Here is a 144179-nt window from a genome sequence, read left to right as displayed (position 1 = left end):
AGTCTGGAGAGAGTAGGATGTGGCAGAGAACAGTGATCGGTGCCTTGGTGTGGAACGGGGAGCACTGGTGAAAGGGTGCAGAGTTTGGGGGAGGGGAAAGCTGAGGGTTCTTGGTCTTCTCAGATTCCCAGTCTGGAAGGCACACTTGCTCAGCCTGTGGCCTGGAGAGCAGGGGCTTGGGAAATGCTGGAAAGGCCCTTTCTCCCCTTTCCCGCTCACACCCTCCTTTCCTATCTGCCCTGTCTGTGCTCTGCTGTCCTATCCCACAGAGTTCTGTGGGAAAAACACACTACATCAACAACAACAAGATAATAAAGGGCATGTCCATGAGAGAGTAGGACAGGGGAGGGGGAAAGGGTGATTTTGGCAGCAATACCCCATCATCTAGTGCCTCTGCACTTCCCTCACCTCCCTCCTCCCTGAACCAGATGGGATTGGAAGTCAGAGCTGAAGGAAGCCACAAAGATTGCCCACCTAACCCCTTTCTCTTACAGATGAGGAAACTAAGCCCCAAAGACATTAACTGATTTGCCTAGGGTCACACAAGAAATTTGTGATGGTCAGATCAAGAATTCAGTTTTCAGACTCTCAGCCCAGTGCTCTTTCTGCCACTCCCCATGATACTGACTTGTCAGGTATCAGTCATGTTACACTCAGCCTTGACTTTTGGAGACCCATTTCCAAGAGTAGTGTGAATCCAAGGGTTTCTTTTTGCCTGAGCACTGTTTCTCTCTCTGAGCTGATTCCTCCACTGCTACTTAACTTTGGCTCCAAGATGTCAGAGGTTCAGAGTCCATTTCCGTGGGGGCCAATCTCTCCTCCTGTGGCGCTCTCCTTGGGTGGACTCTCACTTCTGTCTCCTCTCACTTTCTGCTGTATGCTGATTAAACAGAGCTATAGGCCCTGGAATGTTTCTGCAGCCAGCACACAGAGACTGATCCTGTAGCACAAGGACAAGGATTGACAGCCTTGCCAGAACTTCTCAGGCAATGGGATGAGGGAGCAGGATTGGCTGGGAATAATGTGGAGGAGGGTGAGGAAGTCCTGGGGGCACCACTTCTCTCCCTGTGCATGCCCAAATGATGAGCTGGGCTGGGATAATCCTTGTATCTACTCTGCTTCTGAGCACAGCCTACTTTGGAAGCCAACTCTTTCATACTTGCACCATTTATTGCCTCACTGCATTTATCACGTGACTCCAGTGTGGACAATCTGTGGCTGTTCTCCATGATTTGAGCACATGCCGAGATGCTGTGATCATCTCAGGGATGTTGGCGTCCACTCGGACCCATTCCTACACTCCCAGCTCAATTTCTTGACGGAGTCAGCTCCACTGACTTATCTCTATTTCTCTTTAGCTGTTGTTGTCAAATCTTGGGTCTAATTGCTGGGCCATCGCCAAACACAGACTTGCTTATCTTCAGGATTCCACAATCTCTGGCTCTACTCTCCTGTGCATTCAGTCTTTTCACTCCTCTACGTCTGTGAAGTGTTCTTTTCCTCTTAGTTCTCCTTGCTGACTCAGTCCCCTATCTGGGTGAAGGCACGCAGTGCTTCCCTTCTAGAAGCTTGCTTCCTTTCCTTGGGACAGAAGAATTCATGCCTAAAAGGCTGCTTGATGTCAACAAAACAACATGCAAAGAGGCATTGAAACCAACAACCTAAAACGGATCTGATTTAAAAAATTCTGTCCAGTATCTAGAACTTTGTCACCATGATGTTGAGCATCTTAATTTTTTAAAAGCATTTTCCACTTTTCAGCCAGATGTTTGAAGTCAGGCAGATGTGCCTAATATTGCATAATTACAAAGCCGCTCACTCTCAGTTTCAGGAGGCAAATGCAGCCCAATGCAGGGAAATCAACTGACAGCATGTCATGGCCATCACAGATCTGAGGAGCTGGCCTTTGGGTGATTTCTGGTCCACATGACAAACATTCAAGATGAATCAGAGGAGAAAAGCTACATGAAGTGATGTGCAAGTTGAAAACAGAAAAGGGTGTGGTGCTATCCAGGAACCGTCTAATGAAAAACCTCTTGCAAGGCTGATTGAGAATTTTAAAACAACACTCTCCGACCCAACTGCCCCATGACATCTGTTAATACAAAAGGCAGAGCTATTTCCAGGAAAGGCTCTCAGTGTTTGCAAGGCTGAGACCCTCCTGATGTTTTTGCAACTTTAATTAAAGAGTCAAGGGATGGATTCACATCCTCAGCATTTCCCGCGGGGGAACTCACAGGCTGGTTGTACACAATGGTGTACATTCAAATGAAAAGAGAAAAAGTCAATCAGTTATCCAGATGTTTTTGAATTGTACCTGGACATAGTCACAGTGGGGATTTGGTCCATGGTAATAATGTATTATTCTTGCAAGATGGTGAGAGAAAAATGTTCTGAAAGGAAGAAGAGTGTGTTTTCTTCATACCCTTTTATACTTTCTTCTCCTTTTTGGGTTTATGTTTAACAACATCCAGCAAAACAGAACTTGGAAACTGAGGAGAGAAAACAGAAAGGAGCATAGGGCAAGACCCCTCCTCCAAATTGCAGGTGGGTGCTCCTGGTTGGATAGAAATAGCCTTGGAGCAGGGTAGGAGTTATGGAAACAAGAGCCTGGCAGCTCCAGGGTGAAGGAGCAGATACACAGTAGGTGAGCACTCAGAAAGTGTGAATGGCATTGAACACGACAGTTTGTTTCTCACATAGATTTTACTATTTCTTTCTTCGAAGTCTAAAATTTCATCGTTAGAAATCTAGTTCTTTGACTTAAGGAAAAGGTTCTCAGACATAAGTGTGCATAGGAATCATCCTAGAAATATGTTAATTTGCAGCTTTCTGGGCGGAGGCCACTCTCAGAGATTCAGATTCGGTAGGTCTGGGGTGGTTCCCATGAATGTGCACTATGAACAAGTATCGCAAATGGTTCTAGCACGTCTCTACTTTGTGAGACAATTAAGGCATTGCCTATTCCAGCTATTCTCTTTCAAAAGAAGACACACAGGCTGCAAAGAGTAACCATCCAGCCGCAGTATGGGAACCAGGCTCCAGAAAAGCTAGGGTCTGATCTCAGCTCTCCACCCTTCTTGCTCTGTGATTTTGCGCCATACAAATACACTCTAAGAAATTTAGTTTCCTCACCCACAAAATGGAGAAGAAAATTGTAGCCTAAGTACCTGTCTGACTGATGGGTCAATGTAATAACATTATTAAATAAAATGATTAATGTAAAAGCCTTGAAGAGGCTTTGAAAAGTATTTCATTCAATACATGTAGAAATTGTTCTTATTATTTCCCATTATCACCCATTAACACATGGGTTTGAACTAGTTTGCGAGATTAAGCATTAGGGTAAGAGGTGAACTTAGAGTGTAAGGGATAGCTCAGAAAGGGAAGGTGTGGGTAGTGCCTCTGTGGCTTGCCCAAGGCTGCCAGGAAGCCTCAGGAGGACGCCGAGATGGGGAGATAGACAGGCGAAGTATGAGGATGACGGGTGGGGTGAGTGTTGGAGAAAATCTGAACTTCACAGTTTTGTTTCAGGATTCAGGTTATTGGGCACTAATAGTGTGCTTGGGGGTGAGTTCTGTGTTTTTTACTCTCAAAGTGTTTTAATAAGCCTTGAGAGACCCAAACGGTGAGGTGTAGGAGGACAGTGTTTTGTGGAAAAATAAAGAAGACAAACATTATGGAAATTGTATGGGAAAAGAATCAGCTTCAATGTAAAACTTAAAGAATGTATTCAAACCAACCACAGATGGCCTCTCACCTTCTAGATAATCTTGCTCTCTTTTTGGATAACAAGAATGGTCGGCTATCTCTATATCCCCTAAGCTGGTTTTGAAATAGCCACTTCCTTTGGGAAGTGGAAATAAAGAACCCTGCCTTCCAAGGGTAGAGAACCGAGCTATGTGTGTGTGCATTCATCTCCCACAAACAGGGGCGTAACATCTCCATCTCCCCTGCTGCTTGCGATTAGCAAATTTGGGAACAGGGGAATGATGCCTGTCCCTTCCTTAGCACAGAACATCAGAGGCCTGAAGATATGATTCCCAAGGGAAGGGAGGAAATAGGTGCAAGGGTGGACTGGGGTGTAGGGCTAGTTGCACAAGGAGCCTCCAGTGGAAAGCTCAACATGAGCCTGGATCCAGCAGATTACATCTTGGCCAGCTAGACCACTCTGAATCATACAGATCCTGAAGCTCTCTGCCCGTGTTGTCAGCTCAGGACACCAACTAGAGTTCATGCAGCCACTTGGCATGGCACTGTTGGGGCACTGAAGGACATCTGCTTCCGGGGTTGGGGGGGTGGGGGAAGTGGCAGACTTTAAAAACCGGTGGAGAGGGTGAGACAGGAAATGAAGAGCAACACATTTCTCATTTAAAATTTTGTGGAGAGGGGAAACAAATGGAGACTGGATTATCAACTGGGAATTTGGCCTGGAACTGTGGAGTCAGGAATGCTGAAGGGATGGGGTCCAATCTGCCTGCAGAAGGCCAGGGAGGCCTTTTGTGGTCAGGAAGAGTCGGTCAGGCGCAGAGGCCTGGCTGATGGGCTGGATGAGACCCTGTCTTGCTAGTGAGTCCCCCACTGAAAAGTCTCTTGCTCATCCTGAGCTCGGAGAAGGGAAGGCGCCATGCAAATGTGGAGCTGTTTTCACGTCTCTAACACGTCCCAGATTTGCACCGCTGAGAGTCTGGTCCAATCCTGTGAAATTCCTGCTGTTTTTCTGTTTCTAACAAAACCACAGGGTGAGATGTCAAGACTGCTGCTTCCTTGATCAAGATAACAGAATGGGCCACAGTGAAGGCTCTAGAGGAACAGGAATATGGATAACCCCTAGCTCTGGAAAAAACCCCAAATCATGAAGAATTCACTTTGGAATTGTATGTGCATGTGTGCTCCTGTGCGCCTGTGTGTATGTGAGGAGGAGGCATAAAAAGAGAGAGTGGGGGTGGACAGGTGAGGAGAGTAGCAGGCTTACTCGTATTGTGCTTGTTTTGGCTGATATTAAAATGCATCAGCATTTCCTGAATCCTCATGGACTATTGACAGGTTCTGAGCTACCTTGAAACATTTGTGGGCAGAGAGGTGGGGGGAATGTCACCCTGTGATGCCAAATTGGGTGGAAAACTTGTTAAATAGTGAAGTCATATATGTGTAATGGAGTGTTTCCTGCACTTGAGGATTCTTTTCAAATGGAATGTGTTGTAACTTCTTGGTAATGTTTCTATTCCTTTTCATTAGTTTCTTATCAGTCTGGGAGTGGAAGAGAATTTTTTCTTCCTTAGGCAAAGTAGGTTTTAAAGCATCCCTGTGGGCCAGCTCGGCCCTCTGAGGTGGCTGGTGACTCCAGTGCACCTGGGGAGTCTGATATGGATATATTTCTGGGAGGAAAACAGAGAGGAAAAGCACAGATGGGCTCCTGAGAACCTGGGCTATCATTCTGGGACAGGAGCATGTGGTTTTTGACACCCTGCTTGAGGACACTGCCTTTATATCCCCAGTGGCAGCAAACTTGCTGCTTACTACCTAGAACACAGACGCATTTTTTGTTGCTGCAGTTTTGCTAGACTCCTGAAGGGGAAAATGCCTTCATTTTTACATGCTTTGGGTGTTAACCCTTCTGAGTTAGGTGTGAGGTTGAGATCTTTGGCCTGTTGGGATGGAGAGCTTGCTTTCTTGGGCTGTTTTGAAATGTAGCTTCATGGTTCTCTCCCCCTTCTCTTCACGCAGTCCTTTAGGAATTTCTGGAGAGGTAACCTGGAGTCTCCCCAAGCTTCCTGCAGCCCAACCCACCAACCCACCAACCTGGCTGATGCATATGTGGAATATCAGCTTCCTGTTCTTTGAAGGGCAAAAAGGACACCGAAGTATAGCCTACGGGCTCTGCGGCCCAAAGCTCATTAAGAAGATAGTAGATTTAGGCCAGGCGCAGTGGCTCACGCCTGTAATCCTAGCATTTTAGGAGGCCTAGGCGGGTGGATTGCCTGAGCTCAGGAGTTCGAGACCAGACTGGGCAACACGGTGAAACCTCGTCTCTACTAAAATACAAAAATTAGCCGGGCGTGGTGGCGTATACCTGTAGCTCCAGCTGAGGCTGAGGCAGGAGAATTGCTTGAACCAGGGAGACGGAGGTTGCAGTGAGCTGAGACTATACCACAGCACTCCAGCCTGGGCGACAGAGCAAGACTCTGCCTTAAAAAAAAAAAAGAAGAAGAAGAAGAAGAAGAAGAAGAAGATAATACATTTTGAAGACACACAAATAATTGTTTAAAAGAATGGCTCTAATGTGCTGCAGTCTGAGGTGGAAGGTTAGTAAGGTCTGGACTTCCTCGGAACATGACTGAGTTTTCAGATCATGTGAGACGTCTCCATGGAAGACACTGAGGTAGTTACCATGTCTTCTGGATGTCCCACAGCCAACAGCATATCGATTTGGGTGAGTTTTAAAGATTTGGTCCTGATAGTGGCACCCTGACTTGAAGTTCCTGAGACCCCAGGGATATTTAGGAAGGTCATGTGACTTCCAAAGGGTCCCCTGATGGAATGCTTTCTCTCCTACTCATGGGGAAGAAGGTGGCACAGCATGGGGCTAAATCCTCACTCCATCCTTACTCATGTTCGAGCAATCCCAGACTTACTGATCCACGAAATATGTCTCAGGTGTGTCTGTGGTTTCTGGGTTAGGAAGTAAATGGACTTTTGCAATTCTTTCTTATATAAATAGGAAAACTGAGATTTAGAAAAGTTGTGACATGCTCAAGATTGTGACAAAGCCAAATAGGAACTTGGTTCTCTGAACTTGCAGTTTCCGTCAGACATTGAAAGCAGGAATTGGATGAGTGTAGCTGCCGGAGGTTTCCCAGCGTCTCCACTCCCAGTTTCCACGTGTGTTTCCTCTGGTGCTCATGAAGCGTGCAGCACCGCTGTGGTGAGAAGTTGTCAAATGACTCTCCAGTCTCAGAAGGTCTATGTAAATGGGATTTCAAGTCATCACAGGGACTGAATTTAGTCTCAAGTACCATAAAGAAAATACTTTTAAAGCTCTTCTAAAAATAAAGCTCCTCTGAAGCGATGTTTGGCCTGTGGCGAATGTGTTTGGAAACATGTTTTCTGTAAAACTCAACCTTATTCATCTACTTGCAAATCCAGAAAGACAACTTTCACTGCACACATCAGGGCTTGTCCCAAATTTTCCCTACTCACAGTGGGAGATGCTGGGGTGTGAACCATCGGCTTAAGGTGCCTCTGCCTTGCTTCCCCCAAAACAGTTAGGAAGGGAGGATTTGGGTCTAGTGTCCAGCCTGGGCTCAGCTCTGGATGCTGGCAACCTGGACCTGGACACTCCAGGGAGGCTGCTTTCTTTGCCCTTGTCTTGCCACTTCCCATCCCCCATGTCAAAGGAGGAGCTTGGAAGGAGCTGAAGGCTGTCACCTTCCTACAAATCAGAGAGAGGATCTCTTCTCTCTAAGAATGGCTTTTGCTGCCCTCTGGGTCCTGCTATTTCCATAGCTCCTGAAGAATCAGCCTCTGATGCTTCAATTGCCCCTTCATCAGAATTGTCAAACCTGGTGAATCTCTTCTCTTTTTCTCTGGCTCACTCTCTCTAAAACACGCATCTTAAACAAGTTTTAAATCACTGAAGAAAGGTAGAAGTACAAAGAACTCAATTCCAAATAACATTGTCATGTTCTGCTGCATAGTTGAGGTAATCACCGTTCAGTAAGTGCTGGTGTGGGCGACTCTCTAAGAAAAGGATGCAAGTACAGTGGGCAGGTGAGCCCATGGCCCAGGACTTGGGCACTCACAGCCTGCCACGTTTCTTCTCTATTTCACAATTGCCACAAGGTGGCAGGGGTGCTGTTCATGTGTGGCATTCACATGAGAGAGGTGGGCGTTGTGGGTCTTCAGCGCAGGACCTGTTGTGTCTTCAATGGACCCAGGATTGAGTCCCACATTGGAAAGACTTTGCCAACTTTTATAAACCTATTTAAAGACACTCTCCTCCAATATCGCTCCTCGAACTGATGTAATTTCTTGTAGCAAAAAAATTAATCCCCCCCCCTTCTTGACTTCCTATTCAACATGCATATCAAGAGAATTGTCTTAGTAGCAGCAATTTTGTGTTGGGAGATTTGAGCATGGACTGGCTGTTGGGAGAGCTTTATGAGGCGTTCCATGATGTCTTGGCTTTAATTTTGCTTTTATTTTGATGTGACAAGATGTGTTGGACTGAGATGCCTTTGGGCTCTAGTCCTGGAATTTACAAAAAGAGAATACTGCAGGGTTATGGCGGGGGTGAGGCTGGAAGATGTTACCCACTCACAAAACTTCAGCACACCAACATATGTTAGACGAATAAACTAACATTGGAACAATAAATACACACACACACACACACACACACACACACAGTGTGAGAGAGTGAGAGAGAGAAAGAGAGAGAGCAAAGTCAGTGTTAAATTCTGGATATCCCTGCCAGGTCCTCATGCTTGCCTTTTTCTCTTATTCTTGTGGGAGTGGGAAACTCTTTGGTATCCTCCTTTCTCACCTGTAGCAATATAAGGAGGAAAGGAACCAGAAGCAAAGTGTCTGGGCCTCTCTCAGTCATGCTTTCATTTCCACTTATTATCTAAAGTCATTCATTACTACTTTTGTGCTCTCTTTTCATCTTTTCCTTGAGCCTTCCCCTGAGATCCCTCGAAGGTGGCAGGTGACAGGCTGGCTTGTCCAGAACAAAGACAGTTATCCCTGGCTGCCACCTGTCTCCCAGTGAGTGCCTGCCCCATCTTGTCACACTTTCTCTGTGTATCTAATTTACCCTGCAAGCCCTCTGGGCAGTGGCTCTTTTTTTTTTTTTTTCTTTTTTAAAAATTATCTGCTCTTCTCTGCTTACGACTGATGTTTAACTTCTCCACCCTAACTCCTCCTCATTCTTAAGAAAATGCCAACAGAAAAATATTTAAAATGATTGCTGCTGTATGTAAAAATAGGAGGGCAAAAGCGAGGCACTGGAGGCTTTGGGTGGGTGTTGGTGGAGGCCTGGAAGCAGTTGGTGATTGACAGGGAGAAGAGCTGAGTTAGTTAAGGAAGGGTCTCCTGGGTTTTGCTGGGAGTGGTGGCCAGACACAGTCAAGGACAAGGAACAAGGCCAGGACCTCTGATTGCTTTTCTCAGAACAGAAAAGACATTATTATTTGAACCTAGAGGCTGGGCAGTTTCCTGTGGTAGAAAAACTGACTGGCCTCATGGCCAGAGAAAGGTACCAACTACTTTCTTTGTTATTTGTGGTTCTTGTACCCAATGTAGGAAGTTAGGGCTAGACAAGATCTAGGGCCTGGTAGAAGTATCTATTTATTTAAACCAGCCATCCATTCATCTAGCCATCCATCTGTCCATCCACTGATCCATCCATTCACAATTACTAACTGCAGTGAAACAGAAGAAATTTTTAGAAGATAAATGTGGTCAAATGTCCTAAAGTTTTATCCACTTGCATTCAAGTAACTGTGATGTGCCCGGAGGACTGGAGGACTGGTAATGAAAGGAGAAAGGCAATTATCTGAGCCCCTGTATTTGGGAAGCAGACATGGGGATCCTGCTGACAGAGCCCCAGTAAAGCATCTGGAAGCGTTTTAAACAGAATGAAAGTGTAACAATGACAGACGTATTCTTCCTCCTTCAAAATCCACAACAAAATAAACAACATCCAAAAAAAAAAAAAAAAAAAGAGGAGAGGCCAATTCAGGAAACTTTCCTAGAAAAGTGCATGAGGTAGAAAAGAAAGGATAGGGAGGAGACCAAGCATTCTAGGTTGTGAGGAAGACCTAGGGGATGCCTGAGGGTGGGGATGAAGGGACTGACAAACATGTTCCATGGGCCATCTGTGGGTAGGGCACTCTGTCAGTGAAAGCAGTGATGGCATCTGAGGCAGGGCTAGAGGAATAGATGAGGTAGGAGGGCCCTGTCAGGGTGCAATGAGCATCCCATGGAGAAGGCACTCACTGTGAGCCTGGGGCTTCCTGGGGAGGTGGAACAAGCAGGGAAGTGGTCCTTGGTGCAAGTGAAGATGCACGTTCCACATCAGGCTGTCCGCCCACAAGGAGAGCCCACACTTGTGGCTCTGAATCCATGTGGAGGAGGAAACGGTCTGGTTAAGATAGTGACAATGTGCTTTGTGTTTGTGCCTGAAGGGCCAGGGACCACGCTGTGGCACAATGAAGGTATTGAGAGTCAGCAGTCCCCGAGACTAGGTGTCTTAACAAGATGCCAAGGCCCAGAGAGACAAGAGCTGAGTACTTGCCATGGAGGTGCCGAGAGCTGTGGTCTCAGTCCTTGGAAACATCATCAAAAGAAGCTGTTCTGAGCAAAATGCATTCCATGTGTTGGCCCTGCCCATGTGTTTCTTGTCAACCAGGCCGATCTTCCTGGGTTCGGAAGGGTTTCGTTTGAAATTTTATGAGCCTTGGCTGGGAAGCAGCACTTACCCCTGAGTTTGTGGGAGTTAATGGCCTTTTCTGGCGGCACAACTCTGGGGGCCTCAGGGAATTCCCAAATGCCAGGAAAGAAGAAACCCATAGACCATATTTCAACTGAAAATTATGCTTTATTTATAGGCAGCCAGGGAGAAAAGACTCCCCAGAACACTTCTCCAGCGTCACCTCAGTGTGGTGTGTCTGGGCTCACAGGCCCTTCCTTGGGGCAACCCTTACAGCTCATGCCAGCACTCTGTGGAAAAGATACGCCTCACTCCCCAGTGCCAAATAAAGACATCAGCCTACATCCAGAGCAGAAACGGCATTTGTTCCTGAGTCTTCCATTTTTGCCATTTAAATAGAGAAGTCAAACTATTCCTTGATACACTGACGTCCCCCTAATTTACTTCAACCGACATGTATGGGGCACAGACTGGGAACTGGTCATTGTATTGGGCATCATTATGAGCACAAAGGGACAGATATGAGATGGGCAATCCAGAAGGTCTTGGTTCAAGCCATTTCCTTCCGTTGTCTATCAAGTTCTGTCACTGGGACAAATCATTTCCCCTCCCTGGGCCTCTGCCTCCTCATTTGTCAAATGAGGAGCTTGGACCAAGGAATATGAATTCTGAAGAAATTCAGCATAAGAGGAAGAGTCTTAAAATATTAGTCCTAAACGGTTAATTGAAGGAGATTCATGGAAGTGAATCAAATATTGGTGTTTTGTATGAGTGACACTTAACTGCTTCTTGTCTATGGCAAATGATGTCCCTGGAGTAGCTAAGAAAGACCCTTTTGCTGCCTGGTGTATCCCTTTGTGAACCCTGCTAGCCTGACATGTCGCATCACAACTCCCTGCAGAGGAGTTGCTGTTCACAGCAATCATCAGGGCCAGGCTCTTGACCTGTACCCCTGTCAGTGCTTCACTGTCTTGGCCTGACCCTTGGCCTTGGCTGTTCTCTGTCCTTTGGACTTAGGGTTGCTCTTTTCTCTTCCTGTCTTGATTCTCAGTTTTCCCTCAAGGTCTTGGCTGGAACCCATCCATGGACTCATCTTTCCTTTTTTCAAACTACTTCAGATAGGATTTGAGTGTCCTGTTTGATCTCTTGTGACTCAATTTCTGTTGCTGGACAAAGAAAAAAGAAAGGCAAGGGAATTGGAAGATTTACAGTATAATACTCCTTGCTCGGCAGTAAGTATTGCACCAGAATTTTAGCCAAAAGGAATATGTATAAAAGAAACCATGTTAGATCGAGCTAAAATATGACTCACTGAGAATTCCAACTCTTAGTCTTAGATTTTTCCTTTGAGGTCACATATGAACAAGCCGAATTCCTTCTCATATGATACATCTTCACATATTTAAGTATAATGACCAAGTCCCCAGCCTTTGGTGACCACCCCTTCTCCTGCCAAGTCAGTTCTTCTCTAGGCAAAACATGTCAATTTCTCTAGCATTCCTCAGATATTTCAGTTCTGAATCCTTTTGCCAACGTGATGGCTCTTCCTAATCCAGTTCAACTGATTTCTATTCCTCTTCCTTTGAGGTGCCTGCAGCTGCACGCAATACTCTAGATAGGCTCCAATCAACCCAGGGAATTGAATTCCTTTGCCTTAAATTGATGTTTCCCAAAGTGTGTCCCATCAATCCCAGCCCCTGTGACATGCTCTGGAGGTCAAGGGTGGGTGATCACTTAGTTTCACAGTCAAATATGTTCAGGAAATCCTGCAGACTAATATCCCTCTTGGAGATTTCAGAATGTATGTTAGAGTACTAAAGGATCTGAGTAGTCCTGTCTACCTTTACTTCACCTAATTTTTCCCGAATTATTTGACCACTGAGCCATTTGTTAAAGTATTACTCATTAACCTCCCTAGTGTGCCATGAAGCTTTGGGTGGCACTGTTCAACTTCCATTTATGCCACCTGAAATCATTTATTTTTTTCCTCTTTCCTTCCTTTTCTCCCTTTTCTTCCTTCTTCTATCACACTATCATTACATATTGATTTTAGTGTCAGTCAAACCTCCTACATATTTTTCAAACCTATTGCTGATAAATCACGTGTGAAGTCCTTCACCCTTCTTCCCTTTGTTTGGGCAGTTGCTATTTGATATTCATCACTTATGTATTAAGCATGCCTTTATTTAAGCCCTTAATAAAAATGAAACCTCATAAATATTTGTTGAATAATTTAAGTACAGGACTGAGGCCTACACCCTTTGGACATGGTAATTCAATTAGCTATTAATTGTCCTAATCACACTAGTATTCAGTCCATGTTTCTCTATGCTTGCCCATGAGGCTATCTTGAAATGCTTGTCAAATGCTTTGCTGCAATCAGATTCACTACAAAGTTAGATTCCGTAATCTACCAGTCTAGACCCATCTTGTTGAAGCAGGAGACGAAATTGATATGGCAGGACTTTGTACTTCAGGGTCCTGTGCAGGAGTTTAGAAACACAGGTGAGCCTTGATGAGAGGGTAGGATTTAAAAAGTGGAGGGGATCATAAAAAGGATTGTGAACTGGTTGGGGTAAGCATGAGCAATGGACTACAGGCAAGTGTAGACATGATGGGAATGGTTAGGATACATTTAACAATATTTATCCAGTGTTCACTATTGTGAGGTTTCATGCACGGAGCTGGCAGCAAGGGGGTTGGTTGAGATGGATAAATAGCTCATAGTTAACTTTGTAAGTACACTTAAAAGATAAAATGTGATAAGTGTTACATAAAAGGAAAGAGTAAAGTAACATAGAACATTTGTTCTGCAGAGTCAGGGAAGGCTTCACAATAGAGGTGGCCTTGAGCAGCTATGAAGACTGAGCAGGGCTCTGCCAGGGAATGATAGAGGGCTTCAGGATTCAAAACTTTGATGATGGAACAGATCTGTGAATGGAGGTGTCAATCTGACTGGATTAACGTGGTAAGCATGATTTCTGGGTGTGTTTGTGAGGGTGTTGCCAGAGTAGACTGGTGTGTGAGTTGGTGGACAGAGTGGGGAAGAAGATCCATCTTCAATGTGGGCAGGTGCCGTCTAATTGGCAGGGGCATGAATAGAACAAAAAGGCAGAGGAAAGGTGAATTTTTTCTTTTCCTGAAGCTGGGACACTCTTATTCTCCTGCCCTGGGACATCAGCACTCCAGGCTCTCTAGTCTTGGGACTGTAGGACTTACACCAGTGACCCCTCAGGTTCTCAAGCCTCAGCCTTGGACTGAGAGTTACACTATCAGCTTTCCTGGTTTTGAGTTGGTCTGAGCCACACTACTAGCATCCCAGATTCTCCAGCTTGCAGGTGGCCTGTTGTGGAACCTCTTGGTCTCCATAATCTTGGGAACCACTTCCCCTAATATGTCCCCTTTCATCTCTCTCTCCCTCTCTCCCCCTCACCTCCCTCCCTTCTCTCCATCCTATTGGTTCTTTCTAGAGAACCCTAATACAAGATTCAAAGGATGACAAACTCAGTGCGATTAAGGGAAGACAAGACTTGGTAGGAATGAGGTGCCACTGGCATGACATTAAGGGCATGACATGAAAAATCTGTGTTTAGGAAGATTGGTGGGACACTAACATACTGACAGTATATGGAGGTGTCCTCCCAAGAGGGTCTTAAAACAATCACAAGGGGATGAAGGCCCAGGCTGGGGTTGTAGCCATCTGGATGGAAAACTAAGAGCAGATGTAAATGTTTTTCAAAAGAAGAAATGGCAGGACATAATGACTGTTAGGATCAGGAAGGATGGAAAGAAAGGAGTCAAAAATGCTTGCAAAGCTTTCAGCTCATGAGGCTGGAGGGGGAAGATGAGGGTGACAAGTTCAGTCACAAGGAGGGGGTTTTGCTAAATGCCCTGCTGCCCACCCGTGGATGAAAATCTTGGGATTAAACATTCTGAGTGTTTAAAGTTATTTGGCACCAACTGTGGTTTTTGTTTTATTTCAGACATCTCTCGATATGGTAAGATTAGCTCATGTCACTTTAATGAGCCAGCCTCACAGAACAAACACATTTTTGTATTTGCTGAACACAGGGCAGTGCAGGAAGTAATTCTGGCATACATTGTCCTGAAGCCTAATGGCTCAACAGGACTTTGTATTTGGAGGTTTTCTCACTGTGGGACTTTTCATATGTTCAAATACTATGGCTCCTGTTGTGAGGCTGAAGTGGGTCTGAGACAAGCCCATATAGGTCCCTAGAGCCTCCATCCTGGCTTCCTTTTGCTCTTTTCCTAATAGACCTCTGGCATCAATCCACTGAAGAACCAGCTGGGATAATTGCAATTCATTAATTCATTGATACATTGCTTCTTTCATTCATGAAAGTTCTACCTGTTAATTTCTGATTGTCCCTTGTGGGGAAGAATCAGTTCTTACTTCCTCCTGGTCTTGCCTGTTCCCATCTTCCCCAGAGTATTGTATCACATTTTTGGTCTGTTTTCCTGATGGTTGCCATTTTCTGGGTGAGAACCATCCCAGAGCAAGCTGCATGCTGCGCGATGACCAACAACTGTCACCCATCTGCCCACCCTGCTACATGCTTTTCACTTTGCCACTCCTAAATGTGCTTCAAAATCTTCAAGGACTATCAAAGTTAGGATAGGGCAGCTAAGTGATGATGACTAGCTGTGGCTGCCTTTACTTTTTGTCCCTCTTAAGAAGTGACAGGCTGGCTCTCAGCTCTCTCCAGGCCAGTGAGCCATTCAGCAACAGCAGCAAGGAACGCGGAGTCAGGGAACACTGTGAGTAAGAGGTGCAGAGCCCCCACTGCATGGTCACAGTGACTTTTGCTCTTTAGCCGGAAAGGTGCTGTAGAGAGGATGCTCTCTGTACAGCAGCATTTGTCTTTGTACCCCACTCCCCTAACCCAGAACTTTAACCCAAGTGCTCTCAGGGTCCCTGCCCCCAGCTCCTGCTCCCCAGACAGAGGGGAGTGCTGAGGAGAAGGACCAGCCACTAGCCTTTGGGGACCTGTGGGACTCCATACTACCTATTTATTTTATATAGTTACTATATATTTTATATAGTTCCTCTCTAATGTGCCTGTCTTGCCCATCAGAAAGAAAGCACATTTTCTTCTGATAGTCTCAAGATTTATTTAAGAAAACTTGATATAAGATAATCTGAATTTGTCAAACAAAAGAACGTAGACATTGTGGCAGGACTCACCCACCAGTTGCCAAAAATAGTAGTTATAATCTAATGAGTGCTTATTAAGTGGAAAGATCTTTGCGCTATTTCATTTAATTTTTAAAAAGACTCTATATGACCAGTGATCAGACTCATTTTACGGATCAGGAAACAGAGGTTGAATAACTCTCCTGAGGTCACACAGGTTATGAATCAGAACTGTGCCACTTCAGGGTCATGCCTTCAGCTTCCACATCATTCAGCATCCCTCTGTCAGCTTAAAATGTCACATCTGCCTCCCTAAGAACACATTCTTGGGGTGAATGCCTCCTTTCTCTCTCCCTTCCCCAAGGGTTACTCTTGGCATTAGAACAGTAAATACCACCCAGCTCTATTTCCCACATCAATGTCTGGGATGCTGGTGGAGTGGTCTCAGATGATAAACTGTTAACAATTGTGTGTGAGTCTCCCTAGTACTTTGACCCTTTGCTCCTCCCAGCAAAGCTGGGACCCCAGGTTTTGAATTTGTTCAGAGTTTCATGGAGAAACCCAGAGGCTATAGTTGTCCATCTATGAGGACATCAGGGTGAGTGTGGTCCTAGAGTCTCTTGGCTCTTTACGTAGCTGGGCAGATGGAAAGAGGGAAAGGGCCATAGCTTTCTCTAGGCCAAACATCAGGTTATGCCTTTTTGGTCCCCAGAACATTTAAAGATTGGACATCCCTTATGCTTTGAGGACAAGAACTGTTAATAACACAATCTCAAAGGAAATAAATAACAACCTTATTTAATATTACTCTGGGACACTATCAAATGCAGTAGTGTCCACTTAAGTGTTGTCGACTGTGTGGCTTAGAGCAGAGGGATGTGCACAGAGGGATGGCTGGTGGGACTGTGTGTCTAGGGTAGGAGGGGACAGGAAAGATCAATGGAAGGGAAACAAATTGTGTAGATAGAGCTCCAGTGCTCCATGGGTGAGGGGTCTTCAGGGTAGGGATAGCTCTCTCCCAGTGCAGTAAGCCTGTAATGACTGCCCTGGATCAGACACTCCGAGAATGCAGATATGGTGGGTTCTAATGTGTCATCAAGGCCATGTCTCATTTTACAGATGTGGCATCTTGGGCCCTCAGAAGCAAGATGCTTGTCCAAGGGCACCCAGTTGGTTTGGGACAAAATAGTAACTAGAATTCACTTTCCAGACTTTCAGACTCATGACCTCTGTCTTGGATCTGGGCAAAACCTTGGGGCATTTTAGATGGAGCTGGGTTTTAGAGTCACCCACACCTGTGTTTGATTAGTCACTGACTGGCACCATGACCTTGGGCTCTGCCTGAACCTCACGTGGATCATCTATAACATGAAGGTAGTAGTATGACAGTGGGGGTGAGGATTGCATAAATAGTAGAAGTAAATCTCCCACATATCAGGGTTGCTTACTGAACCTCCTTCCTCTCATCTCTTCCAGCCACTCCAAATAGGGAAGAACAGTGAGCACTCTGGTCTATTGACCACAGATCCTGGACCCAAAGTTACTTAGATCTTTCACTTCATTCAGCTCTAACCAGTTTACTGGCATACTAAGTAATAATAATTGGTAATAGTTGTTACAACAATAATAGTTATAGTTGGAAACAGTGGCACAGCCCTGTAGTTCCAGCTACTTGGGAGGCCAAGGTGAGAGGATCATTTGAACCCAGGAGTTGGAGACCAACCTGGGCAAAATAGTGAGACTCCATCTCTTAAAAAAAAAAAAAAAAGCAATGGTTAACAATGATTGTTTTGTGCAAGGTGCTATGCTAAATACCCACATTATCTCATTAAATCTTTACAGAATTAGAGATTCTTAGAATAGGGATTATTACTATGCTCATATTAACAAAAGAGGTAACCAAGGCTTAGAGAAGTGAAGTAATTCACAGGATTGCAAAGCTAGCTAGCAGCAGAGCTTGGATATGAACTTAGATTTGGCTGGTCCCAGAGCCCCTCTCTTAGCCACTGTAGTTTGCATGACACACAATATATAAAGCTCTGTGGAAAGTCTACTGTAAGTCCACCCAGCCCGCTACCCCCAGCCTCCCTGACTTAGATCTAGAGGAGGCTGGCAGGCCTGCCAGGGCCAGCTGCCAGGAAGGGCTTGTCTTCATCACTCCCACGGGGACTGCGACATGTTAGGAGCAAACAAAACATGAAGAGAAGGCTTCCCAAGGCGTCCAGCCTCCCTGATTAGTCAGGCTGGCTGTCCTAAACCCTTCAGCCACAGCATCAAGGTCGTAAAACGGAGGGTTGCAATTTCCTCTCTTCAGTCCTGGCTCTGGCGGCATCAGGAATTGATGGAGGAAGGGGACACTCCAGCAGGTCTTGACTCCTCGCTCAGCAGGGTCTGGGATGTTTCACAGACTGTGCTGTAGTTAGGACTGAAATGGCATTTACATCTCTGGGCTCAGAAATCGTGTCTAAGAGAAAACAGCCATCGCCACTAACATGTTGTAGTTTTATAATTTATGGAGCATTTGTGCTTTATACCTCGTGCCTGTAGCTCCTGATTGGTTCTTAAGTTTCCTGAGCCAAAGTCTGTGAGTCTTTTCAACTATAAATATTACAGTTTTCAATAAAGGCTAAAGTTTTCAAATACTTGTCAAATTACTTTGGTTCTTTTGCCCTTGAAGGAGCAAAATAATGCGGTTCTAAGCATTATCTTTCTCATCTCTAAAAGGAGGTAATACTGACCTTGCCTGATGTACATGGATGTTGTAAAGATCAGATGAAAGGCATGTAAATTGGTGTTGGAAGCTCTAAAGTCCTAAAACCATGTAAACTAATGTAAACTTACAGTTATTTAAATGCATGTATATAGCTTCCTGTGCAATGCAAATACTTCACTGTCCATCTATGAAATGTATCTGTCCCTCTCTGATACACCGTAGTAACTGCGATTGCTCACATTCACGTAGCAACAAATGGTGTATTGTTTCATGTTATCTAAACTATTAACTTGAACTCTTATTGTTATTTAACATTTCATGTAATAATAATACTTTCTTTTTCAATTGTATTATAAGTGCCATCCTGGAGGAAACTGAATTTTAAACCATTTCTAGATCCTGTCTGGTGTCACATGTGGCTTGCCTAGGTTAAGAATTCTTTAAAGGGGGCAACTTTCCCAAGCTTCCCATTCTTGGCACAGAGCTTTCACAGGAAATGTCAGTGGAGTCCATTTCAAGTATTTATTAACAACTTTCAAGAAAAATCACTTTATGCTGAATCGAATACAATAAGGGATACAAGAAAATGAGTTGATAGGAACTGAACCCCCACCATGGAAAGAACCAGGTAGAATTTTTCAAGCAGCTAACTCAAGAGCATGGTGAGTATATATGTGTGTGTGTATATACCGAAATCATACATGTTAGATAAAAGAAAACCAAAGTAGTAGAATAGTTCTGATTCTGGCATTTATTACCACAAAAACATGCTCTATAGAGCATTAGTGAGATCCTGAGCCAGGCGTGATTAAGGAGAGTTTTTCTAGCGAATTGAGTTTTAGGCCTCTACCTCTGTTGTCCTCTTCTGGGTGTCAAGTTGATTCAGAACAGTACATACGTCACTTTCTTTCTTTGATTAATCACAGAGCTTCACACTGACTGTGGAGAAGGCTCATTCTCTACCTATGAGTGGTTTATTTATTTATTTATTTATTTATTTGCTCTGTTGCCAAGGCTGGAGTGCAGTGATCCTCCCATCTCAGCCTCCTGAGTAGCTAGGACTATAGACGTGCACCACCACACCTGGCTAATTTTCAAATTTTTTATATAAAACGGTCCTCAGGATCTCACTATGTTGATCTCAAACTCCTGGCCTCAAGTAATCCTCCCACTTCAGCTTCCCAAAGTGCTGGGAATGTAAGTGTAAGCCACCATGCCTGGCCTTATGAATGGTTTAAGGTACAGAATTGTCATCCCTCTGATTACTTCAATATTTATTCTGATCTTGCTATTTATTGTGTGCAATAAATTGTGTGCAATGCTGGACTTTCTTTGTCTTTTTTTGTAAGTTTTGTAGTGTATTACAGAATCCCTGCTTTCTTTGGCCTATGGCAGTTGAGAATTTATAAGATTCCATAAGAGAACAAATTTAGGACTGATGATGCTAACTTCATCATCCTTCATCACATATGGTTACTTCTGGTGCACTCTCAAACTCTTCCTCTCCACCTGCTGAAGTAGGCTGAGCTTTTGTCGTTTAACAATTTCATATCTGCTGCACATCTTGCACGCAAAACTTCATTTGTAAATTTTGTTAATGTGGTTCCTACTTTGGCTTAATGACCTCTATTTTATTGTCTGTCCTGCACAGAGTTAACATTAAGAAAACACAAAAGAGGGAGGTGAGTTTTCGTTCTCCCGGACCTTTCCTTTTCTGTCCCTTTCTTCCCTGGCATGGGACGAGGATCAACGGTCACTCCTTCAGGTAGCCTGTGGGCTCGTGCAGCCTCTTTCAGATAACAGTCTGCAGTTTATGGCAGCTTTTCTTGTAAAATAAACTCTCAGCTAGCTGTCACAGAGAAAAGGTAGTCACCCCCAATGTAGGCTCTAGGTAAAATCATGTCCTTTCAGGAAGAAAAGGCAAAAGAACCTGAGCACTGCACCGTTATGCTTCAAATTATTAGGTAATAAATGAGTCCTGGACACTCAGCCAAGGTAGAAGGAATAAAGCAGGATAGAAGATGTCAGAAGGAAATGTGTCTTGAGGAACGAGATGGGGATCGAAGTGGGTGCCCGGGATTGATTGCATAAATAAAAGAAAGACTTCAGCCCAGGGAGGAAGACAGAAGATAGTGTGGTGCTGTGGGATATATGTGTCTTTGGAGATTATACATACATACATACACACACAATATACTGTGGATATATTTATAATCTCCGTAACTTATTTTATATGTTTCATATAAATAATATCCAAAGACGTGTGTGTGTGTGTGTGTGTGTGTGTGTGTGTGTGTGTGTGTGTGAAGGCTGCTTTAGGAGGAAGTTAAGTTTAAAAGTAGAAGGCAAAGAATTGAACATGCTGACATATTGAGTCTTTGAAGAGAAATTTAGAACTCGTATCTAACACATGGAGGGAAGACCTACCCAAGGTTAACAGAGACATGTAAGAAGAGTGTCAGAATTCCCAAACTGCCGAAGATGATCAAAGGAGACACAGGCCTACTTTTTGGATGGCTGGTGAAATGTTAATGGACAATGAAAGAAACCAGAACTACTCAAACTAATTTTGTATCCATTGTCTCCATAAAGGAGAATATCTTCCACATAGGAAAGGTGTGGACCAGTGATAAAAATGGGTAGAGGCCTGAGAGAGGTAAGGAGCTGGTGAGAGGGCCCGCAACATAGTCTTTCAATGAATTGCAATTCCCAAAGCAGATAAATTGCATCCCAGGGGCCAGATGCAATTGCAGATGTAATTATGGAATATTAAGTGCTTCAAAATTGGGGATGGGCAGATGCCTCAGCATTCAAAATGGTGGGAGAAAGTATATTCAGGAATTCAGACACCAGAAAGTTTGCTTCCATTTTGAAACAGAATGGGCAAGTGGTATGGACAGAAGCCCGTAAAAGCAGATATTCACAAGAGGATTCCTCCACCTGAGGCCCTTCACTTCCTGGTGGCAAAAGAATCAGGAGATGCAATTCGGTGAGGGCAGCCCTACCTCCAAGGGAGAAGTTGAGGGCGGGAACTACCAGAAAGTATTGAGTTTACATGGCCTTTTCAGTCCAGTCCTTTAGATGTCTCCCACCTCTGAACCTTCTTTTTGGGTCTTCCTCTAAATCCTTTATCAGCCCCTTGATTTTACAGACATGAAAGCTTGGGTGCCTGGATTGGCAAGGTCTGGAGGGTAGAAGCAAACTGTCCAAGTTTACACAGCTATTAATGGCCAAGCTGGGATTAGAGCCATGTGAGATGACGTACCACCTGGGGTTCCCCCATTTATTCCCCACTTGTACTGCCTAGCATGTACTTTTAATCTGTACTTATATATCTTTTATCTCCCCAGTAAGACTGCATTCATTTTACATTGATTGATCATTTAATGTGTGCCAGGCACTGTGCTAGATGCTTTGTGAATATAAAGATGATTAAAATCTTGTTCTTGGATTTAGTGTGCTTCTAATGCCATGAGGGACTTAAGCAGACTCACAGAATAGGTAGAGTGCTATGAGATCACAGTGGAAGGGAGCATTGTGAGTTCGAGGGTCCAAAAAGACTTTACCAGGAGGCATGAACTTTCCAAGGGCAGGGAGAATACCTGACACAACTTGGTATTTTTTCCGGTCTGGAACAGCATGCTAGAAGCCAGGAGAGTGAGCTGAGACCTCAGCAGAGCTTACTGTTTTAGAATTTAGAGAACTAGCTAAACCTGTTCTTGATCTCTGCTCTGAAGGATGCTAGGGACCAATACATTTTCCTTTCTCCTTCCTCTCCTTCTCTCTCTCTCTCTCTCTTTTTTCCCTCACGTCACTCAATTCTCCTGGGCTCCTCTTCAAAGATTTAATGAACTTTGGAGCCAGGATATATCACAAGCTGGGAACAGAAAGGCCAATGAATCACACCAGGAAGCCGTGAGTTTCCACCCCTTGCACTGGCTCTGAGGCTGGACTGCACCCAAGGCTGCCTGCAGGAATGAAAGGAAGTTATGGGGTGGAAAGCATTGCATCTTGGGGCCTTCTCTCTGAGACAGCATGGAAGCATCCACAGCCCAGTGAGGAAATTCAGAGAAAGAAACGAAACCAATGACACGGATATTAGGAACACATTCTTTCCCACTGAGCCTTGCTCCCTGGAGTGCAGGCCTATGGGGTGGTTTGTAACATAGGCAGCTCTCTGGGTGCCTAGACTGGCAAGAACTGAAATTTGGCCTGAGACTACACCAGGTTCCAGATTCCAGTGGTGAGCTCCAGGATCCTGTGGGGATAGTCTGCTGTGGGCTCTGCCACCAAGGCCAGGCACTCATTAATCTGTACTGGGTATCTGCAACAGGAGCCTGGTCTGAAGTAGGTAAAGTTGGGAAGGGCAGAGCCATGAGAGTCATTAGGTTTTGAAAAGTCAGCTTTATTATTCTCTTATTAGGTTGACCTAAGTGCACAAAGCCAATTTTCCAAAACTAAGAAGGACTTCATGTTACTGATAGGTGGGTTGGAATATAGAGCCTCTAAAGCTCTTTTCATCTGAATAATTCCATAAGACGGACTTTGAAAGAGCCCATGTATCCTCTGCTTTTTCTTTGTCATGATGTTATCGGTCTCATTTACTAGGTGGGTGACCTTTGGCTCTTGCCTTTTCTGGATGTCCTATCTTCAAACGTAAAATAGGCCTAATACTTTTCTACTGCTCTAGGTTGTCTTGAAAACTACATGAAGTAATATGTATAAAAGTGCATGGTTAAAATTCACAGAGGCTTAATAAACATAAAATGTGTTCTCTTCCTTCCTCTCTGTGCTCTCGGTCCTCAATAACTCAGAAGGAGACTGATGCAGGCAAGCATAATAAACCGAAACCAGTTTTGTGCAACAGTGAAGTTGCCAGTGAAAATGCATTAAGAAGACCCTCCTTGCCCTACCCTAGACAAAAATTTTATCTCCCAAGTCCTGTGATAATGTCTGTGATAATGCCTAATGTGGTACCATTAGTCATTGTGTGTGTCAGATGGTCATATTATACATATTAGTCATTAAAACCTTAGTATAAAATAATTTTAAAATCAGAGCTTCTTAAGGTTGGAGATCATTTTGTCCAACTCTCACCACCCCCCTCAAAGAATTATTTTGGTAAGTTTCCTGATAGTCATCTAGACTCTTCTTGAATGATTCCAGTGATAAAGAGCTCACTACTTTATGAGACAGCCCATTCATTGTGGTACAGCTGAAGTTGATTAGATATTCTTTTTTAAGTTGAAATAAATCTCCCTTCTCAAAATTTTTTGTCTTTGGTCTGAGTTCTGTAAAATAGACCAAGCAGAGGTAAATCTGCTGCCTCATTCATCTGACAGCACTTTAAATCATTAAAAATAGTGATCTTCTCTTTTTCAGCCCCCATCACTTGGTTTATCTGATTTTTTTCTCATGTAATAGAGTTTCTAGATCTTTTAGATCCTTTATAATCCCAGTCGCTCTTCTCTGAGGATGCCCACGTTTTCCAGCATTCTCAACTTACGGCACCTGAACACTACCCCAGGATGGTTCTGACAGTGTAGTGAATGGGAGGTTATAATCTCCCTTGGTCTGGATTTAGGCTGATAGTATTACAGAGGGTTTTTGTTTGTTTGTCTAATCAGATTACATGGTTGTTTAATATTTAGTGTCTAATAAATTAATACCTCAAGATATTTCTATAGGAGTTGCTATCAACTTATGCATTCCCCTGATTAGACTATTATATTAAGCAATTTAATGTTTTAGTTCTAAATGCAGATAATTTTATTCTTAGTTAAAAGCTCTCTCTCTTTCCCCATTTGTTTCAGGCCATTGCTTTGTCTGTTTACTGGATCTTAACTTGTCAATCCACCCACTAGTGGTTCCTCCCAGCTTTGTGTCATCTATAATTTTAACTAAGCAGGTCCAATGACAGAGCCCTTCAGCCCAACACTAAAGGCTTTATTAAAACTGGCACATATCCATCATCCCTGAGTAAGATTGCTGAACTGCAAAATTATTTAATAGTTCTCTCATTGAGGCTACAACCTTGAGAATTCCCAAGCTTGGCCATTTCCAGTCATTCAGTTAGTAAGTGAAAGTTTATTTGTTAATCTGGGTGGGGTTCTTAAAATGCATATACTTGGCAGAAAATGTTAATTGGTATGAGGTTTCTGGATGCCTACAATGCCACTTACCCAGGTGGAGTGATGCAGAAATTATTATTCTAACCCAGGGGCAAAATATTCATTCGTTGACTATGAGGAACATCGGGAAATGCACATGAGAAATTATTGACTTGTCTTGATGTCTCAGAACATTAAGGAAGAGCTGACTAGACCTAATTCTGCTAGTAAAAGGATTCCTCACCCACCCAAGGATGTCCAATCTTCAAGGGATTCTCTGTTTTCACTTTGTTCCTTTCATCAGCAATTACATGAGCAGCTTCTGCTGTTGTGAGGAACTGCTAAGAAAATCAAGGATTTGGTGATTGGGGAAGGAGGAAGTATTGTCATTAGGAGGAAACCTAAAACTTGGCAAAGGAAGCTTTGAACATTGGCCTCCATGGTGAGAGGAGTGGACCTGGGAGTGAGGCCTGGTATCAGGGATAGGTCAGAGGGAGGAAGGGGTTGTTTATATAAATATTTTCCTGAGACCATAGGCTTAGCTTGGTCATCTGGGTTGGTTTTTGCCTCTATCAACTGGTATATATTCTTGTAGGGGGATGAGCATGAAGCAGTCATCACTCTCAAGTTTGATCCAAGATATTTGGAATCCCTCAGCATACCAGCCTCCTATGGAAACATTTGCCAACCTATCAGGGATGTGGAAGACACAAACTTTGGATGAAAGCATCATATTTTCATGTAATTTGTGAAGGCCAAGGAAGGGTCTTCTTGTTTAAATGGCATATGGCTTGCAGTTTCTGATACAGTTTCTCAAAATATCCGAAAGATATAAATATTCCTGAAGGACCAGAAAAAAAAAAAAAACAAAGCCCTGTAACACTAAAAATTAGTATTAATGGACAATCTCGTGCTATAATCTAAGAAGAATCTCCTTAATATAAGAAAGATGGAGCTAAATTAGAGGAATAAAACTTGCATAGGTTTCTCTTTATGACACAGCCAGGTTTTATTTATTTAACTTCATGAAACAAAACACCTAAGGTGCGGGGGGAAGTAATTTCATAATTCCTTGATGTCTGCTTCATTGACCAGAGGCTGAGGATATTTACAAAGCATAAAACAGGAGAACATTCATTTAGGGAATGGGATAGAGCATTTTGATCTACCTGAAAACTGTTCTTCCACCACTCATTTATCTTCCTCTATTTGTAGACAGATATAGTCTGGTCAGTTACGAAAAGAGTATCATTGTATTGGGAAAAGTCACTGTACTTCTAGAAAATAATTCTGATGACAAAAATGAACAGAAATTGGAGAAAAGATGGAGGGAAGAGCTGGAGAAACTAGTGGTTGAACATTTCATTTAAATAGGTGTGGTTCTCATGGGTAAAGTAGGTAGAGTCAGAGAGAACAACAACATTGATAACAATATATGCTGGAAACTATAGATTTCCTGGAACCATGTTTGTTAAAGGTATTAGAGACTCAAACAATGAGTTTAGGAAAAAATGCCACTGAAGTTGAACTAGATGAAAGTCTGTTAAACATAGTAGTAACTTGAGCTGTGAATATCAACCCACCCTTTATCTGTTGAATGGAGGAGCCATCCATTAGACTAGGAGTTAGAGTGGACTCAAGGACAATTCATATACCCTGGTGTTGGCAAAGACTCATAGTATATAGTTCCTGCCTCATAAGAGGATAAATGAAGAGGAAAAATTGTCCATGGAGAGCACCAAAAAATACTACATGACAAAGAAAATTTAACATCACTGTGAAAACTCAGAGGAAAGAATTTCTATTTCTAATGACATGAAAGAGACTGGAGAAATCCTCCAAGTTTAGAACACCTAAAAATGCTGGATAATTTATTTAAATGCTTTTCTAAGTTGGTGGGAAAGTAAAATACATCTTCAAAGCCTGAAAATGACAAGAGAGTTATGGCCTGCATTTGTCATGGAGCATATGTGGATCCCTCATGGCCTAGAGCCTAGACTTTAATTAGGCAGAAGATAAAGCCCATGTAAGGTGAGAGTGTAGTTAGATCTGCAACTACTACATGAAGCTGGCATCACTGTAAGGCAGAATCCTCAGTGGTCAGTTAGAATAAAACTTCACACCATCAAGATTGTGGGGAACCTTGCCTGTTTGGCTTTGATTCTGGGTGGAGTGAAATAAGGTAAAAGCCTTCTGCAAGAAGTCTTCACCTCAAGTTTGCCTTCACAGGTATCTGGGACCAAACTCCCCAACAACTCTAAAACTTAAAAACCAACCTCCAAGCTGAATATTTACTTTACAGAGGTGTCAGGATTGGTAGTCTACCCAGATCCATGGAAGAATCAAATGAAAATCCTCTGTAGGAATATTTTCAACACACACACACACACACACACACACACACACACACACACACAGTCATCATGTGCTAGAATCAGAACACACAATAAACTGCAGAATCAGATGCACAATGCATTAGAATTGTTAAAAATGGAAGTAAATAGGGCATTTAGAAATATAAAAGAGGAGATTATGAGTGACTAAAAGATTTGAAAAGGAATCAAATAGAATTAGAAATTCAGCATATGGATTAAAGAGGTTAAATAACACCTCTTTATTTAGAATCACCAAAAGAAAAAATCAGTGAGTTGAAAGACAGACTGAAATATTATCCAGATTTTAGCGGAGAGACACAAGGAAAAGAAAAACAGAAATGGAATATTGGAAAGCACGGAGGTTAGCATAAGGTATGCCATTACCTTAATCAGACTTGCACAAGGAAATATTATAGAGAATGAGTGGTTGTAATGGACAATATTCAAAGAGAGAATGGCTGAGAATTTTCCATCATTAAAAAATAAAACAATCCTTATACCAGGAAGCCAAAGTAGAATAAACAAAAGGAAATCCACACCTAGACACATCATTGTAAAGTGCAGAACAAGAAAGTTCATAAAAAGCATAAAGATCATAAAAATCATAAAGATCATAAAAGTCGTCAAAAGAGAAAAAAATCAATAACCTGCAAAAGAATGCCAGTTAGATTCACAATAGACTTTTAAAGAGGAACAATGGAAATCAGAAGGCAATAGTATAATGCCTTATAATTGTAAACCTAGAAGTATACACCCAGGAAAAATTTCTGACAACAATAAGAGTAAAATAAAAACTTCCACAGAAATAAAAACTGAGAGTTTACAACCAATTTATTCTTATTAAAGAAAATTATAAAGGGTATACTTAAGGTAGAAAAAGAAAACTGAAAAAGAAGATATAAAATGCAAGAAGAAACAGTGAGCAAAGAAAATGGTAAATGTGGGAAAATATCATTAACTAAATCAAAGTTACAATAAAATCCAATTTTGGAGAAAAAACAACATAAAATTAAAATCATGGAGAAAAATACATGTAAATATGACTGGGGGTGGAAGGTTGCTGTGATTTAGCAATGAACTGTTCTAAGCTCTATTTTCAGGGAGATAGTAAAAACTTTTGCTTAACTTTGACTTTGTTAGGTTATATGTGTATGTTAAAAGTCTAGGATGACCAATAAAAGAATAGAAATTGTAAAAGTTTTCAATTAGGTGACGGAAAAAATATAAGAAATAAGAAAAAGCCCCTACAAAATCTAATTAATCTAAAAGAAGGCAAAAAATCAAATGAGCATATATGAAATATAATAAATGGAAGCACAAAATATAAAATTTTAAGTAAGTAAAACTATATTATGAATTACAATAAATGTCAGTGGACTAAATTCCCCAGTGAAAAAAGTAAAAGGCTGGATTTCAGAAGATAAAAACAAAAGCAACATCTAGTTTCACGCTGTTTATAATTGTCAAAAGGAAAAAATTACAACAAATTAATTTAAAGATCTTAATTTGCTGATTTTCATGGTTGTATTGTGGTTATGTAGGAGAATAAGGAGATACAAATTAATGTGTTTAGGCATGATGAGAGCATCAGATTGGCAATTTATTTTTAAATAGTTCAGAAAAAAGTTATTTGTACCTCACACAGCTTTTCTATAAGTTTGTCATTGTTTAAAAATAAAAAATATCTTTTAAAAAAAGAAGAAAGAAGAAAAAGAATTTCCAATAAAATAACAAATATTGAAGCCAAGCAAAGAAGATGCAACACATGAATAATAGTAGTTTCAAAAGGAGAAACTCAACAAATACTAAAAGAAACAGAACAAACACTAAAAACTGTAAATGAATAAAACTTTTCTGACAAAAAATTAAAATACAAATGGGAAAAACACACATGCATTTGAGAATACTCACCCAGTATAACCAATACCAAGACATATACAAATATAGACTTCTTATACTAAAATTGGACTTTAAAGAAAAAGAGAAAATCCTTTTGGGATCCAGACAAAAAAATCCTGTGATTTATAAAGAAAAGAAAATTATGGTAACATCAGAATTTTTCACAGTAAAATTTTATGTTGGAAGAAAAAAGGAATATCATTTAAGATAGCCTGGGAAAGAAAATAAAAAACAAAAACTTTTATATTCAGCAAAACTGACTTTTAAGTAAAAGCAACAAAAACTGTCAACACACAACAACTCGTGGAACATTGTTCTCATGAGCTTTTCCTGAGAAATCTAATAGAGAAAAACTTAAATGATTAGAGAGACATTAACAGAAATGCTGCCACCTGGCCTCTATTTCAGGATCCTATTATCTTCATTGTTGTCAGCAAGTTAAGTCCTCTAACAGCCTCTTTTACTATCAGCCATGGCCTACAGAGGGGAGTCTTCATTTCTTTGCTGGCTATTTCACCAGCACATTCTTTATTGTTTCTGTAAATAATGTGTAACTATGTTCAAGTGGAAAATAATCATCTAGCAGATCTCCTAGTAGTACATAGTATATTCCAGTATTCCCAATTTCTTGAGATTTCCTGACCCTACCTCCCCATCTAATTGGATATTTAAAAACAAACAAACAAACAAACAAAACAAACAAACAAACAAAAAAAAACCTCTTCATCTACCATATGTCATGGCAAGTCTGGCATTTTCAACTCTACTCAGTGTGAGCCACTGGTTTTTCAGTGCTCCGTTAAGCCCTCCTATTAGGAAATTTGAATCATCTCTGGGGGCCTTGCCAGTATTTTAAATCCTGTGTCTTATGAGAATGTTCCCAAGTCAATGAACCCTTTTCTATCCAATTATATCTTGAGGCCTCTTGACTAATCACTCTCAGAATCCAGTCCCAGGAAAGCTTGACTGACTCCTCCTGAAATATGCTGGTTAGTTGTTAAAGTTCCTTTGGTATATAGACCACTTTCTCTCTTACTAGTTCCAGCACATCCCCCACTGGGATTTGTTGCAACTGAACCGTAGATATAGGGCTAGTGAATGGCTAGGAGAGGAGGTGGGAATGGTTACTAAAAGGAACACATGCTACTTTCCAGAGAATAAGATTCCAGGCTCTTTTCCAGCAAGAGGATGGGAGGAAGGTAAGGGAGACCATGCTGGTTTTTAGGAGTGGGGCTGCATATGCAACCTAAGAAACTTTGGAGGAGTTTTGGTAGTCAAAATACTCAGGGCCTAGATATCCAGATATCCCTATCTCATGTTTCGAAGTTCCAGATTTCTCAAATAGGGGCCTGGTCTTGTTAAAACAGACCTACTTTATTGTGCATTTAACCATGTTTGATGTTTAGCCATTCTGTTAGGTGACAATAGGCAACGAGAGATTCTTTGTAAGCACCTAAAGAGGCTCTCTGGCTTTCACAGCAGATTTTCAATTTCATGTTACACTTAGTTATTCCTTGCCTTTTTGTAGTGCATCAGTGGTGCTTATTTATAGCCATCTAATCCTGTCCTATTTTCTCTATACATATCAAACAACTGATACATCACCTGTACTACATTCTCTTTCCCTAGGATACTCTCCAAATTCATCACTTAACGGTTTTAATGACTGAACCACCGCCTCGTGCCAGAGGCCATTGTTATACTGTCTTATCATCAGTGACGGGGTTCTCATTGCCAACTAAGCATTGAGCAATCCAGCTTCAAAATATCATTTTATTGCCTGTTTTCTCACACCATTTGTGGTACTAACTGTTGTAGTTTGGATTCTTTAGATGCAGACATTGAGACGGAGTTTGGGGCTTAAGATGTTTATTAGGGAATCAACACCTGTGAAAGAAAGGGAGAGAAAGCAGGATTGTTGGGTTATCATACAAACCCAACAAAGTCTTAGCCAACTTGGCAAGAAGCTCTGGAGCAAGTATTGACTATCAGAGTATCTGCCAGTCTTTTTATTTTTTATTTTTTATTATTATTATACTTTAAGTTCTAGGGTACATGTGCATAACGTGCAGGTTTGTTACATATGTATATTTGTGCCATGTTGCTGTGCTGCACCCATCAACTCGTCAGCACCCATCAACTTGTCATTTACATCAGGTATAACTCCCAATGCAATCCCTCCCCCCTCCCCCCTCCCCATGATAGGTCCCGGTGTGTGATGTTCCCCTTCCCAAGTCCAAGTGATCTCATTGTTCAGTTCCCACCTATGAGTGAGAACATGCGGTGTTTGGTTTTCTGTTCTTGTGATAGTTTGCTAAGAATGATGGTTTCCAGCTGCATCCATGTCCCTACAAAGGACACAAACTCATCCTTTTTGATGGCTGCATAGTATTCCATGGTGTATATGTGCCACATTTTCTTAATCCAGTCTGTCACTGATGGACATTTGGGTTGATTCCAAGTCTTTGCTATTGTGAATAGTGCTGCACTAAACATACGTGTGCATGTGTCTTTATAGCAGCATAATTTATAATCCTTTGGGTATATACCCAGTAATGGGATGGCTGGGTCATATGGTACATCTAGTTCTAGATCCTTGAGGAATCGCCATACTGTTTTCCATAATGGTTGAACTAGTTTACAATCCCACCAACAGTGTAAAAGTGTTCCTATTTCTCCACATCCTCTCCAGCACCTGTTGTTTCCTGACTTTTTAATGATCGTCATTCTAACTGGTGTGAGATGGTATCTCATTGTGGTTTTGATTTGCATTTCTCTGATGGCCAGTGATGATGAGCATTTTTTCATGTGTCTGTTGGCTGTATGAATGTCTTGTTTTGAGAAATGTCTGTTCATATCCTTTGCCCACTTTTTGATGGGGTTGTTTGTTTTTTTCTTGTAAATTTGTTTGAGTTCTTTGTAGGTTCTGGATATTAGCCCTTTGTCAGATGAGTAGATTGCAAAAATGTTCTCCCATTCTGTAGGTTTCCTGTTCACTCTGATGGTAGTTTCTTTTGCTGTGCAGAAGCTCTTTAGTTTAATGAGATCCCATTTGTTAATTTTGGCTTTTGCTGCCGTTGCTTTTGGTGTTTTAGACATGAAGTCTTTGCCCATGCCTATGTCCTGAATGGTACTACCTAGGTTTTCCTCTAGGGTTTTTATGGTATTAGGTCTAACATTTAAGTCTCTAATCCATCTTGAATTAATTTTCGTATAAGGAGTAAGGAAAGGATCCAGTTTCAGCTTTCTACTTATGGCTAGCCAATTTTCCCAGCACCATTTATTAAATAGGGAATCCTTTCCCCATTTCTTGTTTCTCTCAGGTTTGTCAAAGATCAGATGGCTGTAGATCTGTGGTATTATTTCTGAGGACTCTGTTCTCTTCCATTGGTCTATATCTCTGTTTTGGTACCAGTACCATGCTGTTTTGGTTACTGTAGCCTTGTAGTATAGTTTGAAGTCAGGTAGCGTGATGCCTCCAGCTTTGTTCTTTTGACTTAGGATTGTCTTGGAGATGTGGGCTCTTTTTTGGTTCCATATGAACTTTAAAGCAGTTTTTTCCAATTCTGTGAAGAAACTCATTGGTAGCTCGATGGGGATGGCATTGAATCTATAAATAACCTTGGGCAGTATGGCCATTTTCACGATATTGATTCTTCCTATCCATGAGCATGGTATGTTCTTCCATTTGTTTGTGTTCTGTTTTATTTCACTGAGCAGTGGTTTGTAGTTCTCCTTGAAGAGGTCCTTTACATCCCTTGTAAGTTGGATTCCTAGGCAAACAGGGTCTGGAGTGGACCTCAAGCAATCTCCAACAGACCTACAGCTGAGGGTCCTGACTGTTAGAAGGAAAACTATCAAACAAGAAGTACACCTACACCAAAACCCCATCAGTACGTCACCATCATCATCAAAGACCAGAGGCAGATAAAACCACAAAGATGGGGAAAAAGCAGGGCAGAAAAGCTGGAAATTCAAAAAATAAGAGCGCATCTCCCCCGGCAAAGGAGCGCAGCTCATCGCCAGCAACGGATCAAAGCTTGACGGAGAATGACTTTGACGAGATGAGAGAAGAAGGCTTCAGTCCATCAAACTTCTCAGAGCTAAAGGTGGAATTATGTACCCAGCGCAAAGAAACTAAAAATCTTGAAAAAAAAGTGGAAGAATTGATGGCTAGAGTAATTAATGCAGAGAAGGTCATAAACGAAATGAAAGAGATGAAAACCATGACACGAGAAAATCGTGACAAATGCACAAGCTTCAGTAACTGACTAGATCAACTGGAAGAAAGAGTATCAGCGATTGAGGATCAAATGAACGAAATGAAGCGAGAAGAGAAACCAAAAGAAAAAAGAAGAAAAGGAAATGAACAAAGCCTGCAAGAAGTATGGGATTATGTAAAAAGACCAAATCTACGTCTGAAAAAGGCCAGGTCTTTAAACCCTTCCTCTCTTAATCACTAGATGAAGACTGCAGTAAGAAAAGCATAATCTCAGGAAAGTATCTCTTTGCAGCTGAGGTAGACTCTGAAGTAGCTTCCAGGTATAGGCTCTCTACTGCTCCAACTTCTTGAAACTGGGCAGGAAGTCCCTCTGTGAAGGAGAATTTGGTAACTCATCTCTGTGGCACACAATATGTAATGGCATACATTTGACAATGTATGCTTAGTATTAGCATAAAAATTGGGCTTGAATAGGAATAGCATATGCAAATATATTTTATAATCATGATTGGTGGTGGCAGTAGTAGTATTATGCTCAGACAGATATGTGTGAAATGTGGATTAAAGCAAATGAGTAGTAATGGATATTTTAATTCTATTACCCTTCATGTCCTTGAGGATAAAAACAATTTTTATATATGTATATCTACTGAAAGGCCTAGAGAAAGACTAGGCCAGTAGCAATGAACATTGCTAGAACCTAGAATGTAATATTGAATTATCATTTTCTTCTAAAAGAAACCAGGGCTTTTTGGAGAAATGACTGATTCAACATTTGGCAAAGGAATGTATTAGATTAAACTAGAATATTTTGTCATGCAAAATAGCAAAGAAAGTAACAAAGACTATTCAAATCATAGCAGAAGGACTAAGGAACCAACTTGAAGAGACTCCTTTTGGCAAGAAGGGATAAAGAATCAATAAGGATAAGAAAATTGAAATATATTTAAATTCTTGTGTTTATAATGATATTTTAAAAACTAATTGGGTGATGATAGAAAATCAATTCATTTTCTTAAAATTAGTAAGGAGAAAGAATAAGCATTTATTCTGCCTTCCTAAATGAACGGAACTACTGGGTAACAAAATAGCAAAATGAGGGAATCATTTCTTTATAAAGTTCTCCCAGCTAACAATAAAAACAAAATTATAAAATTAGAAATATCACCATAATCCAACTGCTAATTAATTATTGGATCTGGACGATAAGCAACAATATCATAAGAAGAGAGACAACCAGGCATTATATGCCTCCTGATGAATAAACATGACACCACCTGTAGTATTGTGAAAGAGATCAAGCCTAAATCTGATTGAACCTCTAGATGCAGCTGCCATTTTTAAAAAAAATCCGGGGAACAGAACAGAGGAATGTGTTGACCTCCACCATGGGTATGCAATAAGCAAAATCCAGACTGTAGGAAACTCTGGGAGTCAAAAGTCTTGGGTTTCAACAGCTAAATTATAAGAAAAAGAAAGAAATGGATGAAAAACTGTAGAGTAAAAGAAATATTAGACATAACAATATTTGTCAAATGGACGTGACAAAACACTATGGTATCTAACGATGCATACTTAGGTGAGGAAAAAAAACATTAAAACATATTCTTATGTGATTACCATAAAAATCAGGATACGGTTACTTTTGTAGAAATAGGCAGTTGAGATTGGGCCAAGAGAAATGGAGGGCTCCTGGGTGGCTGGCAAAATTCTATTTTCTTTTTCTGCCATAGTGATGGTTCAGGAATGTTGACTAAAATATTTCACTAGTCTATACATTTGTTTATGCTGTTTTATGTATATGTGTTTCATTTTACAATAAAATGGCTAAACATTTTTAAAAAGTAATAACAATAAAACAGCAACTTTTGAAGTTGGTTAAAGCTGTACCCAGAGGAAAATTTACAGTCTCAAATGTTTACATTAGAAGAGAAGTTAGGTCATAATTAGTAAATTAAGTTAGAAAAAAGCAAAACCAAGTCAAACAAAGTAGAATAAGGGAAATCAAGAAGATAGGAACTGAAATTAATGCATTAAAAAACTAAGACAAAAGGCCAATGAAGCCTGAGTGCAGACACTGATATAAATTATAAAATCAATTATAAGATTGATCAAGAAAAGAAGGAGGTATGACATATATAGATCATAACATATCTATAGAAACAGGAAATATTTAAAAGACAAGAGAATACAATGAAAAACTTTATACCAATAAAATTGGAAAACATAGGTGAGAGGGAAAAATTCCTGGACTCAACATTATAAAATCTTTTCAAACCTAATCCAAGAAAAATTAGAAAAGATGAATGTTTGTGTGAACATTTAAGGAATTAAGTATTGAAAGAGCTTCCTAAAGAGAAAACACCATGCCCAGACTGTTTTATAAGCAAGTCTTATAAGAATACCTTCTATCACACTTCTATTTAACATTTTTCTAGATGATATACCTAGCAAATAAAACAAGAATTATAAATGAAACTTACAAGATTTGAATAGGAAAATAAATGAAAAAATAAAAGTGTAGTTTATAGATAATGTCATTATCAATACAAAAAATTAAAATAATCTGCAAATAAATAACTAGAATTTAGAGATTCATGTTTGTCAGATATCAATGTATAAATACAAATAGAAAATACATAAATAGAAAAGTCTATGGTGTGTCTGTATAATGGCAGCATTTACTTAGAGAACACATTTATATTGAGTTTGAGGGATTCCAATTAATAGCACCTATTTCCCCAGCCTGAGTTCTGAACCAGACAAAAGATAGGGATTCAGAAAAACTAAACAACCCAATTAAAACATGGACAAAGGACTTGAATAAACATTTTTTTTTTTAAAGAAAACATACAAATGGCCAACAGGTATATAAAAGATACTCAATATCACTAATTATCTGGGAAACTAAATGTAAGCCACAGTGAGATATCATGTCACACCTGTTAGGATGGCTATTGTTAAAAGTCAAAAGATAGTACGTGTTGGTGAGAATGTGGAAAAAAGTGAACCCTTGTGTACTGTTAGTCAGAATGTACATTGATACAGGCATTATGAAAACAGTAACATTCCTCAAAAAATTAAATATAGAACTACCTTATAATCCAGCAATCCCACTTCTGGGTATCTATCCAAAGGAAATAAATCACTATCTTGAAGATATATCTGCCCTTTCATGTTCTTTGCAGCATTATTCACAATAGCCAACATATGGAAACAACCTAAATGTCCATCAATAGATGACTGGATAAAGAAAATGTCTCACACACACACACACACACACACACACACACTTCAGACTTGAAAAAAATATATTGTTGGCCGGGCACAGTGGCTCACGCCTGTAATCCCAGCATTTTGGGTAGCCGAGGTGGGTGGATCACGAGGTCAAGAGATCGAGACCATCCTGGCCAACATGGTGAAACCCTGTCTCTACTAAAAATACAAAAATTAGCCAGGTGCGGTGGCACGTGCCTGTAGTTCCAGCTACTCAGGAGGCTGAGGCAGGAGAATCACTTGAACCCAGGAGGCGGAGGTTGCCCTGAGCTGAGATCGTGCCACTGCACTCCAGCCTGAAGACAGAGTAAGACTCTCTCTCAGAAAAAAAAAAAAAAAAAAAAAAAAAAAAAAAGGGGATTGTACTGTTTGTAACAACATGGATGAAGCTTGAGGACATTATGCTAAGTGAAATAAGCCAGACACAGAAAGACAAATACTGCATGACCTCACTTAACATGTGGAAACTAAAAATAATTTGAGCTCATAGTAACAGAGAGTAGAATGGTGGTTACCAGGAGCTGTAGGGTGGGGGAAAAGGGGTATTGATTAAAGGTATTGATTAAAGAATACAAACCTTCAGTTATAAGTTAAATAAGTACTGGAGACCTAATGCAGGAAACTTGGTGACTATAATTACTAAAATGTGTCATGTACATGAAATTTGCTAGAAGAGTAGATCTTAAGTGTTCTTACCACTCACACACACACACACAGACACACACACAATGGTAACTATGTGATGTGATGGGTATGTTAATTAGCTTGATTGTAGTAATCATTTGACAATGGATACATATACTAAAATGTCACATTTTATACCCTAAGTATATACAATTTTTATTTGTCAATCTTACCTCAATAAAGCTGAAAAAAAAAAGAACAGGTAGCTAGATAGAGGCTGAAATCCTTTTATTACCGCAAACATCGATTTTGGAGAACGTCGCTAATATTTACGCAAAAGAGAGATTCATAATCCTGAATTCCAGAACCAGACAGCCTTATCCAGTGAGTCACCAGCAGCATATGAACACCAGATGCTGGTGTTCCTGTATCTCCTGTAAAGGAGGGGTTGTTTCTGTTAGGCTTTCTGCATGACTTAGAGTAATCAAGACCACATATTCTCACAGACAGAGCATCTCCTAAGAGGAAGGAAAGAGGAAGGGCCTGGGAATGAAAGCCAAGTTTATCTTTTCAAATTGTTAATCAGATTATGCCGCTTCTTCTCCCCCAGGGCCAGAGTGAGTGAGGGGCAGAGACAACCAGGATTGTTTCAAGGGTGAAGCTCCCTCCACGTGGAAGAGAGTATCAGAGTAGAGAAGGATTCCTTACATCCTAGTCAAAAAAGAATGTATAATATCACTCCCTCTCAAAAAGGCTGGCCCCTAAGAATAGATTTTAAAAAACATATGCAAGATTTTTATGGAGAGAGGTATAAAAATTTATTGAAAGATATTAAAGACAACCTAAATAAATAGAGATATATCATGGTCACAGACAGGAAGACTGACCATTGTAAAAGTTATTAATTTTCCCCAAATCGATCCACAGGATCAATGTAATTCTAATAAAATTCTGAAGTAGGATTGTGAAGAATTTGACAATTTTTAAAGTTTATATGGATGATCAAAATGCGGTACACAATATACTCCCAGAGAAAAATGTTAGATGGAAGACTTGCTCTACCAAATCAAGCCTTATTTCAAGTTATCATAATTAGAAGTGTGGTTTGAGTGCAGAGATAGGAAGAAAGCCCAATGGAACAGAATAGAGCCCAAAGACAGATGCATACATAACTGATAAAAGCCATTACATGAAGAGCTGGCATTGACAATAAGCTGGGAAAAGAGTAACCATTTACCAGATGACATTAAGACAACTGCTCATCTATGTGGGGAAAGAACTGGATCCATGCCACAGACACACACTCTAAATAAGTGTAAGGATTCCACTGAAAAAGGAAAACTACAAAATGTTTAGTGAAAAATGTAGAAAATATCTTTTAATTTTGGGAGTGGGAAAGAATGCCTTAAACAATATTCATAGGAGGAAAACCTTATAAAATTAGATTATAAATTTGACTGCATCATAATCAAAAACTTCTTTCTTTCAAAACACACCATAAAGAAAAAAGATAAGCCCCAAATTGTTAGAAAATAGTTGCAACATACTCACTAATAAATAATTAATATCTATTATATAACAAAATTCTGTGATTTAATAAGACAAAGAAACATGGGCAAAACGTATGCACAAGCCTTTCACAGAGAAGAAATAGGACTGGTTAATAAATGTGAAAAGATGTTCAATTACATAAGTAATATCACAACTGGGTAGCACTTGTATCTGCTGTATTTTCCAAAACTAAAGAATCTTATAATACTAAGTATTTTAAGAATGTGGAACAAGAAAAATATTCCTACACTGCTGGCTGGAGTATAAATTGCCTTAAGCACATGGGAAAACCATCTGGCATTCCTTGGTATAGTTGAAGATGTGAATGTCCTGTGATAGAAGAATTCTACACCAAGGTGTCTTTCCTAGAGAACTTGCACAGGTGCCCCAGGAAACATGAACAAGACTATGATTGCAGCATTGTTTGCAACAGCAAAAACGGAAATAATGCCAGTCCATCAACACTAGAATGGGTAAATAAATCATAGTACATTTATGTAATGAAATACTATACAAAAGTAAAAATGAGTGAACGACAATTATACGCACCAATAGAGATGAACCTCATATTGAATAAAAAATAAAAAAATCATGAAAGAATACATGTAGTATGATTCAATTTATATAAATCTAAAAAGGCAAACAAACTTATTTTGGGGGATATATTAATTATGGTAAACATATAAAGGAAAGCAAGAGCATAATTAACAGCAAATTCAGTTATTTCAGGGACAGGGATAAGGGGAAAGGCTTACATGGACTTTCAAATACACTGATTGCTATGACCTAAATGTTGTTGTTCCCTCAAAATTTATATGTTGGAACTTCATTTCCAATGTGATAGTATTAATACATAAGGCTTTTAGGTGGTGATTAAGTGATAAAGGCAGAGCCCCATGAATGGGATTAATACCATTATGAAAGTGAGGGAGACTGTTTACCCTTTCTGCCATGTAAGGACACTTACAAGTCACCATCTATGAGGAACAGGTCCTCCCCAGACACCAGATCTGCTGGCACCTTGATCTTGAACTTCCTCCAGAACTGTGAACAATAAATTCTGTTGTTTATAAGTTGCCCAGTCTAAGATATTTTGTTATAGCAGCAGGAACAAACTAAGACATTATCATATTCTATGTTTAAAACAAAGAGGTGCCTGCATGTGTACTTATTTAATACATACTTTTGTATAGTAGACATAAATCACATATACTATATATTAACATATGGTACAATGTATTTTATTTGAAGAGTGAAAGAACATTCCTCTGAAAATGATATATTGAAAGGTTCAGAATAAAACTCTAGCAAATTATTTGGGATCTTCAGTGAAATGCAAGAAGACGTAGTTTCTATAGCAGAGGAGCAGAAAATTCTAAGGAGACAACAGGCTGGGATGAAAAATCAGCAGGTTGAGAAACAAAAAAAGAGCATAGAATCAATTTGGAGGGCCTGAGATAATTTTTAAATTATGGAAAATTAATATATAAGAGTAGAGTTTAAATCCATATTGGGAGCAAAAGGAAGATGATTTTATAGTTTAGAAAATTGTATCAATAATGTGAAGAACAAATTTAAGAAGATTTTCCAAAAGATAGATAAAAGAGACAAAGACATAAAACTCATGTGAGAAGATGAAAGATGTGGATAGGTCCAGTTTTCTCTTTCAATCCTTCCTGGACATCTCCAGAACTAGGGTTGGTACCTTTCTCTTGTGTTCCCACAGCAACCTGCATTACCCTATTGGAGTATTTATCACATTCTGGTGTGACTACCTGCTTGCTTTTCTCCCTCTTTTGCCTTGGAGGTTAGTTTGTAATATTCATAAACTCTATCTGATTCGTGATGTATCACTCAGAGTATAGGCAGGGTTTGCAACATAGTATTTGCATCCTTCAGGGTAGAGTCAGTTGTGTCTAGCAGAAAGTCCTATTCAAAATATCTTAGACCAGTGGTCAGCAAATCACAGCCCACAGGTCAAATCCAGGCTGTTACTTGTTGTGTAAATGATGTTTGCAATGGACTGAATGTTTATTGCCTCCCAAAATTCATACTTCGAAATCCAAGATGATGGTATTAGTAGGTGGGGCTTTGGGAGGTGATTAGGTTTTGAAGATGGAGTCCTCATGAACAGGATTAGTGCCCTTATAAAAGAGACCTTAGAGAGACCCTCACCCCTTCTGCCATGTGAGGCTATAGCAAAAAGAGAGCTAGCTGTCCATGAGTGAGGAATTGGGCCCTCAACAGGCACCAACTCTGCTAGTACCTTGATTTTGAACTTCCCAGCCTCCAGAACTGTGAGAAATAAAGTTTTGTTGTTTATAAGCCATCTGGTCTATGGTATTTTGTTATAGCAGCCTGAATGGACTAAGACAATGTTTTATTGGCACACAGCCACTCCTTTCTGTCTTGTCTATGGCTGCTTTTATGCTGCCATGGCAGAGTTGAGTAGTTGCTACAGAGAAAATATGGCCTGTAAAGGACACAATGTTTATGCAAAGTTGCCAAACCTTAGCTTAGACAACAATAAGATTTTTTTAAATCTTATATATCATGAATTTCAGAGGTACTGTGGGCCCAAGATTGATTGAGTGGCTCAATGACATCATTAAGAGCTCAGATTCTCTACACCTTTTCACACCGCCATTATTGGCAAGTTGGCTACATTCCCTGGTCCCTGATGGGTATCCAGAAACAAAAAAGAACTGGCTTTTTCTTGTGTCTCTTTTATGAAATTATCACATATGTTCCAAAAGCCCCTCAAGGAGACTTTCTCTCATGATTGGCAAAAACTGAGTCCATAAACCACCACCTAACCTACTCCCTAAATCAGTAACTGACAAAATTTGCAGAGACACCATGATTAGCCTGTATAAAGCAGGATTAACCTAAGTCATTTGGAAAAAGAACAAATACTGGGAAAAAAATTGGGGTTCCATGAGCATTTAGGAAAAGGGAAATGGCTTTTAGATAGGCAATCAATAGTGGATGCCATAACACTCAATAAATGTTTGTTGAATGAAGTAATTACCAATAAAAGCTCTAACGTTTTGGATAACTGATGCTTCTGAAGAGTCAAGGGGAAAATGAGCAGAAGAAATAATTAAGGTTGCAATAGAAAAAATAGAATAACCTTTTTCTGCTCTGAACAAGGGCTGGTGTATATAGATTACAAATATTTATTGTGTTCCAGGGAAAACAACATCAATGAAAAGAGATTCTTGGCTAGATTTTTCTGACCAAAATTTTGAATTATAGAATAAGAAAAGAATTCCCCAAGTGACAATATGAAAAAACAATATACTGCAAATGAACTGAGATCAAGCTGTCCTTAGATGTGTACTCTTCAACATTAATTACCGGAAGATAGTGGAGCAATGTATATGTATGTAAACACCAAAAAGCTGTGACTCAAGTGCATTTTCACAGCCAAGTTGTCTTCCATGTGTGAAGGTAAAAGAAAGCTATTTTCTGACATGCAAGGACTCAGAAAATATACCTATTTATACCTTCTAGAAAAAATAATTTCTAAAGATGTACTCTTACTAAGGATGAAGAAAAATTAAGTGTTCAATAATGGTGAGGCCCTGGTATAAAGAATCTGATATCTGCTATTTGCCAGATGGTAGGGCAGTAACTCTCAACCAGGGAGTCTGTGAAAGTGTCTTTATTGCCCTAGGAGGCATGTCCCTGGCTTCCTTCTTCTACCCCAACTGAAAATCAGTGTGTAATAATGGGTGGTACTATAAATCTAGAGCCATCTAGGGCAGTGCTCCAGAGCCCTGATAAAAATATCAATGCTTGATCCCATTCCAGCAGTTCTGATTTGTTTTGGGGTGAGACCCAGACACAGCAATCTTTTTAAAGCTCCCCAAGTGATTAGAATATGCAGTCAAGGTTGGGGAGTACTATTCTAAGAGAAGAAAGCCTGTATTAGTTTGCTAGGGCTGCCATAACAAGTTCCACATACTGGGTGGCTTAAGTAACAGAAATGTATTGTCTCAGTTCTGGAGGCTAGAAGTCTGAGATCAAGTTGTTGGCAGGGTTGGTTTCCTCTGAGGCCTCTCTCTTTGGCTTGTAGATGGTCATCTTCTTCCTGTGTCTTCACATGGTCTTTTCCTCTGTACCTATCTGTATCCTAATTTCCTCTTCTTACAAGGACACCAGTTTTATTGGATTAGGATCTACCCTAGTGAATGACCTCATGTTATTTAGTTTCTTCCTTAAAGACGCTATCTCCAAATATAGTCACATTCTGAGGTACTGGGGTTAGGACTTCAGCATATGATTGTTTTGGGGAAAAAATTCAGACCACAACAAAGCCTTTGGCTCTTCCACATCTGAAGGAGTAGGAGGGATACTGAAGAGTCATCAAATTCTAGAGAATTTGCCTAGACCAAAGAACTAATGGTATGGTCTGCCTCTCTCTTAGGATCTCAAATCTTAGAAATTCCACTCCTGTTCCATAGTGATGCACTTTTTGCTTCTACTACAAGGCTGATGAAAGGAAGAGAACTGACTGCTGCTTCTGCCTAAAATTTCTGTAGCAAGTAGCTCTAGGCACTGGAAGACTCTCTTCCTTGCTTTGTCTAACCCACCCCCCCTAGTACTTCCACTCTGTTGTGCTAATGAGATGAGGCAGCCAGGCAACTCCTTGCTCCATCCTGCTGAGTTCTGCTCAAGACCCTGGTACTATGCTCACTTGCCTTAGTGCAAGGAATTTAGAGTTTAGCTTTGAAGTAAGGATGATAATAGTCCCTCTCTAAAACCGAATCCCTCCTTGTTTGGAGACTGAAACTGCCTCTGTAAAACTAATAAAAGCTGACAAGACTAGGATTATGGGGGAGGGGGCGCCCAAATTCTGCTAAGATGTAGGCATAGTTAAATGACAACCAGCCATTGTTCTCCAGCTTGCTTTTCTATAATCCCTTACTGCTCAGGGCCAGAAGTCACAAGATTTGTGACTTTCCCAATTTCTCCCATAGATAACATCACTATTTTAGAACCTAAGATTGGTTTTTCAGACTTGCACATTCTGGCAACTGACTGACTTCACCCAGACCTGTGACTTGTAACTCAACTGGTTCCATGGCCCCCACCCAGAGGCTGACTCAGCACACCCAGAGGATGACTCAGCACACCCAGAGGCTGACTCAGCACACAAGGTCCATTTTCTACACTCCTGTGATTTCATCCCCAACCAATCAGCAGTACTCATTCCGTAGCCCCGTGCCCACCAGATTATCCATAAAAACCCTAGCCTCTGAGTTCTTGGGGAGGCTGATTTCAGGAATAAACTTCTGTTCTGTAACTTGGCTAGTTCCGCATTTATTAAACTCTTTCTCTATTGCAAGACTGCTATCTCAGTAAATTGGTTTTATCTGTGCAGCAGGCAAGAAGAATCCACTGGGAGGGTGTTGAAAATTAAAATAAGGTGGTCAGCAAAGGCTTTATTTCCTTGAGAACATGATGCTTGAGCAACACTTGAAATGGGAGCAAGAAAAAAATCAATCTACAAAGGGAAGCACAGAGACTGTTAAGAGGACATTGAGGCCTGATTTAGGAAAGAAGAAATAAGAGATCACTTAGTCACTTTCAGTTCAAACTTCCAGGCTCAGTAAAAAATGTATCCTAGAGGACCTAAAAAGCTGCATAGGAGTTTATTCCCACTCACATGGAGACAAATAAATAGTGTGTTCTTTCAGAAAATAGGAAAATATAGATTCTAATACCACTTGGTTAGATTTCTCTGTTTCCTTGACAGAATTCTAGAACACATTCACAAACAGGTGATTTGTGTGCATTTAGACAAGGAAGTAGTTATTGGTGTTCAAATATACCCATATTATATAACATACTCCTAATATCTCTACACAGGTGTGTGTGTGTGTGTGTGTGTGTGTGTGTGTGTGTGTGTGTGTGTGAGAAAAAGAATGAGAAAGAGTGAGAGTGAGAGCAAGAGAGAGAGAGGGAGAGAGAGCACAGATTCCCCGGCCAACTAATTTGAAATTCTTCACAGAATGTCACTCTAGCCAGAAATTCACAATGCACATTAGCATACGAAAGGCTCTGCAGTAAATAAAATAGTTTAATTTTATTTAACCCAAGAATACTCCTTAAAAAAACCCAAAACCTATTATCTGGTAGAAAGAATGTTTTATAAAACATACTTATGGGAACAGGGGGAAGAAGAGCATCAAGATAAATAGCTAATGCGAGATGGGCTCAATAACTAGGTGATGGGTAGGTAGGCACAGAAAACCATGATGGCACACATTTACCTATGTAATAAACTTGCAGATGTATCCTGGAACTTATAAAATAAAATAAAATAAAAACATAGATACACCATATGAGAAGAAAGGATCAAAGGTGGGATTCAAACAGCAAGTAATTAAACTAGGCATCAGAGGGTTTTGGAGCAAGAATGGACTAGACTAGAATAAGCAAGAATAGCCCTCTGCAATAACCAGGAACAGCGGGGGTGGTGATGTGGGGCAAGCTAGGCAGGCTTAAAGGGCCAGAAAGCAGACAAGTACTAGTACATGCACAAGCTCTCTAAGAACAAATCATTCCAAACTAAACTCATTTTCTTTGACAAGTGGTTGAACCTGCATATCCAGGTAATGCTATAGACAGTACATTTTGACTTCAGGAAACCATGTCATGGAGTTTCTTATAATATACTTACAGAAGGATGAACAAAAATAGGTTAAATTATAGTACAAATATTGGCCTTTTAGCTGGTCAACCCAGTTATTCCTAAAGAGCATTGATTGTTGGACTACTGCTGTCAAGGTGGAGGGAAGTCTCTTGATGTCTGCGAGCAGGGGCAATATAGAAACGTGGCTAACACCAAAGGCTCTGAACTTGGACTGCCTGGCCTCAAATCCTGCCTCTGCCATTTACTAGCTGGATGACTGTGGGCAAGTTGCTTAACCTCTCCATGCTTCAGTTTCGTCATCAATAAATGAGGGCTACTAATGATACCTATATGTTAGTATTGATATGAAGATTAAATGTGTAAATTCACGAGAAGGATTTAATAGTGCCTGCCTATGGTAAACAATAAAACAATAAATGTTGGTAATTATTATATGTTCTGTTTTGGAACCTACCATATATACACCTTTTTTTTTTAAATCTTGGGCTTGGATTAAGACACAGAAGTCACTTTCTTCCCAAAGATGGGAGGGATGGATGACATATTAGATGACAAAGTCAAGGTACAAAAAAATTTCAACAGACTAAATGAAGCGTTTAAATTGTGAAGATAAAAATTTCAGAGGTAAAGCTCTAAAAAAATTTCAAGTTCAGCTCTATGCCTCAACAAATCTACAAAGTCCAGGACAGGGTGAAGGTGAGTTAAAAGCAGTTAATACATGGAGGGGAACATGGGAGAAACCCACGGATAAACCACAGAATGCTATGGTTTTCTAAAGAACAGAGGTTAGGGGAAGTAATGGTTTGAGTGTTTTCTGTAGTCAGCAGACCACATTCAGAGGATTTCATTCCTTTGAGGGAGTGTCCTGCCTGTCTGCAAACTATCTTCAAGTGGGAGCATATCCGGTGGGGCTGCATGAATGACTAGGGAACGGCCCCACAATCCCATCACGTGCAGGCTGGTTTCAGAAAATGGGGACTATTTAGCCCCAAGAAGGGAAGACTCCAAGGAGGCCTGACAATTCTTTTAACATATTTGAATGTCTGCCATGGAAAAGAGGAATTGATTTGATTTATCCTTTGAAGTTTCACAGGGTAGAGCAGGTCTGATGATTTGAGTTACAGGGAAGCAATTTGGGTGAATGTAGAGAAGTGACCACGAATAAGAGACCTGGACTTCCTGGGAAGTGGTGAGCTCCTGTTATTGGAGGGTCCCCCACGGAGGGGAGATGCCCCTAGCCAGGCCAGCCTGGTGACAAGAAAATCCCTGCGTGGGGAGGGGTGTCTTTGTATATGCCCTCAAAGGCCCCCGCTGACTCTGAGATTTGCCATTCCGTGGGTCTGGGAGGTTTGGGAGAATTTTTTCTTTGAAGAAAATTTCTCATGAATTTATGTTATGTCTGGAGGAAAATGCATAGGAGCATTTGGGAGTTGGTCTACTGATTCCTGGAAAGAGGGCAGTGAGAGAGGCTGCCACCCACTGTCACACCCCAGTCCACTCACCTCTAGCCCATCTCTTTTCACAGCATGAAGAAGGCCTTGCAAACAAAGCCATTTGGGGAGAAAATAAAATAAAAGCGAAAGCAAGCAAGTGTGCTTGCTGTAGAAAGGGAACACTTACTTGGAGAGTTTGTTTGATTCTTCTTCTTTAGTTATTTTCTAAGCAGCTTGGCAGCAGACCTGTTGGAGACAGCTTCCATGCACTGGAGTGTGAGTTTCCAAGCATTACAGGCACAGATGTTTTGGAAATCTAAACAGGCTGTCTGAAGCTGCTTTTTTTAAGTGAAGAACTGTTTTCAACAAATGTGGCAATCCATTTCAATTAAATATTTTAAAAGGTTCTTGTGTTTGTGTAAAGAACAGTTTTAATTCCATGGCCTGACCCTAACTTCTTCGTGGAGATCACCAGAACTCCTGTGCTATTGAAATCCAGGGCCACAGACAACTGATTCTACCACAAAGGAGAATGCCCACCCTCGACCCAACTCTTTGTCTCCACCCACGGGGGCCTTTTCTCCGCCCCTACCTTCTCTTATTTCAGGGTACATTTAATTAAGGCTTCTGTGTTCCTGACCCTGATAATACATTTAAACAGTAAAACAAGGCCCACATCTTCAGGAAGCTTAACATCTAGAGTAGGAAATAATTTGACCCATATGAAATGACTTGAGGATAATTGCAAGGCAATTAACAGGTCTGGCCATGGCAAGGGTGGAGATAGGCCATACTCACCACCGCCCGTGCCACAGTGCTTTTTGTGTGTGTAGAAAAACTCATATTATGGCAGCTTCTTGGGGAACACACTTACGGAGAGGGATAGTTGCAAAGTTACATAATCTCAATGCCCTCGCAAGCATGATGCTCTAGTTGGCCCCTGTTCTTCGGGAGGCAACTTAGAAGAGAGTATCGAGGAGGAACTTGGTAGGAACTTGCTGGCATAGAATGTGTGTATCTTCCACTTGGCTTTGAGCAGGAACAGAAAGAATAGTTTTGATAACTGCATATAGTAACCCTGGTTAATTTCTGTTCCACAGATGAATTAAAATATTTTGTCATTCCACATTAAGTTTTTGAGTTTTTATATTTATGGGCTGCTATCTGCTAAGTGTGTGGTACCTGACTACCAGAGAGATCTTATTCTTGTAGAAAAGACAGACTCGTGAACAAACTTTCCAATATGTTAGATACAAAGAACTAACCAAGGCACCCTGTTTTCCAGCCGCAGGTCAGAATGAATTCTTTGGGACTGCTTTGCATACCAAGTGTTCTAAATTAAACCTTAAAAGTGTCTTTATTTTTTAACTTCTCATACACAGTGATTAAACAAAAAAGGAAGAAAAAAGAATTAAAAAAAACATTGACAGGAATTGATAAACACTGTGTTTCATTTAGGGTTGGGAGTACGAAGAATATGTCTCTTATTTTTCTGCTAGTTATTATCCATCTGAAGGGATTATGTCATTATTTGTCCAACCTTCACAAACCTCATGAACAACAGTGCTCTCCACATAGAAGCTGGACTTAAGATTCACCCTCTTAATCCTGAAGGCTTCCTGCTGTGTCCCTTGCTTGAAAGACAGGGTTTGCAGAAAGGATGTTGAGTTTGGCTAACCAACAACGTATGATTACTTTATTTTGTTAAAGATTGCAACATTATGCAGCCCTTTCCCCTCCTGTCAGGATTTTTTTATCTCATGACTTTCATTTCTTCAGAGGTGTTGAGACCATAGTCCCTGGTTTCAGGCTAGACACACGTCCTTCTCCTAGAGTCTACAAGTCTGTCTTTATCCTACAGGAAACCATCCAACTGAATGCTGAGTGTGCATTGACCTCTCATTCAGTCTTCAACAGGTCACACACACTGTCTGGTTCCTTCTTCCAGAACTTTTTTCCTTTAAGTTCCAGAACTAAGTTCCTTTAAGTCCTTTAATGAGTTATACATGCTACATGGATATCTTTGTTCCTAACCATTTGTCTGTACAAAAAGAATTGGTTACCAAAGTGAAAGGAGGGCTTTGGGGCGGGTAATTCCTATTTGAGATGCTTTGAGTCTTACTTGTTTCATTTGTAAAACAGATTGAGGTAAAGCAGTGGGTGCAGGGGTTCTTTATAAATGGTAAAGATCTGTAAAATTACACGGTATTGTCCAGGCGTGGTGGCTCACAGCTGTAATCCCAGCACTTTGGGAGGCTGAGGTGGGTGAATCATGAGGTCAGGACATCGAGACCAGCCTGGCCAATATGGTGAAACCCCATCTCTACTAAAAATACAAAAAATTAGTCGGGCCTGGTGGTGGGCGCCTGTAATCCTAGCTATTCAGGAGGCTGAGGCAGGTGAATCGCTTTAACCTGGGAGGCGGAGGTTTCAGTGAGCTGAGAACGCGCCACTGCACTCCAGCCTGGGTGACAGTGTGAGACTCTGTCTCAAAAAAGAAAAAAAAAATTACACAGCAATATTATAGAATATGCCCCATGGAATATTTCAATGGCAAGAAATTTCTTGCCAAATTTATACCACCTAGAAAACTTGGAGTCATCCTTTACTCCTCCTCCTTCATCACCTATGTCTAATCTTCCACCAGATCCCACTGATTTGCACTGCAGTATCTGATACTTTTCTTCCCACTGTCTCCACCCCAGTCCAGGTTCTCATTTTACCACCATATCCCCCGCCCCATCCACCTCTTGCCTTCTTACACACAACTGGAGTGAAGGTCCTGCCCCACTGTTCAAAGAATTACTGTGCTGCCTGCTACAGATGCCAGCAAATCCCACCTCCACTTTCTGGACTCCAGTGCCTACCATCGACATTTCTTACACCCCTGTCTCACCAACTCAGATCTCCTAATTCATTAACATGCATTCCTCACTCTTGAAAATATATTTGTCACTACCGGAATGTGATTTCAATGTCTGATTTTTTTATTCCTTTAACCCTTTCAATAAACATTGGTTGTTTTTCTTTCTCTGTGCCAGGCATTGTGCTCTGTTCGCTCTAAGAAATAGCCCTCAGTCTCCAGGCAGTACTGTGCAGAATGAAAGATCTGGGTTTGAATCTTGGCTCTGATGTTTACTACCTGTGTGATCTTGGATAAGATGCATATCTTTTTGAGTCTTGGGTTCTTCATCTGGTGTTGCAAGATGTAAATGAAACAATGTATCTGATCCATATCTTTGGTATTTTGTAATTGTTAGAAGTTACTGTTATCATTATCATTGTTAATGAGCCAGGTCAATCGACACTGTAATTCAGTTAGAGGAAGAAGAAAATGCAGGGAGGAAGGAGTGAATGCAAGGAAAAAGATGATGGGCCATTTCTGTGGTAGATAAGAAGGCTCGGTTTCAGAGCATGGGTGAAATACACCCTAGTGATGCAATAAATCATAGAGAATATCTGGTGAGAAGTGTTATTCTTGTATTGGGTCCTACTGCGGCCAGTGTGGCTTGGGGAAGGCACAGTTACACTTAAGGGTTTGGCCATTCTCCTTAGCTTCCTGGGAACAACAGGACCACCTGTCTCCTTTTCTTCCCTTGCCACTTACACCTGCATGTAGAGTGTGTTTCCCATCTTTACCCTTTGTACTTCTGTTTGTGCTATGAAGCAGCAGATTCTGCCTGTATTACAGGGTAACTCTTATTTCCTAAGGCTTTGTATGCTCCTAGAAGGGAGGAAATACTTTATTAATACTGAAAACTCCTGCAATGTTACAGTAATAGGGGCATGTAATATATACACAAATTGAATGTCAGTGATGCCTTATTGATTACTGATCAGTTCCAAACTCAGCCCACAGCCAAAATTCTCTGAGTTTATCTTTCACTGTTCCCTAGGGCTGCTTTAGACAATCCAGCCTCCTCATGGTCCTGGAAAAATATAACGCTTATTACATTCTTGTGGTGTAGAAAATTTCACACACTTTGGAGCCAAGGATACTTATATTTGAAAGCCAGCTCTGTATTTATTAGAAGTATGTGTATAGGAGAATAAGCTTTATGATTTCTCTGAGACCCAATGTCATCTGTAAAATGAGGATCATAAAATGTAAACTTTTCTACAGAGCCCTTGGAGCATAATAGGTGATTTATAAATTTTAGTTTCCTTCCCACTTTGCTCTGTCATTTTCACTTCTTCTGGAGATGGTATTTTCCTCTCTGTGCCTCCCATTTACTTACTTCTCCCCTTTCAGTGGTGTAGCCACATCCTAAGTCTTTCTTTTTAATGTTGAACTCACTTGAATTTCCCATTCATTCATTCATTCATCAAACTGTAATGTGGCACTTTCTTCACTGAGTCCTTGATTACATACTGCCCTATATTGTTGTTCGGTTGTTGCAGTAACCCGGGGCATTCCCCAAAGCTAAGCCTCTGTTAGCCCGGGTCCCCGAACCAAGAGGATGTGGAGCAGAGCCCTGCCTCCTCCATGACTTATGAAAGACACCTCACATACGTGGGAATTTAGGCATTTATAGTTTTAAGTTTCTGAAATTAGCATCAGTTAAGTGATCCTGCCTGATATAGGTATCTTACCTCCTGAGTAAGGCTAAGTACAAGGACTGTGTCTTCTCATCCCCTCATGTCTCATGGTACCTCAAGGAGTACAGTGCACTTACCAGGCTTTTAGTATTTGTTGGTAAGCGAAAATATTTTCCTTCGATTATAGCATATTGGGATTGAAAGGGATAACGAACCAACTAATGTCAATATTTGTTTGTCTGAATCTTTTCTATATATTTTCTGCCTGGTGTTCAAACAATTCCAGTGACAATTTCATTCCATTCCAAGTCAAATAGTCCATTTTTTAGAAAATTATTCTAGAAATTTCAGCCTCATGTAGATTTTTTAAAACGATTTTTCATGTAGCATCCTTCCCTTGGTCTGAAGAGGCTCTCAAGTAGTGAGGAAAATGCTGGTGCCTGAGCCCTGCTCCTCGCTGTGCTGGTGTGGAGAAGGGGGCGGTTTTCTCCCGCCTGGAAGAATTTACATCAGTGAATTCCATGATCCAGGTAGAATTTTCCCTCCATTCAAGAAAAGCCTTAAAAGGCACCAGGCCACTTGTGGAACAGTTTTCAGACATGGGACATGGCCAGCGGGTGAAGGAAAAGCTTTCTTTTGGCCACCTTGAAGCATGGAGGGGCTTTGAGGAAAGGCAGGTGCTCTCTATGGTTGTGAACTGTGAGGACAAAGACACTCTATCTGGGATTCCAGGGATTTTTCCCTGAGATGTTATAAGGCAATCCCAACTGTTGCCACAAAACCATGCAGAGACACTCATCTGACAGCCCTGAGCTTGGCTGTGCTGACTCTAGTCACAGATGACCCTACACTTTCCCCAGGGAAAAACCCATGATTAAGAGGCGTGGGAGGGTCCACTTGCAAGGATGCTGTTGACGTCCATCTGGATAAAGCCCATAGGGACTGTGATTTATTTCCGTGAACTGCGTCTCAGGGCTCTGCAGCCAGTGGTGGCCTGCAGAGAAGCACCATGTTACATACGCAAGAGCACGCTCAGCCCCTGAGCTATTCAGCCCCAGAGGGGTGTAGAAAGTTGAAAGCTCAGCAGAGGAAATAATATCACAAATTAAATGGTTTTGAATCATAGCAAAAGGAGTTTTTCTTGGAAACTGTTTTGTTTCTTTAAATCAAAAACAAAACCTCTCAGACTGCAGAAAAACACAACCCAGAGACGTAGGCAATTTGGGGAGCTCGTCACTCTTTTGCTCCCTCCCCTTTCGCTCCTTCCCCTTTCATTTTGAAGACTGATTTCTTTGACAACTGAACAGTCCCCCAGATGAGTCTGTGACTTTCTAAGGCCAAGAGATTGAGTTTTCTTCAGGATGATAGAAAGAGCAGAATAGAAAACATGATGAATGTATTCGGGCTGAATCCTGAAACAATTATTTAGTTCGTCTACTTTCCAGGCACTGTAGAGGTCAAGAGGAACAAGACTCAGCCCCTGTCTTCAAGGTAGAAGAAAAACCCATTCAATAAATAATTGTGGTGAGTTTTGATATATAGATATGTAGCAACCTAGCATGTGTAAAGCAGCTTTCTTAAGAAAAAATAACTTTTGTTGAGTGCCACTATGTGCCAAGAGCTCAATATTTCTCACTAAAACCCAATGAGGTAGAGGGACCCATTATTATTCTCTCCTCATAGATGGGGAAACTGAGGTACAAAGAGGCTAAGTAACATGGTCAACGTCTCATAGCAAGTAAGAGGTGACTGCTATAACTAGAACCAGATCTGTCTGCTTCTATCACCAACAGACTTAACCATGGAGTTATACACACACTCTTTATTTTATTTAACACTCCCAACGGACCTGATAGGTAACAACAAATATACTTGTTTGACTAAATGAGGCAATGGACACAGACGGGTTAAGTAATAACTTGCCCAAGGTGTCATGGCTAGTAGCAGAGCCAGGACTTGCTCCAGGTTTGTTTCCAGCAGACTGTCTCTGGAGGACCGTCCTAGGCAGCTGGTCAGGACAGATTCATGCTATCTACCAGATATAGGAGCGGGGGTTTGGTATCAACTAGCATCCAGCATGGTGCCTGGTACCTGCCAACTCTCTGTTAGTGTTTGTTACCTAAAATTTAATTCAACCTTCTACTTCCCCGTAGCGGAAGAAACTAAGATCGTGAGAAGTAAGTGACTTACTTGAATTTGCAGAGCTAGTAAGTCCAATTACTTAAAAACTGAAGTGTGAGAAGGAGTTTGCAAGAAGACAAGAGCCTGGCTATTAGAACCGAGGTGAGGTGGTATATTTGTATTCATTTAGATAGGCTAAGTTACACTGTGAGTATATATTTTTTTCTCTTTAGCATAACCAAATCTCAATTGCCTAAAGGTTTACCAAACAAAAGCTTATTTGTAGTTTATGCTTTAATCCTGTGGCTTGATGGAAAATTCAACTCATATTGGTCTCTCAGGACCCAGGCAGAAAAGGGCTCTATCATTGTATGATTCCATCATCTCAACACAAAGTTTTGGGGTTCACCACAGCAGAGAAGGAGAGCATGGAGAATTACACACAGGCTGAAATGCTTCCACCGGGACATGAGCCACATCACTTCCACTCACTTCTCATTGACCAAAGCAGCTAACATGGCTGCTTCTAACATTACGGAGGCCAGGCAGTGACTTCCTTAAATCCTCCCTTGTGCTTGGTGGGAGCAGAGACATTAATGACACATGATATTTGAGTGCTTAGGCTCTAGAGTTGGAGAGTTAAGTCTGCGAATTTCATCTGAGATGTTTATTGCTATGTGATCTTGACTATTTCTCATCTGTGGTTTCTTCTTCTGTAAAATGGGTCAATAATAGTAACATATCAAACACTTAGCCCAGTGTCTCACACGACGTCAGCCCTTAATACATGTTAGTATCACCATGAGGTCACAATCAGTTGGGAAGTACGATGGGTATATTTCTGTTTTAGAAAGGAGAGGAGGTAGATACTAGGGCAACAAGACTGGCTACAGATACAGTAGTAAGGAAGCTATAGCAGTGTTCCAGGCAAGAGATGATGAAGGCCTGAACAGGGCAGTGGTTGCAGAAAGAGAGGGATCAGATCTAAGAAAATTAAGAGCTTAAATTCCCAGGACTTGATGATAGTGAATTTTTTTTTTTTTTTAATGTTACTTAAGTTCTCTTCAGTACCTTGGAGGTTCACAGTTGGTGGCATGAGGAGGAGTGGGGCACCACAGTAAAGTCGTAAAGGAGAAGAGACTCTCACAGGAGGCAGGAGGACTGATGGCCTGGAAGCAGCAATGGGTGCCCAGTGCTACTGCCTCTCTACCCCCACCTCAGCTTGAGGTAAATGAGGAATGGAAGAATGAGAAACCACAGAGAGAGTGGTAGGGGGGTGCTATGGTAAATGTTTGTATCTCCTCAAAATTCACATGTTGAAACCTAATCCCCAATGTGCTGATATTAAAAGCTGAGGTAATTAGGAGGTGATTCAGTCATGAGGGTTGTGCCCTCATAAATAGGACTGCGCCCTTAAAAAAGAGGCCTGAGGGTGCTTGTTTGCCCCTTTGTCATGTGAAAACACCAAGAGAAGGTGTCATCTATGAAGCAGAGAGCAAGCCCTCACCAGAAAGTGAATCTGCTGGCACCTTGATCTTGGATTTCCCAGGCTCCCAAACTGAGCAATAAATTTCTGTTGTTTATGAATTACCTAGTTTATGGTATTTGTTACAGCAGCCCAAACTGACTGAGGCAGGGGAGCAGTGTCCTCAAGAAGTGTTAGTTTCTGCTAAGGCCAGAGGGAGACAGTGCAATGGAATGAGATTTCCTGAGGAGGCAAAGGGTGAATACTTGCCAAGGGACTGACTGGGAACCAATCATCTTTTGGGCTCCAGATCTCTAGGGAAGGTTACAACTAGGAAGCATGAGGCTTGAGGTTTGAGGGAGGGCAATGCCCTGACCTCAGGGTCTTATCTAATTTCTCTGTGTGGTCCCAGGATCTAGCATAGAATACACAGTTGATGCTTGACTAATGTTTCTTAAGTTGGAAGGGAGGCCCCCTTTAAGAAGAAGGGAGAGGCTACAAAGCCCCTTTCCTGGCCAGACCTGATATTGTCCTATCACTAATGTTGGACTGAAGACATTAGGCAGCAAGTGACAAACACCAACTGAAGCTGGATAATTTTGCAAGGCTATTCTTATAAATTACCCTGCAGACATAAAGTGTTGTCACTTTTGTCACTGTTTCATCTTTGAGCAGGACAGGGAGTGCCTCTGAATTGAACATTCCTTGGCCAGCCTTTCCGAGGCAGAGACTGACAGAGCTTCTGAGGACAAGACCTTGGGTGTGAGCATGCAGAAGTCTCTGCCTATTACTGTGTTCCAGGACAGCCCTAGCTGGACCCCACACACATGCTATGGACCAGGGGAGGAAAATGGACATTGGCTCGGCTGAGTATCAGCTGTGTGGGCAGTGCATAAATAGCTGGGCCTTTTTGCCCAGTGGTGGTACAGTTACTGCCCATCACTCTGCAGATCACACATGGCCAGGAGTAGCTTTTGCTCCTCCTTTCATGATACTCAGTGCACTGCAGCACTTTCTTCTCTTGTTATCAGATAGCGTGTGCCCAAGAGAAAGGTGAACATATAGGAACATTACCAGCCACATACGCAGACTCCTATGTTGCCATCCAAAACCAAATAAAGATGTTTTTGAACCAACTGCACCATAGATCCCTTCCCTCTATGCAGGTTATAAAGAATCAAGTTGCTCCCCTCATTCTCTTTGCTCATTAAATAAATTATTATGGTAAAATACATATGAGATAAAATTTACCATTTTAATCACTTGTTTAATCATTGTTAAGTGTACATTTTAGGGCATTAAGTGCATTCACATTAAGTAGTTTTACAATGTTATGCAACAGAATCAACTTGCTTTTGCGTTGAGTGCCAGCCACCCTTGTTTCTGTCTTTTTCATATTCCTGCAAATATATCTAGCAGTTCCCTCCATCTTCCCTGAGTACATAAACCTTGGAAAAGATGACACCATGAACATTGCTCTGAAATGCCATTTGCTGCTCTGTAGGAAGCGGGTATTATCAGATTTCTTATGCTCTCGACCCACTGGCATTTTGCCTGTGAGTTATATGACTCTACTCCTGGGCACTTGGCGTAGTGATTGGCCACAGTGTGAACCACACACCATTCAAGACCTACACCCCCTTTCCTCCCTTTCTGTGAAAAGACAACCATGCTCAAATTCTTCTCATGATTATAGAAGCTAGGAAAAAGCAAAAATTAACAAAATAACACAATATTACCATTTCTATGGTTTTGACTTGCCTAACAAAATTATTGATCTTAATAAGCCTAAGTTGGTAGCACTGCTAAACTTTTCCCACGGTCCCTCTTCAGTAAGCTGTCTTCTGGGCCCATGTTTCCTGCTTACCTAGCTTTACCATTTTAATCACTTGTTTAATCATTGTTAAGTGTACATTTCCCGGAAGTCCAGCCTAGTGTTGGAATGAAGTAAAAAGAGGGAGAGGAGTGGTTAGCAAGACTCTTAGTCTGTCTGGCCTGCTATAACAAAACACCTTAACACACATGTCTAATAAGCAATAGAAATTTATTTCTCACAGTTCAGGAGACTGAGAAGCCCAACATCAAGGTTCTGGCAAATTCAGTGTCTGGTGAGGGCCTGCTTCCTTCCAGACGGTGCCTTCTTGCGGTTCCCTCACAGGGTGGAAGGGGCAAGGCAGCTCTTTCTGGCTTTTTAAATAAGGGCACTAGTTCCACTCATGAGGGCTCTGTCCTTATTACCTGATCATCTTCTAGAGGCCCTACCTCCTAATAGCATCACTTTGGGAGTTTAGATTTCAACATATACATTTTGAGGAGACACAAACATTCAGACCCTGTGCCACTTTCGGTGTTCCACCAGAAATAGGTCTGCCAACTGGTGTCATTTTTCTAATGAAATAGGAAGCCTACATCTTAATGAAGGTTTTCGTATCTTTCTGTTGGGATAAAGACTCAGAGGGTCATTCTACAAAGAAACACCGTGTCAAAGTAGAATCTCCTTTGGAACACAGAGGTAGGGATAGGTTGGTGATGTGGAGGAAAGCTTAAATTATAGAATTTATTTAGTCATCTGTTCAATAAATCTTAACTGAGCATCTACTGTTGTGTCAAGTTCTGTATTGGACGCTACAGGAACTAAAATTAATCAAATGATTCCTGCCCAGTAACTTATAGTCCAGGGGTATGACCTTGCCTACCCAGGTGCTGTGCCTTTAATGCACAGTGACCCCCCCGCACTTCCATATCACACAGACAGCGCCTCATAAAAAGATGCTGCGAGCTACCCGTCTCCATTCACGGAGAAAGACCTAGACCTTCTTGTTTCATTCACATATTGTTCCCAGCTTCCTATTATGTCTCTACATTAATTGGGACCTAATATCCTACTGATTTTTTCAGGCCCAGGTCTAATGTCAGATTCAACATCTCTATCTTGATACTCAAACATTCTCCCATGGTCACAGCTTAACACTCAAGTTCTGGATCTCTTCTCTCATCTCTTCCCTGGTCCCTCCTCTCTCTGACTTATCCTGACCCCTTGAGTCTTCTCCTCACCTTGATCAGCCTGGCTGATACCATCTACACACCCTGGCCCTTTCTCTAGGGGAGGGTTAGTCAGCTGCACAACAAATTCTCAAATCATAAATTAATTTTTTCCCTGCCACCCAGCTGAAGTTAAAACTGCAACAAGTACTTGTGTGCTCAGAGAATATCAATATCAGCCTATTTTAGCACTAGCCCAAGGAAAGTAAGCACAGAGAAGGAAGCAAGAGGTTATGTTTGTGTCTATAGCTTCCTGCAATATGTCTTCTTTGATGCTTTCTGAAGAAACATAGAAGCATTTTCTCTGCTTTATCTTTTCTGGGTTACCCATAATGCCACTCTATCCCCTAAGGGTAATAACCTTAAGTATAATTTCCTAAAATGTAACTGGTAGACATTCCTCTACCCCCATACCCCTTAGCACCTACTAATACTCCATAGAACTAGCATTCTGTAGAACACAATTAAGAAAAAACTGAGCTAACCCCAGCCATCTTTTTCAGAGATTCTGGATTCTAATTAAGGTTTAGATATTCTTCCAAACAAATCAAGGCAGCACTGTGGGTATACTGCCAAATGTAGATGAACCAACCAGTTATTGATGTCAAGTTCAGTTAAAATTCTCTTCAGGTCGTTATGATTGAACTTATCTTTTACATGGTTGCCTGAGCAGTCTTTCTAAAATGCCAACTGGAGCTTCACCATTTGCCTAGCCAATAAAATCTAAATTGTAGAAAACAGAGTTCATTGCCTATCATGAGTGAATCCTACCTGCTCTTCCAGCCTCATCTTCTCTGGACTCCTAAGGCCACCTCAGACTCTATCCACACTACCTTTTTTCAGCTACTGATTACTCCACATTTTTCTTTGTCTCCAGGACTCTGCAAATGTTGTCTCCTCTACCTCGGACTTCCTCTTGCACTGGTAATATGCTCCCACTCATCCTCCAAGTCTTAGCTCAAATACCCCTCCACGAAAGGCCTTCCTTTCCTCCATACACAGAATTAAGAGCTTTCTCTCACCTCGTGTTAAAATTTGTTTACATTTGCATCTACTCATCACTCATTAATTGTGTCCTGTATAGTTTTCCCACTTGTTGGTGAGCCTTCTGAGGACAAATACTCTGTTTTATTAATATTTTTAGCTCCAATATCTAGCACATAGACAGAACTTAATACATATTTGCTGAAAGAACGGGTGATTAGACGAATGAACAATAAAAGTAGAGGGTGCTACTGCTTGGTTACAGATGTGTAGCTGGTATTCAATAATCCTGGAATGGAGAAAAATAGGCTTCAGTTTGCTTGGTCACCAGTTGATATTTCTTACCTACAAGAAAAAACATTGAACAAATAAAAAGTATTGCCGAATGATATGATTTTAAAGACATAAGTGAAACTATTCATAGAAAGATATTAGGGAGGCACCTAGTGTCTCCTCATGAAGGAATCTGTTTTTCCTCTATTTACCATCTTCTCTAGCACCCATTGTTTCTCCCTGTTTGACTTCTTCCTATGTTTTTAAGCATGTCCAAACATTCCCTGTTAAATAAGAAGAGCAAACAAACAATCTTCAATCATCCTTGATATACTATGGCTATGGTCTGTAATGGAATCACAGCTCTATCAAGGTCATGATATGCACATAGTGTATTTTGATTGCCTTGAAGTATTTGACAGTGTATTTCATGAAATTCTGGCAGATAGAGTGGAAAAGGAAGATTAGGAATTATGTGACAGTTGGCCGGGCATGGTGGCTCATGCCTGTAATCTCAGCAATTTGGGAGGCCAAGGCAGGCTATCACTTGAGATCAGGAGTTCAAGACTAGCCTGGCCAACGTGGTGAAACCCCACCTCTATTAAAAATACAAAAATTAGCCAGGCATGGTGGTGCATGCCGGTAATCCCAGCTACTCAGGAGGCTAAGATAGGAAAATCTATTGAACCCGGAAGGCAGAGGTTGCAGTGAGCTGAGATCACGCCACTGCACTCCAGCCTCAGTGACAGAGCAAGACTTTGTCTCAAAGGAAAAAAAAAGAATGATGTGACAGTCATGCTCAAAAGGCATGGGTCATGGTCACAGTTAATCTGGAGGCAGGTCTTGGTGACAAGCCAAGCAGTTCTCTTCTGTAGCCTTATCTTCCTGTGAGCTTCCTCTCTGCATTCTGTTCTAACTATGCTGGCCTCTTTTCAGCTTCTGGTAGTTGCTGGGCTCCCTTATGTACCAGGTTTTTTTTGCAGAAGGCCATTTCCTCTACTTGGAAATTCCTTCACTTTAGTCCCATCCTTAACTAGCTGACTGTGTTCATTTCTCATCTCACACATCACTTTCTCCTCCTCGATAAGGTCAGAGCCCCTTATCGTGGTGCTCAGGACCCTATGTGATTCTTTTGGCTACAACTTCACTTATTTGTGGGTTACTTTCCTCTTTCACTAGATTATAATTCCCATGCCTGATTTATCTCTCTAGTGTATTCCCAGCGCCTATGCAGCCCTGGACTTGGATGACCAAGTGAATGAGTAATAAATCTGAAGTCCAAGTTAAGCAAATACAAAGCCTGGAAGTGAGTGGGAGGCTGCCTGGGGTCCAAAGCTGACAGGAGCAAGCAAACAAGGTAAGGAAGTTCATGTTCAGGCAAAATGAGTTTGCAGTGACTTCCTTGGACCAAGGTCACATGCAATAGTATTTCATTTAGAAGCCCCAGGTTGGCCCAATCCTTCTTAAACTCACAATTATCTGATAGTTGAGAGGACTGATCAATATGTTGGAATACTGGATCTAAGATTCAGAAAGAATGCAACATCAGTGATCATTTAAGTATTGAACATCTCTTATTAGTCCCATACTCTAACCTCTAGGGGGAGCTCAAGGATCCCCCCTCCTCTCACAGGATGCCCCAAATTGAAGTGGTAGAGTTCTTGGTGGGAAGGACAGGCAAATAGACATGGCGCTGGACTGAGCAAACACTCTTTTATTCACCCCCTGTTTTCGATTTGCTTTTTTCCTTTCCTCTTTCTTCCCTGTTGAGTTTGCCATCATATAGGCAGATTCAAGTAAGGGCATAAAAGTCCTACAAAGGTGCTCTACTCTGGGTTGCCAGGGTGGGAGATGTCATAGGGATTTGGGGTTAATGCTAGAATTAAGTGTAAAGATTGAGCTTCTGCCTGGTACATTCTTTGTGCCTTTATTCCTTAAGCTGTCATCACGATGGGAGGCAAGAGGTAGAAGATACAGCTACCACATGGATAAACCAGGCAATGTGCTAGACTCGGGAATGCCATGATGAGCTAGACATAGTTCCTGCCCACAAAGACCTTAACTCTCACCATTTAGTCAGTCAGACTTCTGTGTTTAACCGAAATAATTACTGGCAAAATGCAAGATAGAAGAGTCCTGGTTCAATAATACAGTAGTAAAAAATAAACACAATGCAACAAAACAAAAAACCAAGGGGCTATAATTTACCATAAACTCAAAATGAAAACGTAGTGTGATGTGGCCACCGAAAACATTTGTGTAATTTTAGGCTCCATTAATAGAAATATACTATGTGGATCAAAGGAGTTAATAGTCCCATTGTAATTAGTGTTTGGTCAGTCCACATCTAGAGTATTGTGTTTCCTTCTGGACACCACATTTTAAGAGGAACATGGAAAAATTAAAGTGTGTCCAGAGAAGGCTGGCCATGATGGGAAGGGGCCTGGAAACTCCGTCATCCAGGGATAATCGAAGGACTCGGGAATGCTTAGCCTGGGAAATAAAAGACTTAGGTGGGGACGTAATAGCTATTTTCAAAGATCTGTCACATAGAAAAGGGCATGGGCCAACTCCATGTATTGTTCCAGAAACAACACTTTGGGTGAAAGGTGGAAATGTTGAGGAAAGATGTTTAGTTCAGCATGAACTAAACTACCTCTCCTTCTCAGGGTTGGAACTGATGATGTGTAGGTTACCTTTTCTTTCTCTAGTCCTTCTTGGCTTCCCTAATGGAATGAAGCCATAGAGTTCATTCCTGTGTGAGAGAAAGGTAATGTTGTCAACTAACAATATTCTGGGCACTTTACAGAGATGATATTAAACCCTGAGGCAAAGGATCATCTCCATTTCACAGATAAAGAAGCACAGCTTAGGTAACTTGCTCTGGGTCACATAGTTATTAAGCAAGGGAGCTAGGATTTGAACTGAGGAATTCTGCTCTTGTACCTTATTCTCCTAACCTCTCTGCCATACTTGCCTCTCCCTCACTAAACATAAATTCATAAAAATCTAAAAAACAACAAACAGGTGAATTTGTAGTTTGGGCCAATATGGGCTAATGGAGTAGATGGAGCAAGATTTTTTATTTTTATTTTTTTTACCCCCAGCCAATAATGGGCAGATATAAACACATAGCTGGTGTGGGTGTGTTGAGGGCAGTAGTGCTCACTGTGTTCTCCTCAGCCTGCCACTATTTGCCACCTGAACTCTGCAGTGTCTTTGTTAAAGAAAATAGCACTGAGATTTACCTCATGCTCCAGATGGTCTGTATATGTCAATGGGTTGAGCCTGTCTTCCTCACCTTCTTTTTCTGACACTCTCCCCTCATTCTACTGGAATCTGGATATTCCATTTTAATTGTGTTTTTATTGCTTTACATAAGATAAAGCTTTTATAATGAAGAAAAATATTGAAAAGCCTCTTCCTCTTAAAAGCCTCTGTGACTCACCAAATACACACAAACCACAGCTGAATAAAGCCATGATTAAAGTCTATGTAGAATAAATCTCTCAATGAATAGAGTTTTGCTTTTTGTTACCACGAGTCATCCAAGCCCCTTGATGTATGTTGGGCCCTCTTGCTCATAGACCTCAGTCCTATCATCACTTTCCCCAGCCATGAATCTTATCCTGTGTGATTGCTCAATGGGAAGAAGTCTTGTCTGACAGGAGGCTGAGGGAAGGCTTCCTGGAACATGTGTAGAAAAATCAGGAAAATGACCCAAGTGAAAGGTAAGCACAGAAGAAGAAAATCAGCAGCAAACTGATAGCTTTCCCAGCTGGAATCCCTGCCTGTGCTGAATCCAGAGGCTGCTGGAAAAACTGAGCAAGACTGATTTAGGGGGAGTTTTGCCCAGATTTTGGTCTTCTGGCTATTGCTCTGTGTAGAATCATGTTGTAAAATAAAAGTAAAAAAAAAAAAAAAAAAAGCAAAAAAACAAAAAACGAAAACTTCAAACAGTCTCTGAAACAACATATTTTCCAGAGATAAATTTATATTTACCACCAGTGCATATCTGTGCATATCTGTGGCATGAGATACCTAAATGTAAACCAAAGAACTTCACTGGGTGATCTGAATATGTGATTTCTTGTATACACAGGCAACATTTACTTTGATTTTATTGCTTAGAGCAACTATTAATTAAGAGAACTTGCTGGCCATCTGTTCTGATAAACTTCTGGTGGTTTGAATTCTTTGCAATATTTTTTCTAGCTAAACTTCTCTTATGACAATCATAAGCCTCATTTTTATTGTGTTCATGATCTTTTGCCCAAAATAGTGATATTTTTATTTAATGGATAAAAGAGAGATTGTGATTACAGCAACAACTGTTATGGGCTGAGAAAGGAGCCAACTTAAGAAAGAAGGAATATAACTGGTTGTTATTTTTAAAGGACATTCTTCAAATATGACAAACTGTAAATAAACTGTATATTGCCCTTTGAGGGTAAGAGCCTGAGGTGGAAACTCCACACATGGCCATCAGGAGGCCTGGTTTGGGGTTTTCAAATGCTTCAAATGACTCCTGACATGGTTTGACTACGGAATTCATCTACTTAAAGATGAAGGAAGACAAACTCTGAAACTGATGGGAGCTACTTGTTTTACACATTGAACTGTGACATTTTTCATTTTTACAACCATTGCTGATGTAAGTGTTATGTAAACTGTCCTGGGTGCAGTAAAAACAGCCCCTCTGGGAAGCCTTAGGACAGTCCCAGATGTCTGACACCGAGGAGGAGGACTCTATCTTTTGCTATCAAGAAGAAGAAGAAACTGAGGATAAGAGAAGAGAGGATGCTTGCTCAGATTTATTTCAAGAAGGAAAAACTCCGCCTCAGGTCTCCATTGCAGTGCTTTGCTTGCCACCATGTCTTTTTTCTACGAATGGGACCAAGGCTGGTGCTGTGTGGCAGGTGCCTTGCTCTTTCTGCCTCTCTGTCAAATATACCTTCAAGGCCTGACACACGCCCTCTCCTTCCTACCCGCGTCTCCACCTCCAGCTTCCTTTTGGGATAGGTTCCTACCTTCTTAGGACTTGGTTGTCATCCACACCACGTTTTCCCCAGTATGATGTTAGTCAGATGGGCCTCTTTCTGACTTCTCCTTACCAAAGGCAGAGGTTGGATTCCCATTGGTGGAGCTCAAGCCAGGACTGCTCTGTCTAAGGCCAGTTGGCCTGAGAACCAAAGAAATGAGCCTTGTCAGAGTTCCTAAGCAAGAACAGATTGAGACCACTGGGGAGCCATGTGTGGTGTAGGACCTCGCTGTTCAAAGTGCGGTCCCCAGAGCAGCACTGTGTATGTCACCTGGGGGTTTGTTAGACATGCAGGATCTTAGTCCCCCATCCATCACCTACTGAATCAGACCTGATTCACGTGAACCTGAAAGTTTGAGAAACACTTCCATAGAGAACTCAAGGCAGGATTAGGGTTAGGGGTGCACGGCCAGCTGAGAGTTTGGAACTCAGTAGGTTTGAGACAGGAGTGGGAGCAAGTCATCAATAAGTAGGTGGAGGCCAAGGTGTATGTGGGGGTGGGCCGGGTGATTGCTGCCTACACCAGAGGGAGTTGGGGGCTACCTGTATGTGCTGTGGATATGTGGTCTCTGGGTATATCCAGACTGAAAGTTGAAAGTAACACACCCAATCCTCTATTCAATCTCCAACTGGGATGTAAGGGCCCGGAGGACAGGGGCCCCATCTTACTCCTCTGTCTACTCTGGGCTTAGCATGGCACCTTGCATATCACAGATGTGCAGTCAGTGTCTGCTGAACTGAATAAGGTCCCTTTGGCCTTACCTGTCCATCACACAGCTTGGGGTGATTATAGTGGAGTCACCATTGATTCTATACTTCCCGCCGAGTCTCCTGGTGACATAATGACATTTTGATATTTTCTTCAGGAAAAAAGCATACTGCTGGATTACATAGGGTTCAGCATCACAACCCTTGAGAGTCCAAGCAATACTCTAAAAGACCCAGGCCTCTGCCTCGGTGACAACTCATCAATGTGCCATTTCTGCAAAAAGGAAAATGGACCTGCTGTTTCTTGCTGTTATTTTCTGAAAAGTCAGTGCCCAGATGCCAAGCCTAGAACCTTGCTGTGCACTCAGGAAACCATTATTGCCAGCCTCTACAGACCCTCAGGAATGAGCTCTGCTTGCAACTGCCTTCTCCTGGCAAGAGTTAATACTAAGGTGCAGCTGAAGGAATGTGAAGACTGGAAAGCCAGCTTGGGGGATTGCTATTGCAATCAGAAGACGGCCCAAGTCAGAGTTCCAAAGCCCTTTGAAGGTATGCCAGCTAAGACACATGTTTCCAATTATCATATGCAATCTCGAGACAGTGTGCAAGTTGCACTTTCATTATGTCAAAGTGAAAGGAACGGTGGGGGCGAGATAAAGGGGGAGAGGCTGCTAAGCTGGAGACTGCACTTAGCTGTGGCACCAAACGTTAGCCAAGGCGCCTGGCTGGCCTCTCCAACCCAAGTCTCCCCCTGGAGCCAGGGGTGCATGGTACCTACTCTGAGAGCCTTTTTTTTTCTTCTTGCTTTGGGGATCAAGGAAACCCAGCTGATATGGCTAGAGGAGGCCCCATCTTCAGGAAGATATTTGACCAGCTCTTTGGTGTTTGGTCTTAACAGAGACAAGATTTTGTGAAAACCATATGGGGACTTTAACTGCGTTTTCCTACAGGATTTCACAGGATTATTCTCTGAATTTTTCTAAGGTCTGGAATTGCAGGAGAAGCTAACTCCTCTGCCAGTTGTAGCTCAGAACGAAGTGAAAGAATAGACAGAGACTCTCACTTCTATTAGTGATCTCTCTCCCATTGAGGCTGGGCAGCCTCTTGGTTGGATTTTACCCTGTTCTTAATTCTGGAGTAAGTCTCAGCATAGGACAATAATTTCACTCAACTTATTTTCCATGCGCAGTTTGAAGTTGTTTCCTCCAGGAAGTCTTTCCTGGCTTACTCTTTCCATTGGGCTACTTCTTATTACAGTAGTCATCATTTAGAATGCTTATTGGATGGATTTGTATGTTACACTGTGTTTTTAAGTCAGTGTGTGGGTGCATGTGAGTGTAGAACGAGCACTTCCTGGCTGCTTCTCAGCTTCCAGGGATTATTCACACATACACACACACATATGCATACACACTATCCTTGTGTGTGTACGTTTGTATATTGTGTCTATATCTGTGCATATATGTGTATATAGCTGTGTGTACTGTGTATTTACATATGTTTCAATATACAGTGATTTATTATGTACCAAACATTGAATCAAATGCCTTACAATACAATGAAGTAGGTTCTCTTATTATCACCTACATTTTACATATAAGAAAACTGCAGTGCAGAGAGAGAAGTAATTTGTCCAGTGTCACTCAGCCAAGCCATGGGTGAGGCCAGGCTTTATCCCTGATGGTCTGATCTTGCTCTTGACACCAGCCTCTGAAAACTACCCAGATGCCTCACATGCCTCAGGGAGGACCCTGTTTTCAACTGAGACCATTAACGCATGTATGGCTGACACAAGGTACGTGCAGGGGATAGGAGGAGACAGGGTGGGGATGCTGGGGATAGAGAAAAAGATGGAAACTAAGTTCTGTCTTCCCTTCCTTAAGACATTGATTGCTTGGCCGGGCGCGGTGGCTCAAGCCTGTAATCCCAGCACTTTGGGAGGCCGAGACGGGCGGATCACAAGGTCAGGAGATCGAGACCATCCTGGCTAACATGGTGAAACCCCGTCTCTACTAAAAATACAAAAAACTAGCCGAGCGAGGTGGCGGGCGCCTGTAGTCCCAGCTACTCTGGAGGCTGAGGCAGGAGAATGGCGTGAACCCGGGAGGCGGAGCTTGCAGTGAGCTGAGACCCGGCCACTGCACTCCAGCCTGGGCGACAGAGCGAGACTCCGTCTCAAAAAAAAAAAAAAAAAAAAAAAAAAAAAGACATTGATTGCCTGCCACATGCAAGAGTGGGTCCAGGTGCTGAAGAAACACAGATGTGCTGCATCCTTGACTTTAAGGAGCAGCCCTGGGTTGGAGGGATTCTCTGCAGGCTGCTGTGGTAGAGGGAAGATTTGCACAACTTACTCTTGGCCCTGGGCCCCCTGAGCCATCTTCACACACCCAGGTGAACTTTGGGAAGGTCAGAGCTTTTCAGTTGCAAACCCAAGTGAATTAGAGCAAAACAGATCCCACGTGCTTGACACGTGGAAACTTTCAAAGCCAATGGTTTATAAACTTGCCAAGGGCTGGGGGAGTAAACACATCCCAGAGAACAGTGGAGCACTTCTCTGGCATTGATACACATAAGCAGAAAGCACAGCCTTCCCCGCCGCTTGCCTTAAGATAGTCTTCAGTCTTAGAACCCAGAGGCTTGCTCAGAGCTAATCCACATAAAGTGCTTAGTGTGGTGCCTGGCGCATACCAAGCTCTTAATAAATGCTAAGGTCACTATTAGCATTGCTTGTCACAGAATAAACCTAGGATACATCTATAAAACTGTCCATAAGCTTCCTTGCCTTGTGGAAAGTTGTTCCACTCTATTCTAACATGCTTTTAGGGGTTCTCAGCTAATCTACTTTTCAAAACGAAAATGTATTATACACTTCGTAAGTGTTAGCTAGTTTTGTATATTTATATATATTATTTCATTAAATTATCTCTCAGCCCTCTGAGAAAAGCACTATTATCATCCATATTTCACAGGTGAAGAAATCATCAGAGTTTCTATATGTCAATTGTCAGAGATGTTAAGCAACTTGCTTAAGGTTACACAGCCTTAGCAGAAATACTTGTTTGAATCCACAGCCTACCACTATGCTGGGATCACTAGAATCCAGGTGGCCTACCTGAACTCGGATTCAGGCATCTGAAGCTGAATAGCTGCTGTTCTTGCTTTTACCCTCCTGGTAAAAGCAGGCTATGCCTTATCTATCTATCTATCTATCTATCTATCTATCTATCTATCTATCATCTATAATGGCCTGGCTATGCCACATCTATATTCCATGATGTCCACTGACCAGAGGGTTTCCCTTCTCCAGTCCATACATGTGCCAATAAACAAATATTCAGTGAGCACCAACATGGCTGCTTCTCTCCTATAATCAACACAGGAATTGTTAAGTTTGGAATAAATTACTTTGCCTAACACTTGTATAGGACTTGACTGTTTGCTTTCAAATACTTGGTTTTGCTTCTTGCTCACAACTCTGGGATATAGGAATGATTATTTTCATTTCACAGCTGCAAGAACTGAGCTCAAAGAGGAACTGTTGCTTGCCAAAGTTTCACAGATAGAAATGGGGGAGCTGGGGCCAGAACCCAGCTCTGCTGACACCAAGCCCAGAGTTTGTACCATGACACTGGCCTGCTCCCTCGGCACTGGGTTTGGCTGGTGACCTCGACTCTGAGCACCCGTTGCCTCCCACTGTTCCGTTCAGGCCTGTGCAAGAAAGACTCCCAGGCCCCTGGGTTCTCCATAGCCCACACTTCCACTCGGTTCCGCTTCTCTTGCCCAGCTGCCTCTCCTCCAAGGAGCAGACACGAGACCCGGGTGCCCTTTTGTCCTCTACTCTAGCTCTGGGCGGATCCTCCTCCCATGATGTGGATGATGCTGAGGAGAAAGTGGTAAGGCTTTTAGGAGGAACACTGCTGTTTCACGGAAATGAAAATAGCTGCTGCGTTGTTGCTGAAACTCTGTCCCCATGGTGGGCTTTCTATTAGCAGGGAAGGGGGTCAGGCTGGGGAGGCTGGCGCTCTGGTTGGGGGAGGGCGTCAGAGGGACGACTGAGTGTACCCCAGAGCCAGGCACCCCGCGGTCTCCCAGGCCGGGGCCTGAGCCTTGCTAGCAGGGCAGACAGCCAGGGCGGGTGCTAGTTTTCTTGAGCATGGTGGAGGATGCCTTCCACCAAAGGAAGCTGCCGAGGGGAGACGGATCTGCTCTCACCTTTTGGGCTTTTGGGGAACCCAGGCAGAAAAATCTCAGTGAGGCACGGGAAGGAAACTTTTGCAAAATGTGCCGCTGCCGCTCCTCAGCAGAGGATAGTGGGCGGTTTGAAGCTGTTTTCTCCAAGTGTTCAAGTGGCTGGGGCCCTGGCGACCCGGGTCAGCCTCTCTGGGACAGCCCGGGTGGGTCTGAAAGCCAGAGCTCCCCCGCGTGTGGGAGCAGAGCCCAAGCTGCGGAAACCACCGGGCGCTGGGTTGTTTTTGGAAGGCTCCGACACTGATCAGCCAAACTGATATCCCTTATATTGTGTGAAAACATTGGCTCCCAGGCTGGGACTCCAGTGTTTCCGCCTAGAGCAGATTTTGCCTTTGGGTAGGTGGTGGTGTTCCTGGGGTGAGGGGCCCTCCTCTTACCGGACACCCAGGAGAGCAACCTACATGAAAGTGAGGGCCTCAGCCTCCGGGCTCCCTCAGAGGGTCCTCCCTCTTGGCGGCCCAGGGGAGCCAAAGACATTTTTTAGATGTCCCAATGTCTTACAGTGCTGCGGGCAGCACTCCAGGACCCTCTTTGTTGGTGTAGCTGCTCACAAGCCCACCTTCCTGATGGGGAGCTTCCTGAAGGCCTCCCTCTCCACTCCTCTCTCCCCACATCCCAGGTCCAAAGTCCAGTTCTAAGACAAAGAGAGGCACCCAGAAATTGTTTGTAGGGGCACCTAGGATAGGCGAGGCCACTGGCATTGGACCCCAGTAAAAAGTCACAGACATAGATCACTGGGAGGGCTCCCTCCGGAGCCCTGTATCTCACCGAGAATCTCAGCACAGAATGTTCTAGCTGGTGTTTCTTGAACATAAATCTTTATTCCAACTGCAGTAGCTGTGACAGAAAAAAACAGGGCACATTTCATCATGCTTCGACCCTAATCAAATGGTTCTCATGCCAAAGCTCCCTACGGTTCTAATTTGCCCTATTTGGATGGGGTTGGGGGTGGGGCAGGACAGCGAGAGTTACAGAGGGAATGAATAAGACCATTTGCTCTTTTCTCGGATGGACAATTTGGGCCTGTTCTCTTGAAAACCAGTGTAGGCATTTCATCCTCGGGGGGAGACGGGACGGCTAGGAGGGGAAAATGTCTGTCTTACTACAACTGCTCCGTCTGGGGCAAAACTGTGGCTTCAGGGAAAATACAAAATGAAAGTTGCAGGGGAAGGGGGTTGTGTGAGGCTAGGTGGAGCGAACCCTGGAGTCCCTCTGTGACCTTCACTCCTGTCTAAGATGCTCTGGATGGAATCAGTGTTGATGAACACATTCACAAAGCCCCACGAGAACCACCCAGGTTGCTAACTTTCCTGGAGGCTGGAGAGTGCTGGTAAAGATGAGAGATCACACCTTCCTCCTCCTGCTGCTCTGTCCTCCCCTCCCCTTCCTCACACCCCTCTCTGGCCTTCTCTTTGTCCTGCTTGTTTCATTTCCCCTGCTGGGGAGAAGCAGAAAGCCGTTGTTCCCTGCCGGCCCACCTGTCCTCCACATCTCCCGGTTTATTTGGTTCTCACTCCATTTACTTAGTCTTTCCGCCCCACCCACTTCTCTGCAGGTCTCACGGCCCCAGTCACCTTTGGTCACTTATGGAAATCATCCAATTAAGAATCAAAAAGTTTTCAGAAGTTCTTTCCCATCTCTGGCTTCCTTGGCTGTGGGCCAGTGTTGGGGCCCCTGGAAGTTGCTACTGTGGCTGTTAGTAGAGGTTGTAAGAGTGTCAGAGGCACTAATGTTTTCTTGGGGTAATGAAGTCTTTCTGCAGGAGGCTGCTGAGGGATAAACCGAGGAGTGGCCATGAGTACTAAGGCCAGCTGAACATGAAACCAGATCTACTTTGACAGGCCTCATGAGATTACTCTGTTACAACTCTTCCAGACGGCACATCTTCCCCTACAAATGAGCAGCGCACAGATCTTTGGTGCAAGCCTCGTCCTATCTATCGAGTGCCCCCAGAACTGAGACTGTGCCTCTGAGGCCAGGGCAGCCCCGTGCCCGGTGGTGATCTGCCTCCTGATGAGGCTCCACTAACTTCCCCAAGGGAGGAGACCAGAGCCCATGCTTCCAGGCGGTGGGCAGGTAATCCAATGATTAGGTAGCTTTGGCTCTGGAATGTAGAACAAAATTGCAATCCAGCAGGCTTCCTTTGCTAATCGTGCCTGACTTATTCTAATATCTGAAACCAGTTAGCCTTTCCTGAAGTTGCAGCACTGGCTGGGGGTGGGGTAAGGGTTACAGGTGGGCCTTAGAAGGAGCCAGGGAGTACTTTGGACAATTCAGACAATTCCCCCCTGCATCTTCCTGAGACTTGCAGATGATTTTACTGGGAAAAATAACCAGTGTCAGCACACAGGATGCTTCCAAAAATTTAATAAATAATGATTCTTTAAAACTGTATAAACTATAAATTACCATGCAGTCCTTATAATTTAAAATAATTTACAGGTTGAGGTAGGGAGGGGCCCAGGAGAGTGTGGAAGGGGCAGGGGAGGGAGCGTGTCGGCAGGTCAGGCTCTTCTCACAGCCTTCCTGCTGAGCACACACACACAGGCCGTGTCGATCCGGATAAATCGCCAGGCAGCCTGCTTGCCATCCATGGTCAGCGCCTTGACAAAGGTGTGAGTCGTGGTACAATATGAGTTCCAATGCTTTGAGTCAATGCCCCGGCACCCGCTGTCAACGGGATTTGGGTCCCGGCACTTGGTCTCAAAAAAGTACTGTTTGAATACACTGTTGTTAATGTTCACCTCTCCCAACACCATCACCTCCTTGCCCTTGATGTCTGTGGCGGTGGTCTTATCCCCAACCCACACGCTGACACTGTCACACACCGAGAACTCGCCCCTGTGGAAGATGGGGTGGGACGATGACCGCTTGCTCCTGTGAGTCCTGTTGAAGGGGGCAGCACCACCGACCTCAAAGTCCAGATCCTGAGTGTCTGCAGCTTCAGGTGGGGGCTGAGTGCTAAACAGCACACGGGGTGAACGGAGTCGCCGCTTTTTAAACAGCCTGGGGTCCACAGTAATGTTGCGGGTCTGCCCTGCCACTCGTGCAGCTATCGCCACTGCCGGGGCGCTGCGGACTCTGCGAAGGGCCGTGTCAAGGGAATGCTGAAGTTTAGTCCAGTGGGCTTGGGGGATGGTGTGTCCTGCAGGGACATTGCTCTCTGAGTGTGGTTCTGCCTGTATGCCGATCAGAAAAGCTGTGATCAGAGTGTAGAACAACATGGACATTACGCTATGCACCTGGAATGAAAAAGAAATGAGGGTGACTCCATGGAGTACTAAATGCAGTCAAAAGGCAGTTTCTGGGTCCCTCAGAGTTGACCTCCCACGGGGATCACAAAGAGATTTCATTCAAACTGGGGCATTTCTGAGAGGGAAAGGGTGTGCTAGCAATGGTTACACCGGGACAACAGGCATAAGCCGGGCTGACTCAGGCAGTATGGATGTGTGGTCTCCCCATCCAGGCTTCTCCAGGAAGGGACAGAGCCCCTGGAATTTTGCCCAGTAGTTCAGTATGAGCTTGGAAATATCAAACAGAATCCTTTGAGTTCTCTGACACTTAAGGAGGCTGAGGGAGGTGGTAAGTGTCCATGTGTGTACCAGGGAGGCCGGTGGGGAGAGTTTGACACCTCTCCCTGGCACTTGTGCCTTGATGTGATGGTGCTGTCCTGCTCAGCAGTTCTGAATCCTCTGGGAAGGCACTGGGGAGATCTGCTGGGGACATGTCTTGAAGCCTCAGCACTGGGTACCCCCTTTCAGACAGTGCACTGGGTCAGCTCTAAGATCTGGTGACTCGGAGCCCTTGTTATGAATTCACAAAGCATCATGTTTGGCAAAAACCTTGTGGCTCTGGGACCAACTTAGTCCAGGCACCTCTTCAGACACTACCCCACATATATAACTGTGGACCACATAATAGTTCCTCTTTGTGTAATGTTTTAAAAATGTTTTCACTTCTATCTTCTCATGAGTCTGTGAGTTCGATTAGGATTTATCATATTTATTTCACATATAAGGAAACTGATTCACAGAAAATGAACTAACACTAAAGCATTGAAGTCATAAAGGAAAACTGAACCAGAAATAGAATCCAAAGTCGACCCCTTACTAAGCCAGTCTGTCCTTCCATCCACCCTTCCTTCTTTTCTCCCTGCCTTTCTCTTTCACTCTTAAACATGTCTTTTCTTTTTATTATTTGTTCTTATGTGACTATAGATCAAATGGTATGGATCTATCTGTCCCCAAGAGGACTCTGTACTGCACTGCAGTTACCCCACAAATAATCCCCCCACTTGGTCAAGTAGTTGTAGAATTAGTTCTCCTAGAGGGCCTCTCACTGGCCTCTGTGGCTCTCCTGTGCATACTTGTAGATGTGTAGCAAACATCAGCTCCTCTGTAAAGCTTCCATAGATCTTCTTGGTTGGATTAGAAATATCTCCTGTAAGAGTGTTCTGCAAACTTCCAATTCTATCCTTTCTCCCATCTCTCCTTCCCACTCTCATGGATCATTCTACTTCCTTTCCACACAGATACCACCTAGTCCTCGAAGCCTTTTCAGACCACTCTAACCAAAAATGATATCTTTCCATTCTGCACTTCAGAATAGCATAATTGTATGTGCATATGTGTGTGTGCGTGTGTGTGTGTGTGGTGTGTTCTCTTCTACTAAATCAGTGCAATGACAAGAATTCTGCATTGGGTCTGGGGGTTAGAAAACCTTGTTTGGATTCCTACTCCACTACTTGTTAGCAGAAGAAACCCATTTAATTTACCAGAGCCTTAGTGTTCTCATTGATCGGAGGTGGGCAAGAAACACTATTTCCCAGAGTCATTGTTAGGATGAAGTAGGTTCTCACAAAATTTGTGTAAATTATGAGTTATTTCCGTCTTCTTGTGTCAAGGACTTTGTCTTTTGTGTTTTCTACTGCTGGGTTTACCTCTCTCAGACCTCCTTCAAAGCCATTTTTATTGTCTCACCGTGACTGTGAGGTACTGGAGGGTGGAGCTGTGTCTCATCCACTTGTGTATCTGGGCACTCCATCCCTTGTATTCCACAACAGTTTGTGCATAACCCTATCACTTCTCCTAGGGTTGTGGGTAATCATTGACTTGTCTGTCTCCCTGAGAGTGCTTTGGAAGCTGCACATTTTGCATTTCAATATTTCCAGGGCCAGTTGCCGTGTCTGGCATGTAGTAGGTACTCAAAAATTAAGGAGAATGAATGAAAGAATGAATGGGAGTGGCAAGAGAAGCTCACCATCTGCCTTCTTGCCATCACAGTGCGTGGTTTCTTTTGGCCTTTGTGCATATGGCTACACACTGCTTTTCTAATCTGTTTTAAGGCAACGCATTCTTCTCCTCCATACTGTGCTTTTATTCAGCTGGAAATAGACAGCTCTTTGGTGAGATATCAAGAAGGAAATCACCAAATTCTTTTCTCTTTGGTTTCTTTGAAGAATGCTTCTGTTTGCTCCAATTCTCCAGCTGACCATGCAAAGGAGGCAATGGCATATCTGGGGTTTTGACCATTACCAGATCTGTTGGCTAATGGTCTTGCAGATAAATGTCTGGACAACTCTTAGAGGACTGAATATTCAGTTGGCAGCAAATCTAAACCCTTTACTTTTGCTCCTTTTCATGTTTCATTTCTTTGTTCTTCTCGGTACATAATATCTCTTATTAGATAGATTAAAGGAGAAGAAAGAAAACTGAAATTCATCCCCTTATATCCAAATTAGTAACACTTGTTAGAATTTTGAGGGGAAAATGAAAATAACTAAATAAAAAGGTTTCGATGGACATAAGGGACATACTTCTCCCTATTCCCCATTACCCGAAGTTCCCACTTCATTCATGGTCTCCCCTTTGGTGGGCTCATCCTCTTCTAAGGAGCCCATTGAAATTTCTGTGCAATCGACTCCCATACCTGGATCTCTAATCAACTAGTCTTTTGAAGCTAGTTCTGCCTTCCAGCTTCTTGAAGGCAATTCTCCATAGATACTGGCATTTTAAATGCAAGACATCTAAAATGAAAATCTCCATACTCATAATCCTAATTAGGACCATCTTCTCCCCATCTTCCTTCTCTGCATACAACAGCAACAGACCCATTTTGGATCATTTGATTATTAGTTTCACAGCTACCATCTCTTTTGATCCTCTCTCCTCATCTCCCTAAACACGCTTCTTCACAGTTTCCTTTTTCTGTTACTAGAACCATCATTCATTCATCCATTAGCTCTATACCTCTGCTTATCCCTCTGCTTTTTCATCCCTGACCTCCATCCAGCCTTTTTGGTTTTGTTTTGGTAGCATTCTCTCGAAACTGTATTTTCCCTTCCATTCTCATCTCTGGGCCCCTAGTTCAGGTCATGGGAACAGTTCCCCACCTGACGTCCTGTACCCTCATCTCTCTTCTTCCAATGCCTTCTATCCCTGGCTGCCCCATTTAGCTTCTTAAAATCTGCTCTGATTCATATCACCCTGCTCAAAGGAACTGGTGCCAAGTCCCTTGTCTATAAGTCAGTAGGGACTGCTCTGCCTGGCAATGGGATCCTGCCTCCTTCTACTCCCCTCACATAGTTTGCATTCCGGGCGCACAAAACTCCTGGGGGCAGTTCCTGCTTGGGCTTCCCCACCACTGCCCTTTTTCAGACTCTTCCCTTCCAGGTATGCTCCCCTACCCTCCTAGGGCCTTTTCTGCTCTCCACCTCTGCTGGTGGAATCCTCCTGTTGTCCTTCAACAACTTCAATGCTGCCTCCCCTGGGGAGTTTTTTCTAATTCCAAGACAAACTACCTTCTCTCTCTCTCTCTCTGTCTCTTTTTTGTTTTGTTTTGTTTTGTTTTTGAGATGGAGTCTCACTCTGTTGCCCAGGCTGAAGTGCACTGGTTTGATCTCGGCTAGCTGCAGCCTCCGCCTCCCAGGTTCAAACAAGTCTCCTGCCTCAGCCTCCTGAGTAGCTGGGACTACAGGCACACGCCGCCACACCTGGCTAATTTTTGTATTTTTTTGTAGAGGCGGGGTTTCACCATGTTGGCCAGGATAGTCTTGATCTCTGACCTCGTGATCTGCCCCCCTCGGCCTCCCAAAGGGTCGGGATTACTGGCGTGAGCCACCATGCCTGGCTCCTTCTCTATCTCTTAAAGCCTTCCCTTTATATTCTCTTAGGGCAGTTGTATTCTCTTATCCTCCCTTCTAGAGGACAAACTCCCTGTAGGCAGCAAAGTGTCCTACTCATCTTTGTTGCCTCCAGGTGACCTAGAACTCCCAGGTAACTCCACCTCTAAGAACCTGTGAGTACCTAGACAAGTCTCCTGCCTCCAGTGTTCCTTAATTCTCCATCTGTGTGATGATGTTTAAGGTATCTTCCAACTAGTATATTCTTTCATTTTAGGCACTTATGAAGTTTTCTACTCTGCCTTGCATCTGCTGGTTTGACTGAACTGACTTCACAAAGTTCCTAAACTCTAACACTACCTTTCCACTCACAGTCAAGATACCAAATGGTATCACATTTAATCACAATGGAGATTTGTATCACAGGCAGATTGTTTCATTAAGACTTGAATATGTCTCAAATATATCTCTCATTTAGATTTTAGGTTTAAAGTTTTAAAAATATATATATTTAATTCACTCATGAGAGTGTGTTCCGATAAACTTTTAAGTTTTTAAACAAAAACTCTCTTTTAAAAAATGATCAGTAGATAAAAGAAAAATTGAGTGCATTCTCTATTCTAGTGATATAATGCACCGTTTAGAAAAGAACATTCTTTTTATTTTTGATGTGAACCAGAGGAGAAGTTTTATTTATTTATTTTTTTAAAACACCCCTTGAAGCCTTTCTCCTGAACAGATGACAGCCTTCTGTGTGGCTTTACTAAGCAGAGCTCTGCAAGCTGAATGATCAGATGGGGAGAATGCAATTAGGGGCTCACATGAATGAACATGTTCTATTTAATGTGAGAATGGTCTTTAATTGTCTTCCTCCTACCTAGAATGGAAGATCCATGACTAAGAGTGGGGTGGCCCATCGGGATGCCTTTACAACCAGCCACTGATGGGGTGCCCCGCTCTCTTGCCCTCTTCTGAACCAGCGGTACATTCTGTGGATTTCCAGTGGTTCACACACTCCAGTAATAGGATACATTTCTTGCACTAGGTGAATGATCTTCAAAGATTCTGGCCTCACCTAAATGGGTGATGAAGCTGCTGGACAGAGCTAAGCAACTGGCCCAAATATTTGTGGTTAGGAGGGCTGACGGCACTGGGAGGCTTGGCAACCGTGCCTGGGGAGATGTGTTGTAGAAGGGAGTGAGAGAATTCCTGCCTTGGAGAGAGCCATGCCAAGAGCTGCGAGCGATTCTCGGGCTAGAGATGGTATACGTGAACCCGGGTCACTAACAGTTGGCGAGAGATGAAATTCTTGTGGCCAAGGAAATCCAGCCTCCTCCTCCTCCATCTCATTCGCCACATTCCGAGAGTGGGTCAAGGGTCGTTTCTTGTTTTACGCTTGACCTTCACTCTAAATGTTAACTGGCTGCTGTCTTCAGTTGTAAAGGCTTGAATGCTCTTGGGGGTCGGGGTGAGAGGAATTCTGTGACTTCTCATTTCCCCAGCAAGGTACTTCAGAGGTGTCCTGGGCTGGGCTGAACAGAGAGAGGCATCGACAGAGTAAAATCCAGAGCCTCCGTTAGTATCTCCCAGACAGGATTTATTGGGAGGAGGCATGGCTTGGAAGGTACATCAGAGATTCAAGTCCAGAGGCTCTCAAACTTCAGGGCATCAGAATCACCTGCAGCGTTTGTTACACTACAGACTGCTGTGCCCCATCTCCAGAACGCTCGATTCTATAGCTCTGGTAGGAGGACACTAAGAATCTACATTTCTAATAAGTTTCCAGATGATGCTGATGCAGTTGGTCTGGGGACCACATTTTGAGAGCCACAAGTCTAGCCTAATTCTTTAACTTTGTAGAAGACGAAAATGAGCCTTGGAGAGGCTAAGTGACTTGGGCTTTTGCAGCCAGTGAGTGGCAGGGCCAGTCTGTGGACACCTGACTTGAGCTCAGCCTTGCTATCTTTTAGAGGAGAGAGGCCTGAAGCCATATGCACACTGTAACTGATAGGTGCTGGGGTGAGTTTACTCATCCCCCAACATCGAAATGAAAATTCCATTCAACAGATTATAAGTTTTACCTTCCTGATGCCACAAATCCAGATATTAGGGAATATTTAGATATTGAATTGTTTCATATCTGCTTTGTTGGATTTCTGGGCACCATATAGACTTTATCCAAAAGCTCTTAAAATGCCCATGATAGAAATATGCAACCAGAAAGCACTAGCAAGTACCGGCACCTGTGGGGTCACTGGGTTCTTGGAGGGCAGGTGTGCTGGATACATGAATGGGAACCAAATCAACTGATCTGAATTCTTAGAGACATACCTTGACATGAATGAGCTGAGATAGTAATAATTATTATTTATTGGGTATAATTTTCTAATTAACCATTACACAAACCTGGGAGGTTGGCCATATCATTCCTGTTTTAACAATGAGAAGCCAGAGATGTAGTAAGATTAAGTAATTGCATCACAGGTACACGCCAAACAGAAATGGAACTCAGAGCCAGACCTCCTGTGTACAGATCTGGAGCTCTTCCACACCCCTCCACTCCACTAGCCAAGGGCACAAAGAGTGGCTGTGAACCTTCCATTTCACAAGCTCCCTGCTCAGTCGGACCAGAGAGTTGTGTGGAGGGTCTGATTGACACTGGCTATTCGAGGTCCTGTGTTTGGTGACTTTAGACCCTTGATGCAGCTCAGACTCCTGATATGTCCCTGGGGGCCATGGGGCCAACCTGAGGGCACAAAAGATTTCCTCTCCTGGGCTAGGCAGGCTGCGTTTGCTGCATCACTGAGAGCTTCTCCAGGCCCTTGCTGCTCAGCAGTTCAATCTGACTTGCCCTCTCAGGTTCTGTCACTTGGGACCCGTGCTTCTGGCAGCTGCAGAGGTAGGACCTTGGCAAGCCAAGGCCCCTTAGGCACTTACCTCAGTGTGGCCAGGATAGAAAGCTGCTCCCTTGGTAAAACTGTTATTGGGTCCGGACGCTGAGCTGAGCTTGGGTCCAGCATGCCATCCAGCCCCTTGGACTGCACGACCACTGACCAAAACTCTGTGGAGGGGGAGAGCTGGCATTAGACTGGAACCTCACCACATTCCCTGTGCCCTACACAGTGGGGAGGCATGTGCCAATAGGACAAATTCCATTTCCTTGAATTCTGGGATTTTACCAGCATCAGGGCCCAGGAAGGAGCTAGAATTTGGCTACCAAAATTTACCGGGGCCTGGCCTCTCATGGTCCTGTAGTGGCACTTGCCTCTCACTCTTGCGCCATACCTTTTCGTTTCAGCCTGGACACCATCCATGGCTGATCTTGCACCTAGTGCAGGTGTTTCTAGACACATGCCAAAGTCTTGCCCCAGCAGATCCCTAATCTGGAATCAAAATGGAAATTGTTCAGTACCTGACACATGCAGACGTAGTAGATCCAACTCTGAACCAGCCTAAAATACATTATACAGATGCAAAATCTCTGACAATCCAGGGCAAGTTGGTGCTTTGATAAAAATGCAGATGAGTAATGGTGACGAATAAGACAGACTGACCATTTGAGAGAGAGCATGGAGCTCTCACAGAATCAGACAGGAATCTCAGAGTACCACAATGAAAAGCAGGTTTTAGAATTGGAAGCTATGGAGCTGATACAATTTTAAAAAATCAATTTTAGGCTGTAGTTTCTAAAAACAATGTAAGCTTTCTATTCTCCTCTCCCCTCTATTACCTAATCTATGTAGGCGCTTCATTCATTCACAATATTTTCTGGGCACCGACTATGTGCCAAGCACTGTTTTTGGTGTCGAGCAGCAGTAAATAAGACAAACAAGGCCTCTGCTCTCAGGGGGCTTACAGTCTTGTGTAAATAAGCAAGATATCTCCAGATTCGTTATATGCCATGAAGGCAATTACAGGGTCTGATGATAGAGGGAAACTGCAGGAGGTATCGAGGGGCCACTGTAGACGGGACCTTCAGCGAGGAGTCCTCTGAGGAGACGGCCTTCAAGCTGAGACCTGGAGGACGAGAAGGAATGAGGGAGAGAACATTCCAGGCAGCAGGAACAAGTGCAAAGGCCCTGAGATAGAAACAAGACAAAGGTTCTGAGCATGAAGGAATGAGACCTAGAAAACGAGCTGGAGAGCCAGAAAGAGCCAGGTCTACAGAGACACAGCACGGAGTTATGGTTTTATCCTCAGGACATTAGGAAGGGAGTGGAGGGCTTTGAACAGGAGGGTGATATTTATGGGTAAATGAATGAATGTCTATGACAGAATTTGTTGTAGGGTGGAGAAGCCCTCCCAATAAAGTTCTAGAATGACATCTTAACCTTCCTGTCCATATTCTCTTTTCAACTCCAAAAAACTCCCCTCCCTGTGGTATCTTTGTCCAGCGTGGATCCCCACCACATACCTTCATCCAACTCCGTCTCAGCTTGTGCTATGAAAGCGAATGTCAGAGAAGCCACCATGGCTCCCCAAACTCCAACCATGAAGAGGAGCTGGAGAACAGGGGAGGTAGCAAGGGCCTCTGAAGTGGTCTTCAAGCCACTAGAAATCATGAAATTAAGCCCTGGGATGTCTCCATTCTTCTTCCTTTCCCATCCTGCTCAAAATAGTCTTCTTGCCCCAGAAAGAACCAGAAAAATCTTTCAATACTCAATTGGGGTTGAAGGCTAGTGATGAAAATGCGTACTCAGACACTCTTTAAAAGGTTACATTCTGTGACAAAGAACATTTTCATGCTCTCCCAGAGTTGGACCTAGCATGGGAGAGGGAGAATGGCATGTCCCCAGGGTAAGAGGTGGACATTATCTGGTCCCATTAGTCATGGGAAGACGGTTTCATCTAGTCCATAAACCCTTCATCTGGGTGTTTGGCTAAACCTGAAAGGTTGCAGGCTGGAACCCATACACCTGCATTCTGATTCAGTTCACTCTGAGCTTTCTCCTCTATAGGATGAGAAGCTGGCACAGATAAGAGCTAAGGTCCCCTTTGGCTCTGATCATCTGAGATTCCATGACTTTGAATGTTTTCCAGGCTGCATTGCTACTAGATGCTTAAGTAGTGCTTTCTCTCACCCCAAAATTGGGATTCATTTATTTCATTGATTAAACACTTAAACTTGCAGGTCCTGTGCTGGCCACTGTGTTAGGTGTCAGGTGCTAGGGATACAAAGAAGAATAAGACATAATACTTAACTTCCTAGAGCAAGTAATCTAGAGATAGGAAAAGGCACGCATATAAACAAACATTTAAAGTACAGTGAGGTAAGTATGATGTATATGTGACATGATATGGAAACATAGTGGAAGGAGAAATTGGTTTTATCTGGCCAGACCGGTTAGAGACATATTCATAGAGGAGATAACATCTGAGCAGGGTTCTTAAGGATGAATAAGAGCTCACTAGGGAAGAAGGGAAGGAAAGGTCCCAGAGTTCAAGAACTGGGCGGAGGTCCACCATGGCACTGCAAGAGTAGGGGAGAGGAGAGGAGTATAGAATGGGCCTTACACATCAGAAGGTGCTAAGAGACTTGCAGTACCCTTCTGGGGCCTGCCTACTGAACTTCTTCCTATAGGACACAAAAAGCCTCCGCTTTTAATCAGTAGAGCAACCAGAGAAGGAATAGTGACTTTCTCTGGAAATATTCTGGATATTCTACTACAAGCTAGGATGGCCTCCAATCTGGATGACTAGAAGAAGAGGGACGTTTGGTTTAAATAAAAAATTCCACAATTCCTAGGAAGATCTGCATTCTTAGGGTATCTACTGTAAGCCAACCACAATAGATTCCCTGGCCCTGTATCTGCAATTTCTGGACCAAGTCACCTTGGTGCATGCCAGGGTCAGGGTCTCCTGCCAATCTCATATGGATAAATGATTGCTATATTTGGAATTGTGTCCAGCATTTCCTATGCCTTTGGCCTTGTCTTATTCTGTGTTGATATAAGCAGTTTATTACTGCAGAGAGAAATTCTCTGTCCACAATAATGAAACTCTAAAATATTTTTGTAGATATTGTTGTCATTGTTTTTAGTCTCATGCTAATGAAGGTTGAGGCTCTAAAATTAAATCCAATTTAAATATTACAAATTTCTAATGCAAGGCATTGGGACAAACAACCCAAATGCATATCTATTTTTAAAACCCTGTCTGTTTTCATAGAGTAATCACTTAAACAGAAATCAGCTCTCACACTTTTGATAAATGCATGGAAATAAATCTCAGCTCATTTCAGGATCATATTCTATTCCTTCTTACAGGGCACAAAGGAATCCTAATAAAGTCTGGTGTACCTCTTCTAGAGCTTGTCCTGTCCTGGGTTTTATGCTTTGAAGCAGTGGTTCTCAAAGTGTGGTTCCATAGTAGTATTGTAGTAATATCTTAGAACACGTTAGAAATGCGAATTCTTGGGTTTTACCACAAACCTACTGAATCAGAAACTCTGGGAATGAAACACAGCAATCTGTGGTTTAACCAACCCTGCAGGTGATTCTGATAGTCACATAAGTTTAAGAACCATTGCTTTAGGGTTTCCACCTTGTTCCTCCTCATGGGGTAAAGGATCCAGTGCAAAGACGAAGCACCAACCCAGAGCCAGTCCACTCTGTAGACCACCGCTTGAATGTAACTTTCCATATAACAGTCAAAGGTATGTTGTGGGCTTCTTCCCTCTTCTGGACCATACTCCTAGGACTTATCTCAGAACCCAATGTCCAACCAACCCTGAGCCTGGTAGAGCTAGGGGAGAGAGGGCTCTTCTTAAGACCCCTGAGGTTAATCAATAATATTTTGGTCAATTTCAGTCATGAAACTTAGATTAATGGCAAACTGTCCAAAATCCAATCAATATATAGTTTAAGGAAACTGTGCCTCTGCTGATCGTTTGTCAGGGACTAATGGGCCTTAGCCGCAGCTATTGAAACCCGATAACTGTCAATCTCCATCCCCTTAATCCTTCCACACTCAGATTTTGTGGGACATTCTATTTATCTCACTGGCTCCCCGTTTCTACTGTCCCTGAATCCTCTATAGCAGTGGTTCTCAACTTTGTCTGTAGTTTGGAATCTCCTGGGCAGCTTTTTGCACTCCTGCTGCCTGTGTCTCACCTTCAGAGATTCTGGTTTCATTGACCTGGAGTGCTGCCTGGGCCTCGGGAATTTGTAAAGCTCCCTAAGTGATCCCAATATAAAGCCAGGGCTGGGAACCCCTGCTGCATAGGATGAATGGGAAGCTTGGAATTGTCTTTTATAAGCTAGTAATTGTGAGACATTATCAAGAAATTAATATATCTCAGAAAACATAAAGTTCAGGTGTGGTCACATTATAAGCCACAAGAAGGTCTGAGAATATAGTTGACAAACTCTCCGGGGAATGTTGCCCCCGTCTCTCCTGCCTGACCAATGCCCAGTTGTCTAGATATAACTGACATTTGTGAATTGGAAGCTTTTTGTTTGTTTTACTCCTTTCATGCCACTTAAAATCTTCTCTGGTGATGCCTATTATTGACCATTATTAAGGCCATTACCAAGCACATCAAATCATGTCAAAATGGCCAAAGTTGATTTTTTTCCCCCAAAAGAGCTCTCAGTCAGCAAACTTCATGGTTGTATTCCATACTAGAAAAGATTTCAGATTCCTTTTCCCATTGTGGACAGACTCCAAGTAGGGACTAACAGAGAGAGGGGAGGATTAAGGGGAATAGTTACATCCTATAGCAATCGCACCAACAATCATTCTTATACCCTCAACAACATGTCCTTCATCTAAGACATTCCTAGTGAGTATCTCTACTCACCGAGCTCTCCTGGGCGGAAACTAGGAGAAAGGGGGCTGCAGTCGCCCTGACATCTTTAATGTAGTGCAAGCTGCTCTTGGGACTAGCCATTGCTTTGGAGCACATGGGAGGAGTGGTCCCGGAGGTCTTTTTGGCCAGGTGTCCCCAAATCTTTGGTATTCAAAATTTCAGCACATGGTCCTTGGACTTAATAATAGTCCAACCCACTATTTGGTAATAGCCAAATTGATCACTGCATCAAAGATGCCAGGGCAGCTTCAGCCCCCTCGCTGCTAGTTTCCACCAAGGAGAGCTCTGTGCGTAGGGAAACTCACTAGGAATGTCTTACATTAAGGACATGTTGTTGAGGAAATAAGAATAATTGTTGATGTGACTGCTGTGATCTTCCTGGCTGTAGCCATTCCCCTCAATTCTCCCCTCCCTCTGTTAGTCCTTACCCTGAGTCTGTCCACAATGGGAAAAGGAATTTGAAATCTTTTCTAGTATGAAATATAATATGAGGTTTGCTGAGAAGGAGCTCTTTTTTGAGGGAAAAATCAACTTTGGCCATTTTAAGATGATTTGATGTGTTTTAACTATCCAGTGGTTTTGGCACATCCAATAGGAAATTAATACCAAGGACTTAGGAAGACATTAAGGTTCGGTGAAATTGCTGTTCTTTTTGATGAAAAGTTTCAATGCTGACAATTCTAAAGTACCCTGGCACATTTTCCTGAAAGAAAAATGGTCCTATGGCTCTTTGGGAAATTTGTGGGTAAATTACAAAACCCTTTCTAGCACTTCCCCGGAGAGTGAGACAGCTGTAGGTAGGAAGAAGTTGTGGTTGGCTGACCTCAGCTTCAGAATCAAAGGGCACTTGCTATGAATGAGAGTGGCCTTCTATTGTGTGTGGCGAAACACAATCCGCATGTTTACCTGACTGGAGGAATTCATGAGCTGTATAACGTCCCACACCCCAGGGAGGTTTTCAAAGTGTGGGTAATTACAACAACATTATTGTGGTAGAAGATAAGACACCTAAACACACAGCAGCCTTCCGTTACAGAGTTGAGGGCAGAATATTTTTGCAAGAATGTATGGCTAAATAATAGTCCTTGTAGTATAGCCCATCAGCTTAGTAATACTAGTAATATATCTATAATCTATATTTGAGTGCCAAAAACAATCCAATAATTTTTCAAACTTTTCTGAGATCCTAAGAAAACATCTCCTTTGTTCCAACTGGCTAATCCTTAAACCACACACAAAAAACTTCATTTCAGTGATGCTTTTGTCCTTTCCCTGGTCCGTTGTTCCCATACTTGGGACTAATAGCAGACAGTGGTACTGGGAGCAACGACTCTCAGGTTGGTTGCAGTCAAGGTTCGCATATAATCATAACAGCACCTGTGGAGTCTCCAGGCTACTGCAGACCTTGAATGACCACCTAGGATTGAACACACGAAGGAAAGCAAAACGGTGCCAGTGAATGTTAACTCAGATCCAAGCCCTTTATTCTACTTGCTTTATAGGATTAAATGTCCTCGGCTCTTCTTGAGCTAGCCTTTTCCTCTCAGTGTGTGGTATGTTTTCTAAGCAATAGGTCAAGAAATGTTACAACACAGAAGTCTATAATGCGATTCAGATGTAACTTCAGAAATTAAGACAAGGTAAAGATTCATAGCCCTGAAAAAGACCAGGAACTATACTGGCTTAACTGACACATGGGATTCCGGTGCTTTAAAAAAGGCAGGCAGTCCGTCCTTCAATTAAGGAGGGATAAGGGATGAGTCATGACACTTGAATGTAAGGATTCAAGTAAAATGCCACCCTTACTCATTAAAGTGTCCATTAGATGAGGCCATTTCTGTTTGAGCAGCTGGACTTCAGTTTCACTGCAAAAATCGCTGCACCTCAACCAACCTGCATCCAAGAAAACATGGATCACAAGCAGTCAGCACCAAACACATCTCAAGGGAAACTGAGTCTGAGGACACATCAGATACCGTCCCACTCCACACCACTCTGGAGTGACAGCTGCCATCGTGTCTTGAGCTCCCTTGCTCTTCTGCACTGACATTTCCTGGCTTGTCTGCTGACTTCACATCCAGAAAATCTGACTCAAGGCATGAAAGAGATAACTCAGCCCAGCTTTGCCCAGGCATGCAGCACATGCAAATCCTAGGTAACCTGAGGCGAAGATAAGAGCTGGAAATGAAGAATTTACTTCCATGTGTGTGTTTGTCAGGGGGCTTTAGCTACTTCCTGTGCATGGCTTTAACTATCTTAGTCCCATATGGGCTCCTATTATACAGTAACACATATGACTTATGGGGAATGCTGGAATACCATCAGGGTGGTTACCTCTAATGAAGGGCTATTTGACAGGGATTTTTGAGCTTAGGTTAAGGAGTTTCATCTAGCTCTTTCATTATCTCGGGATGAAAGGTCAGGAGAGATGAAAACCTGCTGTCCTTTCTAAAGTCACTTGCTTCTCATATAATTATATTTCAGAATATTCCCAGTCTTCTAGTGTTTCTTCTTTTAAGATTTATTTGATAATGACAACATGAACAAAATAAAAACTCTGCATTGGGGAAATTTACTCCGGAGCTAACGAGAGACTCACAGAGAGCATCTGTCTCTAGAGACCCAGAACATTGTGGGTAATTAGAAATTCCAGAGATGAGAGCAGACAGTTTTCCTTCTCAATCACCACACTTCTCAATCTTCAGCAAGAGACTTAACCTCTCTGCCCCTCAACATCTTCTCTCAAAAATCAGAACAATTATACCCTCCATATTGGGTTCTTGAGAGGGTTAAATTGAATAAGCATTTAGCCCAGTGCCTGACACCTAGTTGGTGCTACATAAATATCAGCTACTCTTATTAATATCATTAAAGACATTTGGCCAGAATCAGGCAGCTAGTTAGTGGCAGATCTGGGTGCAGAAGAGAAAGTGATGCCTCCTGTTCATCCCATGCCCCCATCTGGCCCTCTCTGGCAGGAAGAAATCACCACTTTGTGTCCCAGTTGTGATTGGAATGGCTGGCCATGCACATGCTCAGTGGAACCGAGCAATTGTAGACTGCTCAGCCTGCAGCTGTGGGGCGATTATCTGCAATCATTTGCCAACAAAGATGCTGAGTAACAAACTGAAACATTTGTTTTTGAAATGATCCATTTTCTTCAGCCATGTCGCAGTCAGAGGGAGGAAGCTGCTCCAGCTATGGCTGTGTTCATCGGAGCGCTGCGATGTTTAGCTGTCACTAAAACTTGCCAGGCACTGTAAAGTTAATAGCATCTTTTCTTAAGTAATTGCTGCCTTGCAGGAAAAGTGAATCACAAGGAGAATACAACATGGAAGATATCCTCATGATCACATTTATACTTGGTTATCCAGGGATTTGGGACAAGTTTAGGCATCTGCTGGATTAACTTCTTGAGGTCTTAAGTGTATTTCTATCTGTGGGGCTGTCCCAGTGTAGGCACTTAATGAATGTTTATTGAACGGAATTGAAGACTCTTCCCACAGCTGCGCCAGTTTATTCAACCCAAGTAAATCATTATTTCATGTTATACTGGGAAATAACAAGTGGTCCCAATTCACCTTCTTGGATAACTGGGCGAGCCTCCCTTTTACTTTGGCTATTTAGTGTTTTATTTAAGAAGGAGAGTGCCACATTGGTGGCCTGACAGGTGGGCCTCAGAGGAACTTAGAATCTAAGACCTTTCTTTATGAGCCCTAAAAGTGTACACAGGTGTTGTGCAAAACAAACACCCTCCTTACTTCCAGCTTGTTCATTTTTCTTGTCTAGAATTTCCTTGGAGAAGGCTATGCTCCAACCCAGCCGCTGGTTATGTTGTGCAATGCACTGGGATGGCAATCACCTCATTGTTTAGTTACAACCCATGAAAAGATGAAAAAAAGAAAGAAAAAAACACAGTACACATACAGAATGAGGGTGGAGACTGCATGATGATAATGAAAACCATTTGTTAGCATTTCACTTCTTTGTGAATCAGCCGAGTTTCTGGCACCAGGCCTCTGTCTGTAAAGGAAGCTGCACCTCAAAGGCCCTCCAGGGACTCTTTCTGCCTTGTCTGGTCTAGAGAGTGTCGCCTTTTGTCCCCAGGAAGGTAGGCGCTAGACTGACTGCCCCAGCTCCCTCTGCACTGCAGCCACCAGGACTGGCTCCAGCTCTCACATTTTGTCCCAGGGCCATGTACCTATCCTGTGTGGTAGCACACTGGTGGTTACTTTTAAGCTCTGCCTAAACCACAGTTTGGTCTCATGCGTGTGAGGATGCTTTTCCCCTTTGTCATCTCCCTGTATTGTGTCCCCTCATCTGTGTCCAGCACTTTCAGCCCTGCTTTCTTTTTGGCTATTTCAACTTTTCCTTCTTTCCACAGACCTGATTCCTGTATTCTCAAAATAAGGATTCAAACTTTGGAGGAATAAAAAGCAAAAATAAATTAAAATTTAATAAATAAAACAAAAAACCTCAACAAACAAACACCGAAAATTTCACAACCAGTAGAACACTGTGTATCTGCCTGAGCATGTATGTTTTGCCTGCATTGTCCCAAACAGAAGAATAACTTCAAAAGGCACATATGATGGTTATGGGCAGAGACCAGTACCAATGCTCTTTGTGCACCTGTATTCATTAAGTCCCAGGACCTAAGTGCTTTCCCTCTCTGCCCACTTCTGAAATCTATCACAGCATTTAGATAGGTCAAGTATAGAATTTAGATCCACAAAGCATGGCAGCATTATCTTCAACAACCACCACCAACACCCCTACCACCATCACTGCCTCCACTTCTTCCATTACCATCACTACTATCACCTCCTCCAACACCATCATCACCACTACTTTCTCCATCACCATCACCACTATCACCTCCTCCATCATTATCACCACCACCATCTTCCCCAACACTTCCTCACCACCAACATCCTATCGCTACCACCAGCACTATCACTTCCAACATTTTGCCACGATTACCACCCCCACCATCAACACTGCCATTAATATTACTACCATCGTCACCATCCCCATCACCTCTAAAGGGTTGAAGAACTTTGGAGTCATGGAAGTTTTACCAGTGTTCTCCAAGACCTCCTCATAGGCCATAAGTAGAATCACCAGAGGCAGAAGATAGCTGAACCTTGAGGTCATTTAGTCTCTTCCAGAGTAATTAAATGAATTGTATAGGTCCATATAACCTCCAACTGACTGGTGAATAGAGTTAGATCTAGAAATCAATATTCCTGATTCTCCATAAATTTCATTATACTATTTTCTAGCACTCATTCTGGGGCTGTTTTTTCCTTTCTTTCTCCTGAGATTTTTCTTTTCTTTTGTCAGCTTTGTATTTCCAATAATGTTGGTTATAACATTTTTCAGTTTAGACCTTGATAAATCTTAGAATTATCTCAAAAGAGCAATACCTGTAATGGTCACAAGAACATTTATATATAGACATGTGCACATACACACACAAGTATTTTTTACTTCTTCGAGATGTAGTTTTGCTGTGTCACCCAGGCTGGACTGCAGTGGCATCATCTCGGTTCACTGCAACCTCCGCCTCCTGGGTTCAAGCAATTCTCCTGCCTCAGCCTCCCAAGTAGCTGGGATTACAGGAGTACACCACCATGCCTGGCTGATTTTTTCTTTTTCTTTTTTTGTATTTTTAGTAGAGATGAGGTTTCACCATGTTGGCCAGGCTGGTCTCAAACTGCTAACCTCAGGTGATCTGCCCACCTCAGCCTCCCAAAGTGCTGGGTTTATAGACATGAGCCACTGCGCCTGGCCATATTTTTAAAAGCAGGTAAGGGATTACGTATCTTGGTCCTCCAACATGAGAAAGGCTCTTCCATTTGCCTGATGCAATCTATTAAAGGCAGGTACACAATTTTTGCAGACCATGTTGAGTTTTTCCATTTCTTCACATCTGAAGACAAGTGGACTTTGTGCTTAGGCCTCTAAAAGAAGGGAACACCCTCTCTGACCTCTCCTCTCAGCCTCCAGAAGGAGGCACTCCTCTGGTTAGTCCAATTCCATGACAGCAACGACTCCCACTTCTAAGAGAGGTGTTCTGGGAGTTAAAGGCCAGGCCCTGAGCATGGCTGTCTCCTGGCCCTTCCACGCAGCGGGAGAAGTGGCAGGACAGCTGTCTGAGGAGGAGGCCTAGACAGCTTCTTTTCTCCTCAGTCACTGGTTCAGACTGAATGGGGAGCTCCTAGTGACTGCTGGGTCACTAGGGTGAGTATGCCAAAATTGTGAGTTTGAGTTTGGGTTTGTAGGAAGAAAAGGCAGGGATAGGATAGAAATCCCCAAGAGTCTTCTTTGGCCTACAGCTTAGGCTGTATTAGAAGTATTAATAAGGATAGAATGACCTATATTTTATGTGTGAAATTAAATGTAATATAATATTATGTGTTAAAATATGTTAATTACTCCTTTAGCATAAACTGTGGGTTAGAAATGAATACAACTACTACCACTAAAAATCAATAACATGTATTATGTATTATGTACCAGATACTATACTAAGCACTTTATATATATTTATTTCCTTTTAAAATACTCATTAAAAATCTTTTGAGGTTAGTATTTGACAGATAAGGAAACTTCTGTCAAACTTCATTTGACAGATGAGGAAACTTCACCTCAGTAATACAGTGGGGAAGTAGAAGGTCACACTGTTGAGTGGGTGGCATGATGGACGATAGCCCAGGTCCCTTGCTCTGTGGTTCACTCCTTTTTAACCCTACTCCGCACTGCTCACAACACTGATCAATTCAAGGGAGCAAGAGTTCTGTCCTCTGGGTTTTGTTCTGAGTGTCGATTTCCGCTTCCATGATACGGATAATGTATAGGTGGGATTCTGTGCATCTTCTATGCTTGAATATACCTAATTGCTTTTAAAAAATTAGCACACACTTTTGAGTTTGTAAAATACCTTGGCTTCTCTACTTATCTGTCATGACATTCTCTTTGTTTATACCCTTGAGGGAGCCCATAACCCATACTCTCTCCTCACTGAAGTAATCTAACCAACAAGGAACAGATTTTGGAAGGACTCACTAATCTGATAGAAATGTAGCAATCGAAGATAGATGTTTAGACATGTGAAGTTGTTCCTTACTGAGAAATTTATAGAAATAGAATGTGGCTATTCCATTTAATTTTATGTATTTTGGATAAGACTTACTCTTAATTCTGAGACTGCGAAGAAAAACTGCAGGCAAGACAGAAACTACTCACTCTGGGCTGAGGATGTGATTCTCTTGGTTGGCTTTTTGGGTGTGAAGACCAAGCCAGAGGCTGATGGAGCCAAGTGGAGACTGTTAATATTTCCATTCATGGACATGCAATAGCAAACCATCTCATACATTTACAGGAAAGCATCAAATATAATATCTTTGTTGAGCTTAATCAAAACCAGAGTAAAATTCCAGTCGACAAGAATAGAAACTTACCCTAATGATTTCATTTTTAGTCCAAAACATACAGTGTTTTCTCTGCTTGGTCTGTTTGTCACTTTCTAAAACAAGAAATTACCAAGCAAAGACTTTGGTTTGAGGGACGAGTGGAAAGCAATAAACATTGAGCAGAAATGCAAAGAGATCGAATGTCAAGAGTCCTTGGTGGATGAACATTCAGAAGTGGATTCAATTTGTGAATTGTTGACTTTATTTCCCAGAATTCATGTGAGTTGCTCAATCAGGATTCAATTGTCCAGGCTTCATGCTCTCAGCAGTGACTGTTTCATATAACAGAAGTAAATCATAAGGCAAAAAAAGAGGAGGTTGAGTTACCATCAGCGGTATGTTGTTTGTTTGTTTGTTTTAGGCAAGACATTTGCTTTCATTGTTAGCAGGTGAAATGGCCTTTTTCTAGAATAATAAAAATCTCGCACTACAAAAAACATAACCAGAAGAGAAAGAACCATCTTCTGATTTGCCATAGTGAGTTCAGTCGATAGCTTAATATTAGGAATTACATTGCTATGTATACAGCAAATTGGTGGTTTTCATTACAAGCACTGGGTGAAACTCTGGAAGTTGCTCTAGCCCACCAGCCCATTGCCTCTAGAAACTCTCTTTAAAAGAGATAAAGCCACCATCTTCTTTTAGCTTCTCAAGAATAGTGAGTATGATGGTGCAAATTAGAGGAAGGCTCTTCATCAGTGAACAATGGCTGTCACCTACAGGGTAACAGTGACATTTTGGCAGGCACATCAGAAGAGCACAACATGGCCATTAATTATGCAGTTTGGTCCTGTCACCACTGGGCACTATGGGATATCTGACAATGTTGGTACTGATGATTGGTGGCCCTGGCCCTGGTGCTGGATCTGCTGATTCCAGTTAAGAGCCATCCTGGGGCTAAGCCCAGGTCAGGGACAGAGGGAGAAATGGCTGTCTCATTTCCCATCATCCTGGAGCTTGTTGAATGTGGTGGCATGAATGGATGAATCCTGAACAGATGGAATGAGATCACCCCAACACCTATAGGCACTGGAACAAACTAAGTGAGCTGGGATTTGTCTTACCCTTAGGAAACCTGATGTTATTGTAGAGGAAAACTGAAATAGTAGAAAGAGAACATTGGCGCTATAGTAGGACGCAATTGAGAGAGGAGGGGAGTAAGAGAATGAGAGCAAAGAGTAAATGAGAAGAAGGGGAAGCAGGAAAGTAACAGAGGGGAGTGGAGAAAGCAAAGGAGGGTGTGGAGGGAGATCCAAAGGGCAAAGGAGCAATGCCAGCAAGAGAGAGAGAAGCTGAGAGAAAGATCAGAGAGACAGAGACTGAGGAAAGACTTTGAAGATAATCTCAACCTCAGCTCTGGAGAGGAGGAAGAAATCACTGCACAAATCACAAGCAGACTTACAGTGATGTACTCAGCTTGTGCTGGTGAGATGTGATTCCTGAATTTCCCTAGAGAAAAAGTCCAAGGAATAGGTAATCATAGCCATTTTATAATAAGCAACAACTCTACCGAAAGAACCCAAATTTCATTGAACCGGCTTCTGGTAATCTTACAAGATTATGCATGATGATGTTTCAGTTTAGAGTCTATTAGAATATGATTTCTGCTGGAAAATTTTCAAATATAATCCCAAACCCAATGATAACATTGCCTTGGCAGAATGAAACAGTGATTTCATCTCATAGGTTAGGATAAGGCCATATCCAAGGGCTCACAGCATCTTCAACACAAAAGTCCTTCATTGCAGGGCCACTGGGCTGGGCGTGCCAGACTGTCTCTTAAAATAAATGAGATTATATGACCTCACCATTATCAGATTCAGAGAAAATGCCTTGGAAAAGAAATTGTGAGTAGAAAGGACACAAGGACAACATCAAGGGAATTGGGGTTTCCCATTGATGCTTGGATCCAGCTGGAGTTAGTTACAGTGTAAACTTTGTTTAATCACATCCTCTGTCATTAATAAAACCCCAAACCAAATACAGAGATAGATGATGATGTACTTGGATTTCACATTGAGTTTGCATCATGCTTTACCAGGTGCCATCCATAAATCTGGGATGCAGGCTGCTGGAGCTGGGGCCACAGAGAGGCTGTCTCAGGGATGTGCTTCCACCATTGCTCTGTGCCACTGCCATGCCCCTGTCACTGCTGTGCAGTTGGTCAGTGAACAGGCTGATGAAGGCTATAGGCTTTGCCCAAGACCCACAGTCATTCTCTTCCCAGAGTGGCAGGTGTTAAAGGCAAACCAGGAAGGTGAGGCACCTGAAAAACCACACCATAACAAAAATGGGTTGGATGAAGTACGGATGTTAGAACTTCAGGAAGGCTTTCACAGGGAGTCTGAGAAGAGCTGCTCTCCATCATTCCAGGAAACACAGCGGGCAGAACTGGAAGAGAGGCAAGTGCTACTTCAACATGAGGTTTCTAAAGATATTCAACTAAAGAAATGGGCTGCCAGTTGTGGTGGAATTCCCTGTTATGAGCAGTGTCCAATTCAGTATGAATGACTGTCATGGCCTTTTGTTATAAGAGCATTAAACTTGTGTACATTCAGTTATATGTAATCAGAAAAAGATTAAAAGGAGGAGAGAAAAAGGAAGCAATGAAAGAGGTAAAGAAGAAAGGAAGGAAGGGAGGAAAGAAGACAGAAAGTGAGAGAAAGAAAGAGTGAAAATGATGAACCACTTAAAAAGTAAGGGTGATTCTTAGTGTCATTCCACAAATGACTATGTGAGGCTGAGATTTGAATATACAATTCTTCAGTCAGAGTTGCTTCCCATTCAACTTTCATTCTGCATGATATTGGTGTTAAAGATTGGTGTTTTAAAAAAAAATATAGCCCCTTGTAAGCCAACTACTTTGTCTTGTGCTCAACCCAAGAAAGAGCAACTAGTTCTCACTAGAGGAATAACTAGCTGGTTGAACTTATTGAGAGACACTAATGGTTCTCCAACACGGCTCCTTCCTCAGGGATTTTCAAAGGTAAAGTCGGTTACAGTTCAAAGGCCTTTCAGACATTGATTTTAGAATGCAGTCCCTGTATGTGATCAGTTAGGCTCCATTTAACAGGAATGCTAGACAGTCCTATTGGCAAGGAGGGAAGATAAGTGATCTTTAGCAGAATGAGTGGAGAAGGCTACTGGGATACCTGAAGCAATCAGGTAGCCTTTGAGCCATCCTTTGCACTCTAATAAGACCCCTTTGTTATGCCTTAGAGTAGTCATACCTGCTCATTTAGGAAGCCAGGACTTGATAATATTATAATAAACTAATTTTACATAGATGCATATATTAAAGACAGACACAGGGAATAAAGACTAGAAGGAAATACAATATGTGTTGGCAGTAGTTGAATTACGAGATTATGGGTGATTTTTGTTTTATTCTTTATACTGTTCTATATTTTGTAAATATTTTGAAATAAACTATGAATAGCTTTTTAAATAATTATTATACTTTAAATTCTGGGGATACATATGCAGAATGGCAGTTTTGTTATCTAGGTATACACATGCCATGGTGGTTTGCTGCACTTGTCAATCTGTCACCTACGTTAAGCATTTCTCCTAATGCTATCCCTCCCCTAGCCCCCGACTCCCCGAAAGGCCCCGGTGTGTGATGTTCCCCTCCATGTGTCCCTGTGTCCTCCTTGTTCAACTCCCACTTATGAGTGAGAACATCAGTGACAGACTAAATAAAGAAAATGTGGCACATATACACCATGGAATACTATGCACCCATAAGAAAGGATGAGTTCATGTTCCTTTGCAGGGACATGGATGAAGCTGGAAACCATCATTCTAGGCAAACTATGAATAGCTTTTGTAAACAGAATCATGTATTTTAAAATAATTTGACAATATTATACTTAAAACTGTAGAAATGCCCATAGTTTTTAACCTACTAATCTTACTTTTGAGGTTTTATCCTAAGAAAACGTCCTAAGAGGGAAAACGCTATATTTACGACTTTTTTCCTGCTACTAAATGATTTATAATTGCAAAGTCAGAAATCAAGTGTTCCTCAAAAAAGGGATAATTAATTAGTTGCTTTATGGAAAATCTTCTGCAAGAATTTCTATGCAGTCATCAAATGTGAAAACTGTGAAGACAGTAAGAATCAGGGACAATGCTGTGATCTAGTACAGTTTGGGGGCAAAACAGGTTGAGAAGAATATGTGTGAAATTGTTGCAGCCAAGGGAAAACACATGTGTGTGGGAATCAGGCCTGGAAGTAAATATGTAAAATGAAAACAGTTGTATTGAGTGCTACAACTTTGGGTGATCTCCTTCTTCTCTTTCCCATTTTCCAAATGACTGGTAATGTTATTATAATGCCTTTATAATGAACATAAGCCCTTCCATGTGTCCTTTCTGTAAATCCTTCAGGTTTAGGACTATACCAGATACATTTCCATGTTACTGTTCCCACCATGGTGCCAAGCCTGGGCCTTTTCAGGGGCAATGGCTCCAGTCAGTGTTGCTGAGAAAGAAACCTGGTCTATTGGATGGCTTGGGGGTGTCGGTAAGAAACATGGTCAACCTGTGAGCAGCCCCTGTGTTTGGTCAAGTTACAGTCTTACCATGTTGGACAGAGAATAAGAAGCTGATAAATTAGTCCAATGTGTGTGGACATATTCCCTGTAATTGGAAGTTCTTAGGCATGAAATATTAAGGGTTGAGAACTCAGATTCTCCTTTATTTATTGTTGACTTAGGCTGTTCTGTTCTCCAAAGCTCGCATAAGGTTTGTATATATGACAGCTTTTGATTATTTGTGCCATGGAAAGAAAAATAGGAAAGAATCCACCAAGCATATATGTTGGTTGTGTTTATCCCAGGCACTGGGGCAAGGGGTGTGGGGTGTGGGGAAGGGGTCATGGGAGGAGTAACAGGCGGGGTGGGGGAGGAGGAAGGGGAACACAAATATTTAATACATGCCTGGTACTTGCCAGGCATTACACTAGAAGTTTTTCAGTGTATAGCTCACTTATGCTTGAGTAGTGAGCTATACATGCAAAGTAGGTACTCTATTTTGGGCAAACAAGCGAATTGAGACTCTGAGAGGCTAGATAACTTGTCCCAAGCCACGCAGGCTAGAAAGAAGACAGATTTATCTGGTTCCAAAGCACAATAAGCATTGATTTTCATTCTCTGGGAACATACTAACCGATACTCCACTAAATTGAAAATTCACTTACCATTAGTCTTAAAACTGACTTTAGTCACCAGGGGTTCTTTTATCATCAGTGGCTCTCAACCAGGAGAGGCTTCTCCCACTCCCACTCCTCCCACAAGGGACATTTGGCAATGTCTAGAGCCATCTTTGGTAAGGGAGTAGGAGGGGTGCTACTGGCATCCAGTGGGTAGAGGCTAAGGATGATGCACACTTGCCATAATGCACACGTCTGCCTCCCACAGCACGGAATCGTCTGGCCCAATATGCCAGTAGTACAGAGGTTGGGAAATCCTGCTGTATCATAATAAAGCCTAATGTAATTTATTCTCACTAAATTCACTTCCTTGTTCACTTATGAAATTAAATTTCTGTGGCTCTGAAGAATTCTCAAATACATAAAGCATCAGAGGTGATGTTTGTTTACTGAATATACTATTAGGAGCCACTCATCATATGTAAATCAAATAAATGTGCATAAGGTCTGGATGACAACGCCAAGCTTAAATCTGAAATTTATGAAGGGAAGTTACAGTGAAATTGCCAGCAAGAAATTAACAACTCCCCAAGTGTTACCAATTGTGGCTAACCCTGATCTGTATTAAATTCTACAATGAATAGCTAAATGTTCACTTGATTTCCAGGATTCCCATATGTAAAATCAGAACTTGACTGTTCTCTGATTACAAGGTCAAATCACTAAATTTTAAGTTAACACTTAAGTTGTGTCCATAAGTAGCGAGTAAATTGCTTTAGTTTGCTGTTGCTTGTCTATTTGGTGGGGCAGCATGCATTAATTTTGTGACTTTTGTGGCATTAAGACATCTCTTGGTAAACTAGAGCTAATGAATTATTCAATGCTTTTGTGGTTCACCGTAATTTTGTAGGCTCAAGATTGTACCAGTATTTGAAAAGGACTCTTAGAACTGCAAAATTGAAAAAGACTCAAGTGATTATCTAGTTTAGTCCTCAATCAGTCAATCAACCAGTATTTACTGGATGACCTACTACATGTCCAATCCCATGCCAGGTACCACAGAGAATACTAGACAAGTATAAGGCATGAGCTTTGCTTTTAAGTAATGAACAATATAGCAGAAGAGACATGACAAAGGCACAGGAAATATTTAGTGAACAACTTGGGATATAAATTGTGCTGTACATACTGTCAGCAATGAAGGGGTTCACAGAAGCCTGTATCACATGAAAATGCTGATATTTATGTACATTTTTGTCTTTTGCTTAACCTTGACAGATACCAGAGTTGCTGGATCTGAGCACTTTCTTTTTATTTGCCTTGGGGTCTAGGTAGAGGGCCTGGCCCGTACAAGCCAACTAACAAAATGTCTACTTAATAGGTGAATGAATGATCCCAATAGGAAATAGACCTTAATCTTGACCTTGAAGTCACAGAAATGTTTAAACCAGTGTTTCTCAACCCTGGAATGTCAAAAGGGGTTAGTAAAAAGAAGGTTCCATGGTCAAACATATTTGGGAACTATTGGATTAGAAACAGCTTTCTTTACTCAGAGCTCTCCATATGCATTGGGAATCTCTAAGATTTCATTTGAGGTCATACTTATTTCACCATGGAAACATTTTTTACTGAGGATTTGGTAACATTTATTTGAATCAATATACCAAAAATTTATTGAGAATAATCTAAACCATCCAAAGGAAATGGCATTTTGAGTTGACCAATGTTTTCAAAATCGGTATAATAGAGCCCATAAAACTGTGGTTTGGGAATTTTCTAGAGAGAGGAAAAAGAAAGTTCTGTCCCTCTAAGCTAGTTCTGTGTGAAGGAAAGACCTGAATACTTTTGATGTCTCACGTAGTAGCTTTCATAAGTGGCCGTTTTGCAGTTCTGGTTTAGAGAGTACTGCTTTGGTCTGTTGTAATGGTTTGAGCCTTGGATGCACGTCTTTGGAAAACTTTGGATGAGTCTTTCTTAATATTCCCAAGGGGTTTGTACTTTATTTTTTAAATGTCTTTTGCCTTGAACTGCTCAATTGGGCTTGATGAATTCTCAGCAGGCTGCTGGCCCAGACCCTTAGATGAACTGGGACAGCTGCTGTTTGTTTTTCTGTAAATCCTCACTTGCTTTAATTTTGGAGGGTTTCCTGGCATAGTTTACAATGACAAGGATCACTTATGGGCAACAACCCACTAAAAGGTAAAAGCGAAATACTCATCATATTAAGTTTCTTTATTAAAAGCTTTTTCTTTTTTACTTTAATAAATCTTTGAAATGCATAATTGTTTGTTTGTTTTCTGATCAGCTTTTGAAACAAATCTTCCGGATACTAAAGAGTTTTTAGTAAAAGGCAAAGCAGTTTAAAAATAATTGATAGTGACCTGGGGAGTTGAGTAACATTCTATTGCCATGAGGATAAAATATAAGCAGACAGTGACATATTTTGCAAATTATTTCTATTTAAACATTTGAGCCTGAGGAAACAGTTGAGGGCAGAGCTGAATCCATTTTTGCAAGTAGCTTTGATTTGAAGATAAATTTGTAAAATAATTCCTAGTACATTGTGTCATGTTCTAGCCCCACTTATAACCCTGAAATTTGTACAACGTGGCTGCACCTGAACTCCTTCCAAAGAAGCTAGTTATTAAAAAGACCACATTATAGCACAGCCTATACCAGGACTTCAGGGTGCGGGTCCTGGGGGTGGCATGGTGGAAGACCCCAGTCCATTACCTTAAACAAATGGACATGATTCCAAAGTCAAGGAACAAAGTGGTTTGATTCTGTAGAAGTGTAGCAGAAACAAACAGGAGCAAAAATCTTGGTGTGTCTGACTCGCTGTAGTTTGTCTACATGGTTCTGTGGCCGACACATGGCATACCCTTCCCCTCCAAGACGGACTCTGTGACCTAGTGGCTTGGATCCAATCAACCCTTTTGTTACTCTCCCCAGAGCTTGGCTTTGCATGTTCAGGCCTGGCAAAGGGTTGCTGCTAACAGCTCTGACTGGGACTGCACCTCCCTGTTTTCCCCATCACACAAAGCTCTATTTGTGTAGCTCCTTCTTCCCAGAGCTGCTGCCTAAGTTCTAATGAAACATTGGGACTATCTCTCAGAAAAATTAACAAACCCTTTGGGCATGCTTCTTGTAGATGATATGAACTGGATTTAAGTCACAAAATCTGTGGCTAGTGCTTGGTAATTGCTCAACTTAATTCAACACACACATAATGAGCACCTGTTCTGTGCAGGTGCACCATGCCTGGAACTGCAGGAATTACAGGTGAAGAAGACCAGTCTAGTAGGGGGAATAGATAAGCACACAAACAACTAAGCTAAAATACAGAATGAAAGTTTATTGTTGACTTGCTTGTTTAGCAACTAGATATTGAGCAACTATTATGCACCAAAACACTATTCTAGATACTGGGGATATAGTCGTGAACAGAACAGAAAAATTCTTGCTCTCAGGGAGCTTAAATTCTCCTAGAGGTGGACAGAAGACAAATAACAAATTACTAGGAAATGTCCGTTGGTGATAAGTTCTGGAAGAAATAAAGCACAGTAAGTGTTTTGGAATTATAAGTTGAAGCGCTAGTTTGGTCAGGAAAGGTCTTTCTGATGAGGCAATGTTTACAAAGAGACCTGAATGAAGTGTGGGAGAAAGCTATGCAGAAATGTGGGAAGGACATTTGAGGCAGAGTGTATGGTCAGTGTGAGGTCCTGAGGCAAGAACCTGCTTGGCTGAAAACAGCAAACCTGCCCCTGTGGCTGGGGCAGAGTGTTAGGAGATGACAGCTGAGGGGCAACTGGAACTAGCTTTTGTAGGGCTTTATGGACCCTGGGGAGTTTGGACTTTATTTCTAAGGAGATGGGAAGTGATTAGAAGATTTTTAGCAGAAAACAATATGACTGGATATATTTTAAGAGGAGCACTCTGGCAGAGCACACACAATAGGGACCAAGAAAAGAAACTGGAAAATCAGTTAAGGCAGTTCCTGCAATTATCCAGGTGGGAGGTGATGGTCTGGGGCCTCATGGCAATGTAAGGGAGGAGAGAAGACAATGTAAGTGGGATACATTGGAGGAATAGGGTCAAAAGGACTTCCTGATGGACAGTGATGTGCAGGAGTGAGGAAACGGGGGGATCGAGGATGATTCCAAGCTTTTTGGCACCCAGCTGAAAGGACGTGAGATTTACTGAGATGGAGAACACTGAAGCAGGAGCAGGATTGAAGGCAGAATCAAGAGTTTAGGTTTGAAAGTGTCAAATCTGAGATACCTATATACTGAGATAGCTATATTTGAGATACCTTTTATTGGACATACACATGGAAAATTGGAATAGGCAGTTGATATAGACATGTAGAGTTAGGGGAGAAGTCAAAAGCTATAAATGTACGTTTGGTAAATATGTAGCATTGGGACTTGTCTGGCATAGGGAGTCTGGAGAATGAACTCGCTGAGGTTCATTACGTGATTCAACTTCTGACTCATTCTCCTGTCGAGGAAGTTAAACAAATTTCCCCTTTCTAAGACCCCCTCTTCCCCTGCTGTAACTTTCCTTGTCAGTCTCTTGAACCTTCCTGAAGGGATTCTGTCTTAGTTGACTTCCTGTCTCTTAGATTGTCAAGTATACACCTGGCACATCAGCAGATTAAGCAAACCATTCATCATGTACCTACTATGCATCCAGGGCTGTGCTATGCACTGTGTGATATCGCAGTGTAGTAAAAGGCACTAGCAGGAGTCAATGTCATTATATATCATTATATATTAACCAGAGAGCCCATCTGTCGAAGTGAAAAGAGGAGCGGTCAAGGCCCTAGAGTCTTGTCTTTGCTGCTCTGTGACATGGGGAAGTCATCACCCATCTGGGCTCAATCTCACTATCTGTTAAATGACCCAGACTGGTTATCTCTAAGTTCTTTCTAGTCCTAAACTCCTGCCACACCAAATTAAGCATTCATTACCTCTAGGGCTGGCTGAGAAGAGATCTAAGAGCCAATGCAGGCTGGAGGACTTGAGTGGGGGCCCTGGATATTTGTTTCTCACTCACATCTATTCAGAAAATAAGCCAATTGATATCTCCTTGTTGATTGTCCACTTGTTTTCTTGCAGAAATTGGTGTCATCTTTAAAAGAAAAATGAAAATTATATAGCTAATGATAGCTACAATTTATTATATATCTTGTATAGTCAGGTATTGTGGTAAATATTTTAAATGGATGATCTCACTTAATGCTCATAATAGCCCTATGAATAGAGCTGTTTAATTTTTGCACAGAGGAGGAAAGTGAAGCTATATATATATGTTTGCCTATGTAAATATCCAAAATCAACCAACAAACTCACTCTAACTTAATGTTTTACTCAGATTACAGTTTTAACCTAGAAATTCTCAAAGAAATTCAATATAATTTAGATTAAACTTAAAATTCAGACTAATTGAAATAGTTGATTATCTAGAATTTAAGGCAAAATTTTCTTAAAGGATATTGCATATTAAAAAACAATTTCTAAACAATCTCAGAATTTGTTTCTGACAAGTTGAATACTATTTGGGAATTGGGTGTAATTTTCTAAAAAAAGTATGTACAAGTCCATATATGCCATGCTGCTTTTTAATTTCAATTCCCTCCTACTCAGAGATAATGAATGTTAATATTTAGGGTACATCCTTCCAGAATTGTCCATTGTATTCAAATTTTCATACTACTTTAGCAATCTAGGAGTGCTATATTTCACAAGGGCCTGGCCCCTTAGAGTGGATGTATGGAGAAGAGAAGGACTTTCTCTTACCCAGTTGGTAAAAAAAAAAAAAAATGCAGTTTTGCATGGTGGAGAGGGGATGGAGTCATGGCTCTTGTAATTTTCCAATGTGATGGCACTTGCGTGGAGCCACCATCTGTTTGCAGGGCAGCTCGAGTGTTGTGCATCTGATTTCAATAAGCTGGGCGAGCAGTTCCATCCTACAGTGCATTAGCAGGCAGGCACATCTGCTCCGTTTCCATGCTCCAGAAGCCAACGGAAAGTTAGTCTCAAGGAGCCCGTGGTCTAGCTTGACAACAGAAGAGAGTAGTTGCTGTTGGACCCTCTCCAATCCCTATGGAGGTCAGGTTTTGACCCAGAGCCTTTTGGAGCTTGAAAGCCAGGCTGGTATTGTTCTTTATCATTAGTTGTGTTGTCTCAATTAGGAAAAAGAAATCTATGAAGTCTGGATGCAGAATTCTCAAGTCTGGAATTCCTCCCACACATGGAAAACAAGACTCAGTCAAGGAAACAATGCCACTGTGTTTGTCACCCACGTATTTGGGGATCTGACCACAGAGAATAATTTGCTCTTTATCAGAGTGCTCTTCACCTGGGATTGATAAGAAGTTGCAGCCAAGCTACAGTCAGGAGACCTTAGTCAAGTGACTGGCAGCAAAGCAAACACCGTGCTCACTGTGTAACTCGAAATGCATTCCTGCCACTGGCAGGAGTCCCGTGTTTACTGTAACATTTGGAAAATTATCAGCAATAAGATGTTTTATTGAACAATGTTTAGACAATGAGCATAATAACATAAACAAGTTAATTATTTCAATGTTAATAAGGAAAACATCCCTTCATCTTCAGACCACAAGCATTTCAGTGTAGTAAAATGATAGCCCCAGGCTGGCTCTCGGTGACTTGTAAAGTGGCTAATATTGGTCTTCACCTTTCCCTGTTCCGAAGGCTGCCCCCTCCACTGGGACCCCACTGTATATGCTCTCTCTCCTTTTCTGGCATTTCTATTCTCTCTTGGGGCCTCCCTTCCATGGCCTGCAGGGGCTCCCAGAATGGGGGCTGCAGCTAGGCCCTGAGTAAGCTTTGTGTGAATTAGAAGAAATGTCCCTTTCTCAGGTAGAGGCCGCTCCTTGCCAGGGGCATGGTTTGGTGAGCTGAGCCCCTACTCATCCCCTTAGCTAGATGCCCTAGACAGGACACAACCTGCACAGCTTTAATGGTGACTCTGCCCACAGTCCCTCTACCGAGAACTGGACAGTGCTTCCCCTCCAGGCTTTCTCACTGACTCTCACTGTCTGGGCCAGGACCCTCAAATTATACTTTGCCAGTGGTGGGGACAGGGTCAGTGGACAATCCCAGGCTCCAAGGCAGTGTCAGGAAAAGGAGTAGCATGTGAGCTGTGCCGACAGGCCACAGCATAGGGCAAAGGAGGAAGCAAGACCTGGGAGAGGGGCAAAGCTTCTCTGCAAAGCAGCCAAGGGCCATCTTCATGTCCACCTACTTTCCAACAGTCTGTCTGCTCACCCTGCACCAGCCTCCACCCCTATATACTCTGTGATCTCCAACCATCCTCTATTCTTTGTTGTTAGAGCCTTCAAATAGCAACTTTCTGCATTACCACATCCCTACCTCCCTGGCAGCCCACCTGCTGGTCCCTACTCTCCCAACAGTACGCCCTTCTGAGAGCCTTTCCCCTCAGCCCACTCCTACCTGCTCCCCACTCCCAAAGATGCAGCTGATAAGCAGAATGAATTCAAGACTAGCCATCAATAGCTGGCAATGCCACCTGGATCACTTCTCATTCTTGCTTTTGGGTGGAAGCCTCCTGGAGACACACTGTCAGTCCAAGTGTCACTTACAGCAGGGCTACGGCCAGATGCTGTTGAATGGCTTCATGAGACTCTCCAGATTCATACTCTGCACATTCCTGCCTGGTTCTCACTAGAGTCCTGGCAGGGAGACACACAGGTCGTATCCAGCATTTAAGTCTGACTAAACGTCAAGATAGTAAATGGTTGAGTTCCACAATGCAGGGGGTGTCTTCTCCAGCATGGGCCAAGAATGGGAGTCACTCACTCCCTTCCAGAGCCGAGAGATGACCAGAGGGAAGGGAATTCTGTCCATCCAGGATGCCTGGTTTCTTTTCTTAACCAGACCCGGTGACTGGCCTTCTTCAAGATTCTCCATCTCATAGCCCTGTCTGGCTGCTTCCTTTGCACCCTGCATCACTGCAGACACTGTTGCTCTCCACATTCTGTCGGCACTGCAGACACACACCCACAAACACATGCTTACACACACACAAGCACACACACATGTGTACATGTACTCATAGACACATACTCATGTACACACCTGTACACACACGGTTTGGAAACAAAGACACTGCTACTGCAAAACCCCCACCTCTGGGATTGCCGCTCACCCTTGCTTCCTAACAGACTTAGTAAGAACTCAAAACTCACCTTTTCTTTTGGCAAATTTCTTTGGAGAAGTGGAATCGTAGTGGGGGTACAAGGGTGGTAGCGTCAGTTGTTTTTAAAACTTGACCAAATCATACATAGTATGAACTCTAACCCCTACTCACCTGGCATTTCTGGTGCCTCGAAACAAACAAAAAATGGCAGCAGTACCATCTCCTAAACCACGCCCTCAGCTGGGCACCCAGCCCTGGTTCTTGTGCCCCCGACAGCCTGAGTTCTTCCTTATATTAAGGAAGAACAATGTCAGCCTAGCAGCCTCAGCCAGGCCCTGAATTCCTGAGGGGTCAAAGCCTGACTTGAGATCTGCCTGGCCAAGTGTCTTATACAGCACTGAGCAGGCGTGGGTGGTTGATAAATATCATTAGATGGCAAGGGGGTGGCGAAGACCACAAGAACAGGCTCTTTCTTAGCTGCCTGGTATTAACTTGCTGGGATGTTCTGGATCCTGGGAGAAGCCAGATGGCCCAGGGTCTGAAATAAACAGCCCCAAGGTCCAAGTCACTTGTTGACAATGCCTTTCTGGGAACAGGCATTTGGTAGAGTTTTTGCAGGAGCAGGACCAGGCCTATGGTGGCTTAAAGGGCAGTGTTTGTGTCGCCCTCAGCCTGAAAACAGGTGGAATACAATAGTCCCTCTTTATCTGCAGGGGATATGTTCCAAGACCCCCAGTATAAATAGTGCCAAATCCTATAAACACTATGTTTTTTCCCCAAACCTACATAACCTGTGATAAAATTTATACCTTAGGCACAGTAAGAGATAAACAACAGTGACAATAAAATAGAACAATTATGAGAAAATGCCAGCATCCCTACTCTTCTGCTTTGGGGCCATTATCAAGCAAAATAAGGTCTACTTGAATACCAGCACTGCCATACTGAAACAGTCCATCTGACAACCAAACCAGCGACTAAGTGGGTAATGAGTGACAGCCAATCTGACAACCAAACAGGCTACTAAGTGACTAAGAGGCAGGTAGCCTAGAGAGCAGACAAAGGGATGATTCACGTTCCGGGCAGAAAAGAGTGGGATGGCGCAATATATCATTACACTGTTCAGAATGATGCACAATTTAAAACATAAACTGTTTATTTCTGGAATTTACCACTTAATATTTTCGGACCACAAATGATCCCAGGTAACTGAAACCTTGGAAAGCGAAACCACAGCTAAGCAGGCACCACTGTATATGAAGCCCATGAAGTGTTGGTAAAAAATGGCTCTACAAAGCAGAGGTGGGTGGAAGCCCTAACTTGGAGCATCTGCTGCTTTCTGCCATGCAATTATCCCCAGTTTGGCCAATTCCAGGTTAGCAGTGTGGCCTCACTGGGAGTGGAGTTGGGAAGAGAAGCTTATGGTGGAGCAGGGGTGAGCCTCTGTGAGCTGGCTTCAGCCCGCCACTGTGTGAGACATTTTCCTGGAGGACTTCTCTTTGTCTTTGGAGCATCCTTCCTCTCCTTTTCCTGCCCACTTTTCAGACCTCAGATGAGTCATGCCTTCTTCCAAGAAGCCTGCTCTGCCCACTAAGATGCAGCATGGACCAGCACGTGGAACTCTCCTTCATGACACTTAGCAGGTGGAAATGGCCATTTCTTTGCATGCCAACTGATCATCTTCCTGGCTAGTCTGTAAGACCCTTCAGGAGGGAGAGAATTATGTATGGTTTTTTTCTACCATTGTATCACCAGTGGTACATTGTATCACCAGGAGCACAGCTCCTGGTACAATGTTGGTGCTTCATAAATAGTTGATGAAAGAATGGAAGGAAGAAATGAACTGAGCCCTGAGCTGGGTGGGCTGTTACTAACACTGTGATTTGTAATCAAGGAACTTCATCCACCAGCTTTTTGGGGTTTTTTTTTTCCTTCTTTTTTGCATTTATTATAAATGAAAGGACTGAATTATTTCTCATTATTCTTTCAACACTAGGATTTTATGGATTTTTGAGTCTGAAAGGACTGTGGTTCTTTAATGTTTGCAGTTGCCTCAGAAATGGCTCCACTTTTGCATGATGTGTGTGTGAGGTGTGTGTGTGTGTCATAGCCAAGGGCAGATGGTAGAGCATGCAGGAGGGGAGAAGAAACCTTATAATGAAATGTTTTCATTACCTTTTCACGTCCAAGGCCACAGGGCCATAAAAGAATCTGCATGACAGCCAGCCCAGTAGTATTAGATTCATCCCAGTGATTCTTTTTCCAAAAGGCTAACGTCTTCCTTGTAATTAAAACCGAAATAAGAAGCACCAAACAGATGGCAAGCCCCTTATGGGCAGGTGTAAATCTTAAGTGTTCTTACAGCCCCCAAAAGCCCAGAGCAGTGCATGCACACAGTGAGGACACAGCCATACTTGCTGCATAATTAGCTTAAGATAGACATGGCCCTTGCAGTAAGAGTTCATCCTAACTACTAATTTTGGTGGACCCAAAATGTTTCTCCATTTTTCTGTTTGCTTAGGAACACGGACAAAATATCCTCAAGGCATTTTATAAAGTTTTGGTACCTTTGATCATAAATGAGACAACCCTACAATTTACTTCTCCCCAAGTCCAAGGACACTAGAGAAACCTTGTCTCTGGAATTTCTTTTCTGTTCCTGCCCAGCACTTTCTGGCAGGGCCCATGGCAAAAGCTAAGTCTGGGCGCCTTGCCCTTTGCTGGTGCTGAATAAATTCCTTTCGCGGGTACAGATCCCTTGCTTTCATGACTATCCCAGGAATGAAGGGTGACAGCCAGGTGGGACCAACTCCAGGCCCATGGTAAGAAAGGAAAGGGGCTATTCACTTTCTGTGCATAGCATGACATTGCCTTTACATGTGACAAAGCCACCTGGAGGCTACAAGGAGTGGGCCCTAGAAATCTGTGGGAGTGATTTTTGGAGGCTATAAATGCCCTGTGACACTAAGAGACCTTTGGGGTGGGGGCTGCACTGTCCCCCCCTAAACTGTGAAATAGTGCCTTAGGAACCCAGGTTGGACTTTTCTAAATAGTGGCTTGACCATCGTAAATAGGTGACAGAGGAGCTAGCAAGGGAAGACTGGTTGTGATAACAACAGCTCTAAATTTTTTGAGGCTCGTGTGCCTGGAGCTATGTTAACCATTTTATAAGCATTGCCATATTTAATAATTATAGCAACATTATTATTACCCCCATTTTGCAGCTGGCTTAATGGGGTTTAGCCCACAAATGAGTGGTCAGTCACCATGATGCCATGGCAACGACCTTCTGCATTCCTTGCATGGGGATTTCCTCCCCATGTTTTAGGCTCCACTCTCCTGCCCTCTCACTTTACAAAGACCTCAAGCTCCAAAACATTTCCATGAGTCATTGACTGATGTCTGAAATCTTACTTTCCAAGATTTTAATAATATAATGAGGGTAGCTGCCATTTGTTGAACAGCTTTTATGTACCAAGCACAGTGCTAAGTGTTACATGTGTTCTCTTCTTACAATCACTACTTTATAAGGGAGTATTATTATTATTCTGGTTTTACAGTTCAGGAAGCTGAGAATTAGAGGGAGTTTATACAAGCTATTGCAAGTCACATTGTTAGCAGGAAGGAAGGAACCGGGTCAGGCTTTTGCTTGTTCCATTGTTGCTGAGTGGGGTTTATTAACTTTCTAACTGAGAGAACATGACAGCTGCTTAGAATCTGCCCCTGGGATGAGTATGGGTCTAAGCCTTCATCAGCCCTGTATTTCTTAGTAGGAATGAAGATCCAGAAATCATGTTTCAATGGAGCAGAAGTTTGAGAGTATCAAATCTGTGTCTACCAAGAAGAGGACCTAACGATGGAAGGGGATCCCAAAGACCAGTTGGCAGATGGGTTTTGTGAATGAAAAGATAAAGTGGCCTGTCAGCAGCAATCTGAGGAAGCAGGAGGAGATGGTCAGCACAGGCTGTTTTATGACTTTTGAGGCTGTGGGACAGGCAATCTTATCATAGCCTCAGCCCTGCAAAGCACACAGTGCCCAGGCAGCTATGAGACTACGTCTGTGGGAAAATCCATATTTCTACGGACTGAGTCAGGCTAAATTAAACATGAGGGTAATTTGACACATCTGAATTTCATCACCATTATATCACTCTGTAGACCTTGTAAATTTTCATAATGACATTTTTGTTAGGTTGGAGTAAGCTGTCTGCATCTTAGGTGTGTTACTTTAAAACTACATTAACAGACTAATAAAATGAGGTGTTGGCCAGCTAATCACATGTAGTCATCTCCTTAGAAGGATCCAGGCAGCAAAATGAACCAGAGTTATGAGTAAGTGTCCTGAGGTGGCCCTGAGGGCACAGACCCTGACCATAACCTTTCTCTTGGAGACAATACCAGGATGGCCAGAGCTGTGTACATGCCACCAGGCATCCCTCTCCCGTGGGAGACTCTGTGATCTGCAAACTCCAGAATTTGTATAACCTGGAACCCTGGGACCTGGAACCCTGGGACCTTGGAAATATGATCTATGACCTGCCCTGCTCACTTCATCTCCCTTAAGAACTGGACATCAATATCATTATTTTGAGATGGCACAGGGGCTTACCTGGATGGAAGTGAACATCCACCCATCACCTGGCATTGCTAAGCACTGTTACATGTGGTGTTACTGTCATGACTTTCTGAAACTGAAGAACAAGATCAATGTTTGATGATGGGCCAGAGCATTTGAAATCAAGACTGTTCTGGAATTAACTGTGTTTGTCATAATGTCATGTTTCTCGTGTGGTACAAGCTCTATATGGGTCACTAAGTCTAAACAGGACTCTGTCTCTGCCAAGCTACATGAAAGGTTTGATTTTGTCCCTTATCTGCTTTCCATTTCATAGCTTCCTCAATTGATTCCCCACCACAGGATGAGCCAACCCAGAGATTTTCCTCTGGAGCTGTCTGCTTGTCCTTCCCTGGCCCCTCCCTTCCCTCTATACTGGGCTCCATTCCTGACCTGAGCCAACCTGAGCTTCGGCTTCTCTTTCCTGGACCTGCTTCTCTCATACTCACTTTCTTTCCTGATTCCTCTCTTCCATCAGAGCCTGGACCCCTGAGCCCTACAGCTTGGGTCTCTGTCCTATCACGGGTTAAAATCCACAGCTGTCTCTAACCTACAAGAAGGCTATGCTGGGTGCATATATGCTTGAGAGGAAGCCCTTCTCCATTTTAGGGCCAGCTCATCTGGAGGGATGGTGTACTCCGGAAACTCACAGGGTAGCCCATGGCAGGTCTCCTCCGGAAAACATTCCGTGAAATGCTAGATCCTGCTGATCTCTTCTCCTAACCTTCTGTCATAGGCCATGTCTGTGCTATCTTTGTCAGTTATTTGCTGAATTACTCATTTGACAAAGACTTATAGAGCTCCTACTATGTGATGAATGGATCCCTTGATGAACACAGCAAAGTTCCTGCCCTCAATCTTATGTTCTTGTGGAGGAGACAGATAGTAAAATAAGAAAACAAATCATAAAATTAAGTATTAAAAAATAAGTAAGGCAGGGTGGGAGAATAGAATGGCAGGGCTTGGTGGGGGTAGGATAGATATTTTAGATTAGGATGATCAAGAGGTGATAGCAGAACTAAATGTTGATCAGAAGCTAACCATGTGAAGATCTGTGGGTAGGAGTGTCCCAAATAGAGCAAACAGCGAGTACAAAGGCCCCAAGACAGTAAAAAGTTAGGCATGTTGAAGACATTGCAAAAAGGTCAGTATGGTCACCACACAACCACAAGGGGAGGAGCGATTAAGATGCTGGAGATGGTCAGGGTCCAGATCGCATAAGGCAGGTTTCCTCCACCCCAGAACTATCAACATTTTGAGTCACATGATTTTTTTGTTGCAGGTGCTTTTCCTGTGCATGTTGTTTTGCTGCACCCCTGGCCTCTACCCACTGGCTGCCAGTAACACCCCTCAAGCCTCCACCACCCTCTTTATGACCACCAGAAATGAGGTGGTCACAGATATTGCCAAATATCCCCTAGGAGAAAAATCACCCCCGTTTAAGAACCACTGAAAAAAGCCATGGCAAGATAATTTTATTCTACATATAATGGAAATCCATGGGAGGCTCAGAGCTGGGAAACACCATTGCAATTTACATTTTTAAAGGGCACTCTGGCTGCTATTGGCCTAAAAGAAAAACGACAACAGAGGCAGGAGATGCAGGAAGAGGTCTAGGTGAGAGGCAACCCTGGCCCAGATTAAGGAGGCAGCAGTGGGACTGTAAGAAGTGGTTGGATTCTGACTACATTTTGAGGGTGAAACCAACAAACTTGCTGGTGAATTGGTTATAAAAGGTGAGAGGGAAGGCAGAATCAAGGATGGTTTCTAGATTATTCTGTGGGAATAATTATGTCATTATCTAAAGCAAAGACGACTAGGAGAAAAGTAGTTTGGGGATAAAAAGAAATTCTAAATTTGAGATGTCCTTTAGACATCCAAGTGGACATGCCAGTAGAATATAAGAGTCTGGGGCCCAGGGGAGAGGTCCAGACTGGAAATGAACATCCGGAAGTCGTAGACCGTAGCTCATGCCTGGGGAGGATGAGATCATCCAGGAAGAGGGTGATCTAGAAAGGAAAGCTAAGCTCCAGGGCACTCCATATTTAGAGGTCCAGAGAATAAGGACAAGCCAGCAAAGAGGCCAGGGAGGAGGACTAATGAGGGAGAAGGGACATTAGGAGAAGAAACAGGGACATGTGTATCCCCGAGGCGTCCTGGCACTGTTGTCACATCTGCCTTAGACTGAGTAGTTGGGGAGCTCCTCAGGCACTCGTTTGTGTTCAATGGTGGTGGCAATGGTACTATATCCAAGTTTTAGACAACCAAATGATTGAGCAAAAGCCACCTTGGTTAATCTTTAGGAAATAAGTGCTACTGATCCCACTTTACAGCTGAACAAACTGAAAATCAGAGCACTATAGCAACTTGCTTTCCATCACATGCATTTTAAGCACGACTCCTGGGACTAGAACCCTGGAAAGCCTGTTTCCACACTCATGCTTTTTCTGTGGTGCTCTTGGCCTCTGCCTCACAAGGTTCTGCTCAATGCCTGGCACAGGCCTCCATTCTGACCATGGCAGGAATACCTCATCTCTGCCCAGGTTTATGTGAGTGCATCTACATCTGCTACTGCGTTTGGAATGGACCAGCAGGAGCCAGAACTGCTCAATACCAAAGCAAGTGACTGTCAAGATCCCTCATGCAACTAAGACCAGAGCCAGCATTAGCACCTGGAGTTTCACACTCCTGGTCCAGGTTTTCCCATCTTACCTTCTGTGTCTACAACCAAGTTGTTTCCCCATCCATCAACCATATCCAATGCAACAGCTCTAACAGATATGCAGGGGAAGTAGCATTATTCTCATTTTCCAGATTAAGAAACAGAGGCTCAGAGAGGTTCTGTAATTTGCCTAAATGATACCACTAGTAAGATTCTGAATCAGGAATAAATTCCTCATCTCTTAAATCTAGGTATTAGTGAATTGAAATAATCTACCCCTGACTTAGCCATTTGTTTTTATTTCTTACATAATAACTTTCCCAAACCACAAAAGAAAGAAGATACAAACAGATTTTTCTAGACACCAGTATTGCCGGTCAGAATTCTGTAATAGGTTCATAGTCATTTAAGAAGTCAAAATGACTGGAAGATGAATATTTTGTGCACTGTGTCAACTTAAAATTATTATTTTTTGGCTTAATCATAAAGATGCTTTAAAAAGAACCTTTGAAACATATTTGTGTTGCTTTATTAAGCTCTCTGCTTTCTGACATCTCCTGCTCTTTTTTGGAAAAGTTCAAAAACAACAGCACTTGAAAACCCCACCCCCAAAATATTTTCTTTCATTTCCAAGACACAGAGATGCTGACACATGGGCATGAAATCTGAAGTCAGGCTTTGGAGTCTGACCTCTTCAAAATAGAAAATGAAAACATTTCTAGTGTTCACACTTTCCCTGTGAAAACACAAACACAACACTCTTAAACCCAGGTGAAAAGAAAGGTAATTCGTTTCATGAGTAAGAAACATTCTTAGTGGCATGTCATTTCAGGGGCAATTGATTCCATTTGTCATTTCAAGTTTCAGAAAGGATGGAAATACACTCCCCACCTCCGCCTTTTGAGCACAATAAAAGTAAGTCAGCATTTGCTTTTTCCTTGAAAAACAGGTGCAACAGCAATGAATTTAAACATCTCTCTGCTGGCTTGTTTGCGGTTCACTCCAGCTCCCTGGTGCTTGGCTCAATATCATCCACCTGCTTGGGAGGTGGGGGCAGGGCATGATGTGACAAATGTCTCTCTTCTGCCATAAATGTTATTTAAAAGGTGCAACTGGCTTGGTGACATTCATTTTACAGGCAATAGTGGAATGAGCGGTGGAGAGAAGAGGATACACTTAAAGAGATGAAAATTATCTCTAGAAGCAGGTCTCTTTTCTTGCCTTCTGTCCCACTATCTTGCAAACCTCAAATAGAGATATCTTAGCCGCCTAAAAAGCAGCATTAAATCTTTAGTCTGGACAGGAATTCAGCATTTGAGAGGAGATGTCACTAATAATCCTCTATGAGTACTAGTGGTGAAAATGGGGCCCAGTGGGAGGGCATTTTACTAGGAGAGAGTTGGAATGAGCCCTGGGAGAACAAGGGTGAATACAGAATGGGGGCAGGCTAAGCCTACGTGAGAACTAAGAGGTAGGCAGTTTGTCATCACTGATCTGTTCTCAGAGGCTACATTAGCCAGGCTCTCAAGAAAATTGGGACACGTCACCTTTGTGGCCCTAAGGTAGAATCTTGGTGTGAGTCACTCTTTCATGTGCCCTCCACTGGGAACCAAAGGTCTGAGGTCAGTGATAGATTGCTCATTGGGTTGAGGGCTGGAGTTAGGATCAGGGTTTACCTGAAGGTGTCAGCTCCAACATTCACATTAAGAGCCTTTAAACTGTTTATACCACGGGAGAAATGTAAACCTTCCGCATTGTGGCAGCCTGGAGCCTCACTCAGGAGAAAATGTTAGACTCTCTGCTCTGGGCGGAAACTTCTTTAGAATTTTGACAATATCAACATTTTAATGGTATCTTAGCCCTGTTGTTCTTATAAAAATATACTAAAGGGGAAGGATATGATTTTGTGGGAACAAAAGCTCCTTCCAAAGTCACTGAACCCACACTAGGACCAAAGCGTTTATTCCAGTGGCAAGGTCAGGAAAGGCCATGCTACTCCCTGTCAGTGCCCAGTGACAGGGAGGAGGATGTCCTGTGCCCCTTGGACAATTACTGTTATGGTCATGCTCGGGGAAAAGAATCACAGAACGATGGCTTTGCAAGCATGAAATGGGAGAAAGACAGTGCAGAATGTAGGGCCAAAGACAAGATATGATTATTGTTGCTTCTTTGCTGTGTTTGCTAGAGAAAAAGCAAACCTTAGGTATAAAAACATTGTCAATAGTTCTGATGAGGTTGAGTAGTTACAAAGAAGATAAGAAAGAGGGAGGAGGAAGAGGTAGAAAAGGAAAAGAAGAGGAGAAGGATGTAGAAGGAGGAAGAGGGGAAGGGAAAAGAAGAGGAGGAGGAAGAGGAAGAGAAGGAGAGGAAGAAGAGAAGGAGGAGGAACAGGCAAGGGGAAGGCAGATAATGACAGCAGCTCTCACTTACTGAGGGTGTCCTTGGTGGCAGTCACAGAACCTGGTACTTCATGCATCTTTGTCATTTAATGTACACAACAGCTGTACAAGAATTACAGCTGAGGACACCTTACAGATGAGGACACTGATGCTTAGAGAAAGTTACCCAAGATCACACAACTGCAAATCACAGACTTGGGACTTAACCCCAAGCTTGCCTGGCTTCAGAGGCATCCACTGTTCGGAATCATGCTGTTGTCTATGCCAGTGGCTTTCACACTTTTTTTGACTATGACTTATAGTAAAAAAAACACATTTTCTATTATGAGCCAGTTTGCATATATATGTATATGTACATATATACAGTATAACTAAAACAAAAGTGTCATAAACATTTTCCCTTGCTATATGCAATGCATATTAATTTTTGAAAATGTTACTCTATTCTCTTTCATTATTTTTTCCCTAATGAGAGTTGCACACTAAGTTGATTGCGTAACCTGATGATGGGTCTCAACCTGTATTTTGTTTTCTTTCCTCCCTCCCTCCCTCCCTCCCTCCCTCCCTCCCTTCCTTCCTTCCTTCCTTCCCTCCCTCCCTCCTTTCTTTTCTTTCTTTCCTTCCTTCCTTCTTTCCCTTTCTTTCTTTCTTTCTTTCCTCCTTCCTTCCTTCCCCCTCCCCTCCCCTCCCCTTCCCTCCATCTCTCTCTCTCTCTCTCCTTCCTTCCTTCCTTCCTTCCTTCCTTCCTTCCTTCCTTCCTTCCTTCCTTCCTTTCTTTCTTTCTTTCTTTCTTTCTTTCTTTCTTTCTTTCTTTCTTTCTTTCTTTCTTTCTTTCTTTCTTTCTTTCTTTCTTTCTTTCTTTCTTTCTTTCTTTCTTTCTTTCTTTCTTTCTTTCTTTCTTTCTTTCTTTCTTTCTTTCTTTCTTTCTTTCTTTCTTTCTTTCTTTCTTTCTTTCTTTCGGCAGGGTCTCACTTATGTTGCCCACGCTACAGTGTACTTGTATGATCATGGCTCACTGCAGTCTCAACCTTCTGGGTTCAAGTGATTCTCCCACCTGACCCCCCTTGTAGATAGGACTACAAGTGTATGTCACCACGCCTGGCTAATTTTTTTATTTTTATTTTTGTAGACATGGGGTCTCACTATGTTGCTCAGGATGACCTTAAACTCCTGGCCTCAAGTGACTTTCCCGCCTCAGCCCCCCAAGTGCTAGGCATGGGCCACACACCCGGCCTTCAACTTGTGAAAACATTTTCTTTTCTCTGCTCTATGGCAGTTGATTAGAAGTGTCCTTGAACTCCTGCTTGATCTTGGTGGATGCTGGGCAGCATCTCGCTCCTGAGGCATGCAGCTAATTGTATACTCTGGACCATCCCTCTGGCAAGAGGACATCATTAATAAAATATTTCAGAAATTACAAATATCTGACAAAGCCATTTGCTTGGAAAAGAGTCAGTCCAGGAAACCATCCAGAATATATAATCACTGATCTCAGGCACTGACTGCTAATATTTTAGGCAATTGATGTATGCTTTAGCAAAAGAAACTATTTTCTCTGATTTCAGAACCTAAAGAACTCATCTGTTCTGAAAGGCTACACACAGTCGCCATCTAACAATAAATGGTAACAGAAAAGAAACATGCAAGGTGTTGTGGGGACTCTATCAATCCACCCTCCAAAGTAGTGCTGTCTTTCTCAATTTGGGGTGAATACAACCAGGATCTGAAATTAGATTGCTTTTCAGAGGAGCATGTACATCTCCACCCTGGTTTAGGATTTCAGGAATGATTTTGTTTCAGCAGCTAGGGGCAGTGGCAGGGTTGGCTGAATCACATTTAGGTCACGGAAAGTGAAGTCTGATCAGGTGGCTCAGCTCGAGTCAGCCCTGATGGGCTGTGGACGTGGTGACTTCACTCCAAGCAATGTGCACGCTAATTGAGAAAACATGTTCTTGTGATGGCCTCATGCAAAAATCCAGATTTACGAATTTTTTTTTTATTCCTAAGAATTCCTTAAATATTTGCCGTGCGTGTCTATACAGCCTCCTGGAGTACTTCTCCTCCTTACTGAGTAGGGTTGTGTTTTTCTGCTGTGGCCCAGGTCAGGGTTTTAAAGGTTGGGATTCTGACAAAGGGCAAGTGGGCAAGCAGCCACAGGCCTCAGGGAGAAGCAAGAAGAGGGCAGGAGAGGAGAAAAATAACCCAGACCTCCTGTGCTTTTCCTGGGTCAGAAAAAGCAATTCGAAATCCTTGAAAAGCAATTGTCTGCAATGCTCAATGAGGGGGTCCTCATCGGGAAGGGGGCCTCAGCTTACTGGACATTGGCTACATTCCGGACTCAGCAGTAAGAACTTTCCAGTACTCTTTCCTTTCCCCTTCACAATTGCCCTCAAAAATCAGTCGGCATCATGATTCCATTTTACAGATGAAGAAACTGAGGCTTATAGGGGTGAAGTTATGTGCTCACAGAGCTAATGAGAAGTGAACTTGGACCTAAATCCGGTTCTATCTGACTAGGTGCCAGGACTCCTGTAAAATCCTACCTGCCTATGGGACAACCCCTCACTCCCCTCCGAGAAGCCTCCCTGAAAAAGTCTTCTTGACATCCAGACCCCTTCCCTCTTAGAGGTCATATAGTCACGGAATTCGTACTTCTACTAGTTCCAGTTTTGATACTGCTTGCAATTGCTCCGTGTGTTAATTTAGATAAGAAGATAAAAAAGCCTGCAGACAAGTTTTGTTTGGTCTGTACTGATGTGTGGAAAGGGAAGAAACTTCAAAGTTTTGGCTTTTCAATCTCAAAGTTTTGGCTTTTCTTGAAAAGTTCTTGAAAATATCTGGCAATATTGGACCTACAATCCTTTAGAGCCATGGTTGGCCTGTCCCTTAACAATGAGGCATAGCCTCTCTGGTTTTTCACAGCCCCAGCAATCTCTGGCCTCAGCTCATTTATATTCTCTGATGAGCCACTAAGCCTTTTAGTCATGACTCCTGAGCAAGCTCCTTGGGGCAGGATCATGATTTATATTTATTTTGAGTCCCCACAGTGCCCAGTGTCCCAGGTAGCATATTCATAAGATCACTAATTGAGAGAAGGAAATCTATCCAGTACCCTGATATATGGTGGGCCCCCTCCCCTGTGGGGCGAGGACTATCTTCCCGTTTAACCACGGGTTCTATGTAATTCAGCAACAGCTGCTTAACCCTTGGCTCTTGGTCTGGGAGAGCACACATGCCCCACTGCCATAGCAAAATTCACTTTCTCTTTCTTTCCTTGTAAACTTGAAGAATTCCTAAGACACTTAAAATCCTAAAGACACAGAGGAGTTGTTATGTGGAGTAAGGAAGCAAAACACTCTTAAAGCTGCCAGCAAAAATGGTCATTCTCAAGAAATGCCTTATTTAGAGAGTATTGCATAACATTTCTGAAATAAAAGTCTGAGGAGAAGTTTGCCTCTGAAAGAAAATTACAGGAGAACCTCCGTTGAGTCTTCTCTTACCCAGCCATTATGAGGTGAAGATAATTCGCAAGATGAAATGTTTGGTTAAAATTCTATCAAAATGAGAATGTTAATTACAGAAGGTTAAAATATCAGTGAGTAAATTCTTAGACAAGTCTTCAATGCAACCAAAAAGATTTCTCCTCCCAATGCAGAAAAGCTTTATATGCACAGATACATAAAAAAGAATACAAAAAAGATGTTATCCTACTTGAAATTAAAAAAAAAAAAAACAACCATGCAGTGGGGGCTCCCCTCAGATCAGCCCTTCCAAAGGAGAAGGTAAGGGGAGGAAGCTCATGTTCATTGGTCGAACTTCTTTTTCTGAAAGTGTTCTCCATAATCCAAAGGGAGCCTGTCCCGCTTGGCATCACCCATACACAATGGGGGTTCAATACACAGTTATCCATAGTGATGAGGCACTACCTCAATCTGTTGACCTCTCAGCCAGGTCTGTTCAGATCCAAAAATGGGTTGGCATTTCACTAGACTGAGTAAGTGAGACATGCAAGTCACTCTATTACTAATGAGGGTTTAATCCATCTGTACTGATGAAGAACTGAAGACAGGACAGTCTCCTCCACCCCCTAACGTGGGCAAGGGCTGAGCTCTTGAGACCATCCTCTCTGGGCTCACTTAGCAACGGCACACAGAGGGGAGGTGACCTGTACCACCAACTCTGACTACTGAAGGAACAGCCAAAGGAGATGGGAAAATCAGCCCATCTGTACTGATAGCAAATACTTCATGGTTATTGGGAAACTATTTCTGTAGTAGTGGATTGACACTGCCCATTGTGGAAGGGCTTCTGTGTGACACTTGGGCGGTTCATTCCCACTGACTTCATAGCCAGCTTCTTTCATTTGCAGGGCTCTCCACCTGCAGAAGCCACCACAGGCGGTGCCAAAAGTGCCAAAACATCTCAATCTGCTTAGCCTAGTGGTGGATTTTCAGGGAAATCCTGACTGTCTGACTCTGACTAATAGTACTACTAATTAAAAAAAAAAAAAAAAAAAAAGGACTTCCCGCACGTGAATGCGTTGGCTACAGTCTTAGGCAATTCAAAAGCATTGTTGCCAGTTCCACCTGACAGATTTCATCATCAGATCAACCTCATTTGGGGAGGGAGCTCCTTAAGACTCTCTCTTTCTCTCTTTCTCTTTCCCTCCCTCCTTCCCTCACTTCCTTCCTTCCTTCCTTCCTTCCTTCCTTCCTTCCTTCCTTCCTTCCTTCCTTCTTTCCTTCCTTCCTTCCTTCTTTCCTTCCTTCCTTCCTTCCTTCCTTCCTTCCTTCCTTCCTTCCTTCCTCCCTTCCTCCCTCCCTCCTTCTCTCTCTTTCTTTTTCTGTTTCTTTCTTTTATTTTGCTCATTTGAAATCAGCGCCAAGCTCTGCAGTTCATTTTCACTCCTACTTGTAATGAGTTGGGCATGAGTAGAAAGCACGTGTTCCTATAATACCCTCCTGTCCTCTGAAGACATTATTCATTTTAACCCTATGTACTATAAATAAACTAATAGTTCTATTTTCTGTCCCCCAATGAGACCTTGAGGCAGAGGTGAGAATAACGAGCTATTCTACTTGAGAATAAACTCAGTGCCACAAGCACCATCCAACGAGTGTAGTGTCGCTAGCCTTTTTTTCAATGAAATGTCACATTATCAATTCTCATTTATTTTTGCAGCTTGGGCACAGTTGTATTAATTTGATGTCAACATGCACTCATGTTGTATTAAGTGCGGTCAGTGCTGGGGGCTTCTGCTTCAGGGAAGGAACCTCCTGGTGCCAGAGTGTGATCCACTTAGCAAAGGAGGGAAGGATTTCCTCCCAGTGCTACAGACTCCACAGGCAGGCAGTCTGCCTGTGTTTTTAATAACATATGGCAGAGAAGGAAGCTGCCATGCTCTAATAGCACCTGTCCCTTCACCTTACTCTTTCTGGTTTTCTTTTCCCATGGGTCATTTGTAGTCCACTTCACTCACAAAAGGCAAAGGATAACACCTGGTGGGACTACAGCACTGAGGACCCTGCCGATGGTGGCCTAGAGTCTGATTTGTTGGCTCCTGGATGATGAAGCCCAGGGATTGACTTCTGAAGCCCCAATTTGATGATTAACCACAGAAACCCCAACAATAGGGCCCTTGTTGGTAATTTCCAAAAGACTTCTCAACTGGAGCAACATTATCTTTGAATACACTTAGCCCTCTATGAGGGGCATTTGGGGTTGTCACAATGACTTCTGACATTTAGGAGGTAAGGCAGGGATACTAAACTATCTGCACTGTGCAGATTGGTCACACTTAACCAAGAATTGTCCCAAAATGCTGACAGCTCCATTCAGAAACAATATTAATCCATATACTTGCCTAGTGAGTTGGGAAAGTGAGGCCTGAGAAGTTTAGCGACTTGCTCAAGGTCACAAAGCTACTTCCCTTCCCTTCTCCCAAGTGAGGAAACTATAACAGCAAGTTTACCCAAAATATAGGAGAAGAAAATCAAGGGATCATCCTAACATTTTAATCTGATTCCTACTGTGTCATAGTCTGAGGCCTCAAAAGCATGTAAAGTAGCCCAGAGAGGAGCAATGAAAACATCACCAACCACCAGAAAGTCTTCTCCATTGCATGTTTTCATTCTTCTGGTCTTCGCTAAACTTTGTGGCTGAAGGTTTATTCTCCTTGGCTCAAATAGTGACATTTCCATGCTTCTGCACACCCTAATAAAAGACTGAGGACCCCAAAGCCTCAATTTCTCCATTCACATATCAGCCTCAGGATCATCCTGGTCTGACTGCTATTTGGAGTTAGGATCTTAACTGTTTCCCCACTGTTATCAAATGAGGTCTCATGGGTATGGATTGGGGAAGGGTCTTTCATCCTCATTTATTTACCCGATGCCAGCGGACACTGTTTGCTCAAAATGGTCCACCACAGAATTGATTTCTCGGAACTGGCTAAGCCTGAGAGCTGATGGTTTGTGAGATCAGAGGTGCTAGTCAAAGAAACACACAGGAACTCTTTCTGTCTCACAGAAAGGTGTTTTCTGGGAGCATGGGTTGTTTGCACACAGATATCCAGAGATTTTGCGCAAGACCTCAGCAAACCTTCCATTGCTTCCTGAGAGCAGAGAATTTGCTGCCAGCAAAGGTCTCTAAGGCTTGTTTTAGACTCTGAAGTCCGTGAAAGTTCTTACTGGGAAAAGGTAAATGGCTGGGTCTCTGGTCCCGGGTCTGGCACTGACATCTGCTTGGGGATCTGGGCCTTGGCCCTGCTCCATGCCCGGTAGAGAAGAGCAGTGGCTGAATCTCTGTGTAGTTTCCCTGCTGCTCTGATGCAGGGTGCTGCAGTAAAGCACTCTATGAATGAGCAGCAGGAGTGCTCAGCACTCTTTAAAAAGTAAAGTTGTGTGACTTTTTTCATCAGTTTAATCTCGGTAATGATGAGAAACTTCCCTCGGGCTCCAGCCCTGCCCTGCCCTACCCTACTCTCCCTGCTGATGTCGGCAGCCAGGGCCCCCTTCTTGTCCAAGGCACGGATTTCTCCCTGAAAGAGAATGAGAGTGTGAAGCCTCATCCCTTGCTCCCACTGGCCCTTGGGGCAGGGGAGTTGTGGGGTGGGCAATAGGAGAAGGCGAGAACCCCATTCCTTGGCAAGGGTTAAAAGTAGGGAAAGAGCCACCAACACTAGGATGACTGCCCTGAGTGGGCCCAGTTCATTTCTCTGATGGGCCTGGGCTGCTGTTGGAAATGCAGTGGTGCCAGCAGCTGGTTCTAAAATCCTCTGAGGTGCTCCTATACTTCTGCCAAATTAGTGTTCTCATGCCCCAGTGATCTTGGCTTCCCATTTTTGGTGCTTCTTTTTTCCCTTTACCTGCATAAAGATGTTGGGGAAAGAGTGGGGTAGGAGTTTGGCAACATGTGGCATTAAACCCTATCCCCCTTCAACAAGAGGAATGTTCACTTTTTGTGTGAGTCAGTTCCAGCTAGGCCAGTCTCAGCCCCCAGACCCGCCCGTCTCCTCTGACCCTCTGGGAACATTGCCCATCATGAATTAACATTTGGGTTGCTCAGGTTGACATATGACTTATTCAACAAAAGAGACCCATCAGGTTTGATATAGCCTTTCTTCTGTGACTCTGCAGAGGGAGAAAGTTTCAGACATTCAGGAGGAAACTGTAAACACAGGGTAAGAAGGGCTGGCAGGGGCCAATGGCTGCTGCCCTTCTGCACTGCCTAGAGAAGGGGAAAGATTCCCCTCCAGTAGACTTAACTGACAGCTTCAAGAGTTTGAAGACCCTGGAGAGAAGTTACCGATGGGGCCTCCACTGTCATTTCTGCATTTGCAGAGTGCAGCTGGCTGTGCATGGGTTGGGGAGGAGGGGACTGGCACTGGTAGTGGGTGTGCCCAGAGGATGGAGCCAGGACAATTAATCAAGTGCCTTTTCTACAGGATTTCCATTGGCCTTGGATGACAGATGGGGCAGAGGCACCCAGGAGAGCACTATTTTGGTTTCCAGCTGGGAACGTGCACTAAGTTTTCCTTAATACCCACAGCACCCAAAAGGCTTTGCTGTAATACACTTTAATGCATGAAACACCCATAAATTATCCTTCGAACTGTTACAACTTCCAACCTGGAACAACTTGGAAAAACCAGCCTAGCAAGCAGGCTCTTTTTTAATCTCTCAAATCACAACAGAAGAAAAAGTTCAAGCACGAAACACCTTCCTTAAGAATCTCGGAGTTTTTTTTTTTTTTTTCTTTTTCTTTTTTTTAAGAAGGAGGTCTGTAATTAGAGGGAGCTAAGCTGCTTGTTTCTGCTGGCTCAAAGTTGCAGCTCCCTGACCCCCGAGTCCTCTCTTCCTCCCCTAGATCCTCCTCGCCTGAACCCAAGGCGCTGCCCGCCCCAACCTTCCACGCCCGCTTCTCCCACACCTGGCAGCAGACAGCTGGAGATGAAGCGTGTGACCCAAGTGGCACGAATGAACCTTGGCGACCTCGACCTGAGGTTGTCCAACGCGGCTCCGTGGAGGGCCCCGGTACGCCGGACGGACCCCGGTATTGGCTCGCAGACTTCCTGGGTTAACCCCCGGGGCCCTCAGTCACGACTCCCAGCCCTTCCGAGACGCGCTGAGGGAACTGCCCTAGGTCTAGCGCGCCCTGTTCCGCTCGTCCCCCTACCTGGGAGCAGCGCAGCACTTTCCTGACTCGGCGCTCACCTCAGCCAGCGCGCTCTGCGCTCCCCCCGCGGTGCTGGCCGCCACTCCTCCCGCCCCGGCGCGCCAGCTGCCGGCGCATCCCTCTCGGTGCCCATTCGCTCTCCCTCACTTGCGCGTTATCCACTTCTAGCCCTCGAGCTAGACTCTGCCATGGCCGTGGGCTTCTGCAGGCGCCAAGGCTGCTCCCTGGACCGCCGGCCATCCCGGGACTAGGAACTCCACGACGAGAACGAACGCTGTTCCCGCGGTCCGACTCGTCCTCCCGCGAGGGTCCCGCGACCCCACACCCACTCGGGACATTTCTCAGGGCTGCTCTTGGGTCCGCGGGAGCCTCGGGGGTAACCAGAGAGCTCGCCAGACCGGTATCCTTGCATACTCTCCCGCGAAGCCCAGCCACCCCGGCCCGCGCCCGCGCTGCGCCCCTCTCGGGATCGGCTCGGGGCAGCCTGACTCACCGCTGCGCTCCCCTCCGGCTCCCAGCGCTCTCTGCTGTGCCGGAGCGCCGAGCTGCTCTCACACAGGCTTCTTGAATTCTTAGCCCCTCCTCCCGTACTCCTGAGTCACACGCTCCAAATCCTGGCCCCCATCCCTCCCCTCCCCATCACCAGCCCCGCACCTGCTGTGGCGGGGTGGTGGTGCCTGGCTGGAGGGGGTCCTGAGGACTAGAGACGGATCGCTCCTGGAGGGCTGGCCAGACCCAGCCAGAGAAGGACTTTAAACTTCCAGAGGTCAAAGGGAAACCCACTGGGGTCTGAGGGGCCGCGCGCGCAAAGCCGGGAGGAGGATTTTCTGGGGCACCGGCGGGGGTCGTTGGGCCGACTGGTTGGGGCTAAGCGGCGTTGCTCGCAGCTTCCCTCACCTCTCCGCCCTGCCCCCGCGCGTTGCCCTTCGCCAGTGCTTCCCTGGTCTGCCCGGCGTCGCCCTCATTGCCCCAGGCATTGGCTGCTCCCCGCGCCGTCTAAGGGAGCTTTTCTTCGTGGCACCCTTCCTCACCCCAGGATAGGTGAGCACCCAGGGGGAGCCCCGCGAGGGGCAGGTGCCCAAGCTCCTCTGACAAGGGAAGGCGGCTGCAGAACCAGTTAGAAGGCCCCCAGGCACTGGCGAGTCCAGCGTAAGGACAAGGGGCAGAGGACTTCAGGAGTCAGGAGGAGCTAGACCAGGGACCTTAACTTAAGGCCCTGGGTTCCAGGAACTTCCCGGAGTCCCTGGCCCCTCTGAAACGGTAGGCTGATTTGCGCGACTGTGTGCAATGCTAATATTCTTTTCTGGGCTGAAGGTCTGCAGCTTTCATCAGTTTTGCAACGGGCCTGTGACCCCTAGACTGACATAGCCAGCAAACCTTCTGCTTAGGCCCTCTCTCCACACTCCAGGCCCCACACAAATCCTTCCTGACCCTTCAAGATTTCTTGAGTTCCCTGGATTCAGCCTGACAGGGGAGCTTGCCTGACTTTCCCCTGCCCCTCTGCCAGGGTTGTTCCCACCCCAGCATAAAATTAGCAAGGGAGAAATACCCCTGAAGTCAAATTTGTCGCCAAATGTGCACCATTAATTGTAGCATTCCAGGGGATTCACATCTCTTTGGAAATTTACAGCCCCATTCCCTCCTGTGTTGAGCTTGTCTGTGTCTTCACTTCTTCCTTTAGCAAAGGTGGGTTGGACCGCTACCCCGTGTGGATGCCACAGAGGATAAGTGGGTGTGGGGAGAGTAACAGGAAGGGAAGGTGAGGCACAGAATCTCTCTATTGCTGGTGACACTAGCCAGTGCAACCCAGCAGAAGGGCACCCTCTGGGGAGCTGGGATTTAGTGAAGCAGATGATTCCTGTCCTAAGTCCTGAGGTGGTCCTTTACTCCCAATGGATGGCACTTGAGCAAGATGACGCCCTGACTAGGCATTTCCAACTCCCTTGGCTCAGATTAGTCTTAAAGTCTTACTTCTTTCTATTTTCACGTTTGCTCCCATAAGAAAGTTCATTCCATTTACACGTGCTCTGAGAAGGACGAAGAAGGCAAAAAGCCCTACAATTGGAAGTGGGCCTTAGCTTTGGTGTGACCTCATTGTTTCCCAGCCTTAGGCTTGTCCACTTCTAACTTGTTCAGATACAGGCTTGTGTATGAACACACTTTGGAAGTGAGGGCAAGAGGCCAGGGAACACCGTGAATGGCCCTTTCTACAAAAGTAGTATCATAGTCGGGGTGATCCATTAGGAAATTTATCATCGTCAATTAAACAAAAGAATTTCCAGACAACATGATGAATTCATCCATCAATCATGTCATGTATAAACTTGCTTGGAAAGCACTAGCCCCAAGCCTTACATAATAGCTGCCTGAGAATTTGGGTATGAAATTAAACTTTTAGAATAACAGAGAATTTGATTGTTGAATGCAGAGCTTTTGTATGTGTTCTTGTGGCATCATTCAGAAGGACAAAAGGATTTGGGGCACTTGTGGTTCTTTTTCATGTGGTATGTAAGGGGGAAATTTTTAAGTGATGTAAGCAGAGTATAAGTTTGCTTATATGCTCCATCCTCATCCCCTAAATTGTTGGTCATATTCTTATTGCACACGTTGGTTTAATAAGAGCTCCTTTCTGCCCCTAACTACCTCTGTTTCTGTCACTGGACTTCAAGGATCTTGAGTAAATAAGAACATGTAAACAACAAACACAAAAAAACTCCAAAGATTGTTGACTGAGAGCCTACCATATGCCAGGCACTGTGTGCTGGCAGTGGTACCTGCTCTCAGAGAGCTTATGTTCTAGTGGGGGCTTGATTATTAGTCCCTGACCATGTTTATCACAGTTTCCCTAGGTCCTAGCATAGGACCTGGCCTGTAGTAGGTGCTCAGTTGATACTTGTTGAATCCAACAACGGTCAGAGTCACTTGTGACTGTCAGACAACCCACCAACACTGGATTGGTTTCCAGCAGGTTCCAGATCAGCCTGCCTTTGGCACAGAGACCACAGCCAGGTGCCTTTTCCCCTGCCTCTTCCACTTTCAAGAAGGTTCCAGCAGAAACGTCCTTCTTTTGGGTCATTGAGAGAAGGACTTCTAGGCCTGGACCAGCTACATTCATAGGAATGAAAAACAGCTGAGAGGGCAGCGGCCAGAGGAATGGTGCAGACAAGCAGAGGATAAGAATGTTTTTCTGTACTAGATTTTCTCGAAAGAGCTTTGAAACCAGGGTATCAAAATAACCAGCAGCTGATGCATTTGCTGACTTGGAGGAGAGATTGTGGCGTGTACAGTAATTGTTGTTATTTCTGAAGATCTAGAAGCCTGCAGCCATTGAGTGCCTCATCAACAGCAACAGTCAGCTAGCACAAACCCCTGGCCTCTCCCTTGCTTCATTCCAGGAGGCCAGGACAAAGTGCATGTGCTATTTAAAACACCAGCAGGCTCAGCAGAGATCTGCCAGCAAGGATGGAATCACTGGATCTGCTCTTTCTTCACGTGAAACACAGAAATATTGTCCCAGTTGCTGGAGGAAGTGATAGCTTCCGTTTAAAGATTTTTTTTTCCTCTTCCTTGTAATCAGAGTGAAGAAGAACTTCAGAAGAGGATATGTTTCATAATGCTTAGTGAGATGACATGGCCACAGAATCACAGAAATGATCAATCCAGCCACCTTATTTATGGATTAAGGAACAAGGGCTCAGGAAGGAAAAAGGCTCAGCCAAATACACGTGGCCAGTGTCAGGCTTTTTGACTTCTAAGCAAGCCTTCTTTCTACTACACTCCCTGAAAGAGGCTGGGAGAAAAACTGACCAACTCAGGCTACAGTAAAAAGCTGGTAAAGGAGCTAAAGTAGGCCAGGGTGCAGAGAGGGCCAGTGGTGCCCCTTTCATCTCGTGGCCATTCCTGCCTACTCCTGTGTCCTGCTGCTGGCTTTTGCTGTTTCTCCTTGAGATCTCCAGTTCCTCCATCTCTACTAGTTCCCTCGCTTTTGCTTGTGAACATTCACTTGCCTTTTCTCTCTTAAAGAAACTGCTAGCCCAAACTCTGGATTTCTCAACTTCCATTCACTATCAAATTCCTCAGCAAACTGATCTATACCCATCATTTCCTTGCCCCCTCCTCCAAACTTTCTGCAGCATAGTTCCCATCTTCCTCCCCTTCCTTTCCTTTCTCCCTACTGAACTGATGATTTTTTTTTTCTTAAAGGTCATTAGTTGCAAGAAAACCACCACCACCAACACAATCTCAGCAGCATTTATCTAGTGCTTGCCTTATTTCAAATACTGGGCAAGGCACTTTTCCTAGCCTTATTAATTGGTCCCGTTCATTTGTAGATAAAAAAAGATGAAACTCTGAGAGGTAAGTCACTTTCCAGGTCTCATAGCTAGCCAAATGGCTGAGCAGAGAATTGAACCCAATCCCTTGCTGTTAAATGCCATGCCACCTCCTCCTTTCAACCAAGCTCAGCTGGCTTTGCCAGTCCTAGTCCGCTCTATTCATGACCTCCTTTGTCTACCACTTTCCTTTCAGAGACCCTGTGACTGCACTATCCTGGCTTACTAGCCACCTCTGATCTCTTCATCTACCGTCTGCACTCATGGGCCTCCCACAGCTCAGTCCTGGGGCTTTACATTCTCCTCCACTCTAGTTCTTCCAGGTGTTTTTCCTCCTAATTTTATAATTCCAAGCATAGTTTCAACTCTGGCCTCTCCTTTAATCACCAACACTTGGAGTGTTATATGCAAAGCACTACCTAGGTTTTTGTTTCAGCGAACCCGCACAGGCCCTGGCAAGGACTCTGTTTCTGTCTTTCCTCTGACTCTCAGCCCCTCCATCCAAAGCCCTTGCTCTTAACTCAGCCAGGCAGGTGCCCCACAGATCCCCTTCTTGAAAGGTCAGGAAATCCATGTGGGCCCAGGACAGTTCAGCTCTTTTCTTGCTGCCCAGGAAAGTCACCAGTTTGGAACTGGCAAGATTTTTTTTTTTTAATTTATTTATTATTATTATACTTTAAGTTGTAGGGTACATGTGCATAACGTGCAGGTTTGTTACATATCTATACTTGTGCCATGTTGGTGTGCTGCACCCATCAACTCGTCATTTACATCAGGTATAACTCCCAATGCAATCCCTCCCCCCTCCCCATGATAGGCCCCAGTGTGTGATGTTCCCCTTCCTGAGTCCAAGTGATCTCATTGTTCAGTTCCCACCTATGAGTGAGAACATGCGGTGTTTGGTTTTCTGTTCTTGTGATAGTTTGCTAAGAATGATGGTTTCCAGCTGCATCCATGTCCCTACAAAGGACACAAACTCATCCTTTTTGATGGCTGCATAGTATTCCATGGTGTATATGTGCCACATTTTCTTAATCCAATCTGTCACTGATGGACATTTGGGTTGATTCCAAGTCTTTGCTATTGTGAATAGTGCTGCAATAAACATACGTGTGCATGTGTCTTTATAGCAGCATAATTTATAATCCTTTGGGTATATACCCAGTAATGGGATGGCTGGGTCATATGGTACATCTAGTTCTAGATCCTTGAGGAATCGCCATACTGTTTTCCATAATGGTTGAACTAGTTTACAATCCCACCAACAGTGTAAAAGTGTTCCTATTTCTCCACATCCTCTCCAGCACCTGTTGTTTCCTGACTTTTTAATGATCGCCATTCTAACTGGTGTGAAATGGTATCTCATTGTGGTTTTGATTTGCATTTCTCTGATGGCCAGTGATGATGAGCATTTTTTCATGTGTCTGTTGGCTGTATGAATGTCTTCTTTTGAGAAATGTCTGTTCATATCCTTTGCCCACTTTTTGATGGGGTTGTTTGTTTTTTTCTTGTAAATTTGTTTGAGTTCTTTGTAGGTTCTGGATATTGGCCCTTTGTCAGATGAGTAGATTGCAAAAATTTTCTCCCATTCTGTAGGTTGCCTGTTCACTCTGATGGTAGTTTCTTTTGCTGTGCAGAAGCTCTTTAGTTTAATGAGATCCCATTTGTCAATTTTGGCTTTTGCTGCCGTTGCTTTTGGTGTTTTAGACATGAAGTCTTTGCCCATGCCTATGTCCTGAATGGTACTACCTAGGTTTTCCTCTAGGATTTTTATGGTATTAGGTCTAACATTTAAGTCTCTAATCCATTTTGAATTAATTTTCGTATAAGGAGTAAGGAAAGGATCCAGTTTCAGCTTTCTACTTATGGCTAGCCAATTTTCCCAGCACCATTTATTAAATAGGGAATCCTTTCCCCATTTCTTGTTTCTCTCTGGTTTGTCAAAGATCAGATGGCTGTAGATGTGTGGTATTATTTCTGAGGACTCTGTTCTGTTCCATTGGTCTATATCTCTGTTTTGGTTCCAGTACCATGCTGTTTTGGTTACTGTAGCCTTGTAGTATAGTTTGAAGTCAGGTAGCGTGATGCCTCCAGCTTTGTTCTTTTGACTTAGGATTGTCTTGGAGATGCGGGCTCTTTTTTGGTTCCATATGAACTTTAAAGCAGTTTTTTCCAATTCTGTGAAGAAACTCATTGGTAGCTTGATGGGGATGGCATTGAATCTATAAATAACCTTGGGCAGTATGGCCATTTTCACGATATTGATTCTTCCTATCCATGAGCATGGTATGTTCTTCCATTTGTTTGTGTCCTCTTTTATTTCACTGAGCAGTGGTTTGTAGTTCTCCTTGAAGGGGTCCTTTACATCCCTTGTAAGTTGGATTCCTAGGTATTTTATTCTCTTTGAAGCAATTGTGAATGGAAGTTCATTCCTGATTTGGCTCTCTGTTTGTCTGTTACTGGTGTATAAGAATGCTTGTGATTTTTGCACATTAATTTTGTATCCTGAGACTTTGCTGAAGTTGCTTATCAGCTTAAGGAGATTTTGGGCTGAGACAATGGGGTTTTCTAAATATATAATCATGTCATCTGCAAACAGGGACAGTTTGACTTCTTCTTTTCCTAACTGAATACCCTTGATTTCTTTCTCTTGCCTAATTGCCCTAGCCAGAACTTCCAACACTATGTTGAATAGGAGTGGTGAGAGAGGGCATCCCTGTCTTGTGCCAGTTTTCAAAGGGAATTTTTCCAGTTTTTGCCCATTCAGTATGATATTGGCTGTGGGTTTGTCATAAATAACTCTTATTATTTTGAGGTACGTTCCATCAATACCGAATTTATTGAGTGTTTTTAGCATGAAGGGCTGTTGAATTTTGTCAAAAGCCTTTTCTGCATCTAATTGAGATAATCATGTGGTTCTTGTCTTTGGTTCTGTTTATATGCTGGATTATGTTTATTGATTTGCGAATGTTGAACCAGCCTTGCATCCCAGGGATGAAGCCCACTTGATCATGGTGGATAAGCTTTTTGATGTGTTTCTGAATCCGGTTTGCCAGAATTTTATTGAGGATTTTTGCATCGATGTTCATCAGGGATATTGGTCTAACATTCTCTTTTTTTGTTGTGTCTCTGCCAGGCTTTGGTATCAGGATGATGTTGGCCTCATAAAATGAGTTAGGGAGGATTCCCTCTTTTTCTATTGATTGGAATAGTTTCAGAAGGAATGGTACCAACTCCTCCTTGTACCTCTGGTAGAATTCAGCTGTGAATCCATCTGGTCCTGGACTTTTTTTGGTTGGTAGGCTATTAATTATTGCCTCAATTTCAGAGCCTGCTATTGGTCTATTCAGGGATTCAACTTCTTCCTGGTTTAGTCTTGGAAGAGTGTAAGTGTCCAGGAAATTATCCATTTCTTCTAGATTTTCCAGTTTATTTGCGTAGAGGTGTTTATAGTATTCTCTGATGGTAGTTTGTATTTCTGTGGGGTCAGTGGTGATATCCCCTTTATCATTTTTAATTGCGTCAATTTGATTCTTCTCTCTTTTTTTCTTTATTAGTCTTGCTAGTGGTCTGTCAATTTTGTTAATCTTTTCAAAAAACCAACTCCTGGATTCATTGATTTTTTGGAGAGTTTTTTGTGTCTCTATCTCCTTCAGTTCTGCTCTGATCTTAATTATTTCTAGCCTTCTGCTAGCTTTCGAATGTGTTTGCTCTTGCTTCTCTAGTTCTTTTAATTGTGATGTTAGAGTGTCAATTTTAGATCTTTCCTGCTTTCTCTTGTGGGCATTTAGTGCTATAAATTTCCCTCTACACACTGCTTTAAATGTGTCCCAGAGATTCTGGTATGTTGCATCTTTGTTCTCATTGGTTTCAAAGAACATCTTTATTTCTGCCTTCATTTCGTTATGTACCCAGTAGTCATTCTGGAGCAGGTTGTCCAGTTTCCATGTAGTTGAGCGGTTTTGATTGAGTTTCTTAGTCCTGAGTTCTAGTTTGCTTGCACTGTGGTCTGAGAGACAGTTTGTTATAATTTCTGTTCTTGTACATTTGCTGAGGAGTGCTTTACTTCCAATTACGTGGTCGATTTTGGAGTAAGTACGATGTGGTGCTGAGAAGAATGTATATTCTGTTGATTTGGGGTGGAGAGTTCTATAGATGTCTATTAGGTCTGCTTGCTGCAGAGATGAGTTCAATTCCTGGATATCCTTGTTAACTTTCTGTCTCGTTGATCTGTCTAATGTTGACAGTGGAGTGTTGAAGTCTCCCATTATTATTGTATGGGAGTCTAAGTCTCTTTGTAAGTCTCTAAGGACTTGCTTGATGAATCTGGGTGCTCCTGTATTGGGTGCATATATATTTAGGATAGTTAGCTCTTCCTGTTGAATTGATCCCTTTACCATTATGTAATGGCCTTCTTTGTCTCTTTTGATCTTTGATGGTTTAAAGTCTGTTTTATCAGAGACTAGTATTGCAACCCCCGCTTTTTTTTGTTCTCCATTTGCTTGGTAAATCTTCCTCCATCCCTTTATTTTGAGCCTATGTATGTCTCTGCGTGTGAGATGGGTCTCCTGAATACAGCAGACTGATGGGTCTTGACTCTTTATCCAGTTTGCCAGTCTGTGTCTTTTAATTGGAGCATTTAGTCCATTTACATTTAACGTTAAGATTGTTATGTTGATCCTGCCATTATGATATTAACTGGTTATTTTGCTCGTTAGTTGATGCAGTTTCTTCCTAGCCTCGATCGTCTTTACATTTTGGCATGTTTTTGCAATGGCTGGTACCGGTTGTTCCTTTCCATGTTTAGTGCTTCCTTCAGGGTCTCTTGTAAGGCAGGCCTAGTGGTGACAAAATCTCTAAGCATTTGCTTGTCTGTAAAGGATTTTATTTCTCCTTCACTTATGAAACTTAGTTTGGCTGGATATGAAATTCTGGGTTGAAAATTCTTTTCTTTAAGAATGTTGAATATTGGCCCCCACTCTCTTCTGGCTTGGAGAGTTTCTGCCGAGAGATCTGCTGTTAGTCTGATGGGCTTCCCTTTGTGGGTAACCCGACCTTTCTCTCTGGCTGCCCTTAAGATTTTTTCCTTCATTTCAACTTTGGTGAATCTGGCAATTATGTGTCTTGGAGTTGCTCTTCTCGAGGAGTATCTTTGTGGCGTTCTCTGTATTTCCTGGATTTGAATGTTGCCCTGCCCTACTAGGTTGGGGAAGTTCTCCTGGATGATATCCTGAAGAGTGTTTTCCAACTTGGTTCCATTTTCCCCCTCACTTTCAGGCACCCCAATCAGACGTAGATTTGGTCTTTTTACATAATCCCATACTTCTTGCAGGCTTTGTTCATTTCTTTTTCTTCTTTTTTCTTTTGGTTTCTCTTCTCGCTTCATTTCATTCATTTGATCCTCAATCGCAGATACTCTTTCTTCCAGTTGATCGAGTCGGTTACTGAAGCTTGTGCATTTGTCACGTATTTCTCGTGTCATGGTTTTCATCTCTTTCATTTCGTTTATGACCTTCTCTGCATTAATTACTCTAGCCATCAATTCTTCCACTTTTTTTTCAAGATTTTTAGTTTCTTTGCGCTGGGTACGTAATTCCTCCTTTAGCTCTGAGAAATTTGATGGACTGAAGCCTTCTTCTCTCATCTCGTCAAAGTCATTGTCCGTCCAGCTTTGATCCGTTGCTGGCGATGAGCTGCGCTCCTTTGCCGGGGGAGATGCGCTCTTATTTTTTGAATTTCCAGCTTTTCTGCCCTGCTTTTTCCCCATCTTTGTGGTTTTATCTGCCTCTGGTCTTTGATGATGGTGATGTACTGATGGGGTTTTGGTGTAGGTGTCCTTCTTGTTTGATAGTTCTCCTTCTAACAGTCAGGACCCTCAGCTGTAGGTCTGTTGGAGATTGCTTGAGGTCCACTCCAGACCCTGTTTGCCTGGGTATCAGCAGCAGAGGCAGCAAAAGATAGAATATTTCTGAACAGCGAGTGTACCTGTCTGATTCTTGCTTTGGAAGCTTCCTCTCAGGGGTGTACTCCACCCTGTGAGGTGTGGGGTGTCAGACTGTCCCTAGTGGGGGATGTCTCCCAGTTAGGCTACTCAGGGGTCAGGGACCCACTTGAGCAGGGAGTCTGTCCCTTCTCAGATCTCAACCTCTGTGTTGGGAGATCCACTGCTCTCTTCAAAGCTGTCAGACAGAGTCGTTTGCGTCTGCAGAGGTTTCGGCTGTGTTTGTTATTGCCCTGTCCCCAGAGGTGGAGTCTACAGAGACAGGCAGGTTTCCTTGAGCTGCTGTGAGCTCCACCCAGTTCGAGCTTCCCAGCAGCTTTGTTTACCTACTTAAGCCTCAGCAATGGCGGGCGCCCCTCCCCCAGCCTCGTTGCTGCCTTGCCGGTAGATCACAGACTGCTGTGCTAGCAATGTGGGAGGCTCCGTGGGTGTGGGACCCTCCCGGCCAGGTGTGGGATATGATCTCCTGGTGTGCCTGTTTGCTTAAAGCGCAGTATTGGGGTGGGAGTTACCTGATTTTCCAGGTGTTGTGTGTCTCAGTTCCCCTGGCTAGGAAAAGGGATTCCCTTCCCCCTTGCGCTTCCCAGGTGAGGCAATGCCTCGCCCTGCTTCAGCTCTCGCTGGTCGGGCTGCAGCAGCTGACCAGCACCGATCGTCCGGCACTCCCCAGTGAGATGAACCCAGTACCTCAGTTGAAAATGCAGAAATCACCGGTCTTCTGTGTCGCTCGCGCTGGGAATTGGAGACTGGAGCTGTTCCTATTCGGCCATCTTGCTCCGCCCTAATAGGAACACTTTTACACTGTTGGTGGGATTGTAAACTAGTTCAACCATTATGGAAAACAGTATGGCGATTCCTCAAGGATCTAGAACTAGATGTACCATATGACCCAGCCATCCCATTACTGGGTATATACCCAAAGGATTATAAATTATGCTGCTATAAAGACACATGCACACGTATGTTTATTGCAGCACTATTCACAATAGCAAAGACTTGGAATCAACCCAAATGTCCATCAGTGACAGATTGGATTAAGAAAATGTGGCACATATACACCATGGAATACTATGCAGCCATCAAAAAGGATGAGTTTGTGTCCTTTGTAGGGACATGGATGCAGCTGGAAACCATCATTCTTAGCAAACTATCACAAGAACAGAAAACCAAACACCGCATGTTCTCACTCATAGGTGGGAACTGAACAATGAGATCACTTGGACTCAGGAAGGGGAACATCACACACTGGGGCCTATCATGGGGAGGGGGGAGGGGGGAGGGATTGCATTGGGAGTTATACCTGATGTAAATGACGAGTTGATGGGTGCAGCACACCAACATGGCACAAGTATAGATATGTAACAAACCTGCACGTTATGCACATGTACCCTACAACTTAAAGTATAATAATAATAAATAAATTTAAAAAAAAAAAAGTGTTCCTATTTCTCCACATCCTCTCCAGCACCTGTTGTTTCCTGACTTTTTAATGATCGGGAACTGGCAAGATTTAGCCCATCTCTCCTCTTAGGTGGTGTGTTCTTAGGAGAAAGATTGACCCTCCTTGAGCCGTAATAATCATAATTACTTTTCATTATATGGAGTGAATATGTTAAACAATTTTCAAGCACCCGCTATGTGCCAGCCCCATTCTAGGTGCTGGGGATTCAGCAAATGAACAAAACAGCCTATAAACACATTGAATTTTATTTTTAATTTTTAAAAATAATTTCAACTTTATTTTAGATTCAGGGGGCACATGTGCAGGTCTGTTGCAGGGGTATATTGCCTGATGCTGAGGTTTGGGATATGATTGATCTCATCACCTAGATAGTGAGCATAGTCCCCACAGTTAGTTTTTCAACCCTTGCCCCACTTCCTTCCTCCCTGCTCTGGTAGTACCCACTAGACACATGAAATTTAAATTCTATTAATTTGCTTCACCTATTTAATAAATGTGCATTATTTAATGTACATTGTATGCCAGGACCATAAAAGTCAGTTGTGATTTTGGTGAGCTTGATCTGCACAGGACAGGTGAGTGAGACAGATGCAGAGACAGGCAGTGCCAACCAAGTCAATGATCTCCTTAGGTACCTGCAAGGAGAGTCAGGTGAGCCCTCTGGGGACTGGATCCTTTCCTCTGCTCTCCCGATTCAAACAGCTGTGAGCCTCCACCTTTTCAGACTGGTCTGACTCCAGTCTCCACAAGAACCACTGGTGACCCTGTGGCTTTCACTGGTGCTTTCTTCAGAGTCCCCTGAGGCTCTCTTACTCCTCTTCCACTGGGGCAAACCCTCAGGGTCCCTCACAAGCCCACAGCCAAGGCAAGTGTGCCTCCCTCTGGGTCTTCACTATACAGTCCTCCCTGGCCCTGGAGTTGGTACATTCCTATTGGGGCCACCCCAGAGATACCTCTGGGGCAGGATTCCCCAGTGATCAAGTTTGCCTGCATAGCATCACAGCTGCTCCTTCCTGTCACGTGGTATCATGTTGACAAGTAAGGTTTTGTGGTGCTGAGGCAGGCAAGAACCCCACACTTTCATTTGTGATGCTCCTATGCAAGAGTCTGGGATAAATGAACTCTGCCACATCCTGGGTAGATCTCTGTCCCCTCAATGGTGACACTGAGCTCATTGCATTTATTAAAATCCTATCCTGGGGCAGAATCTGTGTTAGGTACAAGGAAACAAAGATCAAGAAGAAATGATTACTGCTGTATAGGAACCTACTATCCAATGGGGCACCAGGCACATAAACTGATAAGAAATCTGTAAGAGAGGATCTAGAAGCTGGGGAGATGGGAAATTCAACCAACTTAGGCCTTTGCCTTTGTTGTTATCCCATTGCACTTTGCATAAATTCCATATTCTTTGAAGAGACTTACGAAGTTCTGTGTCATCTGGCTCCTCCAGCCCCCCTTCATCCTCCTTTCTTGCTACTTTCTTTTCTTTGCTCTAGCCTCTGCCATGGTGAATTTATTTCAGTTCATTTCACAAGCAGCGCCAGCCCCACAGGTCCTATATGGTGTTTTCAGTGCTTCAAAAACTTTTAGCTTTCCCCCAACTCCTTCCACCCATCCATTTTCTCTTCCTTTGAAACTCAGCTCTGAGAATCTTCAATGACATTTCTAGTCAGGTGTTTTCCCTGATCCCCCAAGTTAAGACTGAGTGTCCTTTCTAGGTGCTTCTGCAGCCCTCCATATTGCACAAAACACATGCTCAATAAATCATTTAAAATAAGATATTACCTGAGTTAAGCTTTGAAGCATGAGTAGGAGCCAGGAGAAGAATGCTGGGAAGAGCATCATTTGAGACAGAGGGAACACTTTGAACTAAGGTGTGCAAGTGTGAGACAGCATGTTGTATGCAGGAAACTGCAGCTGATTCAGAACTGGTGGGACATGACGTGGTAGGAGATACTGCTGGATCGGTCACTGGGAAGGTCGAGGAAGGCATGGATAATGAAGGGTGAAATCAAATGCAGAGAGACCACCTGGAGCCAGTAGTCATAGTCAGGGTGACAGTGATGGCAGCAGGCTGATTCATGCCCTGGGAGCTAAGCCTGCAGAGGAGAGATTCAAACAAAACTTAGGGTATAAATTCATTAGGGAGTGGGGAATGGCTGGATGCAGGGGTAGGGTGAGGAAAGGGTCTCCTGGGTGCCCTCTGGAATCCTGATTTGCCTGAACAGGTAAATGATGATGCTGGCTATGGAGATAGAGCATCCAGAGGTGGGGCCTATGTGGTGGCCTGGGAAGCAGGGGTCTTCAATTTAAGATTTTGCTGGGCCCATGGAATACTCAAGGACGTATGTGCAACATATGGAGTTTGCAGATCAGGAATGATGTTGAGGCTAGCTGTTTCTGCACACTGCACACAGGCTGAAGGCAACCAGTGTCATCATCTCAGAGTCTCCACTGAGAACTTAGTCCCCCATGAAGCTACACTCTCACTGTCCACCACGTTGGCACCATGCCAACTATGAGGCATCTCCCAGAGGCCAGAACCCAGGGAAATAGATCACTCACTCCAGTGTTCCCTGGTTCCCTCCTACCTGTTTATTTCTATAATACTCATTCTCTACCTTGAGGTGCAGGCCAAAGTGTGAGAGCAGTTGGGAACCCTGGCAGATGACCACCTTGCCTTTCCCATTTCCTTCTTCCTCTTCTCCTCTCTGGGCTGAACAAGAGTGTTTTTTTCTTCTCTTCTCAACCAGAACTCCTCTTACGTCACATCCTGAGCTCCCTCTACCATAATAGCTTATAGTAAAACTCTGTGATCAAGCTCTCCAAGTCTTTATAATCTGTGAGAGCTTAAGAAATTCAGCATCCCTCCCCCTTTTTTTCTTTCACAAGAATGACTGACTTTCAAAACCACTGTCTTGCTGTGAAATGTCTTGCTAAAGATGTATATGGACAGTTTCCCTTTGCATTCCAGCTGCAGCAGTCCCAAGGGTACCCTGTGAAAATCATATGCCCCGGCAGAATCGGGGGTGGGAATCACACAACTGGCAAATGTGAAAGAGAATACCTATGCATTCTTTATCACATTTGTACAATAGATAACAATCTGCTATCCCCTCTAAACTATAAAATTTTCAGGAACCTTAAACTTCTAGTACCCATCATAATACCTGGAATATAATAGGTTTTCAACAAATGCATTTCATATGGATCAATAAATTAAGCTCAGAGGGTTTAATAATCATCTTGAACAAAACTAGCAAATAGCTAACTTAGTCTGTTGGTCTGTGATATAGATTGGATATTTGTCACCTCAAAATCTCATGTTGCAATTTGATCCCCAATGTTGGAGATGGGTCTTGGTGGGAGGTGTTTGAGTCATGAGGACAGATTCCTCATGGCTGGCCCTGTGCTGTCCTCATGGTAATGAGTGATGCCTCACTATTAGTTTCCATGAGCTCTGATTGTTTGAAAGAGTCTGGTACCACCCTCCCCTCTCTCTTGCTTCCTATCCCCATGTGATGCCAGCCCCTCTTCACCTTCTGCCATGAGTGGAAGCTTCCTGAGGTCCTCACCAGAAGCAAATCCTGGTTCTGTGCTCCCTGTGCATCTTGCAAAATCATAAGCCTAATACATTTCTTTTATTTATAAATTATCCATCCTTGGATATTCCCTTATAGCAACACAAATGGTCTAAGACAGTCTGCAAAACTCATGCTCTCAGTACCATACCTTACAGACTAATATTTGGGAAAATTCTTAAAGAACCAAATCAATTTTTATCAGCATGGTGGAAGCTAAGAAGACTCTCTGTATCACTCAGATGTGCTGGTTGATTTAACTCCTCCATGACCTTTAGCTGTGCCCCTTCAGCCTTGCTCAGTCCAGAGCTGTATTACTCTTATGTAAGCAGCAGTTTTGGACCAGTGGGGAGTTCCTGGGACCCCTCTCAGGTACTGAAGATGTGCCTCCGTCATGTGGAATTGCAGGTTGAGCTGCTACATAGCCAATGGGAAACATGCATCACCCCTTATTTGACAAAGGCTTGCTTTGAGCAGGACTTCAACTTCTGCCAAATTCTGAGTCTGGCAAAAATTGCCTTGCTCTAGGGGACCTTAGGTCATCTTCAGGTCTCAATCCTACCCTCAGTAAATGGCCTAGAATACTCGCTGGCTTTGAGATGAAACCACTGGAGTCCACTGGTTCTTGCAGGAGTATTTGCATTTCAGTGGGCAGCAGAGCTAACAGAAAAGATGGAGGAGATAGTTTGTACATTGAGTGAAGAAGATATTCGGAAGAATACAAGGTCAATGGGCAGGCCCTGACATCATTTTGCATAGGTTTTAAGATTGCTCACAGACAGGCTGTATTGACTTCCATGAATTATGCTCTATCTCGTCTCTGGGCCTTTGCAACACGCTCCTTCCTCTTCCTGGGAATTTTCTCTGTTCTGTGTTTCCTTCATTAAGCCAACCCCACCTCATTTCTGAGGCCTCAGTGCAAATGTGACTTTCTTACTGCCCAAGTCTGGGTTAGGTGTCCTCCTCTGTGACCCCATCATCCCCTCTGACTGGGTCTCCACAACACTCTGCAGTCTACACACTATATTACAAAGGCCTACCTGCTTGTTTGTCCCCCTTCGCCTCCCCACCTCCTTTACAAGCTACTGTCTGGGGTGGCAGGGGCCGTGCATCCCCAGCACCTAACACCATGACTGCATGCAGTAGGTATTCCATTCTTAATTGCTGCCTAACAATATGTTTACATGCACACTCTTAGATTCTTTATTTGCCTTTCTGTGGATAATCATACTTTCTTAGGACACACCTTTCCCCAAGAGAAGCAAAACAAAACAAAAGCCTAGGCTTTAGAACCATAAGATTTGAGTTCCTAATTCCAGCCCCTTCGCTCATTGAGTCCAATGCTTGTAAATGAAAATGACACCTGCCCGTAAGGCACATGAGAGGGTCTGTGTAGGGGGTACACAGTACAGACTTGGGTGCCTCTCCTCTTCCACCACAGCTCCAGCACACATGCTCCGAGCATACAGCCCCCCAGCTCCAAGCAAACAGCCCCCCAGCACACACACAGAGGCACACGTGCCTTTTCATGGGCTGAGCCTGATGGGATTATAGCAGTATTTGGGCAGACTAAGGGACGCTTGAGTGATTGTCACAAGGTTAAAGAAAGAGAGACTGCCAGATGCTTGGGAAAAACAGAAGGCGAGGATTCAGACCAGAACTCCTTCTTCAGGCTCCCAGCTCCTCTGGGCTGTGGGAAGTCCTCAGGCTGTCTTTTCTCCCTCATTTTTTAAGCCTGCAGAGTGCAGAGCTCTTTTTCTTAGGTTGGAGATTCATTTATCTGCATTCTAATTTTAAAAGCTCCCCATGTGCAGAGATGACTTTGATCTTCAGCAGGAGTTTATTTCTTCCTATTAGCATCACATTATACGATCTCTGACAGATTAATCACAGCTATTGTTGTACTGTTTATTCTAAACACTGTATAACTTTACTTTCAAAATGTTATTTTAATTAAGAAGGAAGTGCATGGCCGGGCGCGGTGGCTCAAGCCTGTAATCCCAGCACTTTGGGAGGCCGAGGCGGGCGGATCACAAGGTCAGGAGATCGAGACCACAGTGAAACCCCGTCTCTACTAAAAATACAAAAAATTAGCCGGGCGCGGTGGCGGGCGCCTGTAGTCCCAGCTACTCAGGAGGCTGAGGCAGGAGAATGGCGGGAACCCGGGAGGCGGAGCTTGCAGTGAGCCGAGATCGCGCCACTGCACTCCAGCCTGGGCGACAGCGTGAGACTCCGTCTCAAAAAAAAAAAAAAAAAAAAAAAGAAGGAAGTGCATTAGGGGAAGGCATTTTCCTGACAGACAGGCTTCTCTGGCCCCACCGAGCAAGCGTATGCCCTGTGCTGCCTACAATGGCAACGTCTCCAGCAACGAGCTCGAGTCCCAGGGAGCATGTGGGAGCTGGGGTTTTCTGCTGTCACAGGAGGACTGTGAATAACTTGAATTATATGTGTGTATATTGACTGTGAAGCTGAATTATATATTTTGCCAAAATTTTTTTCTTCATTGTCTTTTTAAAAAATAGCATGTCCTTGTACCATGTAGCCTAAAGAATGTAGCTGGAGTTTGATAGAAGGCTTTAAAAGGCAGAGTTGGGCCTGTGGCCTTTGAGGTTTCTTTATCCTACATGTGAGTCCAGCCTGCATCAGCTACTTCCTACCTTTATGACCTCGGGCAAGTTACTTAACCTCTCTGAGCAGCAGATTCCATAGAGGAGGAAGAACTCTGCTAAGGATGTGGATGGAGAGGTTTAACCGTGACAGTGCAGGTAAGGGACTTTGGAATGTTTCTTGGCATATGGTGAGTGCTCAGTCAGGGGGTCCTTTGATTCCACAGACGCATTTCCTTTTGCTCAGACCAAGCTAGGGACAATGAAGGGGAGAAGCAGACTTCGCCAACTTGACAGTTTTGCAGAGGGCCCACCCTGGTTTGGAAAGGGTAACCACTTTGAAGCCGCAGAATCTAGAAACACATTTCAACCTCACCATTTACCCTCAAGTTCTGGACCCAGAGCCAGTAACCAAGCTGGTTGGAGCAACAAGTTCATTTTTTAAAAAAGAAAAACATTTTGTGGTGAGGGAAAAAATGCTTGCACAAGACGCCCAAGGAGAAAAGCTCTTATGTGTGACGTAGTTCCACTGGACAGAGATGAAATAAATGGTTACTTTGCCACCAAGGCCACAGGACGTGGCAAAGCCTTGATTTAAACACTTCATCTGATGTGTACTTTGGTATAGATAAATCCCAAATCAGTTGTTTGGTATCGATGCTAATAGCACACTGTCAGACCTGATTGACCTGATTAAGATGACAAGGAGGCCTCCTCAGTCTCCCTTGGAAATAAGTAAGTCTATGTTATGGTGGAGGAGCGGCTGGAGGTGAAGAACTCCTATCCCGGAAACGGAACCTAGAAACCAGAAGCCTCTGACAAAAAGCTGCAGAAATGGAAGAAGAAAAAAAATAATAATAATCTAAAGCATCTATAGGATAAAACCACCATTCCCACTTGGAATCCTGTATTAGTTCAAGACATAACCACAGTTCCTTTGTGGTGCTGGAATTTTGTCATTTCAAATATTGAGCCCTTTGGCGTAGAGTATTCAGCCTTTCTTTTTTGTCTCTGCATCAGCAGAACTGAACGAGTATAGTACTTGGAAGAATTTGTCTTCAAATATAGTCATTAAATTGAATTGAGTAAAATTATTCCAAGAAATGGGCCATTGTTTGGGATCATTCGTTGTAGAGAAATATTTGTTGTGATGGGACTTAAACCATGTTCTTTAATAACAGCTGGGATCCGTTAAGGTGGAATAAAGATATATATGGAGGTAAAAGCTAAAGAAAGCACATATGGCATTGTCGTTAATGGAATTTAGAATGCAGTTAATATATGAAACAGGTCGCGTGTCCAGAAACAGACACAATGTCACACTGTTCCAAATGTAGCTTTAGTGATCTTTCCACCACACTGCTCGCACATATGCAGGGAAAGACAAAATTGGTTTGCATTGGAAGAAAGGGAGGTTTACCCTGCACATCAAGTGCAGCATTTGCAGATCTCTCAATAGAGAAATGCGGCACAGAGCATGCCTTTTTATGGGGACATTTCTTTTCCAATGAATTTGTTTTCATTGGAAACATCCTGTCTTAGTTAACATTTTTATAGGCTCTGATATACTTTTTGGCACTTTTATGTAATGCGGATATTCATTTAAACTTCAGAAAGAAAAGTTAACACAATTTCAGTTTATTCTACACATTTTTCCAATACTAGGGCCTGGTAAACATTATAAGCTGTCCCTTATAATGTCAGCTGCCGATGGCTCTGAGGAGTGCTATTTGGCCTCTAACGCTGTGACTGTCTTTTGTAGCATTTTCCGCTTCAGGTTATTCTTTGCCTTCTTCTTAGAAGAAGAGATTCAGGTCTAAACTCCTTGTTGTCTCTCACCACTCTGTCACCCCTGGGAAATCTCCAATCACTAACTATAAAAAGCCGGTTTGGCTTCCCTAGACCTCAGAGCAGGTCTACAACAATAGTCACTAAAAATGGGCATTGTCCAAGGTTTGCAAAAAGCCAGAAAAGGGTTCCAATGTTAATGGTTTCAAATAGCTGTTTTAAAAGGTACAACTCATAATAAAAATCTAATAAAAATTATAGTCAGGCATCTCGCAGATTTAAAGTATGACATAGAAGTGCATAATACAAATGATTCTAGTTAGTGTGCTAGGATACATTGTGCTAGGATACGAAGAGATGTGTTGGCACTGTCTGTTTTTAGCTGTGCCCGACCCATGGGGAGCAGCTGAAAGAATGCTTTGCAAGAAGAATGGCACAAAGCTGGCAGGGCGAGAAGACACCAAACAAGACAAAGTGAAGAAGGGACCTGAATGTGTTCCATGCTTTGTAGGTGTCAAACACACAAACACAGAGAAAGAGAGAGCGAGAGAGAGAGAGCAGGATGTATTTTTTTAGTTTCTTTTAATACTTTTTCTTCTCAGGTTTGGTATTTGGTTCAGGACCAATGAAGTCAAGGTTAGCGTGATGGAAGTAATGGCAACCTTAAGGGAAGATATTTGCTAAGACCTGCTCAGGATGGGTCTATACAAAACAGTGAAGAAGGTAACACTCCTTTTAAATGTCTCTCCTCTCCTCCCTGCATCCCCTCCAAGGCCTATGCACACCTAGGAGCATCCCCTGTCCAGACTGGACATGAGGCAGGAGGGAAGGCACTGCGCTAGCAGTCGGGAATCTTTGGATATCAACTCGACCCATTTTCATATCAACTCGACTCATTTTCTACATGAACCTGGGCAAGATCATTTATCTCCCTGGACCCCAGTTTCTTCAGATAAAATGAGTGGCTTGGACTGTACTATGTGATTTCAAGCGTTTCTTTGAATTGAAAGTTGCTAAAATAAATTGATCCACAATAAGCCAACCTCTATTGTGAGTCTGTTCATTTTGACATAAACTGTTGTTAAGGGCAATGTTTATTTGAGAGGAATAACTTCTTTGCCTGCCAAATAAGGAACAGGGTTTGGGGTTTGTTTTTTTAAGGGGTGTGTGTGTGTGTGTGTGTGTGTGTGTGTGTGTGTGTGTTTGGAGGCTTGAGAGCATTTTTATCCTTCTCGTTGTCCACACTGAAAAACTTGAGGTTATCTTTGAGTTTTCTTTTCCACCCAATATCTGATTCATTTGCAAATTCTAGTGGTTCCACTAAAATATCTAGAATATGATTGCCTCTCATTGCCTCCCGTGTTACTATGATCCAATACACCATCCGTGTTACTATGATCCAATACACCATCCTTTCATCTCTCACCTAG

The 144179-nt window shown here is 43.0% G+C and overlaps 1 protein-coding gene across 3 annotated transcripts; it reads right to left on the bottom strand.

The window, feature by feature from the left end:
* Positions 1-71227: 71227 nt before the first annotated feature.
* Positions 71228-123503, bottom strand: NGF (nerve growth factor). Of its 3 annotated transcripts, XM_065547307.1 has the most exons (4): positions 123471-123503; positions 79281-79378; positions 78933-79056; positions 71228-72117 (listed from the first exon to the last, which is right to left on the bottom strand). In XM_065547307.1, exons 2-4 carry the CDS (start codon positions 79346-79348, stop codon positions 71380-71382), a joined length of 930 nt encoding a protein of 309 aa, XP_065403379.1. In that variant the 5' UTR covers positions 79349-79378; positions 123471-123503; the 3' UTR covers positions 71228-71379. The 3 variants fall into 3 exon arrangements, with proteins under 3 accessions (XP_065403379.1, XP_005542283.1, XP_065403387.1); XM_005542226.4 differs by lacking the exon at positions 79281-79378; XM_065547315.1 differs by lacking the exons at positions 78933-79056; positions 79281-79378.
* Positions 123504-144179: the final 20676 nt, after the last annotated feature.

Source organism: Macaca fascicularis, chromosome 1 (assembly GCF_037993035.2).
Source record: "Macaca fascicularis isolate 582-1 chromosome 1, T2T-MFA8v1.1".
Classification (NCBI taxonomy): Eukaryota; Metazoa; Chordata; class Mammalia; order Primates; family Cercopithecidae; genus Macaca; species Macaca fascicularis.
The sequence above is the reverse complement of the archived record's forward strand: the minus strand, read 5'-3'. Positions and strand labels throughout refer to the sequence as shown.

Excerpts from the sequence above, each read along its gene's own strand:
- NGF (XM_065547307.1), bottom strand. The coding sequence starts at position 79,348 with ATGTGTCTAGAAACACCTGCACTAGGTGCAAGATCAGCCATGGATGGT. Across the intron at positions 79,057-79,280 it reads GTCCAGGCTGAAACGAAAAG|AGTTTTGGTCAGTGGTCGTG; the intron begins GTATGGCGCAAG and ends CCCCCTCCACAG. Across the intron at positions 72,118-78,932 it reads TCTATCCTGGCCACACTGAG|GTGCATAGCGTAATGTCCAT; the intron begins GTAAGTGCCTAA and ends TTTTCATTCCAG.